General features: G+C 41.0%; 1 protein-coding gene across 2 annotated transcripts; it reads right to left on the bottom strand.

The window, feature by feature from the left end:
• Positions 1 to 300: 300 nt before the first annotated feature.
• On the bottom strand, positions 301 to 80,494 carry mpped2a (metallophosphoesterase domain containing 2a). Of its 2 annotated transcripts, XM_067616539.1 has the most exons (8): positions 80,012 to 80,494; positions 78,338 to 78,706; positions 76,896 to 77,202; positions 53,679 to 53,860; positions 41,229 to 41,454; positions 4,537 to 4,652; positions 2,981 to 3,094; positions 301 to 2,270 (listed from the first exon to the last, which is right to left on the bottom strand). In XM_067616539.1, the coding sequence occupies exons 3-8, from the start codon at positions 77,006 to 77,008 to the stop codon at positions 2,152 to 2,154; spliced, it is 870 nt and encodes a 289-aa protein (XP_067472640.1). In that variant the 5' UTR covers positions 77,009 to 77,202; positions 78,338 to 78,706; positions 80,012 to 80,494; the 3' UTR covers positions 301 to 2,151. The 2 variants fall into 2 exon arrangements, with proteins under 2 accessions (XP_067472640.1, XP_067472561.1); XM_067616460.1 differs by lacking the exon at positions 78,338 to 78,706.
• Positions 80,495 to 121,896: the final 41,402 nt, after the last annotated feature.

The following is a 121,896-nucleotide window of genomic DNA, read 5'->3' as shown; positions in this document are numbered from 1 at the left end:
AAACAAAACAGAAGAATTACAAAAAAAACCTGTTTTGTTTTGTTGATTTGTTTTTAAAATAATGTGTTTTGCTCCTCTGGGCCACCGTACCGTCCACAATACAGCTGGCTTTTATAAACGTGTCGTCTTTTGAGAACAACTTCAAAAACGTTTGTGGTTGAAACATTTGTGTGAACTCTGAAGTGCTGATGACCTGAAACGGACATGACTCAGAGTTTGAGTTTAAAACAGGACTAAACCTGAAGACCGGGACATTTTAAACATTAAAACGAAACATTTCAAAACAAAGACAGAGCTTCATAAGTAAAAATCTTGCAATTTTATTTGCATATAAAGGCAGCTAAATATATCACAATGAACTGAAAGAGAGAACTAACATTTCCATGAAGAGGGATACAATCAGAGAAAGAGCGAGAGAGGAACAGAGCACGAAAAGAGCATTTACAGAGGCAAAGTTGAGACAACTATTGGCAACATTTTTTTTTTTGTGCTAGCAAGATTGCATTTACACACAGTGCAAAATTAGAAAAAAAAAAAAAAAAAAAAAAAGCAATAAAACACAAATACTATCAGATTTACACTTTAAAGGACAACTTAACCATGTTTAGGCAGGCGCGTTGTCGGGGACAACCAGCACCTGTTGGATTGTGACTCTGATAAATTTTCCTCTCTCATCCAAAAATGAACATTTACCCTACCGGGAGAGTCGATACAAAAAACATTAAAGAAACCTCTGAAGAGCGTCTGATGGGAGCGTTAAAGAAACATGTCGATCATACAGGTGCATACAGGAAAAAAAAAATGCACCAGATTTTCTTTTTTTTCGTCAAACACAACTTTTAGTACAGATGTTTTACAACATGAATATATAATATATATATATTTTATACATACATTTTCCAAATTAGATCCATAACGGGATGTTACAAAGTTAATTTTTTCGGGCTGTAATTCGATAGCTTTCTGTCCCTGCGTTAGTCAGGTGTTGTTTTTGCGGGGATGATGGGTAATAAATAAGGACTTTTCTCTGAGCTCGCAGAGAGTGGGGGGGCTCTAGCTGAGAACATTAAAGCTAGTTTAAGGCAGCGTCCCTGTCAGCCAATAAGAAAAGAGGAACTGACGAGAAAAACAAACAAACAAAACAAAAACAAACAAAAAAAAAATAGACCTAAACACAAAATATCAGATGATACAACATAAAACAATGGCATCCATTGTCCGGCCAACGCAAAACCAAACATAAAGAAATTGTACAAATTCACAAAGCATCAATTATCTTACAGATCTGACCAATATTTATCAAGAGCAAGATTGTTTAACCACAAAATCCCTCAGAAAAAGGAGAATACCGGCGTCACTGTGACATTCCCCCTAAATTCATGGTGCATCGTGTGCATGAACACTTGTGTCTTGTTGTTTTCACACTGATGTGGTTGTGTACTGAGCTACGGAAGCCCAAAGAGGACAAGAGTGTAACTTATTCATGTTTTTGTTTTACTGTGCTCATGAAATAGTTTTGTTTGTGTTGCGATCATGGAGAGAAATCTATTAGAACAGCTTATGTCTGAATCATGAAACAAGTAAACAAAATCATCTTAAATCATCACCGTGCCCCCTTTTTTCTGGCGTTCAGCGCTAAAGCGACGCGTTTTTTTTTTTGAGGGATTATTTTCAGGTTGCTGTTTCCGTTTCTTCCCGTAGCTGAAGCAGAGACTTAAGACGCAGCTCTGACATGAAAACGCTCAACTGTGCGTGATGACATCAGGACTAAATAAAGTTTCTTCATATTGAACAAGAAGGAAAAGGCGACAAAATGATCTTTCTTCTTCTGGAGGAAAACAAGCCCTGATCCGAGAGGGAAACCAGCGTTATTGGCACAAACTTTAAAAAATAAAAAACACCGGTATTCTCCTTTAACTCCCCACCAAACAAACTCAACCCCCTCCCCCCCCCCCCCCCCCCCCCCCCCCCCCCCCCCCCCCCCCCGACCCCCACGTCTCCAAATCTTCTCAATCTCAACAACAGCTTGGAGAAGACCAAAAGTTTTGCAAAGAAACACTTAGAATTTTTTTTTTTTTTTTTTACTTGACATATTTATAGAAAAAAAAAAAGTAGTTTATCCTGCCCGCCGCCCTCTCCCGTCCTCTGGTCTCAGGAGCTGGAGGGGTTGGGCAGGTCGAACACGATGGGGGGGTTGGTGGGCTGGAAGCTGACGGTGCAGGTCGACGCGTTGATGAACGTCGTGTAGCCGTCCGTCATAATCCCGTAGCCTGAAAACAGAATTACCTCAACATCAGTATCAAACATTATAGAGTCAGGAGGGAAGTATTTGATAAATTATTCCTTCAAATTTACTAATTTTTGTGCTAAATGTATTTATATTGTTCCTTCGGTTTAGTGAGTCGTACCCTTGACTTCAATTATCACCTCATTTATTGTTCGGGTTTTGTTCATTTATCACCTGCTCCGCTCGACACTCATAACTTCTTGGTTTTGATGCAGCTTAATTTAGATTTTAGGGCTGAAATGTTTCAAATACAACAACTCTGATCATACTGCAGTCAACAAGTAATAAAACACTCAACTTTAACGTTCTGAAGCACTTCATGACTGCAGATGGAAGCACAAACATCCAATGTGACAAATTAATTAATTTGAAGTTACTAGAATTACTAGATTGAGGTAAATTCAAGTCAGTTTATTGAGCATTTGAAGGTGATGGAATGATCTGTACTTTCAGGGAATCATTTACTAATATGAGGGAACAATTCAGACACATAGTCAGATCCAGATAAAACAACAGAAATGTTATTTCCAATCTTCAAACAAAAAACAGTCTACATGTAGTTCCTTTATTGGTCCTGTTTATATATTTATAGCAGGGAGGAGGAACATCTCTGCAGTGGCCTCAATAAAAGTATTAAAAATAAAAATGTAAACTGATCAGAGGTCTGGAGAGATTCCTCTGATTGTGCACTACCTTCGTGAATGCCTCCAAAGGCATGAAGTTTGGGTCGGACCCTCTTCTGGACCGTGTTGAGCAGCTCCACGCAGCCGACCCTCTGCAGCTCTTTAGGAACCCAGTCTCGAAAACCTAAACACACACACACCCACACACACACACACACACACACAAATGAGTTATGTTTAAATTCTCAGTTTTCCTAATGTGGTTTATCCATTTTATCAAGTTCTTCCATTATACCGGATCAATAATGAGCTTTGAACGTAAAAAACGGTTCCACGTGACCTCACAGATTATCTAGGATGTAAAACTGTAAATTTTATGAGCTTCAGCATTAAGATATAACATATTTTATTTCCTAAAGTTGATTAATTGGAAGCTGAAGTCCAATAATGTTTAGTTACTGTAACAAGGAGTCTTTAATACATTTCTACATGCAAACACACGCAGTACGCTTTGTTGATTATCCTTTTTAACTGAATTCATTTTAGACATTTTGATTTAAATTCTTCTTATTGAATCTGGTTATAAAATCCTGATTCATCAGGATTTATAGCTACAAATGAGGACTTCAAAATGTTTCTTACACCTGCTGCAGGAGGCATTAACTGTTCATCAAGTGAAACACGTTGCGGCAGATATTTTGGTCTAATGCATTATGAATGCGGGTGAAACCTGGTCTTGATATTTCTCACACGGTCTTGCAGCCCTGATATTTTTCCCCCCCCTCACATTTTGTCTCTTCCAGTTTTTTCGAGAGCCACCCTACATCCTCAACCGCCCCCCCCCCTCCCCCAAGCTCTCCCATGGTCTCTCTCCTCGTTTGCAGCGTCTGTCACACTGGTGCAAAATCGAGTTTCCATGCAATCAAACGGCCACAGCGGCAGCCACAGCAACAGCGGCAGCAGCAGCAACCCTCCGTAGGCGAGAGGGAGGGAAATCACTCAATAAAGCCAGATGGAGAGCGCAAAAAACCCCCTAAAAACCAAATCCAAACACACACACACACACATACAAAACAAGCTGGGGGGAAAAAACAACTGGGGCCAAAACAACCAGAAGGAAAACTAAATCAGTCTGTCGTGAAAAAAAAAAACAACAAACCTAAAACCAAACAATATGTATTCTCTTTTTCATAAAGTCAAACACAAATATTGAATCATGACGCGTGTTTGGGGTGTTAAGTCCTGATACTGTTGGATTTAGATGGAAAAACAGTGTTTGTACCTCATTATACCATAGACACACACACACACACACACATACATACATACACCAGATCATGGTCACTGTTGGGGACATTACATAGACTTACATTACAAAAATCAGCTTTATATACAGCTGTTGTCCCCAATTAACAGGTCTTAAGTCTGAAATTTGTCCCCAAAAGTAGCCTAAGACAGACCACACACACACACACACACACACACACACACACACACACACACACACACACACACTATCAAGGCCTGCTGCGACGCCTCCAGTACATTCATTCAGATTTTAAATAATGAGGTACGACCTCATTAGATATGGTGATGAGGGAGCTGTGATTGGTTAATTGGACTCACCGAGCGGAGGTCCGTGGGTCATCAGGATGTCGATGCCTTCGGGGACGAGGTTCCATTTATCCAGCAGAGACTGACCCCGAGGCAGGTTGAACCCCCAGCCGTTAAACCACGGAGTCCTGCAGAGACGGAGAGAGAGAGAGAGATAACACGTTAACGTTGCTCTGGAGAGAAAAGTCCACCATGATTGCTGCAGCAGGTAGAAACAGTCTGTTTTTAAAAGGAAATGATCTCAAACAAAACCAAAAGAGCTTCTACATGACAGATGATGATGCACGTTTAGGAACCAGCAGGGTGCTGAGTTGGGAAAAATTAAATTAAAATTAAAAGAAAATGAAATAAAGTATCCACACGATGCAAACAACACTGAGTCTTTTAATGTGAAGCAGCTGTTTAATAGTTTAGAAGTGGGTCTAAATCAGTAAATATACAGGTTTTAAGCATTTTTACATAACTAGACATGATAAAAAAACAATCATGATATGAATAAATACTATATATCTACAATAACTTCAAACAGGGCTGCAACTAAAGATTATTTTCACTATCAATGTGTAAAATTGAACAATCAATAGTAATTCTGTGTACAAAATGTCACAAAAAAAGTGAAAAATGTCAGTAACAATATCTTTAAGTTCAATGTGGCGTCTTCAGATAGTTTGTTTTTTATGACCAACAGTCCAAAACCCCAAAAATTATCAATTTACTGTCACATAAGACAAAGAAAAGCAGCAAATCATCACAAGTGAGAAGCTGGATTTTAATGTTTGGCTTGAAAAATAACTATAAATATAGTCGTCCATTCATTTTCTGTCGCCCGACTAATCAATGAATCGACTGTTTCAGCTCTAGCTGCGTGCTGTAATGACAATAACAAATCTAACATTTTTATGTTGTACTTTGCTAAACTACATTCAGATGCAGAGATCTTTAAATCAGACATTTCTTCTTCTTTCAGCTTCATATAAATGAAACCTGAGTTATAAATTAAAAAAAAAAAGGATTAATCCCTCCTGCAGTATATTATACATCAATACATGAGACGGTTAATCACTGTATACGTGAAAGAAATGATTAGTGAGACAGTTTACGTGTGAAAATGGGAGCGCTTGATTTGATGCACCAGGACAGGAGCTTTAAATTCAAAGAGTCGTAATCAAGTTTGATTAATTTTTGAAGCAAAAATTCAAATGGACAAAAAAAAAAAGAAGAAGAGTGAATTTCTAAACAGTAGGGAGTCTCGTCATGTGTCAACCCCCCCCGACATCCTCTCTGCTACCCGGCTACAGATTGATTGACAGCAGCCGGGCCACCTCCGGCAGCCTGGATCGGAGTGTGAGGCTCCGGGTGGTGACAGGCAGCATCTCAGCCTTCCCCAGCAGACACAAAGAAAGCCTCGATCTGGCTGAGTGGGAAAGAGGGATGGATGGATGGATGGATGGGTGGATGGATGGATGCAGGGGAGGTGAAAACAGATGAAGAAATAAAGCGAACCGTGCAGAGGTTAGATATAGGAGCGGGGGCGGGGGGAAACTGAGGGGAGAAAAAGAAATTGAGTAGAGGCTGGTTGATAAATTGAGCCTTCATTTATCACAATAGTGGTAATGGCAGTAGAAGGCTGACAACAGAGGAAAGGAAGATAGATTATTATCACATAATACCTCAGTATATAAGCTGACCTACTGCAACACACACACACACACACAAAAAAACTCTTTTAATTCTAATTTGCAGCAGAGAAAGTCAGTGATGAAAAGATGATTCTGGCTCCGTTATTCCCAGGTTACTTTGGGACAGTCGGAGCGGCCTCCAGTCACTTAGCGATGGCGCTGCGGATGCTATTTGACCGGGGGGAAATCAGGGCTCCACAACCCATCAATAGGCTTTGTTACAGTGAGGGATGGACGCTCCGGTTGGAATCAATACTCGCTGTTCCACAGGAGGACAGAGTGAGGCTAACCAGAAACCGAGGAGACGCCAAAGGTTGTAAAACATGAGATCACAATCCCTCCTGGTTCGTTTTAAAAAACACGACCGAGCCCCTAAAGTTCCTCTGCTGAAAAAAAAAAAAAAAAAATCCCATTAATTCAGCATGGCGAGAGAAAAGAGGATTATAATGCGGTGCGAGCGCTGGCCCGGCCCGTTTGGGTCCGCTGGTTGAACAGTATCGAGTGTTTGTGCACGAGGACACGAAAGGCGGCGACGGCGCGGACCCGGAGCCGGTTCTTTTGATTCGCTCGTTGCCTCGTTCTCTCGCTCGGTGGAGAGCTGAGAAATGAGGTTAAAAATGAAATATGAGGAGCGCGCAGGGGAGTGAAGGCCACAGACTGAACTGATTAATTAGAACTAATCACACAAATCGGAGCTAATGGAAGTCTAATGGATTACTGGGAAGACTGGCCACTTCTCGGATGGAAATAGTGCTGCTGCGGGCTGTGATGTGGAGAAACTTAGAAAGCAGTGAATCAGAGCGGAGCTGGCTCGCTCGGGCCCGGCTCGCACACACACACACACACACACACACACACAGAAAAGCAGCAGCGGCGAGATATTTGTCTGGCTCTGGTTTTGACTAATAGCGACGAGGCCAAACTTTGAAAAATGGCTGAATGCGTTTATTTCCCGTCCATTCGCAAAAAAAAAAAAAAAATAGTGGTTTCTTGTTGCAAAAATAAATAAACAGCCGGGACGTTGATTTTGTTCCACGTTTCACATGTTTTCTCCCACATAAACACATTCATCTGGGAGATGAAACACGACCCCTGACATGAGCCATGGATCCGGAGCCAACCAAAAGGTCCTGACTGAATGCGGAGTGGGCGCTGCAGCCCGACGCCACAATGGCCCCATTGTCGTCTGTCTTGCCTATGAAATATACCTTCCATGCAAGTGCATTTGTTAACCTCCGCCAAGATTAATGACATCCCGGTCACATAAAGGAGAGATTGTTTCCTGTGTGGCTGTGACACGGGTTTTATTATACTGTACTGTACTGCTGTGTGTGTGTGTGTGTGTGTGTGTGTGTGTGTGTGTGTGTGTGTGTGTGTGTGTGTGTGTGTGGGGAGCGGGCAGAGTGCACGTCCGCCAGCATCTGAGTGGGATGTGAGTGTTGAACAGAATGTACGCTGCCAGTGTCTCGGTCTGCTGTACTGTATATATATATATATTTATATATATATGTGCAGACCAACGCGTGTGAGTGTGTGCGCGCTGTGATCAGACAACATTCGGAGCCCGGTCTTGCCTTGACACTCGCCATCTGGAGCGCGTCGCCGTGGCAACAAAGGAGAAGCGTCTGGAGGCAGGCACAGTGGGAAGTAAAAGCGTCGTCACAGAAATAAAAAGCCCCGAGGAAGGAAAGGGACGAGGAAGAGATGAAGGTAGGGAAGGAGGTGACGATCAAGAGAAATAGGAAAGAAAGAGAAGAGGAGTCGTTGTCCGACCCGCTCGTGAAAAAGCGTCTGTGTCATGTTTTTGTGGTACAATTATTGTGCTGACTCCAAGGAAAAGAGGCGATTGTGTTCAGGGGAGGAAAGTCATCAAACCTCCCTGCAGCTGACAAGAAAACTTGCTGAAGAATCTATTTAAAAAAAAAACAACAACACCTTCTTTAACTCAAACATCAGTAGTTCCCCTACATCACACATGAAACGAAACAACGCATCACAAGGACAAAAGGCCAGTAACCATGGTAACAGGGACATTTAACGACCCCCCCCCCCGGGGGAATCAAACGATGGAAACAAGTTAAAAAATCTGCAGCCAGTCCAGGCCGGTGCAGCGGAGGTGAGGCAGACAGAAGCCATTTAGTCCTCTTGTGCAGAACGTCAATATTCAATTAGGCCGGTGGACATCATTAGGACGGCAGCGCGGCGTCTCTCTGGGCGTGACACTGCTCTTAACCCCTCTGCTCCCCCGAGCTGCTCTCTCCGGGTCCCTCGACAGAGCTATGATACCCCCCCCCCCTAATACCACACACACACACACACACACACACACACACACACACACACACACACACACAAACTGAACGCTTCACTCATCTCATTACACCTTTTAATTTAGCTCCTCCCTCACTTAATGGATCATTTTAACCAATATTTTACACCTCGCTGGATCAGTTGGTACAGACAAAAGGTCCTCTCAGATTTATTTCGGCTGTGTTTAGACATGTAACGATTGCTTTATTGACAGAAAAATAATGGCCAAATATGTTGATAATTGATTCATCGATTTTTTAAGAAAAGAAAAAGTCTGGTTTCAGCTTCTCAGATGAATAAAATCTTTAGATTGTAACTGTTGGGAAACATTTTTGGACATTTTGTAAGCCAACCAACTAATCGATTAATCAAGAAAATAACTGATTAATTGAATGATAATGAAAATAGTCCTTAGTTCTATCTCTAGTTGTGTTATTGTTTTACCAAAATCTGTTTAAATATTTCAAAATAAAAGGAAATTAAAAGACAATAAGAGCTGAAATGATTAGATGAATATTCTAACAATGGACAATAATTACTTTGATGATCAACTGATTGTTAAAAGTCACTTTTAAAGTCGTCCAGTGTGAGGACGGTGCACAGTTGATCAGATTTTGCACACTGGTAGATGTTTATCAGCCAGAGACCTGTGAACAGGTCTTTCTGCATCATGTATGTGGGCTGATCCATACTGCTGTTGTTGTTGTTTAACATGGTCTTATCTTACACCTGGCGGTTACATAACCCCCCATTTGCTAAATTCATATTAATGTGTTTCTTCTGTTGCCTTCATGAACCATCTGACTCTGTGTCTTCATGGAGAACGTGTATATTTTCTAGTCAAGATATTTTCTGAAGGGTTAAATAAAAATACTGATCCTAAACTACTGATCATTTTGCTGGAAGCCTCTGAGGTTAAATATTTTCAATCCTCCTCTTTATACTGCTGTTTATTCAGTAGTTGGCCCCACAAATGCTTTTTTTTTTTTTTTACTCCTGCTTAACAAACTCAGGTCAACCTCTTTCATCTTGTCCCTGACACACACACACACACAGACACACATACACACACACACACACACACACACACACACACACACACACACACACACGCGCGTACCTTCATTTACCCTGTGCAGAGCAGACTGTTTACCAAACACAGGTACAGGGCAGACTCTCGGCCACCTCTCGGTTTGTGTCTCATTCAAAACACAGATGAGACATCTGCTGTCCTTTTCTACAGCGGAGACGCAGCGGTACAGACCTCACAACAAACACTCCGCCTGGTAAATATGTGTGTATGTGTATCTACTACTAATGACTGCATTCGTTCCCTGAGCCCACAACCTGAATAAAAAAAAACCCTCCATAAAAACACAGACTCGAGCTCAAAAGCCCTACTGCATCCCGTAGATATCGATTCTGTCATTTATTAAGACAGAATCAATTATATACTGATGATTTAATTCCTGACAATTCAACCCACTCAAGATTCAACTCTAAAGCCTCGCCAGTGAGAGGACCTAAAATGTTAAGTTCGTCCTGTGGTGCTGGGTGTCACAGCAAAGACTGATTAGAAAGTTAATCCTCTGAGAAGGATGAATGTGCTTCATGACAGTCTGCCCATCAGATTTTATATTTCTTAAGTAAAACTGGACGTTTTGGCTTAATGGTGACACTAAAGAAAAGCTCAAGAGGTGCCAGAAATATAAGGATCCTTTACAAAGTGTTATTACTTAGGTAATTACAGAAGATGTGATGCAATCTCCAGAAAAAAATATGAGTGAAATAAAACTTCTACATTACAGGTTTAGTGTCAGTTTTTCAGAGGCAAAAGCTTCTTCATGTTCAATAATCAGATAAGAAGATATCAATCCTAGACGAGACACAGAGAACAATTTCCTCACTCAGAGCAGCAGGAAACAGACCAGAATACAATATGTCGGCTACGAGACACGTTGGGGTTTAGATTAAGGCTCTGAGCCTGTACGCCAAACTACTGGACTAAATGATCTTTCAGCGATATCGCCATGCAACCAAATGTCAGTAATGAAGATGCTGAGTGCTGAGAGTATGAAAATAAGACCTGGAGCCCCCAAAACACCCATTTAACTTCATCTTAACTCTAAAACTAGATTTACCCTCAACTAGAACCTTATTAAGGTGAGAACAGAGATGTTGGGTCCAGGTCTCTGCTCCAACAGCTTCTGTAACTCAATTCAATCTCTCTTTTTTTTTGGTCTGTCTGAACAAATGAAACATGCTCGCAGGATTAACTTTCCATATTCTAAGACAGACTGACACCCACTGAAGCACTTGCTGTTAGAAGCTGAAACCTTCATGATTTTAAAGTTTTAATTCCTTCAGATTATCATGAAATAAAACCTCAGTTTTGATACTATTTATGGCTGGTTATTTTTTAGCTGTATTTGCCTCCTGTTAGTACCTCTCTATGTAGTAGTTTTCAACGTTGGTGGTGGAGTCTTCCATTCCCAAAATGGACTGAAATTGCCTTCTTCAGCCTCTGACCTCCTGTTATTACAGAACTAACTGCGGCCTTGACTCACCACTGACCTCACCGTGACGTTTAACCTGCGATGGTTTAGAGCTTATAGCAAAACAAGAATATTGCATCATTTCATTTAAAAGGTTGCCGTCCTTATCTAGACATATGGAGGGAACCACACAACCTTCTGTTGAGTTTTAGCTGGAATTTGCATTTCTACAAATGTGATTGTAGAGTTCACAGTTTCACTTCAGCTCTCAACACTTCACATTAGAGACGGAGCATTATGTGTGTGTGTGTGTGTGTGTGTGTGTGTTTTGGTTGTGCTGAGAGCAGAGATAAGATCGAAACATATGTCTCAGGTAAAGTATGATCCTCCAGCTAAAAGCCAGAGAGAACAGCTGCACCCTGGGATATCAGCTCGGCGCTGAACACACGATGGGACGAACAAGCTGCACCGTGACCAGCTCAGAGATAACAAGAGAGAGAGAGAGAGACTTGAGAGTGTGTGTGTGTGTGTGTGTGTGTGTGCAGGTCCAGCGATCCATCGTGTCTGACCTCTGAGTCAGAGCGGCCCAGAGGTCAGCGGGGGGAGGGGTCTAATTGATCAACCTGTCAGAACCAATGAGGAGGGCCATGTTAATGGGACTTTTATAAGCCCCTCGGGACGCACCACCTGACATTCAGAGCTGTATGAGTATGTGCAAAGCAGGGAGCATGCCCTGTGTGTGCACATGTGTGTGTGTATGTGTGTGTGTGTGTGTGTGTGTAATCCCAGAGCCCAGGTAGCCTTATTAAAAGGAGCCAAGTGGAGACTCTGGCTGGGTTTTGACAAATGGCCTCTCAACACCAAGGCCACCTTTGCAAACTTTGGGGACGAGGTAGAAGGCGAAGTCACAAGGGTGAAGGGGGCTGTGTTTGAGTGTGTGTGTGTGAGTGTAAGTGTGAGTGTGTGTGTGTGTGCTCTGCTCTGCCCCAGCACTAATAACCTGTGCCTAGTGACTGATGGAGTGTGGAATGGATTAATCTCGCTGCAGCCATGCTGCCAAATGCCGAGGCGCTAAGGGTTAGCCACCAGACTTAGCCCGCTTAGGAAAGGCTACAACCATGGGGACGGGTTGGCGTATACACACACAAACAAAAACACACACACACACACACATACACACACTCTTTCCCCAGGGTTTGTCTCCATGCTGAGATGCAGCCAGCTGCAGTTTGACCTGCAGGCCACTAATGTAAAACAACCACTGCATCAGCCAGCAGACGCTTCATAGCAAACACAGCTGCTCTCCACGACCCGGCAGCTTCCAGCACTTCACTACATACAGGTCTGTGTGTGTGTGTGTGTGTGTGTGTGTGTGAAGACAGAGAGACAGACAGTGAGTGGGAAAAAAGAAAGAAAGAAAGAAAGAATGAGAAAAGGGGCAAGTGCCAAACAATGTAGCAAGAAATCAAATGAGGGCAGGGAGGTTCAGAGTGTATCCCCCTGCCATCATTACATCTAAGAGACTTCCTCTTTAACCACCCCCCCCCCCCCCCCTCCTCCTCCCTGCAACACACACACACACACTCACACACAGAGTCTCTGCAGCCGGAGATACACTGGATTAGCACGGACATCAAAGCCGTCAAAGACTACAGTAACTGAAACTGCCCGTCTGGAAGAGCGTGACTCAGAGTATGCGTGCAGTGTATATTTACTGTAGGTATGTTGCAATTAAGATCTGAGAAAAAGTGTTAAAACAAAAAAAACAAGCCTCACAAGCTGCAACAAGAGAATTTTGGACATCTGTACTTAAAACTGACAAATGATCGAATATCAAAATTGTTGTGGATTAACTTTATCTGTCAACTAATTGTTTCAGTTCTATTTAACATAGTTTTACATGTATTTTTAGATAATATTATTATTAAAAAACTGTAAACTACCCTGCAGAGCATCTTCACCACAACAACTCATTTTAAAGGCATCCTCTTGTATATTTGAATTTATTAACAGGATAGCCCCTTGAGATGTAGCTTCTTATTTTCAAGGTGATCCTAAACCCCCCCCACAAAATACAGAATATAACACAGACTTACAAAAACATCGTTACATAACAAACATAGACTACAAATACACAGATACAGACAGCTCTCTCACCATCTCCCACCCTCAACAGTTCACACATGTTAAAAACAAATATAGGCCAATATGTTGTTAGAGGTGGGGTTTTTTTAACTTTCAAATTGTGATATTTTTATCAGGCTCAAACATCCAGTATCATGTTTGCCATTTGGTGCTGAGCAGGTAGTGTACAGAGGGGTTTTTAGAGCTTTTTCTCTTAAAACAGCTGCCTGCTGCGTCTGAAAACGACGCTATGAGAGCGGTGAGTGAACCAAAACAGTAAAGTTGCAGCCAGACAGATAAACAATGAGCCGAGGGGAGCTGCAGAGTTTCTCCTCAGACATTACATGTTGTCATTTGATAGATTGTTTTTAAGAAAACAGGTTGAATGACTGATGTCTGAAGGCTGAACTGATTGTGATCTAATAAATATTTGTGTGTGAAGTAGCTGTAGGAGTCGTAGTCTTGGTCGTACTATCGCAAAGTAGCACCAAACCGGTTTGTTCCTGGTGTGTGTGTGTGTGTCTTGGGCTGTGGATGTGGCGGGTGGGGTTTAGGAGGAGCGGTGAGGTGTTATGGGAACACGGATGTGTCTACATGTGAACACGGAATCTAAACACTTTGAAATATGGATCTGTCAGGATGCCGGGCAGGTCTGGAGAAACTGGAGACCAGACTAATAAAGAGAGAGGGAATCTGGGTCCTATTCAGAGAGCCTGTATGGGAGCTGGGGGCAGGGGCCGAGACCTATTCAACCTGCTCTGAGACACAGGGACAAGGGTCCCATTACCCTCCCTCCAGCCCCAACCTTTATGAACTTGATCCTAGGGAACAATGTAGAACAGGAGAGGCAGAGCGGAGTGAAGGGAGTCCGGGAGGATAATATATCTGGGAAATAAGTGAGCTTTCCTCTGTGACAATAACTGACAGGCAAGGTTTCATTTCCCAGCTCCAATCCAAGAACCAGGGCCGCAGCCTTTTCTCTCAACTGATTTTAAACGGGACAAGGTGATCTGAAAATCCAATAGATGCACTTTGTTACACAGGTGTGTCTTTCAGGCTGTTTCAAAGCTGTACCCTCTTACTGCTTTTCTTCTTCACCACAAAGACTACCGCTCCGGGTCTGCAAATTAATTGAAAAAAAAAATATTTGAAAAAGCTGTTTGAACACGTCAAACTTTCATTTATGACATACAATACTGAGAGCAGATAAGGGATGAAAGAAAAAATTATTAAAAAGGACCATTGTGTGTTTTTGGCCTCTGCTAGACTTTTTGCCAATTCAAGCCCGACACTGAAGGTCTGCTACTTTTCAGACACAAACAGAATTTTAACAGAAAAAACAAAACAAAAGAAACCCCAAATTGAGATGCTTTGACATAAACTAAACCCCCCGAAGAGGTGACATTAGCTGCAGCATTCAGACTTCAAATCTTTGTTATTTTATTAAAAAGCTGTCCGAAATCATTCACTATTCAATATACAGTCCACTATTTTTGCCCTCTTACTCTGTATTCTCATACTAGGTTGCAGGAAATGCTTCGTCACGTTAGTCTTCCTTCCCTGAATTTAAATATTTTTGCACACAGATCACTACAACACCTCCCTTTAGGGCATATCTTTTTTTTCTTGAGCTACTTGCATATTGTTATAAGGAGCTCTTGATGCAAAGTATACAAAGAGACAGACGGGCATAACTGTGACTTTATAACTTCAGATTCTCATCAGGTGTTGGTGATTTGACTCCTTTTTTTTTAATTGGTTGTTGCAGCCTGTGGCTCTAGAATAAACAAACTGTCGTTCCGTATTGTGAATTTGACATCTGATGAAGGTCTGTGACCGATATGTCGCCTCGTTAATTAACGTCTCGCTACGGATGCAAGAGTTTAAACTTTCCCCTGCTTGATTTAGACTGTGCAGCTGTCTGTCAGGTCTGCATTAGAGAGCACTTAACGTGACATAGTGAAGTTTTAACTTTTGACATCACTATGTTTTAACACGAGTCCACAGTCAAGAGAAGGGAGTTGTCTCCTAAGAATGATTTCATTATAGTTGACTCCATGTATCCCACAATGCAATGCCACAAATAGTGAATAAATAATGGCTACTGATGAGGACTCTCATGCTTAAGAGTTCACAGGAAAAAGAACTAACACACAACATTGTTTTTTGTAAAAAAGTTCCTACACAGAGAACAGTAAAAGTCAGTCGTTTCAGATTTCAGCCTCGCTAAAAAGCTTTAGATTATCAGATTATCGTTAGACAACTGCTGGCATATAAATCCATGCAACTTAGGTTTTATAAAAGACTTTGTTTCTAATCACTCTAGCTGACTTTCCTCAGCCAGATGAAGAGGAAACAGAGCGTACAGCGAGCTGTTGCATGACATATTACAGCTTTGATTATATTGGTATTTGTTTGTTCTGCAGGGTGGAATTACTCTCCTCCAGAGGATTATGAGAGAGAAAGCAGCAGGTTTTCACAGAGTCCTGTCAAAAGGCCGGGAGCACACCCTGCCTTGTCCCGACATGACAGGCCGACCGGTCTTTGCTGCAGAGGTCAAAGGTCAAGGGGGGGGAGAGCGAGGAGGGGGTGTTTAAGGCAACAGGAAGGGCCACAGGGTCAAACCGGTGCAGATATATGGCACTCTGTCTGCGGCTATTGTCTCGACCTTACAACGAGTGGATGTTAGCAAGGGCACAGAAACGCTGTGGCGACAATAGGCACAGGAAAGCACGCAAACTGGCATTGTTAGTCTCATGGATTTGTATACAAAGAGCCGGAACACAGACAAAAACAAAACACACAAGGCAGCATGTACAAAAGGAGCTCAGGAGTTGTACAGACGCACCCATAAAATACAAACCTAAGAAGAAAAAAAACGTTAATTTGAAAATCCATTTCCTGTGGGGCACAAAGCATATTAACAAGAGTTCCAAGAAGCACAGGTTGTTTTTCGTGGAAGGTTAAACCCGGCAGCGACCCCAGCGATCAGTGAGTCAACAAAAAAAAAACCAACAATGTTGATATTTTATTAATCTTTTTGAGTTCATGAGTTAAGTTCAGACACATATCTGCCATCTGTCCCTCGCTCGCCTACAGACAGAGACGGGAGAGAAAACGTTTTCTGCTCCAGAAACTTACAGAAGGAAATTAAATTAAAGAACTTCGTTTCCCAGACTGAATTCAAGGCTACTGTAATAAATGATTTCTTTACTAACAATTTATTCCTTCTTTGTCCTTCTTAATACTGACAGTTGTTTTGTAGCTTCCTCTGTCCTTCAGGTCTTCATACATTGTCATCTGCTTCTTGGTATTGTTCAGGTTGCTAACCTCAATGGGTAAATAAAAAAATGCAAACCATTCACTGGTTCCAGCTTTATAAAGTGTAAGGATTGTTGTTTTTCTGTATTTTATATCAAAAACTGAATATTGTTGGGTTCCATCATCTTATTTCACTATTTTCCAACATGTTATTTGGAATAATTATCAAGATTCATTAATAATTGTTAGTTTCAGCCCTACAGATACCAAACTGGCCAATAAATCATCTCATAAATCCACCATATTCCTCTAAATACTTCTAAATACAACCGAGTTTTGTGTCTATTGTTGCTTGTTTGCCTGACACTGATCACTGAAAGGAGGTCACAGTTTGCCCACCTTTTTTTTATTTACGACACAACATCCCTGCTTGACACCTGGGTGTTCCTACCACCACCATCGTCGGGGGGGTGGGGGGTCTAAATTCAGCGAGTGGAGATAAGCAGAGTCCCGTCCTTGCCTACAGAAGCTGTGCAGAGGTCAGCAGGAAGGAAGGAAAAGTGCTGCAGGACGGTGTGAATGCTATCACAGCCGAGCAGAAACCAGTAGATAGGCTGCCCTTCTGTTTATGGAGCTGTCGTTACCGCGGTGATTGATGGCTCGCCGCAGACAATCCGCGTCTCCCTCGCGGGCCACACGGTGAGGTGGGATCGAAAGTGGGAGAAGCAAAAAAAAAAAGTGTGTGACGGTGTGTTTGTGTGCGGAGAGCACTGAGGAAAAAAAAAATAAATCTTGAAAACCAATTACAGTCATGGTGAACGTTCAGTCCTTTTTTCCAGAGTGCTCTGGTATGCTACCGTTTTCTAGACGTCCTTCACTGTGATATCTTTATGAATATTAGTAAATACATCATTTTTATATCATCTTTTATCACTTATCTGTCATCGTTACTCATATCCACGACTAGATAAATCAGGTCAACTTAAGAGTTGACTGTTTATTTATCACATTCAATCACAATTTCAGAACTTTTAAGTTCAATTTTGTCGCCGTGAGATGAATAAACGTCCAACTCATCAAGTTAATTTGGCTCTTTATGCAGCCTGTCAGTTCAGCCACTGACTGAAACAGACATCTGACATCATAACAGTATAAAAATAACAGAAAGTCACAAAAAGCATGTTATGTCCCCTTTAAGACAATGCAAAACATAATGAAGATCCATTTAAACTGGTCCCCCATACTATTCTTCTCATGAAGAAGCGATCCTCGAGGAAACTACATCACACCCATATGTAACTCCTGAATATGTCATTCCAAAAACATGAGCTATACTGGCCTCCACTTTACTGGTTTCAGGCTTTCAACCAGATTTTGGACCTTGGCTAATCAGCCACAAGAGCATCAGTGAGATCGGTGACTGATGTTGGGAGATAATAGTTGGTGTTCCAGTCAGAGCTCTGTGCAGGACAGTCAAGTTCTTCAACACCAAACTGGGAGACCATTTCTTTATGGGCCTGGTTTGGTGCATGGTTTCCTCAAACTGCTGCTCCAAAGTTGGCAGTGTTTTTCTAAAATGTCACTGCATGCTGTAGCAGCAAGATTGTCCATAACTGGAACTAAGGTGACCAACACAGACCATGAAGACCATCCACAGAACCTGAAGCGTATGTGTCTTAGTATGATCCTCACCTACAGAAACACATAGAAGGGACCAGGTGTGAAGTCTCAGCTGCTTTTAGAGGATGCCAACTGCAAAAAAATAACACCTTGAACAGTCTGAATAATCCTTTACCTCATCTTTTTTTCCATTTCAGTCTTAAATCATTAATGTTCTCTTCCTTCTAAAACTTGCAGGAAAACTCAATGGAGCTCTTTTCTCTCTATCAAAAACCTTCCAGCACTTAACAACTCTACTGTCGTGTCCAGACTTGTTGTCATTGATGGCATTACTTATTCATCGGAGCCTTTTTACCGTGCGCTGGATTCAGCTGTGCCAGCACTTAGGGTGGTGACCTTTCACACCAAGCTCTGCGGAGAATAATGGCCGGGGCAGCGAGATACACTTTGAGCTGAAATCTATGTTTAGGTAGAGAAAAAAAATAAGTCACCGTGGTAAAAAAAGGTGCAGCTGATGTGGGGCTGCCACACCTCGGGCCACAGCGGCGAGGGACACAGCGCTTCCTCTGCTTTTCAAATATTTATCCCCTCGTAGCGTGAGACACAGCATGGGACGGAAAACAAGATGGGAGTCCCGCTGGGCCCAGGATCTTCTAGCGTACATTCATATACAGCGGGACAAACACAACAAAGAAAAAACAAACAGATGGGCAGATTCAGATGTCAGAGACATACATGCCGCCCCCCCTCCCTCCATCCCCCCCTCTTCGTAACCACGACCACGGCATTGATAATGATGGAAACCCACTGCTGCCTTCCTGCTGAAAGAGCAGCCTGGAGTTTTTTTAGCAACTTCTCTGTTGAGCGAGCAGGTAGCCTGAGGTCGGGTTCAAGGGGAGAACAGGGGACTTTCTACTGACAGATCACCTTTACTCCCCCCGGTTGGTTACTGAGCCATCTCGGGCTCCCTTCCAGGGGATTGTGATTGCATTTTATAGCCTCAAGCAGCTTCCTCATGTCATGTATCCCTCCTCGTGTCGCAGACATCTGGCTAGCTCTGGGCTCCTCTAGTCTCCCCTGTGCTCCCCGCTGTGCTCGATCTTTTGATTAAGCCTGCATTGCTCGTAATCAGACTCTGAGCTCTTCTTCCATCCCCCCTCCCCTCCCATACCTGCAGACCTGCTTCCTAAAGGCCAGGTTATGTTAGAGAAGAACTAGCTGCTCCCAACGGCCACACTCGAAGGCGAGTGAAAAGCGGGCTGTCACAGAGAGGAAGGGGGGATGCAATGAATGTTTAAATATGTGGATAAACTGCACATTTTCACAGTGTTGCACTGTGTTGTTCACATGAAAAGTGACAGAAATACTTGCGTAAGAGGGTTTAAGGGAAAAGTTGAAACCCTGCCATATTTCTCACCTCCATACACCTGGACAATAACTGAGAGAAGAGGGCGAGAATGTCGGATTGTCAGTTTCTGAAGCTGTTCCACCACATGACGAGCACTTCCAGTGGAGAATACCGGCGCCTTAACTGCATGAAAGTCATATGACGACTGCATCTCCAGTCTTGCTTTGCCAATTTGATTTTAAACAGGAAGTTTGGGGCGGGATGTAAAGCAATTGAAAACAGCCACAAGGAACAACTATATGGTGTGTTAGGAAGAGGAAATGAAAAGGAAAGGTTTTCAGGGTGAACACCCCCCCCAAAAAAAGAAAAAAAGAAACGCAACCACGGCACCGGGTCCCATTCAGAGTCATGAAGTCAGAGGGTTAAGATGATGGTGGTGACCCATGTGGTAACTCTATATATTCCTAACAAACCTGAAATGTAATCTGGATCCTTTCCCCTTGTGTCAGTGGATTTTTATCCTTAAACGACCAACCAGACATTCAAGTCCTTGTATCCCATCTGCTCCTTTATTTCAGATACTTCAACCTCCTACCATTAATGACTTAATGCTTTTCAAACATGGACTTTTATTATTTTATTATTACAAGTTACAATTCAGAGATGGAAATCTTTCAGGTCGTTTCACGTCTTATTTTGAAAATCCATTTTTACTATCAGAGGTCAGTTTTAATAAGATAAAGGGGCTTTTAACTTATGGAAATCTTTTTTTCTCATTTGGTTAAAATGAGAAAGTCCTCTGGAACGTGTTTAAAGAAACCTTTGTTTATAGTTTTGTGTGGGTATTTTAGTGTGTTTTTCTTTTTTCATATTATCAAAGTAGAGGTACATTAATGAAATGAAAGTCCTTTTTGAGCTACTTCTCTCCCTGCACGTTACGTTTCATGTTATTTTTTATGTCCTTTTGTTTGATTTTTACTTGTACTAACAAATAAAACTAAAATTCGGAGATAAAACGAGCAAACTTTCATAAATTGCCTGCGTGTGTTGACTCACTGTTCTTCAGAAACACGCTGTGCACCAAACAGTGTAGGATGAACTCTGCTATTCATTCACGCTCACTAACCTGTTAAATTGTGAGCAGCATGGAACCTATTTATTACCGCTTGCTCACCTGCCCCATCGCTAAGCTATTCATTATCAAGGTGACTAACCTGTACAGCCATTAGCAGCGATGCTATTCATATCCCGTTAGTTAGCACAGGTATACAGTTGACGGGCGATGTGCCATTAATTCTGCAGGTACAAAGGGAGACGTGACCCCGTTTCAGAGAGCTGCGGTGAGCTGGTGCACTGCCAGCGCACGGCCGCCTTGTGTTTAACGGGGCTCGCGGGGGGAAAGAGACTGTGTGTGTTTACACAGTGGCATCTCTGAGCTGGTATTAATAATAGAGCCACTTAGCATTCAGAGGCACTGGTCTCAGCCACGCTGTTTGTTTCACAGGTCATTAAATTTATGCCGCAGCCCTAATGTTCATTACAGCAGCAAGCTGGCCAGGGGTCTGTAACACTCGCTCATTGTCTTTAATCCCCCGCTGTATTCCTCACGCCGGCTTTCTTTTCATCCCTCGCTCATTCTCCCTCTCACACATCTCAGTCCATTTGCTTGACAACAATCTTTTTCCTGCTTTAATTAAAAGGATTGCAGCAGTGTTGTGGTGGTTCCTTGTCTTTTTTCCCACCCATTTGGACTTTCACTTTCACAACCGCCGCAAAACACGCACATCAAAAGCTCTATTTTCAACCAATTCCTGGACAGATAGCGTAGTGTGGAAGAAATGTTTGTGTTTTAGAGAAACTACGCCCTTCAGAGGTGTTTTTCATCCACCTGTGAGAGCTGCAGCTGCTGCAAAAATGCTGCTGTGAGACCGGTTTTGACAATTTCACCTTCGTAAGGCAACGCTGGAAAGAAGAAGCTGATCTCTGTTCGGGCTTAACGGCTAATTCTACTGCGAACAAACCAAAGTCACAGTGTTGCAGGCTGGAGGTCAATATGATGACAAACACGATGTAATAAACTCATTAGGGGACTTTACAAAGATTTTAGAGAAAGCTCAACTGTTATACAAGTTAACATGGAAACAATAAGAAATACATTTACGATACTAACATGACACTTTGACTAAAAGGAAGCTTAACACACACCCACACACACACACAGTAAATCAACACTGCATGGATCCACATTGCAGCCACAAACAGCAGCTTGGTCCCACATGTTCCAAACCACCCACCAATCCTTTCATTATTCCTTAATGCCACTGATTATTCTCTTTGGGAAAAAAAACAACAAAAAAAAAACACAGCCACACAGTCCTGCAAGAGAAAACACAAACACTTTAAGGAGTGAGCAAACACTCTGTTTTATCTAATTAATCCTCTTGAAAACGTAGCGCACTTTGAAGGCCGTCTTGTACAGCCGCCGCAGGAAAAGTACAGCAGCTGGACCGCAGAGGAAAACAGAAATGATTCCATACGGGAAGAAGTTTAGACTCTGGCTGTTCATGCAGACAGTCCTCTAGTGTCTCCCCGAAGAGATCAGACCCAAAGGACCAAGGTCTCAAAATGTATTTCATATCCAAAGATGAAATAAATCAACATTAAAACCAAGGCTGCTATTTGAAGTTATAGAAATTGTTACACTGCAAATAACATTTGGTTCAATCTCATTGCATGGTATTAAGGCTGGACAATAAAATCTCAACTTTTGTTTTGTCATTTTCAATCTGCTAATTTCACTATGAGAAAGCCAGAAACAGGAAGTCACCTGTAGACGCAACAGCACGTAGTTTAACTAATCACAGCACAATTTATGTGACTCAAGACAGTAAACTACTAGCTACCCTCTACGTTACTTTCTGACTGAACATAATCTTTTTATGCTTATTGTAAGAACTTGATTTTCATAATTTAGACATTTTACACATCAAAATTAAGTTCATCAATTAATTCAACACATCACTCAGCCCTACATGGTATATATTTTTTATACAACTGGAACTAAGGTGCATAACCAAAACCATAAAAACAGTAAGCTTCAGATTTTAGAGTCAGTCCCTCAGAATTTAAGATGCAGGGCTTCTTTATAGAGCTGCACATTTATATTTATTCAACAAACACACACAGGGACAATTCCACCGTTTCTACACCAAAAGCAGCTTCATCAGACCAGAATGCAATGCAGACGCCAGACATGTTGGGATTCTGACGTCCGGTGATTCATCTACGAGCAGAAAACATTTTGAGCAGAACGGAACAGAAAGAAAAATTATTTCACTTCACCTCAACGCTGGTAAACAGAGAAGTCAAATTGATCTATGATGAATGTGTGAGGACGACGATAAGAGTTTCCGCCTCCTTCGTTATCATCGCTGAGGTGCCCTTGAGCAAAGTACTTAACCCCCGACTGCTCCAGCGGAGCAGCTGATCAGTCTGAGGTTGTGTCCAGTGGACAGCAGGCTCCGGGCATGAATCCCTTTTCAATTTGGTTCCTAATTTGCGACAATCAAAGTTTTTGATAAACATGTTTTTTTTTCCATCTTGCTTATCAATTTGATGAAAATGACTTTTCACGGCTGAAGTCGGGCTTCAACGAGACACACTGCAGGAAAACAGTATTTCATACGCGAGGGAGGAAGTCCATCAATCAATCCGTGATGCTACGATATCAGATTTCCTGCAGCATTTTATTTATATTTACATTTTTTTTAAAGTCCCACTTGTAGTTGTGATGCCCCCTGAGTTCTCTAGCGCTCTAGTGGTTTTATTCCAGTTGTTAGTTTTCCTTTTTACCGACAAGAATTGCAAATGTCTCCTATCTCACTTTAAATAACTGTTCACGGCCTCCTGAATCTGTTGAAAGTCTTTATTTGCTTTCAAATAATATGAAGGGAATGACAACTGCAGCAGGATTTGAAAAAGAATCAGAATTGATGAGCTTAAATGGAAACAGAATAAGTAAAATGTTTGGGGTCCCATCTTTGAGAACTGCATGATCTCACCCTCTGTGTATGTGTATATATGTGTGTATATATATGTGTGTGTGTGTGTGTGTCATTACATGCATCTGTCGTCCCCTCTGCCTGGTCCGGCCTGACCCTGAGTGTCTGCAGCGGAGGATCAGAGGCTCTGCAGAGTGTCGAGTCGTGTGGCTCACTAATTAAAGCTGACGCTGCCACAGAAGCCTGCCAACCCAGGGGTCAAAGGTCGCCACACACAACCACTGACATGCAGGTAGCCGCTGTGAAACGGGTTGAAAGACCTCCCTCCTCCACCCTCATTAACCTGCTACCCCCCACCCACCCACCCCCACCCAACTAGTCTCTACATCCTCCCTCCACCTCTTCTCTCCAAGTTGTCTTCTCGAGAGATAAAAACGCCTCCGCACATTTATCCACTCAATGACATGGGAGAGAAAGCATAGAGACATAAGAGAAAAGGTGGAAAGGGGGGGAGGAGGGGAGGGGAGGGGAGAAGAAAAGCTTTCAAACAGCGGTAGCAGAACATCTATAGGAAACTTGCACTTCAGAGCCCCTTTCAGCGCGATGAAAGAGCGGGGACGCTGCTGAGAACATGCAAGGCCATCAGCGAGGGGCCAAATATGTCACAGCAAGAAAAAAAAAAATGTAGGTGGAGAAGTGAGCTTCCCTCTCTACCTCACATATGAATGATCCTCTCTGTTCACCAGAACAAAGGAACGCTGTTGACCTTTACATGTCCGTTCTTTTTAGAGCAAAGTGGAACCGGACCTTGGTGTGTTCTCTTGGAGATATCTCGAGGATGCCGGTGTTGAGGTAGGTAGGGAGCAACTGTGCTGAAGAAAGCCATTTATCATGCTCAACCAAAAAAAAAAAAGGTCTAAACCACAGTGTAAAAGAGTCCCTTGATGTATTTGGTCAAGTACAAGTGAACCGGAGCTTGTAAACAGACGTCACATAGATTCAGAGGTCTCTTGTTTTTTGCTGGTCAGACTTGTAGCAGCACGTCGACCCCGGAGGTCAAACACTGCACAGGCTGCGGAGAGGCGGGGGGGGTAAGGGGGGGGGGGGGGGGGGGGGCGAGTCAACGGTGTACAGACACTACAGCTACATCAGCAGTGTTTCCAGACTTTATTTTGTACCGCTCGGCTTTCTGAACAAGAGGAACTGCTGGTTGTCAGATGTCAACATCCAGATCCCAGCCAGAAAAAACCCTTGTGTTATGGGCTTGTTTCCTGTTGTTGATTGGGGGGGGGGGGTTTACACGCTCCCTCCTCTACTGCTGTTCTTCCTACTGTGGTTCATCTCATAGAGGGACGTACAAATACACACTGACAAACTGAATATACAATAATAATCGGACATGATGTGTTTATGTCTTACGTTAATTTGAAACTCCCCTCGCTGGTAGAGCTTTTGTATCAACATGAGTACAGAAAATACACAAGAATTAAAGTTTTGTACATCTGGAGATTACTTGAATGATACCACTGAAATATATAACAAATAACTACAAATTTCATATGTCATTTTAACAAAACAAGCAAAAGTTCTCAATTACATTTAGCCTAAACACACAAGGTTGATTTCAAAGTAAAATGAGTGGTTTGTAGTCTAACGCAGATCACCAAAGACGTGTTTCGTGTCACCCACACAAATGAGCAGGGAGCTCTGGGTGCAGGCGACATGGAGGGAAGTTAAACTTTGCTCATTTGCATCTACTACCCACACTGTAATGATACAGCACTGGTTGAAGTTTCCCTTTATAAGTGTGTCACTGCCACAGATGGATGCGTGTTTCTCACACTTGTGAAGAAAACGAAGGGGCTTCCAGATAAAAGATGGAAACCATATTAGGTGAAAAGAGCCAGACAAATCATATAAGCTGCCAGTTTTCTACACATTTCTATCACAAAACGTGCAACAATTTAGTGCCTGGAACATCAGGTAAAAAATCATGCACATTTTATATCCATTAGTTTCCACAAGTTTGGTCACACAAGTAGAAGAAGAGAGACGGCGTTCCTCGTCTGTCTCTCAGCGTCGCCATCAAAGGGACGAGCCTGTCGACACCTCGGACGGGATCGACTGAGCTCTCGCACACACGGGTGCAGACATGCAAACCGACAGGAACAATTACCTTCCAGCCAGAGGCCCTGTGTGTGTGTGTGTATGTGTGTGTGTACTGTAACTACAGTCTGTCCACGCTGTCAGTGACAAACACCGATCTGACCTCAGAGCAGCGATAACAGTCTGCTACACAACTAGAAAGCAGAAACAGACCGCCGGCTGTCTCTCTCTCTCTCTCTCCGTTATTTCAAATTATTACTTTTATTCTTCTGTGCGCTCAGTTTTTTTGGCTTACATCACGTTCCAGGTGGGAAACCTCACAGGAGAACTGTGCTGCTGACATAAACAGATTAAAAATCATCCTTTGATAATGCTGACAGACAAACAGAGCAGCAGGTCAAATTACCCACAAAGGCTAAAATCAAGGACACCTTTGCTCTACATATCATTTTCGCCAGTGTATTTATATAAATTAAACGATTCTCCAATGAGAAAAGACAAATGGCTACAACTGAAGACACAGTGCACCCCTTCAGTCCAAAATAATCAATACATCCAAACGTTTGGATCAATACCAGACTAAATGACTGGTCTTGCTTTCCTTGGATCCTGCTACAAGTGTCAAGAAAATGTCAACACAATTGTTAAAATGACTTGATTTGCACCAGAAACAACAAAAAAAAGAAAAAGAAGAAGAAGAAGAAGAAGAAGAAGAAGAAGAAGAAGAAGAAGAAGAAGAAGAAGAAGAGTGGAACAAAGCGAAGGAAAACATGATTTTTCCCTGTTGGAAGATTTCCTTTTTCTTTTGTGTAAATTTTTTTTTTACACTTTCTTCTTGAACATGTGTGAATAATTCTGTCACCTAAGTAGGTAATTCAACCTTTTTGAGAAGCCGCCTGGTGTGTTTTAAGTGATGCTTGATTCGAGTTAAACCGGCCAGCGGATCACCTGTTTTACATCAAGATAACAACGAAAACGTGACAAAAACATCTCCCCCTGTCTGCTTTACAATAACTAAATATGTTCGAACTGGAAAACCAGACTAAATTCCTTATTAAACTTCTTTTTTTTTTGCAGTGAGTCTGGTGTTGTGGGTTTTGAATGTGTCAGCCCTTTTCCAGGTCCGGCTTGTGTTTGATGGAGCTGCCGGCTGTGTCGTGTGGCAAACCTCCTCTGCCTGCCCGGTTGGTGACTGATGCACACAAGGATACGGAGGAGAGCTTTATTAAACGACGGCGAGGACCCATCAGTCTCCTTCTGACATATTGGGGGCTCACCTTGGGGTGGGGTGCACCGAGAGGAGTCAGTGACATGTGAAAGATTTAGTGTAAACACACGTCTGTGATAACGTAGTTTGTTGGTTTTCTAGTATGCTGCATTTTTGAATGCATTTTCATGTTTTTGTTGCATAAGAGCCATGTGAGAAACAGACCTGTGTGTGTGTGTGTGTGTGTGTGTGTGTGTGTGTGTGTGTGTGTGTGTGTGTGTGTGTAGGGTGAGTCATTTAGCAGGGAACGCTGCGAGCCGTCATACTGCAGAGAGCGAGGGCGCGATGACAAATCCATCACTTAACCCTCTCATTCACTCAGCTGACACACACACGGGGAAACACTTACACACACACACACACACACACACACACACACACACACACACACACACACACACTACAGCTGCGGACCTGGACGGCCTGCAAGTACAGAGCGCCAACAAACCCCCCCTCACCCCCCCTTCCCCTCCCCGCAGCCTTCATCACCAGCTGCAGGAGGCTCCAGGCAGTCTGATCCCCCCCCCCCGCCCCACCCCCCCACCCTGTCTGTAACCTGACGACCACCTGCAGCTGCACCAGCACCCATGGGTGCACCAAGCAAGGCCAACGACAACAACTACACACATGCACGCTGAAACTTCCAACACGATCCTGCACCCACTGACAGATGCTTGACGATTTCTATTTTCATGCTCCATTAAGTAAAGGTGTCACATTTTTAATATCAATAAATCATTATCTCATTACTTCTGAAATATCGCTATAATTAAAGCGACTGAAAACAAAGTTTTCCAGGAGAACCGCTGAGGAAAAACTAACTAGGTTGCAGCTTTACAACCAGTTATTGTGTGTTTTTCTGACGAGGTTTTGAATGTTTCCTCAGACGCAAAGAGGGAAACATTTTCAGCATGTATGCCTCCACAAGGGATTAAGTAAATATATTTTTATATCTCCATAATAACTCCCCCATTGGTATTTGTAGCCGATGTATTCAAGACAGTTACTTGAAATACAAGTTTCTAACTGTGCTTTTGTTTATTTCTAGTAGTTTTAGAAAAGATTAATTAATCCAAACCATCACTGACAACACCGTCGGCATCTTTTGATCAGAAGGAAATCTGTTTTACATCCTTCTGTAGTCAGGTAGGGATGAACTGAAGAGATATAAAAGACAAAAAAAATGTCTTTAAAACGTTAATTACACATTTTCTGGAGCAAAAATTACAATCTGCTGTATTCTAACACGCCAACTATGAGTCATACAACTCAAACACATGTTTATATGAATGAGAGAGCGTGTATACACTTTCACAGAAGTAATGGAGGAAAAAATAATAAACAGGAAGCCAATTATTCATCTAATACTTCCAACTTTTTTAATGAATAAAACAAACATTCCTGCTGTGTTCAGGAAAAACAGGAAAAATGCAATTTCTAGTAATTTCTCTAATTTGATACGTTACAATTTTCATGCAAAAATCAAGTGTGTAGTTATCTGAAGTAACAAATAAAGAAAAAAAAAATAGAAACTGTTTCATTCGCTACATGGTTTTAAAACCATAATGTGACATTTCAGAAGTTCAGAAAGTTTCCTGAAACGATGTCTCTGCAGAGAAAGAGAGAGAAAAAAAAAAGGAAAAACGAGGGCAAAGCGGCCATAAAGCCCTTGACTTTTCAGTGACGGACATTTGTCAGGAACCATTGCCTCATCGGAGGTAACGCTGCCATGTGCTCACACTCTGACAGAGAAAATAGTGTGTGTGTGTGTGTGTGTGTGTGTGTGTGTGTGGTGGGTGGGCAGGCGGCCAACACAAACTGACAGAGGCTGGCGCCGGCGAAGAGGTGACTTAGGGGTGATTAAGCTAAAAGCAGCCGACACAAATGTCAGATCTCAGCGACACGGACGAATGAAAACAAAAACCTAATGTCAAAATTTTAAAAAATAAAATCACGTGTTATAGAGCTGTCCGCACGGTATATATACAATAGTTTGGAAAAGAGGTGGCTACGTATGTATATACAGTTAAAATAAACTCACAGGGGTCTGAATGTATTGCAAGTTTAAAGTAACAGGTGAGTGAAGCAAGTGCTAAATATTAGGTTTAGTCTAGAGGTAGAGGCTAAATGATAATCATTAATTATTCTTTATATTCTTTACATACAGTATCAATTTATCTATAATTTTGTCATCCTGTTTCTCCATACTGTAATTTTACTATCTGCTCTATTGCATATCTGTTACTTTTCCTGCTTTTCTTCTATTTTTCTCCTGTTAAAAAGATTTTTTAGGGAGTTTTTACTAATCTGAATTGAGGGTCTAAGAATAGAAGGTATTTAGATAGAGAGATATTTGTGATTTGGGCTAAACAAATAAAAATGGACTTGACCTAAATGTCTTTTTATTTGTATTATCACAGATTGTAATGTTGAAAATATCATGGTTCACAGCTCTCATGTCTGAATAAATACAAGCAAGGTGAATACGACCAAAATCTGTCATACATAAAGACATTATGTTTCTGATTACTGTATAATAAACTGTAAAAAAACCCCTCATCATAACTCTCAGATAAAGATAATGCTGCTCTAAATATGGAGATATAAATTGTCCATATATGTAAATAATCCTGATTGCTTTGAGCTCTATAAACTATATAAAAAAAAAAGTTGAATTTGAAAGAAATAGATTCATTTAGATAAAAACTACACATACTGCCTTGCGGTCGTCTGCCTCCGCCAACCAGTCAAGTTGCATTTTACGTCCATGTCTGTCCAGACTCATAATATTTGTGGTGGAGACTTTGCAGGAATTTAATAAAAAGGTATTAAGTGTATTTTTCCTTGTATGTGTTCACATGCTTGGGCAATAAAACTGATTCTGATAGAGCACAAAGTTATAGCCATGACAGTAAATGATGCTTCAGATGTGGACGCTGCTGCAAATACGCTACAAATTCTAAAATGCTTCACACACGTCTTCAACCCGACAGCACAAAAGATCTAAACAATCACCACAGTTTCAAGGTCTGAACCCAAGATTAGTGTCACTGATTCAGTATCAGACCAAATATGAAATACGGTCACAATCTCTCCTTCTGTTCCTGAGTTATGGTGTTATGAATAACGGCCAGAAAAAGTGTTTCTGCAGAACATAACGAGGTCACAGTGATCTCACCTTCTGGATATAAAATGTCATCACGTCATCATTTCATCCTATGAGACATTTGTGTGAAACTTTGTCATAATTAGCGTATAAATTCTTACATTATGGCCAAAAATGTGTTTTGTGAGGTCACGGTGATTTTGACCTTTTACCACAAAATTCTAATCAGTTCATCCTTGAGTTCAAGTGGATGTTTGCCCAAATTTGAAGAAATTCCCTCGAGGCGTTCTTGAGAAATCACGTTCACAAGAACGGGACGGACAACCTGAAAACATAAATCTCCGGCGTCGCCTGTCACACAGGAAGCAGGAAGCATAAAAAGAAAATTGTGATTGTACATCTATGTTGTCATCAATATCTTTAATTAAATTTCAGACACTTTTAGACAAACAGAAGACATGAAACAACGTCTGTATCAGTTCTGTGAATATTTGTTAAACTTTACACAAACTCTCCTTCTTGCTGCTGCAGACTGGATGACTATGACACACTTAAGGTCCATATTAAATTTAAAATTTAAACCAAACTGTTCCTGAAACTTTTTAAAATCTGTTTTGAGTTTGTTTCTTTTTGGTTTCAGGCTATTTTTTTGTTTATGTAAAATTAATTCTGCTGTTCATAATGAGGACATGACTTGTTATTGAGTGTTTATGTTTCTCTAGAAAATATTCTAATACAGTTAAAACAGCTCATTAAAACAATACTGCGACTACAGACTGTCTGTTGAAACTGCATTTTCCCTGAAGGACAGTAACTCTCTGTGTGTGTGTGTGTGTGTGTGTATGTGTGTGTGTGTGTGTGTGTGTGTGTGTTTTAAGGGTCAGGGTGGTCCTTATTTTACAGCGCCAGGATATTCATTCAACAAAAGGCCACTTCCTGAGAGTGAAGGAGAATGACGGAGCTAACAAGTTTTTTTTTTTTTTTCCAGGTCATAAACTACATATCCAAAAGTATTTGGACACCTGAACATTATATTAAATCTTAACATGTCTCTCCAAAATCATGGATGTTTATCTGTTGCTAACACAAACTCTACAAAGATTTTTGGAACCTGGTTGCGGGGATTTGCTCCCATTCAGCCACAAGAGCATTAGTGAGATTGGCCACTGATAAGACCTGGCGAGCAGTCGCTGTTCCAATTGATCCCAAATGTGTTGGATGAGGTCGAGGTCACGGCTCTGTGCAGTCTCATCGAGTTTTTTAAAAACAGTTTCATTTAACGACCTGGCTTTGAGCAGGAAAAGATGTTCCTCATATCACTGTCACAACGTTGGAATCCGACTATTGCCTGATAGTAATAGTAATATTTTATTTGTTTTTTAAAGCATTGAATTGATTGGCAGCTTATGTCTCTGAACTCCTCTTTCCCCCTCAGATCAGCTGACCGAATGCTGCTCTTCGTTCCACACTCCCACTTAAAACCCAGGATTGATTGCTTAGTTTCCACTGTGGCATAGTTTCCCTCTGATCGTTTTAAGAGCTTTTAAAAACATCTCTTTTCTTTTGCCTTTTAATAATCATCATGAAGACATGACTTGTCACACTGTATTATTTATTTGTTCCATGTGCAATGCTGTACTTTCTCTGATTTTATTTATTTTATTCGACATATTTATTCATTTCCTTTTGATCCTCATAATTATGTCTGTGTTTTTTTATTTTAATGTTATTCTCTGTCTTTGCAAAGCACTTTGGCATGCTGTAACATTAAAGGAGACATATTATGCACATTTCCAGGTCTATATTTTTAATCTGAGGCTCTACTGGAATATCTTTGCGGTATATTAACAATTTATGGTTAAAAACTCCTTCTTTATCTTATATTCACTCTTTATGCAGCCCCTCAGTTCAGCCTCTGTCTGAAACAGGCTGTTTTAGCTCCTGTCTCTTTAAGGCCCCCCCCCCTCCTGATGAGCCCACTCTCTTCTCATTGGTTATCCCCAGGAAGCTGCGTCAGGATTGGCTGCTCCGGGGCCAAATAAACAATCCACTAAAGTAGTAAGATTTGACTTTGTTTTTGTCGTTCTTTACTAAAAATATCAACTTTTATCAAATCCATCCGCACATGTTCGAACTGAAATCTGATTCGGAATATGAAAAACACAAACAACACATGGAAAAACCTTAGCAACGACCTTAGCAACCAAGGCTACAGAACAGACAGAGCACATGAGCATTTATAGCAGGTTGAAGCCCTGGGTTTTGACTTGCAGGGAGCATTTATACATACGTTAATGTCAAGTATTGGAACTTTGACCATGTTTACAACCAACCACCACAAGTAAATTCTCAACATGTGGGAAACACAGACACATACTTTTGGCTATAAAATGTAGACAGATAGAGAGAGAGAGAGGTAAAGCAAGTCCACAGGAAAACAAATCTCAAACATCTCTGCCCTCCACATAATGAAAACAACCGTGGCTAAACACACCAATATTCAAACCACTGACTATTCCTCTCTTTTCTCTCTCTCTCTCTCTCTCTCTCTCTCTCTCTCTCTCTCTCTCTCTCACACACACACACACACACACACACACACACACACGGCTGACCTTTACAGTGAAAAATGAATACATGAATAAAACTAAAATCTGCAAATGACAAATCTGCATTTGGCCCTCCGGGTTTCCCCTGAGGTGAGCTTCAGAGAGTCAAATGAGGGCAGTTGAATTTAATCTGCTGCCTCTGGGAGGCACACACACACACGCACAAGCACACACACACACACACACACACGCACAAAGGCAAGCCAGTAGACTGATTTGCTATCGAATAAACCAACCAAACATTGATTGCCGTTTCATTGGTTAATAGGAGCCAAAGTAAGTACTGGGAAGGAAGAGGAGAGGCTGAGGGGGGGAGAAAATGAGATGGAAGGTAGAGGATAAATAGAGAAGAAATGACGGGAAATGAGGGGAGGAGAAAAATAACGTGACGCGAGGAAAAGAGGGAAAGAAGAAGAGATGAGGAGAAGAAACAAAATAAGCGAATAGAGAAAAGGAGGTCTTCGGTTCAATGGGTTGGGAGAAAAAAGAAAAAAAGAAGAAGAAGAAGAAAGAAAAGGTTGCAGAGGAGGAGGAGGAAAAAAAATGATGACAGGAGAGGAAGTGAGTAGAAGGGAGGAGAGGGTAGAGACTCCCCTCCCCGGTGGATGAGGCAGAGGAGGGCAGGGAGGATCAGGGAGGCAGCAGAGGGAGCAGCAACAGTTTGACCTTCGACCAGGGAGTTAAGTTGTGGTCAAGTCCAGAATCACAAAATGGGTTAATCCCTACAGAGAAAGACACACACACACACACACACACACACACACACACACACACACACACACACACACACACACACACACACACACGCACGCACACACACACAATTCTCGGCTCTGAATCAGTCAGCAGATCTTATCAGAGCCTGCGAAACCAGCAGGATTCCTCACATTTCTGTGAACATCCTGCCGTCACTCCTTCTGTACTGATGTCTGAGTATGTATGGGTGTGTGCCGCGACTAATATCATGAGATTATTCCCCTAATTCTCTCATACATTAGTGATTCAGTCGATAAAATAACGACCGACACAGATCACAAGCTTAGTCTTCAAAAACTGCTCGTTTATTTTGACCGACTGTCCAAAAATCCAAATGGATTCGGTTTCCAATTAGAGCCGCAATTAGTAAAAATCGACAGGATATGAGTCAGCAGTCAGTAAGTCAAGTAAAAACGCCTAAAATTTTGCTGGTTGCAGCTTCTTAAATGTGAGGATTTAAAGTTTTTCTGTGACTGTGTCTTGATCAGACTAAACAACACAACTGAAGAAATCATAACAGGCATTTTTCACTATTTTCCAACATTTCAAAAAGACTCGAAGATTAATCAACTAATGGAGAAAATAATCCGCAGATTAATGGATAATGAAAATAATCATTAGATGCAGCCCTAAACAAAAACAAGACATCTGAAGACGTCAAGTTTGACTCTGGGAAATTAAAAACGGTCATTTGTAAATCAGTAAATATTTAAGATTTTCAGCTGATAAATGATACATTCACAGATTAGTTTTCTCTCGATATGTCTTAAGGTTATAATGATCTAATATTTCAGAACAGATCTTGTGTGTTATAAGTGTTTCATTGACAGAAAACGCCATCTGATAACTGATCAACTGGAACTTTTTACCATTTACAAAAGGGCAATAACCAGAATTTTTACAGGGGCAAAATACTTAAATGAATCTACTGCATTAAAAGAATAATTAAAAAAAAAACTTTAAATGAGTTCAGAGGAAATGTTGTTGTCGGGAGCAGAAAGAGTTCATGAAAAAGTTAACTGTTCAGTTTCAAGAGACCTTCAACTCCCCTTAAAAATAGGTTTGATTGACAAGGTGCAGAAGCCTGTACATCTTTCCACAGCGTGTGTGTGTGTGTGTGTGTTTGTGGGTGTGTGTGTGTGGGAGTGTATGAGTACAGGGAGAGAGAGAGGGAGGTTTAGGTATTTGGTCTGTTAAGCATCTGTCATTAAACAGTGTGTGTTGTGTGTCTTTCACGGTACACTGCTTTCACTCCATCACCTCGTTTTTTCCAAGCAAAGAGTGCACAGGGTCAGAACAGAGACTGACTCTAAATGTTTAGAGCAGAGCGATACGAAATATTAAAATGTTCAGTGTTGCCTTATAAAGTCGGTTTGTTTGCTAAAGAGCGGGAAAATTAGTTTTAACAGAGTGAAACCTCACAGTCATTAAATCACACATAAATGATAAAGTATATTCAGCGTCTTTGTTAATGTTTCTTATCATCTGTTAATTCCAACAGCTTAATTATTGCATTTTTAATAGTAACCATGCAGGTAAATGTAGAAACTGCACCAAATATCATCAACAGTCCCTCCTACGACCCTGCTGTCATATAAAACTTTATCTTCATGTTTCAGTAGATACATTTATTTTTTTAGTTTTCAAGAATCCAACATTTTAATTCATCTGGAAGTGAAGGTAGTTCGAATTACAGAATGAAAAAAAAAAAAAAATCGCATTTCCTTGCACCTTTGCATCTCGACTCACATTTCAAAATAAAAGCTATCTGAGCACAGTTTTTTTGTTTTGGGAATTAATGTAAAGAGCCTTATGATGGTCGTGTATTTCCTGACTTTACTGAAATTGTGTCATAAAGGTGAGAACAACTAAACTACTTCCCATCATTCACATTAAATCTCATCTATGATTATTTTTTAGCAGAAAACCTACAGCCTGAGGCACGTTCAGATTTCCAACATCTGGGCAATTTTCTCCTCAACGCTGAAGCTTTTTTTTTTTTCTTTTTGGTATCCCACTGAGTTTTTAGACACTCTAGTGAGATTAATTAACTAAGGCAACTTGTTGGCACAAATTCAACCTGAACACATATTTAAGTAACCAAAAAAAGCTGAGTAAGTGAAAAGGTTTGGTTGAGTTCAGAACTCAGGCTTTACTTCCTCAGTTTTAGAAGATAAAAAGATGAAACTATCTGCATGGGAAAAAGTGTGAGGGGAAAGTAATGACTAGAGCAGACGAGGATGTGCTGAAAATACCTATTGCACCGAACGAGCTGCATCAACTGTCCCCTCGGTGGTAAATCCGAACCTTTCTGCCGTAAACGGCCACATGCTGAACCGACAACCTGCAGCAGATAATTATCAAACGGATTATGTTTGAGAAGCGCTGCAGCAGAATGTCATTTTTTTATCCACAGGACCTTTAAAACAGACGTTTAAATGATGGATTGATAAAAATATTAAGGGAAATGGTGCAAAGCAGCGATGAAGAGAAGGGTGTAATGTTGCCTAATCAGTCAGTCGGAGCAGAATGTTTCCTTCCGTCTCGTGCAGATAAAAACCTGCTGCTTCCAGAGGATTTCTAAGATATCAAAACTTTGAGTCTTGCTTGCTCTTTTGGTAAAAAAAAAAAAAATCTGACTAACTGATCCAGCAGTTAATGCTAAACACAAATAATTTATCATTTCAGTGGATTTCAGTGGAACACAGCAGAGGGAGGGCTGTGAAGAGAACATCTAAGTGTGTGTTTTCCCCATGATCTGGTGATTATCTAAATACAGTATTTTGTGTTGTGGTGCTGAGACTGACTGTACACTGAGAAGTATTTTCATTCAAAGAGGGAACAATCTGTTTTTTCTTGTTACACGCAGAGGGCGTCATGAATTCCAAAAAAAAAAAGGAAAAATCTTTTTAGAAAAGAAACAAGAACATTTAGAAGAAACAGGCAGGATGAGCTGGATGGTGGTGGGACATAACATGAGTTCAGAAATGTTCAGATGTTTATGATTTACACATAATTCAAAGCCATTATTGACGCATTTCCTCCAAAATTAATACTGTACATTTCAATCACGATCTTGGGAAAGGAAAAGTAAAGCCCCTAAAAATTTGTAATATTCTTGCTAAATACACAGAGATGGATGAAGCAAATGAACCTAAGTACTGTACTGAGGTATATTTTTAAGGTACAGACTGTGCACGATCATTAATATCAACGGGCTACTGATGATTTTCACTCGCACACTGTACGAGCACAATAACACCCTACGTTATTGTGGATTTTTTTTTGTCATCCTCCCTCTCTTCGTTCTTCAAAGGACATCTATGTGAAAGGTACAAGAGTAGCGTAGCTCTGTTAAGGAATAAAGCAGTGCGTGTGTGTGTACCTGTGTGTAAATGTGCGTGTGTAGTTGCGCGAGCGACAGAAACATGACGTGAACGCGAGTGGAGCAGAGGAAAAGTTTAGCAGTAAATTGTCAATCTGGCAGTAAATGTACAATACAGGCTGTGTGTCCGTTAATAAATGCTGCAGCTCCTCAAGACAAAGAAAATACTCATTTATTGAAGGGTGTTCGCCCCGAAGTTACCAACAACGCGTTAGCTTAACTTGACCAGGCTAACTTGAAGTGGACTGACTTTTTAAGGTGGACCAGCAGTCTCTGTCTTGAGTTTTTCATATGCCCCCACATGCTCCAAAGCAGTCAACCCAGGGGAAACACTGAATTTTAAATGGAAACCTATGATGAGAAAATCACATCTAGTGTAAGAAATGGTTAGACGTAACGCTACAATACTACCTACAACATAAAAACCCTCTGTTGATGCATCAATAACTTAATACTCAAAAACAGAGATTAATTAGTACTGATATTATCTTCACTGTAGCTCTTCAGAATGAGGAATTAAACTGGACCAGAATATAGGATTTTTTTCTTTTAATGGAGAACTTGAGCCGTTTTTACTGAAAACAGGTGAGTGATAAGATGAAAAGAGCTGGTGGGTAAGATTTATTTCGATATACAGCAGCAGCTTTTGCAGCAGCAGCTTTTGCAGCAGCAGCAGCAGGGCAGGCCACTGCAGCTACAGCAGTGTTTATCAGGTGGTAGTTACACGCTACATTTCCTGAGTGATGCTGTCGCGTCCCGGCCTGCAGCAGAGAACCGCTGAGAGCTCGGTCGGCGCTCGGCCACCCAGGCGGCGAGCTGGTGAGCTGTTGATGAAGTGAAGGGTCACTGCAGGGCTAAGTGAGACCTCACACTGGACAAGCAGGCCAGACCTCAGGCCACAGTGGCATATGGGTGTGAAGGAGGTGAGGAAGCCAAGGAGGGGTAAAGGAGGGGGCGGCCAAGCTGTCCACTCTGCCTCTCACGAGACCCCCAGCTGTCACAACAGACACTTACCAGCCCTCATACTAAACACCCACCAGGGAGGAGGGGGGGGGGACAGCATCCTTCCTCTTTCAAACAGAAGGATGGAAAAGAGGAAGGATGGAGGGGAAAAAGAGAGGGTAATCTCTGCTTCCTGCTGCTGTGATGTCTGAGGAATGCTAGGATCTGCCCCCTTCCTCCTCCTTGCCAATGTCCTCGGCCGCTTCTGAAGCGAGGCTGCAAACCTGCTAATTATAGCCGCTAAAGGATGAAGGTGTGACCTAAATAGTTATTTTAAGTCTGCAGCAGACTTGTGAGAACCACTGTGCAGAGAGAGCAGAGGGAGTCACAGCAGGACGGGGGGGTAGAGGAGGGGGGGCACTTCCAGCTTCGACCATCACACAACACACAGCTGCAGTGCAGGACTGTTCAAATACTGTAGCAGCAACTACAACTACAGCACTATTACTAGTGGAAAATTTAGCAAAGGTGAATGCAGCAAAGAGACAATGACAAACGTGACGATTAAGGAATATTTGAGGAATTCTGTCATCTTATACTAGTTTAGTTTATATATATACTGTAGTTTTATCCCACATGGGATTAGAAGACACCGCTATTTACAAAACGTGCATTCCAGTAATACATATACAAAAGCATGTGGAAAAAGAAACACTAATGCTGCAATAATTAATGAATCAGTCAATTAATAGATTTGTTAATTGATCAAAGGGGAATAAATAGAATCAAAATCTGAATTTAATCACTGATCTATCATTGTGTTAACTGTAGCGTCTCTAATGTGAGGAGTTGTTGCTTTTCTCTGCTTCTCAATATTAAAATATTCAGCAATTCACACCTGTAACACTGTCATACTCATGATGTATGACCCTAGTGCCTACATTACCCACAATGCCACTTAACCAACAACAGTTTGGTCAGAGACTCAGCTGTGTTATGCTAGTAGCGGCTAATGTAGCCTTGAGCCGCCGGCCTCAAGCGGAGATGAGGGGGGGGGGCTACAGAGGTCTTTCTAACGCTGCTGTCTTAGACAACTTGGAATTCGAAGATTTGCGACCTTCCTAAATACTAACGACCGTCTGAGCTCTGACTGAGCAAACTGGGGCTAATTTCATGCATCCCAACTTCACCGAGAAGCAGATGCTCTCACGTGACTCACTATCGGAGCAGCGTCCACAGAAGTGAACATCCAGGTCAACGATGTGAATGGTTAAGTAATCAAGTTAAGACCATGAAGTAATTTCACCTGCCTGAAAAACACCAAAAAACACTTGATGGGAATGCACCCCGTCCACCCAGAGTAACTTGTAACTTTCTGAAGTCGACTATCAGTGTGTGGAGGTGAGAGAGAAGACAAGCTCTCTTTTTTCATTCTTCACACAACGACATCCATCACTTTCTCTTTACAACCAAGTGCAACACCATAAATACCTTTGAGTAGAGAGACTGGCCTCGAGTGTGCAGCATTATCCAGATTTAAACAACTGACTGCGCTTTGCACCTCTATGACAGCAGGCTTAAATCATTAAGTGAAAGAAAAAAAAGGGACTATTAATATTAATTCATGAGAAAACTAACTGTTCCTTCCCTACTTACTGTAATGCAAAATGCCACGGTGATATCATTTTCAGCATGTAATGCAATCCAGGTTTTATGTTACGCTTTTATGCACTGTACCTAATGTGAGTTTATGTGGTATGTTGAGCAGTTTTATACATTTATATCACTTGTTTTATGTCTTTTATTATGTTTTGTGTGTCTTATGTGCAGGTCTGTGTGTGCATTTTATGCTTCACCTGCCTGCGAGATTCATTTCCCTTCAAAAAAGACAGTAAGGTTAGTTTTAATTAGTGACAGAACAGAAGCATCGTAGCCTCCTGAAGTGAAACAGGCAGGTGTGAAAAGCTCAACCTGTTTTTCATCTGTTTTTCATTCCAAGACAGAAAAAAGCATAGCGGTTTTGTGTGATATAGGTGTAAAAATACTGGATATTGGCATTGCTTTTAAACCAAAACAAAAAAAATTATAATAATACTCCTGGGAAACACGTTCTCCCCAACAGTTCTTTTAAATACAACCGTATGTGTTGCTTGAAATTTACACTAAGTCATGAAAACAGGTTACAATGTTTTAACACTGTCATGCCTGACTTTTGAGGTTTAATAAGAAGTTAAACGTACAATATGTAATTTCAGCCGCTAGCCGCAAAACAATAACAAAAGACAGAGTGTGATGATGGTGTGAAGTAGCAAGGGATCATGGGAGTTGTTGTCTTCGTTGTTAAATAACCAGCTTCACTGGGATAGGATTACTCCAGATGTTTTTACCGGGAGCTGAATTACCCGCAGAGGTCTCCTCCTCTCCAGAACAAACGGACCCGGAGATTACAAGTAAAAACACTGAATAAAGCTGTTTCACCTAAAAATCAGTGTTTCTCCGACAATGTACAGCGACCACCGGACGTCTGGTACGGGCTGTTAGCTGAGCTGCTGCTAACACTTGTTCGGTTTATTTCTCTTATAACTTTAGATCCAGACGTTCGGTCGGTTTCTCCCGGGAGCCGAATTATCCGCAGAGGTCTCCTCCTCTCCAAAAACAATATTAATATTTCTCTGACAATGTTTGGTGACCACCGGACTTCCTGGAGGAGCTGTTAGCCGAGCTGCTGCTAATGTTTGCCCAGTTTATTTCTCTGACGACTTAAGATCCAGACGTCCACAATGACTAAAATCCTTCTTCCGGCTAAAAGATATAGTTAAAAGCGACCTAAATGTATCATGAAAATGTGGCTTAAAACTGAATAAAAGTCAATTTATAACAGTTTGTGTGGAACAACCACAACGCCGATGTATTATCTTGTATGTGTGTAAGTTACTCTTTGGTAGACGCCGTTGTAGCGGACAAACACAGCGCCGCCGTATGCATCTTGTGCATGTTTACTCTTTGGTAGAGGAGGTATAACGCCATTGACATGCAACCGAATGAAACCGTTACTTTGATTAAAATTACAGATTTCTCTGGGTTTGAAAATTGCTGGAAACATTTGGGATAATGTCAGTACACAACTCAACAACATATACAACATAGGTCTAGTTCATCCTGACAACAAACACTTTCTCTGCACAAACACTTTTCACTTTGACAACACTCCCACCCGCCTGTGTCTGTTGAATACACGCTGCTTACACCATTCCTCAACCAATCACACCCCCCCGCCAGCCTTCCCCTCCTTCCCCGTGTTCTTTCCACACCTGAGAGCCTATTGACAGAGTGTCCCAGTACCACGCGTATCACTTAACCTCGTGTCAAAACACAGGTGTAACGTAAGCCCCGGGAGCAGGCGAAGGTCCTGAGCTCATAAAGGAATGTGCGAGCTGGGAATAGCACCCTGTATGTTAAGAGAGGCCCCCTCGCTGAGAGCGTACAGCGGTGTTACGGAGATACTGCTGGGAGGAGAGCTGGAAAACAGCCAGACACCGACAGAAGGGAAAGCACACTTTCACCTCGGGGGATCCACAACATGACGAGACAGAAATGTGATTCGGTGGTTTATGAAAGGCAGAAGTGGTGAGAGTAGTTCTGAGGAAAAAAAAAAGGGGGGGGAGGGGAGGTTAGAACAGTCTCTGGTCTCTTACCATGGCGCCCCGTATATCCGGAATCCCTTTATGGTGACGTCCGAGTCCTGCAGGTACACACAGTTTGTGAGGAGCGTCTGGACATTGTCAAAGTCCTCTGGTTTGAGTTTGGAGACCGAGGGGAATCGGTAGTAATCCTGCTTGACCAGCTCTGCCATAAAGTCCTTATCGAAGGTCAGCTCGTGGTTCCCGGCGATTACCACCTTAAATTCGTACGGGAGGCCGCCTGGAAGAGAACAGAACAACTGGTGAGAGGGTGGATGGACACTGATATGTCCGTGTGTAAGGATCTAGTCTCTCAACACTGTTAGGTACCACTTTTCTTCTCATACTCATGAGGTTTGTTAGAGAGGAATTCTCTAACACCATGTCAGTGGATGATCAGTATACAGCTGCTAATGACATTTCTGTGCAGAAGCTGACTGAAGCAAAGGCCGACATGTTTCATGGTATGAATCTGGCCAAGTGCAACAGTTTTGAGCTAAAAATTTCCCTCATAATTTTATTTTTCAGAGTTGCTGAAACCATTAAAACCATTTAGACAGCACTAAAACTCTCCAATCAAGTTCTTTCAATATTACTTGAAGCCTAATTCTGAGATCTGCACAATCAAATTTGCATAAACCATTGTAGGCTCCAACTTGAGCAGAGTGTTCTTCTGTCACTGTGATCTATAAAGAAAAGTTTCTTGTATCAGAGGTGGACAACACTAAGAGGCCAATTAAACTAAAATTCAAGAGGCTGTTGTTTGACTTTTTTCAATTTTCTGTCCTTTTCACAACTTCCTGTTAGAGCGGCATTATTTATCGTTAATTTAAAACATCAAGCAGAAATGTTTGCCCTATTTCCTCTTTTGTTATGCTGTTTTTTAAGACCGCTTCTCGTAAAAAAAGGTTCTTTCCAAAAAAAAATGCAATTATTGATGTGAACTAACAGCCAGTCATGGAAAATTCAGGCTTATACTTTGAGGCAGCTGCTATGTAAATGCCTGACTTATCCCAGAATATAAATTAATTGCTTCATAAAAGTTTTTACTGAATCTATATTTGACAGAGCGTACACTGAACATGTGGAACATTGTTGTTGAGATCATCTGGGTGTTAAATTCAATCTAAAATAAAGTCTAAATGATTCTGATTACATTACACAACAAGCAATCTTTTCATTTCCAGGGCTCATACCTGCATTTCATCAAAGCGTCCAGACTCAAACACAAATTCTTCACACACACTGCATATTCTGTTCATATCGTGCAGCTCCGCACAACAGCGGGTTGTCCTGAAAATTTTGTACAAGGAGCGTTCATCATTCCCTCAGTAGCTCCTCTGTATTCCTAACCCTGACCACGGACCAGGAAAAAAAAAACCTCAGATAAGTGGAGGGGAAAAATACTCTCCATTCAGACAGTCAGGGAAGGTTACAACCACATCTGACGGCTCTGCTTGACCCCAGAGGACCACCGTCCATCTCTGCAGACGTTGGGCGGCTGGAAAAAAAAAAAGCACGTGAACCTGAACTAAATAGAGAAGAACATCTATCACAATTCTCATCCCCTCATCTTTCAACTTGCTGCTGTGCCCTTTTCGCTCCCCCCTTCTGTCGGGGTGATTTGTCCTGGCTCCCTTTTTCGCCATCACAAAACTGACTTACTACTTTATTCCGGCCGATTGAGCACTCAACGAGAGGGTCTGGCCTTCATCACCTTTCCATTCTCTCTCTGTATTTCTCTTTTCCCCCCGTGGTGTCTGTTTTTTTGGGGGCCTCCTGTTGATTCTGTTCCAGTCTTCCTTCCTTCCCTTCTGTCTTTTTGTTTTTTTTAGCCTGTAGGTGCTGTATAGGCTAATCCGCAGGCTGATTTATGTGTAGCATAAACTGAACCATAGTTGAAACTGATGCAGCAAACCTGACCCAGGCAGTTGAGGTATTTGCATTGCTGCAAGATTTTACTGTCTAGTTACACCCCATCTCTTCTGGTTACTGTCACCAGAGATATATTTATGTGTATACATATAAAATTTTGGCGTGCAGAATTAGCTTTTTTCCCTACAGATGCTTTGTATTGTTTGCTAGAGTATTTTGTCTGTGTTGATCTGCTGCAACAGGAAGGTTTGGACCAGATTTGAACAAAATACTTAAGTTCAAATGTCATTATTTTTAGCCTGCAGCAGCAGCAGCAGCAGCAGCAGCCCCCCTTTTGAAGTATTGTCATGAGTGATGACTCTATGACATCTTCAGACATTACTTCATACTTTCTTTCATATTGTTTGGCTGACATAACCTCACATAGTGCTGTCGAGATGTGATTTACGATATTTTATGAAGCCAATACTGTGCTGTGCAGCTGTATCATGTGTTTTTGTTCGAGTGATTTTTTTTTTTTTTTTTTTGGGGGGGGGGGTGTTGTTGTTGTTGTTGTTGTTGCAGTTGCTGAGAACGCGGCACCCCTGCTGAAAACACATCCCCGCGGCTATGAGCTGAACACAGTTTCATTGACTGAAAGCACTGATGTTTGGATTGATCACAGTCAGCAATCACCGCTTCCTAAAGATGAAGGAAGCCCGTGTGAATGTGGATGTTACTCGGCTCTCAAAAACACTAGTCTGAAATTGGTTCCGACATCAGCTTTGGGCAAAAAAACTAACAAACAAACAAACAAAAAAACAAAATCTACCACAGTCCGACCTCTTTATGATGAATGTGCAGAGCTGTGTAGTAATTACGGTCTGTCCTGCATCACTCTGTAGAATTTACTAAATTATAATTATAAATCCACAAATTTGCAATCAATTATTTGTTGCATTATGATCAGATTTAATATATTAAATATGAAAAATCTTCAACATATGACAGATTTCATGGAGATGTATCAAAACCTAGTGACTTCATGGTTTTGCTTTAGTTTATTGTCAGAGTAGATGAAGATAGTAGCTCAGTGATGTAGTTTTAGTGACATGCAGGTAAAAATATGTCGACATATTTGATTAAAGTGGGCATCAATCAATAGAAATCTTAAAGTTAAGCCATCTAGATGACATGTAGCAGATTTTACAGGATTTCCTGGACACATTTTTGGGGGAAAACTGTCACCAAATCACCAAAAGCGAAGTCCTTTACATACACGACACTCTCCTATTGTGCAGGTTTATAATGAGACGTCCATGTTTGTCTACAAGCTGGATTAGTTTATAGAATAAACTGTAGACTTTGACCCCACAGCGACAGACAAGAGGGCAACACTTCCTCTGCTCTGGCCGGTATTATCAGAAGGTTATGATGCATGCCGAGAAGGCAAAATTATTAAAATGCTGAATAAAGAACTCAATAAAACTTTACATGATTTTGACTGGCGACAGTAAGTGAAAAGAGAGATGCGAGTGCACTGCTCAATTTTGCACTGGTTAGGTTCTCAATTGGGAAAAAAAACTAATAGAAACTAAACACACCAGAATAAAAAAATCAAAATATGCAGGTTCAATACAGATAAAAAAAATATCCACCACATCCATCTAAAGTGTGTGCGTGCATGTGTGTGTGTGTGTTCTCTAATAGTGAAAATGAAAGAATCATGGTTCCCCCGGTCTATAAGTTTCATTCCCGCTGCTCTAAATTAGCTCTTGTCGCGTCTCAGGATCATAAATTCCAGTCTAACCTTATATGAGAGCGCCGTCTCTCTCAGTCCCCCAGCACTCTAACTGGATCACGCATCCATTTATACACACACACATACACACAAACACACACACTAGCGAAAGCGAATCATTCTCTGCACTACCACCAGGCGGGGAAAAAAGGTGGAGAAAACATAATTACCATCAAACAACTCCATCTCCATTACTCTATTGGGAATTTCTACTGCTTTTTATTGCCACCGTGATACATCTTACAGAGGGTATGTGGAGTGATACACCTAGATTTATTTATTTTTTTATTTTTTTATTCTTCCCCTACAAACTGGGGTATGAAAGAGAGCAAGAAAAAATCAAAACAACCCCCGTGTGAAGAACGAGAACTGCGGGCGCAGAGACGTGTTTTGTCGTATCTCACAAGAAGACGGATTTGAATTTGTGTTAAGATTTAAGAAGACAAAAAAACCAAAAACATTTAATTTAAGGGGTGTTTTTCACAGCTCAATACTAAAAATATAGTCTTTCTAACCAGCATAAACAGGATATTCTACATGACACCATGTAAATTAAAAGAGGTGACTGTATAAGAAAAATTAAATTGTCATTCCCCCCATCTAGTCTCCCGTCTCCACAAATTAATACTTGAGGAAAAAAAAAAAACGGTGGAACCAAATTAACACGTTTTCCAATTAGTGCAGAAGCTGTGGATGTGTGCTTGTAAAACATGCCTACACTTGATATTTAGATTATGTCGAAAAAAACACCTAGAGGTAAAAAAAAAAAAAAAAAAAAAAAGCATCTGAAATTAAGTTTCTGGTTTAACTGTCAAACTTGCAAAAACATGACCAGCAAAGAAACACTTTAAAACATCCAAAATGAACATATAATGATGTGTCAGACGTCTCAAATATTGTTTATAAATATTTCAGACTTGCTCAGACACACAGTTATAGATCAAGTTTGTAATACATAACGAAGTGTTAAGGATTACAAGACTTAATGTCACATCATTTCAATAAGCTCCTGACATTCAGTGATGGATGTCTGTAAACTTATTCTCTTTAATGGTCAATTAATATTAATAATGGATCAAATGACAACCGTGTGCAATGTGTCAAACTAACAGAGAATCATCGTCTCTCAGTTCCACAGAGCGTTTTAGCGTCTTTCATCTTTTTGTTTCCCTCTTTTTGGGTTTGAGTCTCGCCGCTCTGTGCTGCAGCTGGCAGCTGTTTACAGCCACAAAGCTCTACCTGCCCGTCGCCAAGCAGCAGGCAGATAAAGTTGGCAACCGGCTGGTGCACATAGCGGAGCAATTAGCAGCTTCTTAACTGCGAAGTGGAGCTTCTAGCAGCTAAGGGGAAGTAGGCCATTTGCAGTTTATGATTTCTTTACTTGAGTAATTTGATGAGAGACAAGAAAGCAGTAAAAAGATTGTTTAAAAAATGAATGAAGATGTGATTTTGGGGAATATCACAACAGTCTGTTTCTATATTGTAAATTACCTGTCAATCTAAAGAAAAAACTATTTACTCAAACTGAAAATGAAACGTTTGAAAATACTGTTTCAAACCATCTACAGTGATGTGAAAACAGAAAACTATGAGTTCTCATTCTTAAACACATTATCATCTTCTGTTACACATCTGAGCACACACACACACACACACACACTTACACACACACACACTCCAGCTACAGAGGCCTTTGGGAGCAGCTTAAAGCAACAGATCAGAGTCGGCGCTCTACCATCAGACAGGCTGGGTCAAGGAAAGCTCGTTCCTCTGCATCGATCTCCGATGATCTCCTCCAACAGGCCAAACAGCGGTCGATGGCCCGGACGAGCCGCTGCCTCCTCCCGAGTCTGAGAGGAGCAGACGGAGGAGGAGTGCAGACGCAGCGCTGTATTTACAGACGTTTTAGATCCACCACCACAAAATCTGTTTAGATTTTGTTGGTTATACAGCTTAGGTTTTATAAATTCTTTTATTTTTAGCAGGTTGAGGCTATACTGTTAACAGTTTGTCATATGTGGCTGCTTTGTATGTTGTTATTGCATCTGGTGAAAAGCTTCTACACCTTTTCTTAAATCAAATTCAAGCACTTTTCAAGCATTTTCAAGGTGCATTTTCAAGCTTTACCAGCACCTTGAGGCTGTGGTATATATATATTATATATAAATAATGATTATTTCACTTCTTCATCACATTAAATCAGACGTTATCGTACTATAAACTACAAAAAATTATGTTTAGTGAGATCATTCTACAGAAGGGAGACCAATTAAACAGAAAACACAACAGAGTTTCAAGTTTCTAAATGTGTCACTGACGCAGCAGTTTACTATGAAAGTAACAATTTCAAGCAGTTTATTCAAAATCCAAGCTTTTTTTTTTTTACCTTGAAAAACCCACATTAAAATTGAAGCTTTTACAAGGATTTCCAGCACCTGTGGGAACACTTTAAAATGTAAACATTCTCTATCTTGTCCTGCTCGAGTTGAAGGATTACTCCTGTATACTTGTGTTTGACATCTTTTTAGTGCTTGTTTTAGTACGAGAATGAACTGATTCTTGAACATTATGACTATGAGCGTTCATATACCTGCTGCAGGAAATGCTTTGTCCTGTTAAACTACTCATTTTTGTTAAGCTTTGTCTTTTGAGCCATCACTCTGGTCCGCCATATTGAAAAATCCTATACATATACACTGATGCTTCATGGGTGACGTAGACAGAAGCTCAAAAAGGAACTGCTGAGTGAAAGGTTTAGTTTGCTTCCTGGTTCTTTCTGGAACTAGCTTTCATTACCAAACCCCCATCCCAGAGTTTCACATAAGTCACAGTGGAATAATACCAGTAACCAACTCTCTGCATCACCAGGTATTCAACAATTAATGTTGTTGTTGTTTTTGTGCCTCAATCCAACTCCTGTGATATTCCACATCTGCCAACACCAAGTCTGATACCTGTTTTTACTTAAATGTGGATGTCTCACATTGAAACAAGTGTAGCACTGTGCTAAATTTGGCACACCTTACTTACTGCAGTCAGTCCAAAATGTAGCAGCCAGATTTCTAACCAGAACCAGCCGTAGGTCCCTGTTCTTGCTTCCCTCCATTACGTATTAAGGCACTCCACGACTTCGCCCCAACTACATTTCTGACCTCCTCGCTCGTCGTTCCACTTCTCGACCACTTCGATCCTCAACTCCCAGCCTTTTATCTATCCCCCAACCGCAAAACAAAAGGTGCATTTGCAGCTTTAGCATCAACTCTGTGGAATCATCTTCACCACAATCTGTTTTAAACGGTGCCTAAAAACTCATTTATTTATATCGACGAGCCTTTCTATAGACCTCCCTTCCTGTTCTCATGTCTTGTTTCATTTCAGTTTGCGTTTTATTTTGTTAATCTATTTGTTTTAATGTTGCGTGTGTGTGTTTGTTAAGCACTTTGTCTTTTAAAAAAAAGTGCTATACAAATAAAACTTACTTTTCAGGAGCTCCTTGAAATACTGAATGTCCTGTTTCAAAACTATTAAGATAAGACATCATGTAACTCACAGAATTAATGTTAATTTATGTGTGTATGTACTGTATGTATGTATTTAAGTTTGCTTTCCTGAAACACTGCATCTACATCCCAGTATTTCTGAGTTCTGAGAGTGTCTGAGCAGTCTGTCCCTGGACTGCAACACTCATCTTTCATTCAGGAAAAACATCAAAATATCAAACTAATTATGTCTCCAAAATGCCTTTTTTTTAACTTCAGACTTTAATCATGCTGCCGTCTTTCAAACTTCCTTTGCATCTGACTTAAATCCCCCTCCTCTCTTCAACTCTCTCCGTCTGCGTCAACAGGGACAAAAACCGGCCTTGGAGGGAATATCAAACCTTTCACATTAACTTGTGTCTCCTTTATTAGAGTCTATTCTGTATGTAAAGCCAAGACCAGCGATGTAAAAGCTGTAACGCAAACGGCCTCCGCTTCCTCCGCCTGCAGACTGCTGAGAGCCGTCTGTCCTTCAAAACTGCAAAAAAAAAAAAAAAAACCCGCCGCCGCCAACAACAACAACAGCACGATCAAAAATGTTTTCAGTATCTTAAAAGCTTCTAAACTTTTGAAATACCAACTTTTATAGATCACAAGACGGTACTTTGTGTATAAAGTACCAGTGAAAAGTTTGGACATACTTTCTCATTCAAGTAATAAATGAAAAAACGGCAGATAGAAGATGTAGAAATAACATCTCTAATAGGATTTGGAGCAGTATTTGAAGACTGTACTGCTACTGCTTCTGAATTTACGTCTTTATTCTCATTTATTTAGGGCTGTAGTCAACCAAAGAAAATCTTGGTCAACTAAACATATCTCTGTTCTGTATTTCTCTGTTTAGCTATTCAGGTTATGCTAAGCCATTGTTGCTAACTTTGGATCTAAGCACCTTCACTTCTCCAGCATTTGGGGAAGCGACAGACGTGACTTTTTTAGCATTTATTAACCGACACACTGTAGTCTGTACTGTACATTTACTGCCAGACTGACAACTTACTACTAACCTTTTCCTCTGCTCCGCTCGCATCCACCATCACTTCTCCGCCCCTCTCTCTCTTTCCTCACTCGCTACGCAAACGTATTCCTTAACGGAGCTACGCTACCAGTAGTTTCCCAGGCAACGACACAGACGTTGACTCACGTACCGGAACAGCGCTACCCAAAGACTCCCAAACGCTATCGATTTCGATATTATCAAATATTAAAACTTTTTTTTTTTGGCCTGGCGGGGGTTTTCGTTGTGTCATTATGGAGAAACACAGATTCAGTAAACGTTCAGTTCGCTCAATAACCGTTGAGTACAGTTAGATCTGGCAGGCGCCGTTAGGTTGGGCGAGTTCAAAGTTATGAAAACAACAGGGGTGTTTTGAATACACCCCCGTTGTTTTCACAGGTAATTTGTTAGTCTGTCCCTCCCGCCGCAGGAAATAATGGATTAATCCTGGAAAGCTGTTGATGTAGCACTTTTCTCTTTATGAAAATAACACGGAGATTATTCGACCAATGAGAATTTAGTCGAACGAGAGCATATCGACCAACTAATCGACCAGCAGACTACAGCCCTACATTTATTATTCTCCTACTGTGACTTTTTCTTCTGAGAATCTGAAATTACATTTTAATTCTGATAATAGTTTCTAAATATATTACAAATTCACATATTACAACCTTTCCTTTTTCAACAAACGGCACCAATATGTCTCAATAATTTTCAACTCCTTCCACCCCTCGTCCGTCCTTCAGAGTGTGAGGGCAGGATGCTCCAAAACTACAAGGGGTCATTTTCCACTTTGCTCTGCATCGATTCCTCATTATGACCGATATCACTGTTCTTCCACCTAGCTTAACAAAGCACACACACACACACACACACTTGATGTAACCGTCTGTGCTGATGGATGGAGCAGTCTGATAGAAAAGCTGACCAGTAGGTCTTCGGACGGTGCCAGGTGCTGTATTGGCAGCGACATAGTAGAAAACAGAGGAGTAAGAAATGGGATGTGTGTGCGTGTCTGCATGTGTGTATGTGTGTGTGTGTGTGTGTGTGTGTGTGGTCACCCTTTGTATATGTGTTTTATTGTGTGTTTGAGGGGAATTATGGACACAGCACCTGGCAGCACTTTAAAGAATCAACTTGGCAAAGAGAGAGAACAACTGCGGCTCTCAAAGGCACTTAAATTTTACACTTCCCACTTTTAAAAACATAGTTTAAAAGCTCAAATTTTAGACTTTTTAAATCAAAGTTTTTGAGTTTCAGAATTGTGGGTTTGATTTGGTCCTCCACACACACACACACACACACACACACCCCATGCTTGTCCCTTGTCGTGTCAGCTACGTGGATAACATTTTTAAAACATCTTTTTCTCTCCGTTTTTGGTCCTCCATTCAATTCAAGCCGGCATTTTTCTACCATTGACTTCTTGAAAACATTTTCCAAAGTGGATAAATGTGACAGCAAAGTCTGCAGTTGCAGCAACAAACCAGATAAAAGAGAGGAGTAGAGATACAACCAGCTCAGTGTGGACTGTAAAACAATCCCATAACAGTAATCTGAATGGAACGGTGTTTGTCATATTAATGGCGTCTCTAAATTTATCTGCATATTAATGGCGTTTCTAAATTTATCCGCATTAGTGTGGACACGGACTCAAGTTTACATACAACAGAGAGGAGTGAAGAGCTGGGCCCCATGTGACGAAGAAAGCTCAACTTAGCCTGAGTGATACATTTAAAAAGTTAAAAGTATTTTAAGGCTGTTTCTTAGTTCAGTAGTTAACTGACCAAAATGTTGTTTTCATAATATGCTGGTTCAAGACTCTTTTTAATAGCACACATGCGATTTAATATTTGTTTTTCAATGTCTTCTGATGGTTTATTGACCAAATGATGAATTGAGAAAATAATCTGCCTATTAATTCATAATGAAAATAATAATAGTTTCAACCCTTATTGTTATTACTTTGTCTCCTTTTTGCAAAATACTGTGTGTACTTTTTGTCCGTGTCAGCATCCTGTGAGAACAAAGAGCGGTTAGAAGTGAGCCAGCTTTGTGATATTGGATAATCTGAGTTAAACCCAAAGACAGCCAGCTAACCCACTAATCTCACTTTGTGGTACGGCGGCGCTCTAACACGATAAAAATCATCAAAAGATGCCAGTTTGCGAGTTTGACAGGACTGTTCATCAGGGTTGAGATGGAAGCTGATGTTTCAGGAGTATTCTGGTGAAAATAAAACTATTTAAACATCAGTGTTGGGCAGTAACGCCATTAGTTTGTAATGTGTAAGGGATAACAATTATTACAGTTACTAATCCCAGTAACACCCTGTTACTTTTACACTGGGGAGTGGGTGTGCTCACTGTCTTACTGGAATTTATAGAGGGCTGATATCAGTGTGGTCTCTGCATTCAGCTGACAGAGGAGGAGGAGGAGAAATGCGACTTGTGGTAATTCCAAAGTTGTGTTGTAGTTTAGCTGGCTCGCTAACGTTAGCTACAGGTATCCCTACATTCAGGAGTCACATGATGCAGGTTAAGTTCAGAATTGGAGGGTGTGTGAACTGTGCAGCTGAGAAGTGCTGTGTGCAGTCATTGAGGCTACGCTAACGCTAGTTGTACCGTTAGCGTAGTCTCAGTAAGGGTGAGGCTACGCTAACGGTACAGCTAGCGTTAGTGTAGCCTCAGTAAGTCCTTCCAAACGGTTTCCTGCCTGCTTGTTAAACCACAAACATCTCATTTTCTGTTTCTACGTGTGTTAAATACAAAAGATGACGGAGCTGACGACCGAGTAACGAAAGTAAAGTATTGAGTAATATAACATGTTAGTTTTGCTGCTGAGTAACACGTAGGATACTTCTTCCCAGTTGTGAAAGCTGGGTCATTGTGGTCCACCGTGGATCCTGACTGTCTGACTGCAGCTACTGTCATCTTTGGAGAAGCAAATCCTTGACAGCTACCTTTCATCTCTACAGGGGGGGCGAGTGTTTGATACTCAAAACATAGATTTTTGAGAGGAGTACCACTTTAAGATTAAGGTTTCTTTGGAGCAAAAGCGTCAGACTCTGAAACACTAAAACCACATCAAGCTCTACAGTTTTCTTTTATACTTTCGGCACTCTCTATTATTCACTTTTCAGTCTGATAAGAGAATGACCTTTGTTTTCATCATTGGTTAAATGAGAAAGTTTTGCTAGGAATGTATACTTTCCTCCCAGCAGAAAAAGTATTAAACCCTTATTAAACAACTCACTCTATGCCTTTTCAACATCAAGCCACTTCCTGTTTCTACTCAGTCTCATCCTCTCTTTCTTTCACAGCCTTGAGTTGCGTCTGTGAGTGTTTGTCACAGTCCAAGCCTCTGACTGATCTCACAACTTACCAGGAACTCCAATTCTCTGATAATTTCCTTCAGCGTCTCTCCGTCTTCCTCTTGTCTGCGTATGTTCATGAATTGGAGTCATAAATCTCAAAAATAAGCCAGAATTCTCCTTGAAGTTTAAGTGTTTTTCACCTCAATTTGTGCGATTTGTGTGTTTCCATTTCATCTATATGCAGTCGCACTGCCTCTAAATTTTACTTTGCGTTCAATGTGAACACAACTTCAAACATTGTGCTCCTTGTTTTGGTTGTTTTGTGTCACCTGGTTCAGTTGCTCCGATCAAAAGGCAGAAAAATATAGAGATTAAACATACACAGATGAATTCAAATGTGTTAAAAATAAAAAAAAGTATACACCAGTGAGGTAAGTGGCGCTTATTGATTTATGCACTTGGTGAGTGGGACTGTAAGACGATGTGTGTGTGTGTGTTTTTAAACGTGTGAAACATGACTACATTAGAGGGACAGAAACCAGTCCAGAGATGAAACTGGTTGCTGGGACTGAAACCACACAGACACACACACACACACACACATACACACACATACAAACACACAGCCCAGAGCTCACACCCACAGCATGGGGCCAGAGGGAGAGGTCAAAGGTTAACTGAGCCAGGGTGTTAGGTCAGGGGGGTTAAATTGGACACTTAAGCGCAGCAGTTGTGGGGTCAGTTGGGGAGGAGGGAGGGAGGGGGAGGGGGAGGGGGGGTCATTGTGTGGTCCAGTTACTGGTTATGCGTGCAACATGTCTTGTGCCTTTGCCCCCTACTTCCCCCTCACCCCCCAATCCGTGAAAACCTGTGCATGTCAGCAGCGTGTGAGTGTGAAAACGATGCGTGCGTCCAGCAGCATGCTGATGAATGTGTGTGTTAAGCGGCTTAGTACCTAGCCAGTCGTTGAACTTCTTAACTTCGGAGGGCAGGCCCAGCTCGGTGAAGTCGCCCATGTGCAGCAGCACGTCGCCGTAGGGCATCTGGATGCCATCTGTACGCGAGTGTGTGTCTGACACACACACGAACCTGGTGTGTCCCGCTGGCTTGGGAGTGTCATAGGGAATGGGGTCCACCCTGAAAAGACGGACAGAGAGAGAGAGAACTGGATGAGGAGGAGCTGATGGACAGAGCAAGATGATTTTATTGTGTTGAATTGACTCCAACTTGCTGCCTTACAAACTGCAGTTAGTTATCTTTGAGTATTTAATAATGTGAAAATGTTATGCAACCGCATACAATTGTGTGTAGGCGGAAATAAACAGGCTGTAAACTGTAAACAACGGCGTTCTCCTTTAAATGACTCATGAAAAAGCTTTACAGTATATTTCTTTACTAGGCTGCATTTGAAAACAACCGATAATTGCGAGGATGCAGGTGTTAACCCTTCGTGGTTCATGGATATCTTCAGTCCAGGTGGTTTTCTTACTATCCGTATCCGTCTTTATCACCGTAGCTGCCGTCGCTTTCTCATAATCCGGTCGGCACGTACTGCACAGCTTCACGCTATCGACTTTGAAAATTGCCAAAAACACTTTGAGAAAACAGTTTTTGACGAGTAAAAAATCCCATCTTTAAAAAAAGTCATAATAATAGGTGCCGTGTTTTCACCAGCAAGGCCAAACTACCGATTTCGCTAGCAGTTCAATCCCCCCCCCCCCCCACTCATTTCCATTGATTTCTGCCCTTGATTTTATTTAGTTATAATTTTGAACATAACTCTTTGTAAGAGAAGTCACAATTCAGAAAATGCACCCTGCTCCCTGCTTTGTGATATTTTTAAAAAAAAAAGGTGTATTCATACAGAAGCATATTTTTCTTTTTTTAGGAAATGTATGCTAATTTCATACCAGATAACAGAAGGGGCACAGGCTGAACACTGGAACCTTAAATAGATCATTTGTTGTTGCAAAATAAATTACACGGTCTACAGAATAATACATGCAGCAGAGCAAAAAGCATCTCAAAGAAAAGAAAAGGAGAGACATTACAACGGTGAAAAATGTGTAGTTCGGGGTTGGAAAACAACCAGCGCTCGGGTTGAGTTGTGCACACAAGGAGGGCAATGGCTGTTTTGTGGCATCAGATTGGCTAAAGAGATGGTGAATTAAGGCATGCCATGTCCTTTCTATCCATTATCTAAAGAAAAAAAAAACACTTAGACCCAAGTCTGGCTAGGAAAAAAAAAAAAAAAAAGCCTTTTATTCAACCTTTTTGTTCAATGTAAGCACGTCTGTTAAAAAGGAAGAAAAATCTGTACTTTTTCTGACTGAAAGGAAAGAGGACAAAAAAAATCATCTTGTCTGTAATTGAAGTCTACAATGTGCAATCCTCCAACACTCCGCCGCTAGACCATTATTTCATTAGAAGGGATGTCACTCTGTCGACAACATCAGACACATAATCAACGCCGCAATCTCCAACCTGACAAGAATGCACACGCATGCACACACACACACACACACACACACACACACCGGTTAACTCGCATGTGTGCACAAACATGGCATGGAAACAGAAAAACAGAGGCAAATCAAAAAAGGTTGCCTGGAGAAGACGTCATTAACGGAGATGGAGGAAATAGACCCCCCCCCCCCCCCCTTATGCACAAAAGAAAATCTTATTGGGAGGGAGGAGGCGATGGAGGGAAGCATTTTGGGAAGCAATTTTGCTGTTTTTCCCTGTTTCTGTAGTCATATTGAGCAGAATATTGGAAAAATCTTCACAAAAACAGCCTGGAATCTGTTGTTTGTTCTGGTTTTTTTTTTTTTTTTTTTTTTAAATGTCATCTGCAAGGTCACGTTAATGGCAGAACAACAGAAGAAGACAAGCTGGCCACCGTCTGTAGCGTGTAGCCCCGACGTGTGCAGTCTGTAGCCTGAAGTCCAGCCACCATCTGCAGTCATGGTGTGTGGTCAGTCTGTAGTAGCGAGGGGGGGGGGGGGTGGGGGGCGATATGGATAAAACCTGCTATCCCCGATATATTGATGGGTGTCAAAGTGTCTTAGTCTACGAAAAGCCTCCAGAACAGGATGAAAACCATTCACCATCGCTCCAAAATCTCCCGTTAACATTCAGTTCATTGACTATTTGTACTTTGCATAGAAGCATCTGGATCCATCATGTTTCTCCACTCATGTGTTCATGTTTTTCCTTCAGCTTGTCACCCGTCTGTATTTTCCAGTTTTGTATATTGAGATTTTTCCTGGAAATTCAATTGAAAACTGTTTACAGACAAAATAACCAGAGCTGGATGCCAGTTTTTGGCAAAACCAGAGAATTAAATACCTAAAAAAACAAAAAACATCACGTAGATCCAAATTTTTACAACATTACCCACAAAGACTTTATACAACCAAAATATTAAATGGATAGATACATCAGCAGAAACACAGAGAAATTTCTACTGGTAGATACATTTCTGTCTCATAGTATATCTCATATCGTCCAACTAAACACTACGGTCTAATTGTCATAGTTTACAATAAGGATGGGCATGATTAATCAATGATTGATATGTACGTATGTGTCTTGAAGTTGCAATGACTTTCACTACGTGCTGCAACCAGCCGGGGGCGCAATTTAAATTCAAGAAGGGAAAATGAATCAACAGTCGCCGTAGAAATTAAGACGAAATTAAACATGAAGAGAGCAAGCGGGGCGAAGTTTGGACCATTTCGAGCTAAAAAAAACCACAAAGCTGATTGTAAACAACGCCTCCAACACAACAACGACCCCAATAACGTACAACTTGAACGATGTACACCCGACACTAGTTAATGACAACCTACCGTCACCTCAGCGTTAGCACGGAGGAGCTAGCGCTCCGCTGCGTTTCCCAGCGCACCACATATCATTTTCCTTTTGTTTTCTGTCTAAAGATTTCATGGAGGAAAAAACAAGCTTTCTTTAGTATTTTCTGCCATTTTTAATACATAAACAAAAAGATTAATCGATAATTGATTGTTAATTTTCCCGAAATTTCTTCAAATGTCCATCCCTAGTTTACAATACGTGCTTCATCTCCTTTGTTCGTTGGATCATGGGAGAATATTGTCCATTGATTGTGCACTCAAAAATCCACCACACTTTTTGTATTGTCTGGTTTAATTATACTTAATTTAGGCACGTTGTTGCAACGATTCATCATTTAATCTATTAGTCAGTCACTATTATGATAACTGACTTACTGTTTTGAAAGAAAATGAGTCAAAATTCTCTGATTCTCTGGTTTCTTTAGACCATAAACTGAATATCCTTGAGTTGTTTACTGTAGCGGACAAAAGACGACGATTGAGGACGTCACTTTGGGTTTTGGGAAAGAGTGATGGACATGATATATACAGAAAATAATCAACAGATTAATTGATAATGCAGCTCTACACATTAGACGCTCAAGACCTGCTTATAATTAGTATGTCGTATGGATTTAGGACACGCCAACTGTCTGTTGCCTGGCTGCTATTTGCAGTCACCATCTGTGATCAGTGACCTATAGTCACATAACCTGTAGCCACAGTTTGTAGCAGCTCTGTCCTTCCTGCATCTGCAGCATTCGTCTGTCATTTCTGCCTTTCTGCAAAACTGAATGAACTGGAAGCTGCTCAAAATCTGATCACACTGTAGACTGTAAACACAACTCCTGACAGAGCCTTCGGTTTCGTTATCTAAAAGATCGTATCTGTGAATTTTAAGATCACAGAGTCAGTCATTTTTTAACTGATCAGCTCCCATTCAACTGGTTGCATGGCTTGTAGACTGGATTTGTAATCTCATTAGTCCGTAATCATCCATGTGTAGCAGGTCTGTGGTCTAGAGCTCGTAGCTTTATGTTTGTAGCCTTCAGTTAGAAGAATCTAGTTTGCATACTGTAGCTTATAGTGTCTGATTTGGAGTCTGCGGTCGATCGGTGGTCGATATTTGCTGGTCACCGGTCTTGTCCCTCCTTTACAGCTCTTCCGCAGCCTCGGCTGGGAGAGTCGCCAGAGCAGAACGAGGGTCTCGAGTTAACTGAGCAGGCCTGGACTCCGCATTGAATACACTGAACAAAATGAAAAAGTAGCTACAGAGATAATGATATTTACTATTGACTTTGTGCAGTAAATAAGTCTTTGTGCTCCTATATACACACACACACACACACACACACACACACACACACACACACACAAACATGCAAACGCATTAACCTAAGCCAGCAGAGCAGCACATACATTGCTGTGTGGCTGCTGATTAGATTTGGTGCTCTGTGGTGCCTGGACGTCATGCAGCTTTACAGGATTCGACAGTTCTCGTCATGGAGGAAGGACAAACGCAAAACCACATGGGATGACAAAACACACACACACACACACACATTCACATACATATATATATATATATATATATATATATATACACACAGATATAGATATATGCACACACACAAACGTGCATATTAAGACAAAGCTGGGAGAAAAACAACCTCCATCTCCTCCCCTTTCCTTTGAGATTTAATCCACCCTGAGAATGTAAGTAAATACCAGCAGCCCCTATCAATTAGAGCAGGTCTGGGCCAAGAAACCTTCATGATAGTACTGCATTGCTCTCTCTCTCTCTCCCTCTCTCTCTCTGTCTGTCTCTCTCTCACACACACACACACACACAAAAAGAGGGCCCCTGTCTTTCCTGTTAACATATGACTGTATAACAATCCAGAGGTTCATTAGTAATGTATACAGGAGTTCAGGAGTTCAGCAGTGCAGCAGAGGCCTCTGATCTATTGTAAACGAGACAGTGAAAATGAAAAAGTCTTCCTGCGCTTCCAGCAGCAGGTAAAAGAATATTCTCCAGTGACAGACTGAACTGTGTTAGCATGAAGGTTCGTGTTAACATGTCTGAGCTTCGACGTGACATCAGAGGGAAGACTGCGGAGGGAAAAGAGTAGAGGGGGGGGGGGGGGGGGGTGGAGAGGGGGTGGAGGGGGGGTGGGAGAGGAGAAATGCTAATGCGCTCGAGGAGGGCAGGAGCACACACTCTCAAATCCGCCATGACATTGGAGCTGACACAAAACCGAGGTCTGCGGCTGCAGGAATATCTGCTCGATGAATAAACGTCTCTGATCCTACGACGGAGAGACCTCGACGCATTCGTTTATCCTCACCTACGGATGAAACGTTACAGCTAAAAAAATGAGTTAGAAGATATTTTTTAATATAAAACTGTAATTGTTAATCATTTGTCTCCATTTCAGGTAAAAAAAAAAGATTTAATCCACTTTAAAAATCATAAAAACGCAGTATTTTCTTGAGGTGACACCAGCCAGACGATCCAGCTTTCATTCTGGCTGTCATGCTTTTGTTTTGATCATGTTGATACCGTTTAACCAGTGATTTTCTCTCTCTCTCTCTCTCTCTCACATCAAGCTTTTCACTTTTGTTTGTTCTGTTTTTCCCCCCTCAAAAAAAACTGTTCAAGCATCTGAAGTCATTTATTCACATCACATAATGCTGCAGATTTAAATGTTACTGGTCAAATTTGACAGAGACTTTAAATAAAAACACTTCGATATCGTTTAATGACTGTTAAGAGAGACTGCAGTAAAACCCTGTAGCTGCCATAAATCACATAAATAGTACACTTATGATATCAATGCTACAATAAGACTAACAAGTTTGAGGTGCTTTGACCTAAAATTCAAGCAGATTGGAAAAACTACACAAAGGAGATCTGAAAAAAAAACAAAAAAAAAAACGACTGAATTTTGGAAAACAGATGCGGTTATTACTTACATGTGTCACATAGTTGAGACAGAAGCAGTGAGAGGAGTAAAAAAAAAAAAAAAAAAAAATGAGGAGGAGAGACACACACAGAGGGAGGGTGGGAGTAGTGCTCTCTGATGTCTGTAGGAGGATATTTCATTTGACTGAGCACACTTGGCTCCGTGGCCTTTTGGAAAAACACACAAGCAAACGGGGGGTCAAAGTTCAGCCCGAGCCCGCTCCTTCAAAAACGTAGACACTTAACTGGCGGCAGATAAGAAGGGGTCGCCGTTTCTGTCGCTCTCCGGACTCCCCCTGAGCTCTTTATGGACGCCACATAATCACTGTGATTGATTGCGACGCTTCCTCCCCGAGTTTTTTTTTTTTTTTTTTTCAGAAAAACCTTCCCAAAGTCTTCACAACGTCCAAAACAGACCTCGGCTGTTTGCTGCGCAGCCAAAAGAAAAAAAAAAACTCTCCTGCCAAAGCAGCTCGTATCTTCTCTTTAATATCAGTCACACTTAAAGACAGTTATTACTATAAAGAGATAACTTTATTTATACCTCTAATTTATTAAAAAAAGATAGTGAATATGTTGGGTTTGACCAATCACATTTAGCTTCAAAGGAAGATTAAAAGACAAAACAGAGACATTAGTCCATGGATGTTTTATAAGAGCTGCGTCGCTCGGCCTTGCAGCCAATTTTTCCTGGTGGTCGTTCACGGTACTGCAGCGAAAAATCCCCCCGCAGCCCCAAAAAGTATTTTCCCCAAAGAGCAACTCTGTAAAAGAGACGTCTGTAACTGTAACTGTTGACAGCTCGGACTGCAAACAACGTCAATTATGACTCTTCCTACTGTGAATTTTTAATCCATGGAGGTTTTATTGTTGTAAAAACTTCCTTGAGCTGATGTCATCACATTGTTAAGTCTACGGGCCGAGCGGCGGGGGGAACACCGCTGTGCATATTCAGTAGGCCGAACAACATGGAAGCAAAACCAGGAAGCTAGCAAACTGTGAGGCTGAAAATCCTACAGAGCTTGTAGTTCTGCCACCAAAGGTCGCCAGGTCTCAACCGACTACGTCAACTCTCTGAGCTTTTGTCGTTACTGCTCATCAGTGCCGTTCGGGATGTGCCGAGGCTGGCTCTGCAACATTTTTCGTTCATGTTTTTTAGTAAAAATGTAGGTCATTTTAAGAGCTTTGTAGTGGGATATATTATTATTATTATCATTATTATAAGTAGAGCTGCAGAGGAGTGCTCTTTCTTTAAGCACTCTTTGAGTTTGTAGTCGATAGAAAGAAAACAGATCTTCATTGTTTCAGTCGTTTTTCAAAAAAAAAAGCCAAAAATTCACTGGCTCCAAGCTTCTCAAATGTGATGATGTGCTGTTTTTCTTTGTAATCTATGGCAGTAAATTGAATCTCTTTTAGTTTTGGACAAATCGAGCACATTGGACACATCACTGTGGGCCATTTTTCACACTTTTTTTTTACGACAAACAGCAGATCAATCAATAAATTACCTGCAGTTCTAATTGTAAGGGCAATTTCCCCATGAAATAAAAATAAAAATAAGCAGTTAAAATAACCGTTAAACATGCAATTCCAGAACAATAGGCATTAACCTGCTGTTATAAACAGACTCGACTCTTCTGGGAAGGTTTTCCACAAGATTTTGGATCTCGGCTGCAGGGATTTGATCCCATTCAGCCACAAGAGCATTAGTGAGGTCCAACGCTGAAGTTCTTCCAAACCAAACAGGGAAAACCATTTCAAGATTAAGACTTCCCTTTCTTGACACTGAGGGAGCAGAACTCATTGAAAAACAAACCAAAAGTACACAAAAGTATGCAGACGGGGAGACGTTAATTTCAGTTTTGGTCGCCCCCCTCCTCCCTCCGATCCAGCTTGGGTTAACGGGGTCAACGACCTCTAAGCTGCCCACTTGTCTCAGACAGAAGCAAATGTCAATCACAATCCAGCCAGCGTCTCCGTCTATTTTATACCTGCCGCCACCTGCTGCCGAGGGATTTGCCTCCAGCTCCTCCTTCCTGTTCCTTCATTGTTAATGGAGTCATCCCGCTAATGATTTCTCACCAATAAGCCCACCAGTCAGCGGTGAAGCAAGCCACCTAAAACCCCTCCAGGGGGTCAAAAGGGGAAATGTGGAAATAGACTGCTAATCAACTAAAGCTGAGCTGCCTACACATGATAAACAGGATCAAGACTTGTTGTACTCTGACTGGTTCACAGGCTATCAAAGACAAAGCAAAGTCTGAAACTGTCAAGAAAAATACATTTCACCGATTATAACTCCATAACAAAAAAGCACAAATCCACTCGCCGCATGCAGGATGGATGTAAACGCCAGCTTAGATCACATTTGTTTAAAACTATCTCTACAAACTAACTATCAAATATTAAAATCAGATTACTGTTGCATTGCATGTGAGCTGCAGGAAAATTAAAATCACGAGCAAAACAAGCATCTCAGTGGCATATCGCTTCCTGAATTAGACAAACTTCTGGTTGAAGGAGGATCATGAACGCCACGTTGTAAGAAGAAGGAAGTCTCTGATTTCCGCAGTAAATATTTAATTTGCTTCTGGTAGAGCATGATGTTACGACTGAAAATATGCTGTTTAATGCTCAAATTTAATTAGCTGGAAAAAAAAAAGTATCAACAACTGTTTTGATATTCAAAAAAAATCATGCAGAAGATATTCACTGGTTGCAGCTTCTCAAATGTGAGGATTTGCAGGTTTTTGCAGCTCTATTGTTTCCACTGGAGTGAAAATAACTGAACTGTGACCTAGAACAGATAGTGAAGGGCAAATATTATAAAAATGGACAATCAGTTAAAAAAAAAAGTTAGCTCCGTTCTGACTGAGATTTATCTTATTGAACTGAGCTGAAAGAAAGACGACAGCTTTGATGATCAGAACTACAAAAAAAATCACAGCAGCTGATAAAAAGACTTTAAAAAAAATCGGCCCCCGTGTTTGATCAAATCCTCGTCTAACTTCACAACAGAGACTGAGAAAAATGTGATGTTTGTGTGTTGCATGGCGCTAAAAGAACAGCATTTTTTTTTTTTCTTTTTTAAAAGATAATTACAGCTGAACCGGAGACAAAATAGTTACAGGTCTTCCACTGAGCTCACGCTGTCTTTATCGCTCTTTCAGGAGAAACATCAAAACACAATGCTCCCCATTTCCTCTGTCTATAACCTCTGAATCAGTTCCCCTCCCCCCTCCACCCCCCCACTGCCCCCCCCTCCTATAGACTCACACACAAACACACCGCTCAATCATCCACGGTGCAATACCATTTCTCCGAGAGGAGCAGAGAGAGAGCGCCTCTCTTATCTTCTGCGTTTCAGCTGTCTGCACTAATTCAATAAACTTCAGAGGAACAAAATGAACACAGGAATAATGGTGTGTGTGGGGGGAGGGTGGGGTGGGGATTGGGGGGTGGGATTGTGGGGGGTAGGAGAAAGAGGCAAAAGGTGGGAAACGAGAACAAGCAAACAAAAAAAGCCCAACAGGAAAAAAGGGGGCAAAAGCACAGACAGAATGCAGATACAGGATGATGAGAATTCACCAGAGGAGAGAAAACATTAAAAAAAACAAGCAGATAACAAAAAACACTCAGATGAGGATTGATTTTAGAGGAAATATTCAGGCTGCAACAACCAGAGATATTTCTAGTCGACTAGTTGTTAGTTCAAGCTATCAGTCGACTAGTCGTCACATGGTCATGATGTTAATTTAATTATTTCAATATATTTTTGAGGCATCAGAAAATGGTTTGAGTTCCAGGGCTGAGACAGAATATTATAAGCTAACAGAGAAATACAAAACCATAATAATGAGCCTTTAAAATATAAATTTTCATAAGCGCATAAAGCACGGAGTGAGCCGTCTGTTAACGACTATGCTAACGGCGGGAGCGGTAATGATTCTGAATGTGTCAGAACAACTGAACATTTAGTTAATTTATTATTTCACGACACAGTATAGTGACATCACACAACTTATGAACTTGTGATACCACACTTGATTGATTTGATTTATTCAAAACAGGACAGCGTGTGCAGTATAAAGCATAAATGATGCACTGCGCCGGAGTTAGCTTGAAGCTAATTTGCATCTGTAGTCCATTACGATCAAAATATACAACAACAACAGCAGCACAACAACAAACAGTTCAAAACAAAACAAAACAAAACAAAAAACCCCACAAAGAACACACCATACGAAATACAAAGCTACACACAACAGCACATCACATCACACCCACACAGCTGGTTCGTCTTTAGTTGATTTTTTAATTTGGCCTTGAATGTATTGATAGAACTACAGTTCTTCATATAATCAGATAGGGCATCCCACTGAGCGCCATTAATGATTCTGAGTGTGTCAGAATAACCAGACTGAACATTTAGTTTAATTTATTTCAACACAGTATAGTAACATCACACAACCTATGAACTTGTAACACGATGCTAGGTGGCTAACGTAACGGCTACTTACATGTTTCAGATGATAAATCATGTTTGAGGTTGACGTATGATAGGCGGATATTTGCATGTAGAGTTTGCAGGTCGTCCCGCACTTTGGATGATCTCCTGCTCGACACAGTCTAATAACGTTTTGTAACTTCATCACTCGCCTCAGCCGGGTGTCGCTTATTCCTGCATCCTTAATTTCAAAACAAAAGCCCTCTAGCGGTTCATAGTCCAGCCTTATACGAGGTTTTGACCTAGTCTTGAGGGTCTTGAGGAGTTTTTTTCCCCCCTGCGACTAACCGACCAATGACAACTTGGTCAACTAAGACTCTACTAATCGACTATTAGGGGGCAGCCCTTGAAAATATGACGGTGCTTTGCCTTGATGCCCCCCCTCCCCTCCTCTCTCTCTCTCTCTCTCCCTCCTTTACTCCATTTGTACAGCCAGGGTGCGTCCTCCTCATCCCTCCCTGTTACTGCTGCCATAATGGCCGAGAGTACAGCACACAAAGCCTGTGTTGGAATATCAGCACCGGAGAAACCTTCCGGCACTGCGCTGGGAAATAAATTGCTTCTGCTAATGCCCCTTTCATTACGGCACAGCCCTTAATTGTGCTGTTGACAGTCCGCCCGGCTGCAGGGCTGATGGGAGGAAGTGCAAGGAGACGGGCATAACGCGACGTCCCCCCCCCCCCCCCCGGGGGCCAAAACACCAACTAGAAGAGAATAAAGTAGTGGAGCGGTCTTCACCTGGACAGACAACACAGCTCACAACAAAAAAAACAACAAGTCAAAACCTCGTATAATGCTACGTATGAAACACCAGAAGGCTTTTAATTAGTACGTCGTCGCCTGGTTACCATCAGACATGGACGCTGCATTTTTAAGATGTTTGTTTTTATGTAAATTTATTTATTTGTAAGGCACTTTTCATACAGTAGTTGTTGTGTAGACTATATGGTGCTGTTGTAAGAAGGAATTAAGCTTTTTTTTAATATGTTTTATATATTATTTTAATTTCTCACAACCCAAAAAATAGTTTTAATGCAGAAACTATCAAATTAATCATTAATGCTCAGTGTAAATGAGTAAATACAGTGTGTTTCATGTGTGTAAAGTTTGCATACGTAAATGTATTTGTTATATTGCTTTTCTATTCTTTACCGTGCTTTATTTTGAAAAGACACTAGACTCATGTAGCATGTGGAAACTGACAGGAAGTTACGCTGACGATGGCGCACAGATCTTCTTCTCATGTAAATGTCACATGACAGTCTCCTTCAGTAGGTAACTGTGACACTATTCTCACTTGAAAAAATATTAAAACTTAATAAAGTGACATATTAACAGTCTTACAGCGAAAATTACAACAGTTTAATTGCTGCTTGCTGTCGACTGGTGCTAAATGCATTTTGGGAGCTTTGGCGGCCAACCGATGGCGTAGCTTTATCACTCAATCAGTCAGTGACTCAGTGACGGACAGATGATGTGTGTGTAGGGCCGGCCGCTACTGTTGTGGTCCAGCCAAAAACACGACAGCTTCACTTTAAGGCAATTTGTCCGGCAAAGGTTTCCCACTTTTCAATCTTTCAGCGGACGTGTTTTATCAACTTAGCATTCAATCACTCGCTGCTCTTTTCAGACATGCTGCTTATATCCAGGTAGACTGAGACTGTGTCTAGAGCCAAAAAATACTGTGGTGGTGCTTTTCAGAAAACAAAGTATTGGTTGCTCCATATCAAAATAAAAGCTTTGCCAATTTTCTTGTGTTTCTCAGAGTGAAATGACAGCGCTACCCACATAAGAAAATAATTTTGACAAATGATCGTTAGTAATGTGGAGAAAATAAAGGAAATTGGTTGTAGCATTTATTCTTAATTTTACTCAGCTAAAACTTAATGAAAGTTCAGGAAACTGTATCACTATAATGGATTTTTCAAAATAAAATTACAAAAATATAAGTTATATCATAATATATATCAAAGTACTGTGATGACTAAAATCTTACATTATAGCAGCTCCCAAATCAAATAATCGTCAATATTATTTGGATTGTTCACTCAGCTGGCTCCAGTTAAGGTGGATTCACAGCTGTATCAGTAAAAACAAGAAACACTGATGCAAGTTTAATTATTAATAACTATTAATCTTCCATTAACAGCCTCCACCAACAGCTATTTTTTCCAGCAAGATCAATTAAAATCCTCACAGATGGAAAATGACAGAAAATGTTCGCATTTTGTGAAACTAAAGCACGACAACAACATCGACACTGTTTCTCTGATAATAATTAAATTACTTCCTGTTTCTGAAGGTAAGATACATTCACTGATTTAAACCTTACAGAGAAGTTGAAATGAGTCGTTTGCATTATAAACCCTCCACTGGTTACCAGCAACAGGCAAACTACACACACGTTTAAACTGCATAAGCAGCGGACTTGTCATGTTGAGAAGTTGCAGGCTCAGGGCCACTTTACCTCTATTTCATATCGAGGGGGGGGAAGTGACATCATCAGGAGATCGTGCCCTGCGATGCCAGGCTCCGGGGGGGAAGGGGGGGGGGGTGCTCAGAGGCCAAAATCTCAAAGACATCAAAAGGGCTTCAATCTCAAAAACAGCAGACCTGTCCAATGTCAACTGTCACTTAACCCCCCCCCCCTCCTCCTCCTCCTCCTCCTCCACTACCACCACCATCATCATCGTCCCGCCGGGCTCCAGCAGCAGGTCAGGGGTGGAGAGGGAACTTAATCAAGGGTTCTCCTGTTACAAAAGCCCCCTCCACTCCTGCCGGCGAGCGGCGGCGGGCCGACAGAAACAAAAAGGCAAACGAAATGGGACTGGCTTCTTTGTTCTCAGGAGGGCTGAAGCCTGACTGACTGCAGCTCCTCCACAAACTGTTTGGGAGGGAAAAATAAAATAATGGTTGGCAAGGCGAGAGAGAGAGAGAGAGAGAAAGAGAGAGAGGGTGAGCTAAACATGAGGCTGTGCCACTGATAAATAATCATAGATTTCTGGGTTACCGAGGCATTTTTCAACTTCAAAATAAAAGTCTGATTGTGGTACATCAATAGCCAGATAATCACACTTCATTATCCAGTCTGACATTGTGTACATGTTAGCTGTTTTCTGTTTGGGATGAGGGGGGGGGGGGGTTATTTTGCCCTCAGTAGGGTCTGACAGAACCGTCTCATTGACGTCATTTTCAGTCCACACAATAGAGGCGGCTAGGAGGAGCGGTAAGGGTGCAACTAATCATTATTTTCATTATCAATTAATCTGTAGATTATTTTCTCAATTAAACAATTAGTTGTTTCCTCTATAAAAAGCCAAATATGTAAAGAAAGCAGGAAAGATTCTCATTTGAGAGGCTGGAACCAGAAAATTTTGGCTTAAAAACATGACTCAAAGCAGTTAATCGATTATCAAAAATGCTAGTGATTAATTTTCTACCGAACTAAATGATTAATCGAGTAATTGTTGCAGCTCTAGTCGACCTGCAATAACTTCCACACCTCACTTCAGTCACCATTTTGGTTTTTTGCCGCCTTTATCCCGCCTTCAAAGCCTGGATTAGTTGTTTTTCTAACCTATCTGATCTATTGGAATCAATAAAAAACATTGAATATGTGGGCAGCGATTCAAAGATCTGAACCAAAGGAAGAACAACACAACTGACTCAATCAAACATAAAAAGGTGGAGAAGCAGCAGTAAAACCCCGTCACACTAAAAGGGCAATAAGCGAAACTATAAAGAAAAAGAGACACATGAGCCCAGAAAATCCTCCTGAACATGTTTTTAGTTCCTAAAAATGGATCATCATCTGTCATCTGGAGAAAGTTTGGATTCAAACCAGACGACCGCAAACAAGAACAGACTCGGGGAGATGCAGTTTTACCCTTCAGGTTGTAGCTGCACCACAAACTAATAAAATAACAGTATTGTAACAATTACTGCAAAAAAAAAAAAAACCCAGACTTTTGTAAGCTGCTGCTACTTTTGAGAAACAAGTTTAAAAAGTCAAAAGTGAAAACAAATGTTTGGGACCAAATGTGAAATTCAATAGCTCTGTTTCTTTAAACAAAGACAAATAAGTTATTTATAGTTGGGATGCCAATTTGGCAAAATGAGAGAGTAAGTGGAAGTAATGGAAACACAGCGGAGCTCCGACCGTCCAAACAACTGGTTCACACCGCAAAAAAAAAACCAAAAAAAAAAAACTCAAGGCCAAACATGAAGCAAACACTGCTCCGACATGAAAGAGAGGAACATTTAGTTTCCCTCTTTTTGTTTGTGTTTCTATCTAAAGATCTATTAGCTGCAACTAATGTCTTTGAGGAGGGTGAAACAACTGTGACACTTGTGATGTGTTCACCTGTAAATTTAGGACAGCACAAGGGGGGGGGGGGGTGGGGGTTTCTACATTTTCCCACGATTAAATTAGCGATTATATGTTGGCGTTTTTCATCTTCAAAAGGTTTCTGCTTGTTTATCCGCAACATAATAATACAAGAGAAGACACAGAGTCCCTTCTTGGACAGAGATGCAAAAGAAAAAAATGGAATCACATGAGCGGTAAAGCTACTATTACCAACACAGAGATGGAAACGTCCTGTTTAATTATCATCCGAGCCACCTAGACCTGCTTCCTCTCTCTTGTCACATGACGGCGGAGCATCCTCTCTCTCTCTCCCTCTCTCTCCCTCTCTGATACACAAACTCATTTATGAAAATGTTGATTTCAGCTCTGAAAGCGAGGGGGACACATTCCCTCTCCTCCGCTCCTGTAAAAAAAAAAAACAACCTGTAATTCCAAATAATTTCCTCGACTATACGCGGCTCTATTCCACTATAATAAGAAAAAATCCTCAAGGAGTTCATTAATAAAAACCAAAAGACAGTGTTTTAAAAGGCGTGTTATGAAGGCCGCGGCGCCGCTTCCTCCACCAGCTTCTGTCAGGATCTCCACGTGTGTGGATGCAGGCGGCGGCATTAAATGATTCATACTTACGAGCTCCTCAATTATTCAGAGGGTGGGAATAATTAACGAGGCATCTGGAGGAGAAGGAGTTTGTTAAATGTGGAATATTTTTTCGGCATGTGGGACAAGTAGAGAGGGGGAGGAGAGGGGAGGAAAGGGGAGGAGGAGGGGTTTTAAAGAATTTCCATTTCAGAGCGTTGAAATTAATGCGTCGAGCTCAGGTGTCTTGAGTGAACGGTGCTTTGTAGAGTAAATAAAAGAAAAAAAGGGAAACAACGTGTTGACACTGTGTTTTCCAAAATCTTGCAAACTTTTCAGGATGCAGCGTCTCTGTTTAACAGATGTGAAGGTATTTGTAATATATTACAGCAGAGAAAATACTTTCGGATTCGCTTTTTCGGATCAGTCGCAGCTAAAAAACACTGTTCTGGAGCAAGCAACCATATCAACAGCACTTCTGCTTTCTGTGATGTTTCCAGTTCATTCACACCGAAGAAACGGCTCTATGAACACATGATGACGTGAACCCTCACTTCTCTTTTTCTTCTTCTCTTGACGGCGTGCTTTAAAAGGAGACAGTACACTCAGAAGTGTCCCAAAATAGAAAATAACTGAACTCCAGGAAGGAAACGCCTCCTCACTCCGCAGAGTTTGTGCGTTTTTAATATCCAGATGCCTTTCTTTTGTCTTCCTAAAAATCTTTTCACCAAAACTTCACACACACACAGACTTTGGCCCGAGCCGATCTGGAGCTGCAGCTAACAATCATTTTCATTATTCATTAACCTGACGATTATTGTCCTGATGAAGCCGTCAGGTCTATAAAACGCCAGAAAACGGCGGCGTCCTCAAATGTCTTGATTAGCCAACAGTCAATAACCCAAAGATATTTGGTTTACTATCATAGAAGACATAATAAACCAGTGAACAGTCAGTTGTATGGTATTATATTCAAGTGAGAGGCTGGAACCAGATAATTCGGACATTTTTTAATTTAAGAAAATGACTTAATGATTCATTGATTGTCGGTAGACTAATCGATGAATCTGCCAATCGTTGCAACTCTAGTTCAATGCAGCTAATATTTGTCAATTGCATCTTCTTTAATTCCCTTAAATCAAACCCATCTAAGCATGGTTATCTAACTTTGATTATTTTTGAGTACCAACCAAAATCAGTAGTATCAAAAAGTACTGAAGTAATGAAAGCTCGGTCAGATTCTTAGTGATATTTATCAGACATTTGTGTTAAAACATAGAAAAAGAGTTATATTCCTCAAAATAAGGAGACATAACAAATGTTGTTGAGAGTATTGGTACCTAAACTGAGCTACTGTATCGGCACTGCAACCGAAAAGTTAAAACAAAACCCGACGTTGACAAAAACACATCAAACCACAGAAGAGAATCTCGAGCCAGTAGTTTCTTCACTGGGTGTTTAAAACAGGACTCAGGATATCTAAAGGTTTTCCAAAGACAGATTTGCAGCTTTTCAACATCTTGTCAATGAAACTAGTGATTGAATTTAAGGTCCTGTTCACACCCGGCACTGACACGCGTCTCCAGTGACCGCTTGTGATCAGATCTCTCTTCCCTGCTCTAAATGCAAGTAAACATCGTTTCCGTTAGCAAAGACCAAACACGTTGTTGTTTTAACCGGCGGGAGGCAACGATACACTTCCTGCGCCCAGTCTGCCAGAAATGAAAAATAGAAGTTTGCAAACATCTCGGCACACAGGCTAACGTTAGCTGAGAGGCTAGCGGAGTGTTAGCAGCAGCACGGCCGGAGGGAAGCACAGCCAGCTAGCCTCCGCTAGAGCTGGTCTGACAAAGTGGAGTCTGCGGAGGAAACACCAGGACCGTCAGGGTGAAACGGTCCATGGAGGGAAGCACAGTTATGCGGCAGAGAAGGCAACAAATGCCGATATTTCATTTTAGAGCTTATATATCGGCCGATACCGATGATGTGCCGATAATATCGTGCATCCCTAATTTCACCTGTTGTTCTTCTCGTTCTTTTGCACTTTCATATGACACCGTTGCTGCATGAATGAGTGCGTGCTTTGGCTTACGCAGAGGATGTCACACAGCTAAAACAATATGGCCATACGCAGCCCAGACCACCTCCTAATGTGGTCCAAACCATCGGATCTCAATGCGTCTCGTTTGCATTCACACTTGTACTTAAGAACTGTCTACTTGTGATCGGATGCATTTTAATGCCAAGTGTGAACGGGGCCTAAAACCAATTTAAAACCTGAAAGACACAAACAAATCTAACCACAAAAGCAGCAAAAAGGACACAATAAAACAGCATTTATTCACAAATGTTACGAAAATGCAGCTTTTAACTCAGCAGAGAGCCGTTTTAGACGATTCAAGGAAACAACTTAGACCGATTTAAAACCTGAAACACAAAAACAAATCTAGAAGCAAAAGCAGGAAGTCTGTGAAACTAAAAAAAAAAAAAAAGGACAGAATAAAACGGCATTTATTCACAAATGTTTCGAAAATCCTCCGACAGCTTTTAACTCAGCAGAAAGCCGTTTTAGATGATTTAGGAAAAACTCTTGGTGGAAAAACTTGGTGGACCATGCTGCTGTGTAGGATGCCCTCTTAAGGCGCCATCATAAGTCCATGAAGAAGAATCCCAGCACGTCTGCTCCGGTGCACACAGTCAAACACACTTCATAATCACAAAAACACTGTGGTGAGGTTCACTGATGGTGTCAAAAAGAAAACACAAGGCCGCCTTTTCTACTGTCTTGCCGTTATACGGTTAAAGGTTTGGACAAATTAGTATGATTCCCCTGTTGTGTATGTAAAATCAACATAAACAGTGTTGAATATACCTCTAATGACACAAATATGTTCGTCCCCCCCATCGATGACTTGCATCAAAAAGGGGGAAAGTCTGTTTTCCCTCCACTGGCTTGCAAAGCGTTCACATCCAGTGGGAATTAAATAAATTAACACTCTAAAGGCGTTAATGGTGTAATCCAGTTAAGTCATCGAGTGAGAAATGCCAACACATCTGCGATCAAGATCAACCCGCAAACGTCATCATCCCTGCACCGCATAATCCGGAGTCCTCGATTTAACTCTGTATTAGTTCGGATTTGGAGAAGTTTTCTTGCTGCCGCTGATTCACGCAGACGGTTTTTTTTTTTCTTCTCTATTTAAAAGAAACTGCTGAATTTTATAGCCAACGATTTTTTTATAATCTATTAAATATTTCAGTTATTTATCAGGCGAGAAGGAGAAAGCATTCACTGCTGCTTAAATGTGGAGGATTTGGTGCTTTATTTGAATATTTTGGGAGTTTTGGACTGTTTGGTCGGATAATTTGAAGATGTCACCTTGGACTGTGAAGGAACTGCAATTTTCTGACACGTTATAGACTCAACAATCAATTGGGAAAAAAAAATAACTGTGAGATGAAGTGATGAATGATGTGAAAATAATAGTTGCAACCCTGCGAGAGTTTAATTCTGGAGGGAAAATTCTTAGAAAACATAACTGATAATTTTCTCTGAATGCAGCTCTGAGATGTTAAATAGTCCGACTGTGTGTTTGTTGAACGTTATAACCTTTTTTTTTTAGATATTTTAAAACTTTTATCGGACTATTTAAGCGCTCACCCCTCCGATCTCCGGTCCTTCTACCTTCCACAGTCTGTCTGTGTCTGTCTGTCTGTATTTCGGGCCTTCCCTCAAGTCTGGCCCAGATCCTGCTCAAATTGGATTCGAAGCCATTAGTGTCCCAACTCGAAGCATATGTTCCAAGTTGCTGAGCATTTCATTTCACGAGACGACAACGAGGGGGCTGAGTGAGGCAAGAAAAAAAAAAAAAAAAAAAAAAACAGACGGCGCAGAAAAATAAACCAGACACAAACAGGGCCGCAGCGAGTCTGTCGCTCACTTACAGACAGACAGAGAGAGAGAGAGAGAGAGAGAGAGAGAGAGACGTCCCATGCTCCGAAGAAAGCCCACTTTGACTTCAGGGTCACGTTCCAAAGCATTAGCTTGTCTCTATGTGTGTCTGTGTGTGCACTACATGCATGTTTTCATACGTGGTTCATAGAGCGATACCTTCCACGCCGCACAAAAGGCGCTGCTGTACTCCATCACAGAAATCTAAATATTCCTTCTACATGGTGGTGGTGGTGGTGGTGGTGGTGGGGGGGTAAAAACATTAGCAAGGATTGTATTTCAAAAGGCGGGCAACCCCCTTTACTTTGAGTTTTTTCTCCTTTCTCTCTTTACTTTAAGAGAAGCAACAACTTTATTTATGTCCAAATACTCTGGATGCAGCGAGAGAGGAACCCCGAGCAAAGTCGGATCATTATCTCTCAAATCTAAACAAGCCTTTACTTTCCCAGAACAGAGCTCGTATTCTATAAGCACTTAAACATAGCGGGGGGATGGGCTGATGGGAGAGAGAGCGAGCGAGCGTGTGTGTGTGTGTGTGTGTGTGTGTGTGTGTGTGATCCCGGGGTTCCCAGTCTGAGTTTAAGAATGACAAGAGTAAAACACTGCAGGCTCTGTGGAAGCCAGGAAACAGCCTAATGTATTTATCCAAACACATATCTGCTGAGAGGCCCCACAGCCTCGACACATCCCTTTCCTACAGCGGCTTCACCTCCACACACACACAAAAAAAATGGGAAAAAAAAGCTAAAATATCATCCTAAATATTTAGATAAATACTGTGATTATTTGCTCCAAGTTTTGATAAAAATTTTAACCACTTTTCTGCACCTTAACTCCATTTATTTCACTTTCGCTGCTTCTCAAAGAAGAAAAATCGTGTTTTCGCTCCTGCTGTTTCACTCTTTTTTTTTTTTTTTACTAAATACACCTAATAAACAGCTACTTCTTTACAGCTACAACCTGAAGGCAAAACATCCACAATCTCTTCTTGTTAAGTCTTCGAAGTCTTGAATAAAACTTAACTCTCTCCAGATGACTGATGATGATCCGCTTTTAGAAACTATAAACGTTTTTGTTTTTTTTTTCTAGGATTTTCCTCTTTAACGTCAGGGCAGATCCAGTCCTTCCTTTTTTCCCCCCACTTTGCTCGTTTCTCAATTTTCCTACAAAAGAGGCTTTATGTGAGGTTTCTCTTGCTGCTGCTTGCTGCTTGCTGCTGCTTAACGGGTCAAACGGTGCCACACAGCAGAACAAAAAAAAAAACAAAAAAAAAACACAACCTGTCAATGTCAATCATAAAAGCAAAAGACCTCATAATAAGCATCGTAATTTGAGGCTAAAGTCGAGCCTTGGAGAGGTCGTTGTGTCGTGATTATAAGTAGGAGAAATCGTTTGGATTATCTACTATTTGGATCGTCTAAAAAGAAAATAATTAAAAGGAGCTTCTTCAAAACCAGAACGAGCCTTGCGCGAGTCTGCCGAGTGTTCACCTTGATTCATGTTGAAGTATTTTGGCCGACGTTAAAACACAAAGCGCTAGGTGACCTCGTCTGGGGACCCCACGCTCGCTGCCCCCCCCCCCCCCCCCCCTCCTCTTTACTCACAGCTGAGGAATCCCAAAACAACTATGTGAAGACTACAAACAACCCGGGTGAAGAGTCCTATTTAGCTGTTTATACGATTCTATAATTTGACCATCTCTCTCTCTCCCCCCCTAAAAATAATCCTGTTTACATGAACACCATTATCCAGACAGAACTGTGGGAGTGTTGAAGTAAACAAAATAGAAATAACTTGTTTGCCAGATGTTGCTGCTGCTGCTGCTGCTCCCCCCGAAGTGAGAACAGGTCGACTTATTTTTGCTTTTCAGCTCTGCAGCGAACGTTTGTCTAAAAAAAAAACGTCTCCTTTATGATGTTTATATATCTGCGTGATTTTCCATGTGTACCACTTCAAGTAACATAAACTCTTGTTCTAAGTGTTTCGACCCCCCCCCCCCCCCGCCCCCCGCCCGCCGCCCAGCCCGTCGGCCGCCGTCTAGGTTCAACTCGGTTCAGACGCCGCCTTCTCTTCCGTTTCCGAGCAACGCGATGACAGGACAGGACGGAGGACTGACTAGGTGAAGAGTTTACAGCGTATCTTATCTGATGTCTGTCGATTAAACCTGATAACTCCTCTAATAACCGCATGATTCTGTTTATTTTAACTCCGATCTTAACTTTAATTCAAGACTGAGTCAGAGAAAGCCGTAATTATGCAACAGAAGCTCAACTAATTCCTTTTAGATTTAAGGTTTTCATTGACAAAAATATATATTTACAAACTGATGCAGATCTCTGAAGCAACAGCAGACAAACTCTTCATAAAGAAACACTTAAATAGTCCATCTTATTCAGTTTTTTGATTGTTTTGTATGTTTTTAAACTGTCTTGAAGATCCGTCATCTTAAACTTTTAATCCTTTACAACGAGGACCGTGATTATCTTTGATAATTTTAACTGTATTCCAGTGCTGGATGATTGCAGCCTTGTGTCTACGTTACCATCAGATAAATCTATCTACAGTAATATCTATCTATTTTTACAAAAAGAGACTACGTGGCATATAATCAGTATTCAGGGGTTGTCATGGTATCCGTCTTCTCACATTAACGCCTGTTCAGTGTGTAACCTTTCTAAAGTGTATAATCAGCTCCAACATGCAGCATATTTTATTATTTTAGCCAAATATTTTATTTATCCTCATTTTTTTGCACCTAAAATATAAAAGCTGCAGTAGAAGTCGGTGTCGGCTTCGCTCCGATAAAATAATCATGCATCTAAAATAAGTCAAATCAAATCAAAATTATCCAACAAAAAGGATAAAAGTTCAACCGAACAGCAACATGAAATGAAGTAGCAAACAAATCCACTATAATGATGATGAAAACAGCGTTCTGGCGCTCTTTTAAAATCGCTTCCTGTCTCTGCTGCAGGTAAAAATTTCTCAAGCACATAAACCGACAATCATTCACCAACATTTTATAAAAGCATAAAAAAAACAGCTGTAACTGGAAGAAGACACAAAGCGAGCTGCAGCAGCTCTGTCCAGCGACGGAGCACACGGCGCTCTGATGAGTGCGTGCTGACGGGTCACGGCGCTCTGACCCACTAATGAGAGGCAGACCGTAACCGCACCAGACAAGAGCAACACTAAGTAACTGGTCTGATAAATAAATAAAAGAGAAGCACCCTAATGAGGGAAAAAGTGTTGCATGCACCACAATGACAACATGGCACGACCGATAAGTCTCAGAGTGAGACCGCACGGCGTACGGCGGCGGCGCGGCGTCACTCCGGTCAGACAAGATTTTGCTCAAATATGTGTGAAAGCTTTGAGTTATCAGTGTGCAAAATGCTGCACGACTGTAACATTTGATTGGTCTACGGTTCACCTGCCTGTTACACCGTGCAGTTTAGAAACTTTTTAGTCCCTGCCTGCTCTCTAAAGTTTGTCCTCGCAGGCCACCGTACACTCACTGAACTTGAGCCAATTAAATCAAAGTATAAACAAAGTCTCTGCATCATACAGAGAGTCCTGATTGGCCTCCTGTTACACAACAAAACGCCAAATTTTCACTGTCTGAATTATTAATTAGTAACTTTAAATAAAGTGAAACCATCAAAACATTAAAAAAAAATGAAATAAAATATAAATATAAATTAATAAATATAAAAAAGAGTAACAAAGTAACAGTACATGAATCTGTCTTTATACTGTATGTGATCTACAACAGGCAGGATCTCACGTTTAATTAAAAAAAAACAACATATGAATTGACTTTGGCCGCTAAAAAAAATATTCTATGGGGGTATTTTAGTTCAGCAGCTGTTGGCAGGTGATCCGTAGAGTTGTGTGTGTGTGTGTGTGTGTGTGAGTGTGTGTGAGTGTGTGTGCGTGCACTTACATGTGGACGTGTGGAGGTTGGAAGCGGCTCTGGTTGATGTTGTAGTGTGTGAAGGCCTGCGTGGGGTTGGAGCTGTACTCGTCCACCGTGATGGTCACTTTGCCATGAGCCATCCTTTCCGCCGTTTGGACATGAGACGCCGTTCGTTCACCGGGATTCAGCAGCGAGCCGTGCGGCGGTCATCCTTCAGACCCGCTCAAGAAGCCCAGGAAGTCTCCCAACAGCAGCAGCAGCAGCAGCAACAGCAGCGACGACGACAACAGAAGAGACCCGGCTGATCCGACTCACGACCACGACACGCTGCAGTCTGCACCGACACACACACACACACACACACACACACACACACACACAAATCAGCTGCTTTAAACAGGGACCACAAAGCATGCACCCGGCTTCTGCAACAACGTCTCCTACATGGCAAGAGAATAAAAACAATTTAAAACTGTCCAAAACATGAAGTGCACAAGCAAAAAAAAAACTAACATGTCAAGTGGTTTTTCTTAAGCTGAAATATCGAGCAGCGAACTCATAAATCACATTGTTAATACACACGTTGTAATTACAGTTTTCTTATGTGGTTTCAAGAGAGCACAAACAGAAATTGCTTCTTTTTTTTTTTTGCTGCGTCACAGTAAAAAAAAAAAAAGTAAAATGAAAAAAAAAAAAAAACATGCCGTAAATTCCCAAAACAGCTCATCAAACCGCTTCTTCATACAATTCCTAATTTGCAAAATGCAGTGAGGCAACTTTAACATAATTAGCAGATTTATTCTAACCCTTTCAAAACGATGTGGCATTTCCTTAAGAGAATAAAAAAAAAAGAGCTTGTTAAAAGTTTGCACATAACTACTCTTTCAAACACTAGACTGTAAAAAGTGACAATTCACAATCCTGGAAGGCACATTTTTTAATTGCTGCTCTGCTGCTGCTGCTGCTGCTGGTTTTAAAGCGAACCAAGTAGATTCAAATGTAATAAATTTACTGCATTTCATGGCATCTGTGGCATCAGCTTGTTGGAATTAAATGAAGAGAAAAAGCTTCAGGTGTAATTTCTGCTGATGTTAAAAAATTTTTTTTTTTTTTTTTAAGTAAAACAAGAAATTCTTTCACAATTGCATGCACAGAAACAGGTTTGCTTCCCGTCCCCCCCCCCCCCCCCCCAATCCGCTGACAATTACCCCGGAAAAAAACACACACACAAAAAAATAAAAAGAAAAAGTTCTGCTTTTGTTATTCAAGGCCTGGTGCTCTAATTCTGCAATGAACCAATTAATCTGTCAGCTGCTGAACTGCTCTGGTGTCTTTGTACCGCCAGTAAAAAATAAAGCCAAAATTAGGTAAATTAGGTTAAAAAAAATCCACACTTTCACTCTTTAAATTCTGCAGCTAAAAAAAAAACCGATGTAAACGTTGGATATGCATCTTCAGAGCTCACTCACCGGGCTGAGCAATGTGTCCTCGGACCCTGAGCCTCCCTCCTGTCTGACCTCCCTGACTGATCGTAAAGTGGCCACTGTGGGCTTGACAGGCTTTTTATACCAGACCTCCGGATGCAGCCACGAGTAGAGAAGAAGAGGAAGAAGAAGAAGAAGAAGAAGAAGAAGAAGAAGAAGAAGAAGAAGAAGAAAGGGGGGGGGGGGGATTGCCTTCAATTTAACAAGTCTGTCATCTTCTTCTTCTTCTTCCTTTTTTTTTTTTTTTTTCTCTTTTTTTGGAGGGAAATCAAACAGCTCCGGAGTTCATTTGATGGTTAAATCCTGTGATGCAGTGGTGAGTAGAAAAGGCTGTGACCTCCAGTCCGTGAATATCTTTAAAAAAAAAAAAAAAGAAAAAAAAGAAACAACCCTCAAATTTAAAACTAAAAAACCTGTCCTATTTTCACAAAAGCATTGATTTATGTTTTCTGGGTCAGCTGGATGCTACTTTCCAATGATGTGTGCTATGAATTTAAGTCACAGAAGATCTATGCCAGCCTAGAAAAAAAAAAAAAAAGGTGGGAAAACTCCAATTCCTTGAACTTGAGTTCAAGCGGCTCCACTACACTTCAGCTCTTAACATAATAGACATTTTAAATGATATTACACCAACTCCAAAGACTCCTTGCTGCTTGCTTGCTTGCATGCATGAGAAACAAGTTTGCAGATCTCCCTGGGCCTTAAAAAAAAAAAAAAAAAAACCCCTCTTCAATTAAAAGCTGCCCTGTCAGATGCCGTGCACACACACACACTTCACCTCAGCAAAATCTAAAACCTGAAGTGCTGCTACTGCTCAGAAATGTGCCCCCCACCTCCCCCCTTTTTTCTTTTTTTTTTTGCTAATGTAGGCCGAAAAACTGGATTTGTGTGCAGCATGCTTCACAGTCTCCTCGCCGTGTGCAGTCAGTCAGTGTGTGTGTGTGTGTCTATGCATGTGTGTGTGTGTGTGTGTGTGTGTCGGGCTGCTGAAACTCGCCTTGCTCGCCTGTCTGTCTCTACCTTATGGCTACAGTAGCAGCAACTAGCTCTCTAGCTTAGCGTGCTAAACCTGCTCTGGCAGTGGATTTTTTTTTTTTTTTTTTTTTTTTTTTTATTATGCACGCTGTGGCTTCGCACTGAGCTGCTTTTCTTTGGCGGTGCTGCACACACACTCACACTCACACTCACTAACACACACACACATTGTCAGCCCTGTCGGTGAATAAACAGAGCGCCGATACACACACAGCATATAGCTAACTTCACGAGTAGAAATCACTCCCGGTAAGCAGAGAGAAGGAGAGAGAGAGAGAGAGAGAGGGAGAGAGAGAAGGGGGTAAAGGCGAATAAATTGACCCTTTCTTGAAACCATGCACATACACGATGTTTGCTATACGCCGCTTGCAGAAATGTACACAAAAAGAAAGATCCGTACAGTCCTGAACTCTGCTCCTGGAATAATAATAAAAAAAAAAACACCCAAAGGTGGTCAGTGTCAGAGCACCGCCGCGCTAACCTCTTGCTCTTCCTCGTAAATGACAAGCCACCTCTAAACCGACGGCTTTGTGTCAGGAATTTCTTTTTTTCTCTCTCCCCGTCTCCACTCACTCCCCTCCCTCCCTCTTCGGTTTTCAAAGCCAAGCGGAAAGGTTGCTCTACCTTCGTCGTGTGGGGTTTTTTTGTGCGTTTTTTTATCTGGCCGGAGGAAGAGTGTCGGGTCGGGGTCGCCCTCTACGCGGCGGCGGCGGCGGCAGCAGCAGCAGCAGCGGCGGCGGCGGAGAGACGCGGGTCCATGCGGCAGCAGCAGCAGCAGGGGGAGCGGGCAGGTTTGTACGCGGCCGTCCGGGGGTTGCGGCAGTCTGGGCGGGTAGGGCAGAACCTTCGACCCGGCGGGGACCTCGGCTGGCTCCTGTGGAAAGAAACCAGACAAGAGAGCGAGGGGGAGAGAGCCGGAGAAGGAGGGCGAGAGACACTGACAGACAACAGGGGAAGAGAGAGAGAGAGTGCAGCCTCGGTCTGACGGAGGGGGAGCCGGAGTGCAGTGAGTCGGAGCTGCCACTGGGGTCAGAGAGCAGAGAGAGCAGGAGCGAGCACAACCCCCCGCCACCTCCCGTGCGCGCGCCCTCACCGGCGGGCACTCGCGCGGAGCTGCGCGGGAGGGAGGGCGAGAAAGGGGAGGAGGGAAGAGCGCTCGCGCAGTCCCGCTCTCCGTGCTGCGTTCACTTGCCGTCGGAAATAACGGACTCCTGTGGAGATACACATCTAGCACTGAAGCGGCAAAAATGATGAATTTATGCGTAATGTTTGATGGTGTTTGCGAGTTGTTATGGAAATATATCTTCTTAATGATTATATACAACTGAGCTGTCTCATTTTTTCATTTTTAATAAATGAACAGTACAATTTTCTAATAATACGACATTTATAAAGGGTATAATTTGTAATAACTTACAAGATGTAGTTAATGGCTTCATATTATTATTATTAATAATAATAATAATGATGATGACAAACAAAGTTACAAAGTGCTTTACATGGTTAAAACATTTAAGTACTACAATTAAATAGTAAAATCAGACAGTTTTTATCAAATACAATAAAATTTTATCAAACAATAAAATACCCCTAGTATAAGATTAAAACTAATAATAAAAAACACAATAAAACAGATATGACATGTTGGAAATAAAACAGTGTGGTATCAATTACATAAAGGCCTTTTTAAAATAAGGTAAGTTGTGAGAAGTTATTTAAAAGAAAGAGAAAAGATTATTAATAATTGATTAATATAATATTATAATATTTTTGGAGGTGATGCCAAGTGCTTTGGACATTCATGTTAGTCAATGAAGAAAAACTCAAACAGGCGACCCAGCCATTGGTGATCAGCCCCTGACTTGTATCTAAGTGGCGCACTGCTCCACGGATCCCCCCTCCGGATCCACATCCTCTGCGAGGTCTTTTCAGCAGCCTCCAGAATGTTTTTGGTGGCTTTTCTGCACTGCAGTCCTTTTTTGAGAGTTCACCGTATTGAATGGCCAGCAAAGCCCTGGCACCCAACTTGGACTGGCTCACAGCGGGCCAGCAGGACCACTTGCTTTGTAGACTTTGAAGTTAACACCATGTCTGGGCGGAGAGGAGTGGTTGCGATGTTTCCTGGGAACTTGAGCTGCCTTCCTTGGTTGACTTGGAGCTGCCAGTCCCAAAAGATGGCAAGAAGCCCTCCCGAGGAGCTAGGCTGATGTAGTGCCTTCTCTTCAGCTCTGATGAAGGTGATGGACTGTCTGGGGGGGGGCGTGCTCATTCTTGCTGTTCGGAATCACTGTGCTGATTATGTCTGCCAAAGATCTTAGCATTTGGTCATGGCTCTAGCGGTATCGCCCTTCCCCCAACACTTTCAGGCAGCAACTGAGGATGTGCTCCAAGGTGCACCTCCTCTGGCACAGTTGGCATGCTGGAGTGTTTGCCATGCCCAAGCTAGGTAGGTTGGCCGGGTTTAGGAGAACATCAAAGACTGATTGGATGAGAAACTTGATGCCCAATGCTTCAGGTCTCCACAGCGCTGTCTAGGTGATCTTGCAAGGTTCCACGTGCTCCCATCTGGTCCAGACGTCTTGTTTGTACATGCCGACCATCTACTTGCAGCCTTCATCTTCCGCCTCTGTTGTATCTCATCCTGAACCAGTTGACACTTCTCCTATAAGAGAAGCATCAAATTGATTTATTAACCATTTATAAATAAATGGTTAATAAAGCAATTTCTGGTGGTGACCCCGAGTTATCTGGAGCTACATGTTACGGACGAGCATTGCAAACTAGCTTAATGCTATAAATGCTGTGGTCTGTGGCATTAGTTCCTGCTATATACTTGTCCCCATACAAATAAACATTAAATTAAATAAAGGCAATGAGCTATTTCATTTTTAATAAATTAGTAGCACCACATTATAATGCTGCATCCTTTATAAGTTGTAAATAATGGCTTTGTAATGTTTCATAAATCAGTGTTTGTTGATCACCCTTAATTGCAACAAATTAATCAATCCAAAATTATTATGTACAAATGAGTTGTTTATATATATAAATATATAATGGGTTTATAAGTTATAACAAATGGATTTATCAATGATTAATAGGTAATTTGCTATTTCTTTATGGATTGGTAATAATCCATTAAAATGAACATTTGGGTTGCCAGGTTGTGGAAAAAAAATCCCTTTGGTAGATGTTTATCCTCTTTCAGCATGACACTTGCATTGTGACCACCAATCTTCTGAAAAAAATGTTGCAGAGCATCTGGACCAAAATCAATTTATTGATACCGTTTACGACTGCACACGTAATGGATTGTTGTAAGAAACCTTTCATTAACAGCTCAATAACATTTATAACTGTAGAAGCCGTTTGCTGAATACCAACCAAAAAGATTTTAAATAAGCTGGTAACTCCTGAGGTTTTTTTTATTAATGACTCGTTATTGATCTATAAAGCATTTGTATATTATTTTTTAACAAATAGTACAGCCATTAGTTATGACCTTTTATAAAGAGTGACTTAAGTGGTATCAGATTGGTTAAAACATCTCCAACTCGCCTAATTTGTGTGTTCTTTGTTAAAATATTAAATGAATGCATGAAGTTTGAGTTCTCAAATTCGATATAAACTACCTGTGTGTATTTCTTTCCAAACATACTTAATGAACTCTGAAATAAGAGTTTACAACAAGCACCTGAAGACAGCATTTCAGCATCCATCCCTCTGGTTACTTTTATCATCCTGGAGACACTAGGAACAGAAACATCCACCAGGCTCTTTAATTGACTGTTTTCCCTGTTCTGTTTGTCTCTGTGTGCCCACGTTAGGCCTTGGAAAAAAACGTGTTAGACTGTGATAGGTTTCCTTCAGGCTGCACGGCTTCATGTCATGGCATAATAAACAGGCTATTGATTTTATACCATGAAATCTTATGCAGTATTCAATATTTTGGTTGCTGCACCTTGAACTCAGCACCAGCTGCCACATTTGTAAACAGCATGAATGATGAAGGAAATTGATTGTCTTGGTCATAAGGGACAGTAACAGTGAGATCCTGGTGTACAATAGATGTATTTTTATTAGTAAATTAGACTTAATTAAATCATTAGAGCACATGAAAACAACGTTGTTTAGTTACTGTATTTTAACTAACATAGAAGTTCACATACTGTACATTAATTCAGCGCAAATGTTGACCTGGCACATTTCTTCATAAGATCACAGATGTGTTTGCTGCCAGAGTACAGAAGGTGTTGTAAAATCTATGATTAGAAGACAACATGGCACCATTGGGTTCACAAGTAAACAATACTAATGAGTACCTGTGGGAGTGCTTCATGCAACCTGAAATGGGGCAACACAGTTTCCAAACTGGGAAAACCCTGCAACTTGGAGGGGTGTAAAAACTCCTTGTCAGGCTTTTAAATAGTTGATTATCGATTCATTAAATTATAGATGAAGTCTTAGAGAAAGTTGGTCTTCTTTCGGTCTCAGAAGAGTTGAATTGTTGATCTTGGAATCTTTTTTAAAGTTTCTATCTTTGGCCATTTCTCAGTTTGTTAATAGCAGAGTTTCATTTCAAAATTAGGTATCCTTATTTAAAGCGGCTATAATCTATATTGTTTCATAATGACAGTGTATTACTTGTAGTGATGAACGTACAGATCCCCTCGGCTTTACTTTAGCTGTCCGGCTGCAACTTCACTGTTTTGGTTCATTCTCATAGCGTCGTTTTCAGACACTGTACACTACCTGCTCAGCACCAAACAGCAAACAGAGCATTTAGCAGCTAAAGAGATACGCATTTCCCTCAGAAGTTGATAGAGAGCAAAAACAGAGCTAAAAGAGAGTAAATATTGGACTTATATCCACCAGGTGGACAGAAAAATGACTTTAAATGAAGGAAAATGTTGCTCCATAACTGCTGGATGTGGAAATAAGCAGCTATTTGCTAACAAATTCAAAATATCAACTTAAAAGCTGATGATATGTACTGTCGTGCTCACTACTTGTGTCCACCACCTACAAGTGGCCAAAAAAATCAGTTTTAAATGCAGGTTTAAAGTTCGACTAACCAACTAACACTGCAGATAACAAAGTTTCAGATAGTCACTACTAGTGTAATAAAATAATCTAAGCTAACCTAAGCGTGGAAGTGAATCCATCTAATAACAAGTGGTTAATACAGAGAAAAACATCTGCTGCGAGTAGAAGGGACGACTTGTTGCACTTACACTGTGGACATTCATTCAAAATTAGTGCATTATTTTGTCATCAGTTTTATTACAGATCAAATATACAGTTTTTTTTTTAAATTTTGATTATACATGACAGCCCTAATTCGAGCGGTTGTAACCCATGTTTCGACCATGTCTTTGGGTGTACCGGCACAGATGTGAAGGTGTCGAACGGTTTGTGGTAAGTGATTTTCGAATTTGACTGTATATTTGGTCAATCATTCAGTGTAAAGTAGAACTGCAGTAAACAGTTTGCAGCTGGCGACCAATCATGACATAAGCATGCCAGCTGTAAGTTATTGTCCTCCTCTGAAAAATGGAGATGTCCCAATAGTTCCATCATAGTTAATGATGCATTACATCTACAGCACATTCACAACTGCACTCCACATGTGCATCGCATATGCACAGAGTGAATAAAACAACTCTGAACAATTTGTACATGATGAGAGAGCTAAAATTAGTTTATCCACTGGCTAATTTTTGTGCCCCTCCCATTGTTTATAATGGTAGAGCTATCGTGCATGGTGGCCAGTTAAACTTCAATGTTTTTGTCAAGTCTAGCTTCAGTTTTACTCTTTCAGTCTTTCAGTTTTAGTCTTGCTTAGCTACTGTCTTTCAGTACTAGAGTATAAACTCCGCAAGCAAGTAACCACACTCTTTGGGGACTAGAGACATGCCACCCAGTGCAAAGATGTGGCTCTTTAACATGTTTTTTTATAGTGTTTGGACCACAATGGAGGTCTACGGCACAGAGGAATAAGATATATATGGTTTGTTGGTTTGGCTCTGCACATATAAGAAAAATAGCCTTATCCTTTAAGTAACAAAGGAACGATTGCAGGTATCAGGAGCTTGCTAGCCTGTGAATAAGCCATTTGGATGTCTTCAAGCAGCTAATGCTAACTTATAGCCTCGGTACGAGGGGATTAATAGACCAGATGTGCGCTCACGTATTGACTGACTCCCACCCTTCACTTTAGCCTTCTCTGATTGGTTAGAAGGGCGAGGCTCGCTTTAAAATTTAAGAAGGTAATATCTCTGTACTGCTGCCAGGCTGTTCAATAAGTGATACGATATGCTTTGGAGCATATTTCAGCTAAAAAAGTAGATTAATTATGGGTTAAAATGACTACAGACAAACTTTAAATAATGGTAGATTTAAATGCTGCCTCCTCGGGGTTGTGATAATGGACTCCAAACTCTCCTGATATAGAAAATTACAGACTCTTAGAAAATGCTGCTTCTTCTCATCAGGTGTTCTTCATCGCCACCTCAGCCATTATTTTCTAATATCAAGACACTTCATCATGGATTATCACGTACTTACCATAAAACTGCTGGATTCTGTTTATTAGCTCATACATACAATCCTCAATTCATTCTACTCTGCTTTAATCTTTTAATCCTGTAAATCCTTTTACTGAATATTACTGCATGTTTTGGGTGTTTAGCAACCATTGCCGAGAAAACCGTAACATGTTTTAAATTAGTGTTTTTTTTTTTTTCCAAATGGCCACAGGGAGTTTTGCAATTAAACTTTACGGGGTGACTAAAAGTAAATAATCACACATGATGGTGCTTTATAAAGTACAGGGGCTTTCATATAAGTGTGCTCAGAGGGATCTCAGCAAGGAATAAAGGCTTAAACTAACCGCCATCACTTCCTGCTAATGTTTCAACCTTCATGCCGCATCCCGAAGTTCAACCTAAAAACGATGAACATGAGGTGACGACTGGGACAAATGGTTTTGAAGTGGATTTTTAGTAGCAATGCAACAAGCAAGATAACTTCCAAATAATCAAGTTTATGTTGACTGCGTTGAACTGCATGGTTTAAAGTGTGACAAAACTGATATTTTTTCATGTAACATTCTGTTTTCTGAGCTTAATTTGTGAATCATATTGATTAGTTTGGTGTGTAGAAGCTGCAATATTTGCGTAATAGCACTGATATTGAAAACACTATAAATATTTCCATTTCTTCTTTAGTATATTTTTCTTGCTGAAGGAAGATGAACGATTAAATTGAATTGCTGCCCATCACTGAGTTCAACAGCGATTCAAATCAATCAAGAAAAAAAAAAAAAAAAAAAAAAAAAGAATTAATTTGTCAGTGCCAAGGCTATACCTTTTAATACACTGATGGGATTTTTGATGAGAAAAGGCTGCCTGGGACAGTCCATAATGGACTCATCTGAGGAGCTCTGCCACATTTACATGTCTGCCAGTTGAGGCAGAGCTGGCTTTTTCTAATTTTACTGACATGCTTCAATTTTCCAGGCCCATCAGCACGCTCCCCACTGCCACAACAGCCCTGCGAGTCATTTCCATTTGACTTTTCTCTTATCTACGCAAAAAAAAAAAGCATTTCCATCTACTAGCCGGTGGGTGTTAATGTGAAAACGGGGTTTAAATTTTATGTGGAGAGGCCACATTTAAACATTTGACCAGCGTTTGTTCTCCTGGCTGCATATAGAAAACTGATGATAGATAGGGGACCAAATGTCACAGAAGAAATGGCTTTTGCCATGAATGTTTTATTCAGCCCCGTGTCGCGGCGATCACATTTATACAATAGAAAATGTAGATGTTATGCAGAGTGTTAAAAAAACACTATATATTTTATGACCTTCTATAAAAGAGGGTAAAATGACTTTCCATCCAAATAAGGCAGAAATGAAACACATATTTAATGGGAGTGGGAAATAGGAGTGCGAGCTCTTTCAGGAAGCAGAGGGGGATATTCACTTAACCTGCCGGCCGCGGCGGTTCAACGGCTCCAACCTGCACAGATTTATGTCTGTCTGCAGCGCCGACTGTCTTCCCCGTCGTCCGCCATGTGGATAAATAAAATGGAGGCCTGTCTGTCTGAGAGGCCCATCCGTAGACAGGCAGGACTTGGGGTTTTTTAAATGTTAATGTCATTTAGATTTATGTGAGGCAGATAGACGGTTGCTGAGGGTATGGCGAGCTAGATACTGTTTATGTCATTGAAATGCATACAGACAAAAATGTTTGCCCCTGAGCCTCAGCAGCACTCTGAAGACTGAGCCTGCCGCCAGCACCAGGCGCGTGTTTAGAAATGAACAGAAAATTGAATACAATCTCAAGATTCAATTATTTTTTTTTAAACTTTTTTTTTTTTTTTTTTTGCTCAGCTTGATTGTTATCGGCTTGGTTAAAAAAAAAAAAAAAAAAAAAATCAAAGCTATACAAGTTAATTTTATTAGCACACAAAGTGCTTTTGTCCAGTGGAGCTTGAAGAGAAAGAGAGAGCAGTAGTGTAGGAGAGAAGAAAGGCAAAGAGAGAGCACACTGGCATGAAAGCCAAGTGTATTAATTCTCCTCCCATTCTCCTGCTGTGTTGTGATAGACTGAGTAATATGCAGGCTCACTTTCTATGCCAAAGGCTAGACGAAGGCTCACAAGAGAGGACTCTCTGAGTCAGTCTCTCTCTGCCTCGCTTGCTCTCCATCTCATTCTTTCCAGCCATTTAAACTTTAGCAATGTTAAACTGCAAAAATAAAACAATCACTTCATTTTCCCCGGAGATCGAGCTTTACCCGCAACCATTCAACACAATCAGCCTGCCTCCGTTTCCTCTCTCTTCCTCTCTCTCTTCCTCTCTCTTCCTCCCTCTCTCTCTCGCTCTCTGCATCTGTGTGAAACGGTCGATACAGTATAAATTAGGAGAACACAGAGCCACACTGGCTTCCATTCCATGTGGAGTGACTGAGTATTAAATCACGTTAATTGATTAGCTGAAGTTCAGAGGAGGACAACACCGGATTGCACTCAGTCCTCAGCCGTTCTGTTGAAGTGGCTCGTTCGGCTCGTTCCAGGTGACGACCCCAACACCTACGCTCGCAATTAATCCGCTGTCGACGCTTTTTTATCGCTGTCACAACTTTCTCCATCCTCATCCTCTGCTTGTGTTTGCCAAGAACTCACATGTGCAGCAACACACTCACAGCCCAAATATAGACTGTGTCCCAATTCCATACTGTATACCAATTATCAGTCTGTTTACACTCTAAAAAACAATAAAAGTTCATTATACTCAAAGATGTCAGTATGCAAACTAATTCCATGTGACTTTAAGCTCCGTCCATACTTCAGTACAGATGGATGCAGACTTGCACGTGGACGGCGGATGTGCTTCTATACGTATTACAATCAGGGGTCTATGTAGACGGACACATTCCACACATCGTACTAGAAAACAAGGTGGCAACCTCAAGACCGACAGAAGAAGAGCTCCTTTGTTGTATCTCGCTGAACAACAAGAAAAAGCTGGAAAAAGCGAATTGTGTGTGTGTGACCGAGAATAGGACCATGGATGTGGAATACAGTACATACATACATACCAATACACAAAACAAGCATCCAGTTTGCTTTTCTAGCAAATGAACAATTGACAGATGAAGAAATACACATCAAATGAACCCTCACGACCACGTGGACGTGTCAACCATGAGCTGTAATATTTCAGTGCTGCAGCGTTTATCGACAAAGGACTTTTCAAAGTTGGTAGAATCTTTTATGAGAACTTCAGTGTGTCTCCTTTAAAAGTTACTTCTTTTAAAGGAGACCTACTATGCTCATTTCCAGCTCTGTATTATTATTCTGGGACTCCAATAGAGTAGCTTTGATTCACAGTTTAGTGGAGCAGATGACCATATAAAGAAATCCGTCACGAGGTGACATCAGCTCGGGCTGAAAGTAGAAAAAAACGTTGCGAACCGAGCGTTCAGAGCAGTCTGAAGCCGGTGCTTTTTGCTCACAGGGATTACTTCTACATATTTTTACCTGACTATATGACACTTTGTGCATGTTTAATATGAACATCCGACATTGTGACATTATATATATGACTGAACATAAAGAAACAGGCCTCCTTTAAAGACCAAATACAATCCAAGTGAGGACAGAGTCTCCCTCCAAAACACCTGAGAAATAGATGGATCTGAAGAATCCAGAAGGATTTTAATTCATATTTTAAAGAAATATATTTGATCAAGTATAGTTTGAAATCATAACTAAGCTAGTTGCTGCATCACTTGTTGAATTGCCTGTAAAATACAAACACTTGTTATGTTGTAGCTCTTCTTCAGGTACATCATATTGAGGTGTGAGTTCAACTAACACCAGCATCAACAACTGAACATTACAGGCACAACACAAAGTTATTACAGGGTTGCTGCTTTAATTGTTCAGATAACCCAGTGTGTTTATAAAATAGTGTCTGCTAGGGACTCAACATGTGTGTGTGTATGCGTGTGTGTGTGGGTGTGTGTGTGCGTGTGTGTGATTGGTTCAACATGACATTTGTTTCTGATGCTCAGGCAGGAAATGAGAGGAACAGGCGAGTATAACGACGGGATAAAAGCATGTCAGCAGGTCAACTGGCCAGGCAGCGAGGATTGAACTTCCAAACACTGAAACTCAGCCAGAAAACAGAGCGACAGAAAGAGGGCAGAGACAGCGGGTAAAAGACAATGAACCGAACAGGAGCAGAGAGAGAGAGGGAGTGAAGAGAAAAGGCTACAGACTGGATAGAGAGGGGGTGGTTGTGGTGGTGGTAGTGGTGGGGGGGTATTTTTCTGCAGAGTCTGATTGCAGAAAGATCTGCAGGGATCCAAACAATTAACAAGTAAACATGGGTATCAGCGAGGGCGGGTTTTCTTTCGAGCTGCCATTTTGCATCAACGTTTAACAATCAAACCGAAGAAGGCGTTTCCTCGGAGACAGATTAAAGCGTCTCTGGAGTACTGTAGTAAATTGAGATGTGGACACTTGTGAATCACCATCAGTTTGCATCATCATTGGCAGGTGTTGTGTCAAGTATCATTTTCGCTATTAAATGCAAGTGCAGCTTGAGCAGTAAGTAACGTACACGCTATTTATGAGGGCACTGAGAACTCTTTTATTCTGTTTTCTCACCAGTCTCACCACTTCTTTAACGGTGTTAAAAGACGACGTTGTGTAGGTGAAGGTGTGTTACTTTAGGTACAGGTGAGACAGTGAAACATAAGCCAGGAAGTCTGATTTGAGTGCAGTAATAGATCTGTTAGTTTGTAGATTTATAGGATGGAAAAATGCGATTACTCCAGCTTACAGCTTTATTTCTTTCTTGCAACAATAGGTAAATTGTTGAGATATGATGTTCACGTTACAAAGTAATCTACCAGGAATGCGTGCATGGAAGCATTTGATTGGCCGCAGCGCCTTTTGCCAGATGATATTGCTTTGGATTCTGGCAAAAGTTGAGTCAGGTTCAGACTCATGGAAAACCTATGAACCTGAAGTTAATTTTCAAAAAGAATTATTCATTTCCTTTTGGGATTAATAAAAGTACTTTATTTATCTATCTATAAAAGATGAAGTAAAAAGGAAAAAAAAAAAAAACATGAACATAAATCATGAACAAAAGGGACAGATGGACGGTCAGAACCAGTCTGAAATAAACCGAAATGTTAATTAGATCAGATCCAAAATGCGGTCAACCTGAACTGACCCAAATAGAGAGACAACACCAAGACTGGCAGCAGCACCATGAGCCCCCAGTAACACGAGATTTCAACCCTAAAATGATTTATTACTTTTAACTTTTGAGACATTTTGGCTTCAGCGTGGGCTACAGCAAAAATATAATTTAAACAGAACCTACAATTATCTACTAAAATAATGATACAGATGTTGTACTTAAACTAAGTTGCAAAGAGAAAAGATAACTCAAACAATGCAGAACCAATGTCAGTCTGTTTCCCTGAACTCGCCCACATATCCTGCAGACTTTCCATTGAGATGCTCTCACACATATAAAAAAGCTTTACAAATATTAAACCCACCCAGAATTACTGGTTTAATACGGTAATTCAAAATAAAAAAAAGAGTGTTAATAATAACCCTTGTGTGCAGTTCAAGGTGTCCTATCAACAGTACATTTACATACGTGTACCCTCTTATCATGGTGGTCTATGGGGCTTATTTTTTCTAGGCTTCAGGGGATTTTTTTTTTGCAGTATTGGAGCTGGCCAGTGGCACAAATTGGCAGCTAGGTTGACTTGTCATGTCATTTCCAGCTCTCTACATGCATGATTTAGAGTAGGAGGGCACATTTCATGTTTTTTTTCTGGACAGAAAAACTCTCAGGGGAACACGTACACACACACACCACACTGTAGTTCTTCCAAGAAAAACAGGGCTCTGCTGCAACATTTCCACAGAAAAGTAATTCCTATTAACACCATATATCCATTTGTGGCTTTTAAAGCCTGGGGAACATACTACATCGTTATCTGAATTTGATCCGACTGCATGAAGGCAAAGCGTGGACACAACGACTGGACATCGTGTGAGAGAAGTTTCATTTGTACATTTGTGTGCATTGATATTTATTTTATAGATGGATACGATCCAGCTGTCAGAGTCGATCTGAACGAGTATAACCTGAAAGAGCCATTTGGCCTTCCTTGTTTCAGACCTGCCTGCCTCCCGTAAGAGCACAGTGCTTAGCCTCTCGCAGCATGCTACATCTCTCTGTGGCGTGTGAGTGTAGCCACCATGTTGGATGATAACCCACTACCTCTCTGAGTAAATGTATCTGCAGTATGTGTGTGTATGTGTGTGCGTGTGTGTGTGTGTGAGTGAGCAAGTCTGGGATGTGTTTCATTTGTCGGCTCCCTGCTGTGAAAGTTGATGGGGTTTCCCACCGAGGACGTGCGAAATGATCCTGGCAAGTAATTTGTGTGCGTGCATGTGTGTGTGTGTGTGTGTGAGAGAGAGAAAGAGAGCTTGACTTTGCTGTGTAATCTGACATTCGGTGTGTGTTGTGTGTGTGTGTGTGTGTGTGTGTGTGTGTGTGTGTGTGTTACAATTATGCTTGAACAGGTGAGATAGGAAGAAAGTCTGATTGAAAACCCAGGCAACACGGTCTCACGCTGCGGCTCTCATTTTACCTCACAACTGCTTCGAAACCCATTTCATTGTTGCTGTGTGACTCATTTCAATGTCTGCCAATTTTCTAAACTCTACTTCCTCCGGTCATCTCCCTGCTGTAAGGTGGCTGAGAGAGCTCAACGCGCTGCAACCTAAGTAAACATATGCAAATGGCCAAAACACAACCATCTCCACCACATCTGTGACATTTCGAAAACACTTCAAACAGTGTTTATTTCAATTTTAATATGCTGATCACATGATTCTGGTCTTTATTCCTTTATTACAGATATATTTGTTTCAGCATATGTAGCATAATGTTCTAATCAATCAGTCATAAACTCAGCTTCTCAACTCACGACTGTCATGACATATTTATTTGAAATGTTGCGTAATCCTGATTGGTGAACAGAAGTGACATTAGCATTCTTCGAACTAGTGAGAAAAGCACGGATGAAACCAACAAACAGAAAAAGAAGCAAAACTGCTCGAACTTGCTCATATTAAGAAGCGGATTAAGAAAATTGTTTTTCAGGTATTTAAGTAACCAAATTTTAGTAATCTTTAATGTTTGTTCTGGTCTAACTCACTGCTTGTATATAAAGATGGACGTAGCGAGGTGTGACGTCACTCACCCAGAGTTGCTGCTTATGTTTGGCGCTATCTTTTATGTTTGGGTGTTGCCTTTCACGCACTGGAAACCCTGCTACCTTGGACACAAGCTAACAGTAGCCTACTGGGAACACCCACTTACTGCACACTTGGGCTAGCTACTTTAGCTAAATTGTGCTAACAGGGCAGGTATCTTAACCAAGTAGCATTAAACTTATCAAAATGTTGCGCCAATAGTCCGACTGTCAATTAACACCCATGCTGCAGACATCAAAGCTACTATAAGTATTCAGATATATTAGAGGGCCTGAATAATCCTGATTGGTGAACAGAAGTCACATTAGCATTCTTCAAACTAGTGAGAAAAGCACGGATGAAACAAACAAACAGAAAAAGAAGCAAAACTGCTTGAACTTCAGTAGAAAACTGTGTGTTCATGTAAGACCTCATTGCGGATTTAAAAAATTGGTTTTCAGGAATTTAAGTAACCAAATTTTAGTAATCTTTAATGTTTGTTCTGGTCTAACTCGTTGCTTGTATATAAAGATGGACGTAGCGAGATGTGACGTCACTCGTTGGTTTTCATCGGCGCCGGTTTGAAGCCCAGAAATGTTGCCTATGTTCGGCGCTATCTTTTATATTTGGGTGTTGCCTTTCACGCACTGGAAACCCCGCTACCTTGGACCAAAGCTAACACTAGCCTACTGGGAACGTTAGCTACTTTAGCTAAATTGTGCTAACAGGACAGATATCTTAATCAAGTAGCATTAAACTAAAGACATCAAAGCTACTATAAGTATTCAGATATATTAGAGGGCCTGAATTTAGCGATTTTGAGCATAATGAGGAGAGAGATGTTGGCTCCTTTTGAAAGGGAGTCAGTTGGAGCCAAGGATTTTCTGGAGCCAACATCTAGCTGCCGTCAAGCTATGATTGCTGCTTGGTCTAACTCTTAAATATCAGTGTTAAGTTTTGGTCTCAAAAAATCCGGTACGAGCTCTTCCAGCCACCGCACTGCTTTGATCACATATGATTTTGACTAGAGGTCTTCATACCAAAAATTTGAACGCGATCCGAAAATGGACATGTGGGAAAACCTACAAACCACAAGTTAATTTTCAAAAAGAATAAAAAAACGCAATACAAAAGGGACCCAAGGACAATCAGAACCAGTTCGAAATAAACCAAAAGGATAATTAGATCAAATCCAAAATGCAGTCAACCTGAACTGACCCAAATAGAGAGAGAGAGAACACTTGGCAGCGTGATGAGCCACCAAGAAGCTGCAGTCTAAATGAAAAGCTGTAAAAACTCTCCGTTTTGCCTCAAAAACACATTTTTTCTCTTGTAATGATCATGGCGCACCACATGATCAGAGCTGTTAAGAGAGTCTGTTCAGATCCACTCGGATATTAGAAGTGTTGAGACATAAACTCAAGACCCACAGCTATAGACCAGCACCCTACCCTGACCTGATTAGACTAAATATAGGACTTAAGAGAACCTCAGATTTGGACATAGTGTATTTTCCAGTATATATACTGCATTTACACCTGCATTCCTCTCTCCACATTATTATGTTTTTTTTTTCAGCAGAGATGATTAGTGTGTGAATGAAATCGTCAGCTGGATGCAGCGGATGTTGTTTTCATTAGACTAAACACTGTCAGAGTGTTTCTCTGGAGGAGTGGGAGAGCCGGCATGGAGGAGGTGTGCAGAGCTCAGAGTGGAGAGTCCGCCTGCCGCTGCATGTTTTATCTTCTGTCGCTGAGCTTTCAGCACTGCGCTCCGCCTCCCAATGATTTACTGTCTTGCCTCGTCACTGCTCTGAGGGAGTGTGTGGATGTGTGTGTGTGTGTGTGTATATCACCGGACCAATAGAAACTGACAGTGAGATATATAATGTATATGAGAATAGAATATCTGTTCAGGAAAATAAATTATGTCCCAAATAGTTAATTTAATCGACATCTCTAAAATTTTCACTCCCTACACTAAAGTGTGATTTTGCCAAGTGAAGTCAGCTCTTTTTCACACTACTAGAATTTGAAGTGAAATCCGGCCTGAAATAGAATTATCATGTGTCATTTCTACAATATAGTACAACACACTTACTGTATAATTAATGCATTTGAACCGAACTGTCATTGAGCTGAAGGACAAGAGAGACAGACTATAAGATGATGTCATCTAGAGACAAAAATCCTGGAGCTCCTCCATGGACGGTGAATAATGGAACAACTGCAAGGACACTGTGACAGTAGCCATAGTGGTTTTACTGGAATAAGCCCCCCATTCAAATAAAACTCACTTGGATGGAAGAGAGCAGGGAAGAGGGTGCAGGGCTCAGGAAGTGGCAGACGGTTTTATTTGTCCCGGAGACAGTGCTGTTTTCTTTTTGTTTTTTTTAAAGCATTTAAAATTATTAGATAGTCAGAACTCAACAGTATTAGTAAGTACATTAAAACAATCTGGTTTGTTATTTTTAAGAAAAGACTTTGTACATAATTGCTCTACTAGTTCTGAGTCCAAAGAGCAGTGCAGCAAGAATTTCTGTGACTTTTGTAAAACTTAAATCAACAATTTGAATCAGTTTATTTATTGATCAGCCACAGGTACAGTCTTATTTGCATCAAATTCCCTCTTTGTGTTTCCTCAGACAGTGTTTCCCTGTTGAGCTGCGGTGGAAGTATAGCAACAAAAAGAGGAACTTTGGCACTGAAAAGACTGTAACGTTGAAAGATATCTACTTGATTTCAATAATTTGGTCTGAATATTATTCATATTAGCTTCAGATAAACTTTTGAATACATTTTTGCATAGAAGGAGGACTGTGGATTTTAGGTGGATTGTAAGTGCACTATGAAGGGATCTTCTAATGGTCAGTATGAACAGGAGGAATGATTACAGCAAGGAAAACAGACACCTGACTGTTGTTTTAAGACTTGAAACATTGTGAACCCGTCCTGCATGGTGAAATCTCTGAGTACAATTCAGAATTGTTGTGCCAGTTTACCAAGTTAAAGGATGATTACAACCAAATTAACTGCTGAGACATTGCGCAATGCTAACACAAGTGGTCAAACAATCAGGCAGGCCATAGACAAGCCAAAAGGTTCGCCAGATTATCTAAACCACTTCATTTAGAGGTGAACCTTTAAATGAGTCAATCTACTGGTTTCTTGCTGCTAATTTCTCATTTTGTGCAGCAAAGGCTACAAACTGGATGCTGACAATCGTTGCAACATTTAGAGCAACTATGTTGTTGTTTACAGACTGAATATATCCACTGCATATCTCATATTTAGGTCTATTTTAAGGTGGATTTCATCTTAAATGACATTTTCAGAGAGGGTATATTTTATGCATTGTATAATTTGTAAAGGAAACACGCCAGATACTGTGAGTCTTGGATTTTCATGTTTGTATTTTGATGTGCTGGAATGGTATGTAACTGTGTTTCCTCACACATGTTGCATGTAAAGCATGTAATACTGTAACTAACTGTGTTCAGGTTTGCTCTCCACACACACACACACACACACACACACACACATACACAACATGCATGTTTGGCATACACAGTTGACATGAACTCTTCCTCCCTGGTTTCCAGTGAATCAGATAGCCTGCCCAGCCCCCATGAAGGAGATTACACAAATTTATGCAAAGCCTGTAAATGATATATACTGCAGTGCACAACAAAGGGCTTTTTTACAACACCGCGGACAAGACGAAGAGAGAGAAAAAGAGAGAGAGAGAGAGAGAGACTGAGACCTGCAGTAATCCTCACTTTCACCATCACATGCATCTCACTGTGCCACTGCCAACAGAGGAAGTGCAATAAAAAATGATGGAATTTATGCATTTCTCTGATAATAAAACTAAGAGGATGCATTCAAGGCATATTCAGCCATTAGTCTTATTTCAAAGAAAATGCAAGGAAGTGCATAATGCCCCTTTTTTCCCTGCAGACAGAACAGCTATTGTGGATAATTCTGCTGCCATCCAGGCAGCAGAGCGCAGTGATGGTGGAAGCTCCATTCAGGACTGCAGCACTCACTGTTGGCCTTGGGTCTATGTTTAGACAGGGCTTTTAAGCACTCTGATGTCTTGTGTTCACTGCAAAAAAAATCAAACAGTGCATGTGTGTGTGTGTTTGCTGTGTGTGGTACTGTATGTTTGTATAAGTGGGAGTTCTTTATCAGGGTGGGGTGGGGGGGGGGATAAAAGGCAGAAATGTGTTTGAGCTCCTCCCACCTCCCATGGCAGTGTCACCCCCCCCCCAACCCCCACCCCCAAGGATCCAACGCGTGGCCGGGTTTATACACTATTCATAAAGACCACTGTGTGGGAGAAAAATGGGCCCATTATTTCCAAGCAGTAATGGGATATATTTGTTTTGTGTCCCTGAGTGTAGTGTAGTGAGTTTGTATGTGTGTGTGTGTGCCTTGCATACATAATATGTTTACATGTTTAAACCTTTATAGTATGTATCACACAGTCGATCAAAGGCAATGTACAATGTGTGTTTGGACGGCTCGTATGATCTTAATTATGCAGCGTAAAGTGCCTTTTATGGACAGGAGGAATGAATACAGAACATGTCTGTGAAGATTCTCAATCCAGGTCATGGAGGGTTGAACTGAGGGCAACCGGACTTGATTGAAGATACTTGAAGAGGTTTCGCCTCTCATCCGAGGACCTTCTTCAGTTCTAACTGACTGGTGGGGAGTCTCAGGTATTTAAGCTCTGTCGGGTCGTTATCAAGGTCACTGGTACATACATCCACTGTGTGGGTGTGTGGGTTCCTGCTTGTATTGTTAGTGAGAGTTTACACAATTGATTGATTTTGCCCAACCAGTCAGTGAGTCCTTATCCTTGTGGGGTTTTTTTTCTTGCAAAATCGACTTTTGAAAATGTGTCCAATAAAGCATTATTGTCGTCTTTGTTTGGCTCATCAAAGTACATTTTCGGGTTCCATCACTCTGGTGCAGCAACTCAAAAATGGGCCCCTTGTGGCTAATAGAAGAAAACATCTAAAGCAACATACCAGAACCAAACACAGTATCAGTGACCATTTTTGTGGCTGCACCTGAAAACATCTGTTCTTCAGGGTCTTCGGTGTGCACAAACACACACAGGCACATGGGAACATATCCTCAAAATGCCATGTTCCTGCAGTCTTCTCCCAGTGGGAGGAAATGGATTTTGGTGATAAATTATGGTAATAGGGGATCTGATTCTCAGACTTCAACCGTATCAAGGACTGGAGGGAGCATACTGATGCTCTGAGTGCATTTGTCTTCCTCCCAAGGACCTCGAATGGCTCCAGGACCACATGAGAAACAGTGCCTCAGGTCAGTGGTCCCGCCCAGCATCAGTGCTGCCTGTTCGCTTCCGGTCCTGAACACTGCCATTGCTGACTGATGGACTGTGACCACCCTAGCCCCCCCCCCTACTTCCACCTCCCATCCATACACTGTTACCAGGTGCTGAGCCCCCCGCCATCCCCTCTGCTCCGTTAACCCCCCTCTCCCACCCGCCCCTTTAACCCTGTCCTTCAGACAGCATTGTCTGGATGAACAATGGAGTCATTGTTACCTCAAGGTGGCGTATTGTGAGGGGTGTTCAAAAGGGGCTGCAGAGGTGACCCTGACAGTGTAACTCAGCATCCCCCCTCACCTCGCATACACATCACACACACACATTCACACACATGGTTTTTGGTTCCCAAACTTTGCCGCTCTATTAAGACTTCAGGTCACAGGGGACATCCTAGGTGGGGAGCAGCGTGCCTATCCCAGAGCAATGTGTGTGTGTGTGTTTTCAAAAAGCAACCCTGCATTCACACTGAGAAGCAACTTGAGTGATGTTGATATTTAACGATAGAAAAAGAAATGCTTTTTTTTTTTCACTGCAAGTGTTGGCCTTCCATCCAAATTGTATTGATTGTTTCTCACCACCAAAACTGAAGATTTTCAAATGTCCTCTAAGGGGTGAATAATCCAAAAATGCTGACAGTACGTGATGTCTACCAACATTGAGTTGTGTCCCAATCTGTGGTCACTTGAAACCAGAAGTGCAAATTTTAAAACCTGCATTAACTGATCATTTTGTCCACTTGGGGGCAGTGGAAACAAGTATTGAACACGACACTCATATATCATCACCTTTAAGTTGATCTATAGAACTTGTTAGCAAACAGTTGCTTATTTTCACATCCAGCAGTTACGGAGCAACATTATCATTCATTTGTTAGTCGAATGTAAGTCCAATGTTCACTCTCTTTTAGCTCTGTTTTTGCCAAGCGGTAACCTCCGGGACTGTAAAATGAAGCCAATGCGGAAGTGCCAAAAACTGCAGTTCCTTGAATGGCCACTTGAGGCTCCAAAAGCGAGTCAATCCCCATAGACCCCCATGTTAAAATGCCCAACTTTACAGCAGAAATAAACATGTTTACAGCCTAGTACAAAAAATGGTTTAGGTCTCTGTAGCTAATTTCCCCTTTCATGACAACTGTACGGGGGGTGAATTTTATTAAAATGTAAAGTTATGCATAATGAAGGACATGGCTGCTTTGAGTGACAGGTCCGCCGGCCGCTACGTTGCTTGTTTCAGCCATTCGGTCCGCCTCTTTGCCCATTTTCACATACTGCCAAGATGGTAATGGCCGGAGCGGCTCACTTTGAGCTTCAAAACCGCTCTTCAGAAACCAGCGGGTGACGTCACGGTCCATATTTTTATACAGTCTATGGTTTTTGCTCTCCACCAACTCCTGAAGGAAATATCTGGCTCTTTAGCTGCTAAATGCTCCACTATGTTCATCAGCTTTTCTCCAACAGAGACTAGCAGGTAGTGTATAATGGGGTTTTTAGCGCTTTTTCACTGAAAACAGCTGCCTGCTGTGGCCGAAAATGACGCTATGAGAGCATGGAGAGTGTAAAGTCGTAGCCGGACAGCTAAACAATGAGCTGAAACTCGCTATAAAGCTGCGTAAAGCCGAGAGGAGCTGCAGAGTCGCTTATAATTCTCTTTAAGTTCATCACTGCAAAGCACGCCCAACACATTACACTCTGTCATTTCATACATTGTTATTGATTATAGCTGCTTTAAATATAAACCTTTTTTTCCCTGATGTATGGTGCATTTTTTTTGTGTGGATGAAATTTGAAATTAAAAATGAGAATTTGACAGCTTCCTACATCACAAGTGCTGTTCAGTGGACAACTGTTGCTTTTCTTCTTTATTATGGGGACAGTTCAGATGGATAGTTCACATTAAAGGATAGAAGTGTAAAATAATGCTGCCCTTACTGTACACAGGAGGTTTCTGTTAATGGGCACCACAGTGTCTTTACAATCATTTTTTTAGCATTCTGTGATTTTAATTTCAAAAAATAGCTGCTAATTTCTTTAAATCAGCTTCTGGATCTGGAAAATCTGCTGTCTTGCTCTTAAATATCACTTCCTTAATTTCACAGAGTCAGTTCACCCAACAATATAAAAACACATTTTCCTACTTATTTTTATGTGTTGAGGCTTTGAGATCTCTTAGCTTGTGTGTTTTCATCGGGAACTACTTTTTGCCAAACAACAAGTCCCCTGGTCTAGTATTAATATTTTAATGCATAGTATCCCTGAATGGTTGAGACTGATTATGGGGTAAACATCCACCAATGTAAAAAAGAGCTAATTATTCAGCCATCCATTTATTTAAATGTACACTGCTTATCCAGGATTCGGGCAAGGTAGCAGCTTTGCTAAACAAATTAGCCCAAATGCCCTTCTCCCCAGACATTTCCTCCAGCCCCTCCTGGGATGTGCCCAGGCCAGACAGAATATGTAATCCCTCCAGCATGTTCTGGGTCTGCCCTGAGGTCTCCTCCTCCCAGAATAACTCTCTAACTAAACAACCTTAACTGGCTGCTTTCAAAGACCCATGTGAATCTGCTTGAGCGGCAAAGAGTGACCTTGTCTGGAGTGGGAAAACTCACAAAGCCAAGTCTGGGTCAAGCCTGAATCTGGATTTGCTGAGATTCCGGCTGTATAAACAACTTGGGACTGCTGCTATGTGGACTCCTCACCTGCATGGATAGGTGTAGGTGGTGGAAATTGGTTGGATCCTGGATTAGTTAATTATGTTCTCAGTAAATCTGTAAGATATGTAAATTAGTAAATCTAAAGATCATGCTCACTCTCATATACTTTAGCTCAGACCAGGGGAGACGTGACCGCAAAGATAGTGTGTAAGGTGAAAGGGACAGGTGCATGCAGATGTTCTGAAAACAGCTGGAAGTTCAAATTTCAAACTTCTATATCTTGCAATTACTGTAGAGATCTCATGATTAGGAGATGACATAATACAGTAATGAGATTGTTTTAACGTAGTTGCAAGATGCTAGATCATTTTCATGAGATACAGAATTAATTTCACATTTACAACAGATGTTAGCTGTAAGCTAGCTAGCAACGGGTACATCGACTTGTGTTTAGGAGTGCGACTGCGTTTTTGTGTGTTACTGTTTCCTTCCAGTCTCCCTCCTTTTTCTTCTCGTCTTTATACATTTTGTTTTAACATTTTAACAAGATGCTAGATCATTTTCAGGAGATACAGAATTAATTTCACATTTACAACAGACGTTAGCTGTAAGCTAGCTAGCAACGGATACATTGACTTGTGTTTAGGAGTGTGACTGTGCGTTTTTGTGTGTAACTGTTTCCTTCCAGTCTCCCTCCTTTTTCTTCTTGTCTTTATACATTTTGTTTTAATGTTTTAACAAGATGCTAGATCATTTTCACGAGATACAGAATTAATTTCTCATTTACAACAGACGTTAGCCATAAGCTAGCTAGCAACGGATACGTCGACTCGTGTTTAGGAGTGCGACTGTGCGTTTTTGTGTGTAACTCATCCATAACCCTGTTTCCCTCCAGTCTCTCTCCTTTTTCTTCTTATCTTAACACATTTATAAAATAAATAAAGTAGATTAAATGCAATTTTTTTGCTCACGTTGAAACATTTTTAACTCCCACGGATGTGCGAATTCCACAAATCTTCACAGGCAAATTCTTGTGTAATTGTGTCTTTCCATTGACTTTGCGTGCAGTTGTGCTGCTCATGTTCTTCAGAACACAAGAGCATTACAGCCTGAATCTACAGAGGCTAAACCAAAACTGGCTCGGACTGGCTCAAGTGACTCACCATCCGTGGCCTCGGGGTGTGATTTGTGAAGAAGTGCTAGCTAATGATAGCGTGCAAGTATAGCAAGGTTAACCTGAAGGCAACCGAGGCTTCATAACGAGTTGAACTGTGCATTACAGAGGCAGGAAAGGCCCATATTATTGCTGAAACATTCAAACAGACATTCATAAGGCAAGGTTTAAGCTAAAGTTAATATGGTGGCTTTGATATTTTTAACCTTCCATTACATCCTCGGCCTTCAAAACTCTTGACAGTGAGACAGAACAGAACTTCTGTTTCATACTATTTTTCACTTAAAGTTTCCCCCTGTGTTGGTATCTTGGTCTGTAATGTCAGGGTGTGGATGGATGACCTGTCTGCCCATCTCTTCTCACTGAATACCAGGCTATCATCTTACATACACACACAGCTCACTGTCAGTCTGTCTGTATCTTTCTGTCTCGTGGAGTACGAAGGGGAAACAGACTCGCCTTTGTCAGGTTATATCTCGCTGCCTTGCAGGGGGGCTTCGACTTACTTCCTGTGCCCAGACTGAAAGAAACCATGTTTGTCACTCGGCAGTGATGGTGCACTATGTGCTGGAATTTGGCTTGTATAAATGTGATTATGCTGTGTGTGAGTCTCACTGTTTCAACACATTGAAACCTAAAGTAAAATGAATTGAACTGGAAAATTAGAAACTCAATTAAGAGTCACGGCTATGACCAAGCTTTTGCTAACCCTGAAAATGAAATTATTAATTATTATTATCATTTAAGGCTGCTAAATGTCTTTAAAAAATCCCCCTTATAGTGCGAGATGATGGCGTGCATAAAAAACAATTCGTTTGTTCCCTATGAGAAATTCTCATCTGAAATTCATTCTGAGATTCCAGGTCTATATTTTTATGCCGGTGCTTTGCATGTTTTATAGTTTACAACTCCTTATTTATCTTATTCTGGTCCTCTATGCAGCCACTCTATTCTGATTGGTTAGTTTACAGCTTGGCAGATTTCTGGCAGCTCCAAAGGCGTAATGTTAACAAACAGTAGTAGTTGGATTTCTCCTCTATTTCTTGTTCTTTATTCAAAATATAAACTTCTCAAATACATCCATACATGTTGGAGCACAAATCCAATTTGAAATATGTAAGTGGACAATGCAAACAACCTGTGGAACAACCTTAGCAACAAATGGCTGTTTGTGGACATGTGCAAATGATCTGATGTCAGTTTGTGGGGAAGTAGAGGTAACATAGAGCATAGAGCAGCTGAAGCCCTGGCTTTTGACTTGCAGGGAGCATTTTTACATACCTTCACCTCAAGTTTTGAAACTTTGACTATGTTTAACATAGACATCCAATATTACAACAGTATAAAAATAACACAAAATCACAAAAAGCATGATATGTCCCCTTTAAATACTGTTTTGCTTCTCTCTTTTTGCCAACTTTTTACTCCAATACTCAATAATACTAGGAACAATACCCCAATACCAACGCTGATGTTGATGTTTTAAAAGTCTTCTGTGTGCACAAAAAGGGAAATATTTGTATTTTTTACTGAAAATTCATGCAGACAACTAAGAATTTTCAGTTCTCAGTTCTTTTTACTATTAAGAGTCATTTCAGATGTATGTGTCGTTAGCGACACCACCATTACTGCTCTGACAGTGACATCACTGATGTTTGGGTTGATCATGATCAGCCGTCACTCTCTCTGACAGATGTAGGTCGTCCATGTGAATGTTTAAGTTATTCAGTCTCAGAACAGTAATATAACACTGGCTTTGGTAAGAGTTTATGATTGTAGTGTTGTGTAGTAATCAAACGCTGTAGATGGTATCACATGCTGTTTCTTGCAGTGTAATCAGATGAAATTAACTACACTGAAACACATATAATTGTAAAAGCAGGATTTTTACCAGGAAACATACAGAGATTAACCGGCTAGTGAGAGATCTGCTGATCTTCAGCCCCGGTTGGGCCTTTGTTAGCATGCTGGTCAGAATGCAAGAGGGGTTTTAGATGGAACTTGAGGATTTAATGGAGATGAAGACACTTGCTCGTGATTGTGTCTGAGAGTTGATTATAGGTATCATTACTTGAATTTCAATCCACTTGTCTCTACGGCTTTTATGTACGTGAGACTGGTTTCAGCTTTATGACACCAACACACAGTAATCTGTATTCGTCAAGAAAAGGCACCAAGGGGATTGATGCCAGCTTTTTCAGTTAGCTACGGTTACTCAATACCTTCTACTGCTTATGCTATTGATGTAAAGTGTTCTTATACTCTGACTGAATGTCCCATGAGATTTTCTCTTGCTCCGGCTCCTCCCGCCCGTTGGCCTGATCCATTTCAATCAAGAGAATTGAAGGAGAGGCTTAGAGAGTAATCAAATTAAATTTATTTGACATAGCATGCAGAATAGGGAAAGTTGTGGAAATATGTGAGGAGTCTTTGGTGATTCGACCCCATCATGACGTTGTCGAGATGTACAGGAATATCCCCCGATGGAGTCTGGACACTGTTGGTGGTGGTGAATACGTGAGAGCAGTAACTGAAGATCTGGATGGATATAATGTGGACAGTGGTGGAAAGTAACTAATTATATTTACTCAAGTACTGTACTTAAGTACAGTTTTGAGGTACTTGTACTTTACTTGAGTATTTCCATGTGATGCTACTTTATACTTCCACTCCACTACATTTCAGAGGGAAATATTGTACTTTCTACTCCACTACATTTATTTGACAGCTTTAGTTACTTTTCAGATGAAGATTTGACACAATGGATAATATAACAAGCTTTTAAAATACAACACTTTGTTAAGGGTGAAACCAGTGGTTTCCAACCTTTTTGGCTTTTGACGTCTTACAAAAAGCAGTGTGTAGTCGGGGTCACATTTCACATGTCTATGAGTTGTTAACAGCTCCACCAAATAGTGATTTTTCCCTCTAAACTTCTCACATGCTTTCATTTCAATAAGTGTTCAAATGATCCAATATTTCACCAAAAATCAAAGATTAGAGAAAAAGTCCAAAAACTGAAAACAGATTTGTGTATCAGAACTTTGTTTTTTCTTCTTTTCTCTCCCATTAATCATCTCACGACCCCTCAGATTTATCTGCTGACCCTTTGGAGGGGCCTCGACCCCTAGGTTGGGAACCAGTGGACTAAACTAGCTGACTGTATATAAAGTAGTGTAATCTAGCTCCACCTCCAGCAGCTACAACAGTAACATGCTGCTCTAACACTGATACTTCACTATTAATAATCTAATGATGTCATACATAATAATATATCAGTCAGAGGAACCAAACCACTACTTTTACTGCAATACTTTAACTACATCAAGCTCATAATACTTATGTACTTTTACTGCAATACTTTAAGTGCATTTTGCTGCTAATGTACTTCTACTTAAGTAGGATTTTTCCTGCAGGACTTTGACTTGTAATGGAGTATTTTTACATTGCTGTATTGATACTTTTACTTAAGTAAAGGATCTGAATACTTCTTCCACCACACAATGTGGAGCAGGACTCTGATGAGCTCAGTGGAAGGACCCATGGACGCTGGATCTGCTGAAAACTGGAGGTGAATGGGGCAGCAGCGTTCTGACACTGAAATGACTGCTGACAGCAGCAGAGAGAGGAACTGTTTTAAAAGTCTGACAGCAATGAAATGATTGGCTTACAGAGGTCGAGGCTGAATCTGATTCTGGTTTAACTGGAAGCGGGAACGCCCTCAATCAGCTAAATTGAGTTGGAAGCTGTAACAGAAAGAGGGAAGGGAGAGAGAGAGAGGGGGAGTAAATAGAGTAAGCACGGAGATAGTATTCCTGATCGAACTTCTGTCTATAAGAGAACAAGTAAAGCAAAAAAAAAAACACATTAAAAACATGATAAAGTCCTGTCGTCATTCAGTATTCATGTTTGGATTCTGGTATGGTCGAATACAGTTCAGGCATTTTTGAGAACGACACAAATTCGTCTTGTTGACTCCGCCAGTCAGACATGCAAATGCCGAAAAAAAAAAGAGTGATGATTGCTGATGTCAACAAGCATGTGACCTCACTCCCGGGGTCAGGGGGGTCACGCTGGGTGTAAGGGGTGATGTGGGAGGAGACGAGGTCAATGTCTAATTAGAGCTCTAAAACACTGAGCGGGTCAGAGGGCCAGCGGAGGGTCAGATGACATCACCGGGACACATGAGTGTATTGTAAAGAGACGACTATTGAAGCGGGCTCAACTATCCCGCTGACCTTTGACCCATGACAAAACATGTGATTAGTTAGTGTAGATCATTAATGTCTCACTACAGAATTTGGTTGCTCTTGTTCTCCGTCTTTGCTGCTGAATGGTTCATTTTGTTCCCATAATGGTTATAATTTTAGACTCTTTCGGCTTAAAACGTCATTATCGTCTGCTAACCTTTAATGTTTTAATGTCTCTAATTTTGTATACATGTATTTATGTCTATGTATTTTCTGATAATGTCTTTTATGTGAAGCACTTTCTATAAAAACTGCCTCTCTAAAGTCATTTCTTGTATGTAAATACAATTTTAAATTGCCCTAGAATATGAATCTGTCATATTTTTCTGTTTTTAATTATTTTATCTTATACTGTCTATAAAGCTCTTTGATACTATCTGCGTTTATGAAGTGTTTCATTTGAGAAATATAAGCTTTTGCTGACTGACAGTTTTCATAAAAAGCTGATAAAAAACTATTCAAGCAAGAGATAATATACAACTAGGTGTTCTGATGTAGGAAGTGCTGTTTGTTATTGTCCGTTTCATGATGCCTCAGTGTTTTATGCAGCTTATGGCCACTTACTGAAGGAAAACAAGGTCGGCTGTTTTCAAATAACAATAATAATAGTAATACCAGTAATCCATTTCTCAAAGTTCGTTTGTAGTCAGTTCAATGTGTGGTTATGTCAGTTTCAGAGAGAGTTATTGTCTGATAATGTTGCATCAAGCAGAAGTACTGTCGAGTTATGAAGTGTTCATTTTCTTACAGGCGATGTGAGGTGACTTATAGTTGGAGACTTAAAGACTTGGATGAATGGTTGAATCATCAGTACAGATGAAGAAGTCTTATTTAAATTATCCGGTTAGCTTATTTTAAAAAGAGGAGAGAGGAAGTCAACTATCAGTAAGAAACATCCGAGCTTCAAAGTCTGTCGTGTGCTTGAAGCAGAATCTAAAGATTACATTTTATAGAAACCTGATGACACGTTCAGTAGTTTAAATCAGTTCACATTTAGATTCTTGGATAAATTCAGTAACTATGGAGAAGTTATTTAGTTCCCAATTACAACGATGAAGCCTGATAAATTTACTACAACTTCTTCTTCTGAGGCTGAACTGACAGAAAACACAAGATTTCTCATTAAGAAAGTTAAATAATCAAAACTAATTTCCATAACATAAACCGACAGTATAATTATCTTAAGTTTCTATATTCATTAAGTTTAATTAATAATAAGTTTCTATGTTAATTAAGTTTCTATGTTTAGAGACAATGATAATTTAAAGAAAACTTTTAATACAATTTAATAAAACTTACACATTGATAACAGTGATTTACTGTTTTTAATGGGATTTTTCTTGAACAGAATCAGAAGTTTTTTCCGTTGTTTTCACAAAATGTTATAAAATCTATTGTCAGTTTTGGATTTGTTTACATTTCCATAATCAAGAGTGGCACATTTACTTATAGGCAAACATTGATTATCACAGCATAAAACTTCCACAATGTCTCAACTTATAAATAATGTTTTAAAGACGATTTTTAAAAATGATTTTCACCTCATGTCGTCTCGCTACGGCTTTCTCAGGTTTCCTCTACTCTCTTTCTTTCTCCAGATGATGACCTCACAGCTTTAAGAGTCGCACTATTAAACAGCCTCTCACCTCTTTTACAATGCGAGCTGGCCCTCAGCTGGGTTCATATGTTCCCAATGAGACTAAAAATAGAATTACTCTCTCTCCCCCTGCACCCTCTCTCGCCTTATGTCACAGTTTCTTCTGTCGATATACAAGAAGACAGAGAGATGACTCCATTAATGTGAATTAAATGGCCATCCAGCAGTGAATCAAGCATTTTAAAACCCCCAAATTCAAGCTAAATTAATATGATCTTGCATAATTTGGATAAGGTTTAGCATTTAGAACAAAAAGAAGATATTATAGTCATGACTGCATACTTCATGGCTTTCTGGGGACAAATAAAGACAAAACTTTACTGTAGAACTGTTTCCATAGAAAGGATTGTTTACAAAATTTGTCCCTGGCAAAGAAATTGACCTTTAAAAGTAGATTTTTCCCTCCTCAAATCTTCTTGCATTATTATATATGAGTCAATTTTTTAACTCCTTCAACCTGCCTCGTTGACTTCTGCTTCATGTAGAGATTTCCTGTATTTTATAGAAGCTTCTAAAGTGATAACAGAGCAAAAGGTTTTCTCCCAGTAAAGAAACGGTGTGAGTGACTTACTCCTGAAGCGGCATTGCATTCTCATATCTGGCATGTCTCATTTTTTACCCGCGACACTCCGGTTTTTTTTTTTTTTTTTTTGGTGGCTGCACTGGCATCTCTCAGCTGTGGAGTGAAAATGTCACGGGAATGTCACATTATCAAAAGAAAATAAAAGGTCCACTGTAATCCTAGTTGCAGTGATAAAATGTCAATGTAGTGCGGAGCGGCCTGCCTGGATGCAGCTGCTGAGCTCCTGAGAGCTCTGTCAGCAGAGGTGGAAATCACGCCGGCCAGCAGCAGAGGAAGCAGTAACTCCAGAAACTTCCATCATTTCCATCTGTGCTTTGGGAGATGAATGCTTTCACCTGCAAGCATTCTGCAGAAAAGGAGGTTTTTATGGTGGTGGTGGTGGTGGTGGAGGGAGCACATAGTTTAGACCACGATCAGTCACATACGCCTTTTTCACAGCATTTGACTTGTGAGAGTTGGAAAAGTTGGGCAGATGCTGTATGGATTTAACCCGAATTGGTCGTCACCCGACTGTTTTTAGAATCAGGCCGAATCTCTGCCAGATTGATTGTCATTTTGCACCCACTCTGAGGTCATGACCCCTGATTTATGACAATCAGCGATCTGGCTGTGGGACGATTGGCTGGATTTCTAGCACGTCAGAAATTTTGACTGTCTTGCAGTTTGAGTAGTTCCACGGTCTGATTTCCCAACAATTCCCAACAATTGAATGTCTGAGCCAAGCAGCAACTACCACAGCTTGAGGCTGAAGCCAATATGGAAATACATTAAAATGCTACTGACGGCCACTAGAAGCTGGCTCCCATTTAAAAAGTCCTCAAAGAGTCATTATGGTCTCAATCTCTAAATGCTGGTCCTATAAAACGTGTACTGGTGGTCATTTTAGAAATTTTTGCTCCGTTAATGAGATTTGAAGACTTATAGTAGCTTTTAAATCTGCTATGTGGGTGTTGATTGACAGCTGTGATTGACAGTTGGCTCACCTGCCGCTCCTGGACCAGTCGGACTGTTGTCACAATATATCAGTAAGATTAATTTTACTTGATTACGATAACTGCCCTGTTGGCACAATTTAGCTAAAGTAGCTAATGTTAGGCCAAGCACTGCACTGCTTGGTGTTCCCAGTAGGCTAGCGTTAGCGTTAGCTTCGGTCTGAGGCAGCGCACTCCTTACTGGGAAGGTCTTGGCTCCAAATGGAAAAGATGGCACTGACCATAAACTGCAACTCTGGGCTTCAAACTGGCTCCAGTGCAAAACCAAAGGATGACATCACACCTCACTATCTTTATATACAGTCTATAGTCTGAGCGCAGTGTGAGAGCAGAGGTTGTAGAATTAACAGCTGATTAAAACATGTAGATTAGATGCAACACAACACGTACACGGTTGATAAAAAACACACAGGTAAAAAAAAAAAAAAAGGTAAATAGCTGCATTTATATAACACTTTTATCCAAAGCACTTTACAATGTTTCTGCTGCTCACTCACCCACTGACACACACACACACACACACACACTCACACACCGATGGCGGCGAGCTACCACGCAGGGTGCTAACACAACCATCAGGAGCAATTTGGGGTTCAATATCTTGCCCAAGGACACTCCGACATGCGGACAGGAGGAGTCGTGGATCGAACCACTGACCTTCTGATCGGTAGGACGACCCTCTGAGCCTCAGAAGCCCCACAGTGTGACAGTGAGCCAACATGCATAATACCAGGAGCTTAAATGAAAAAAACAACAACTATAATTTCAATGAGACAACTTCCTGGTGCAGCAGAGGCTGAGTCAAAAATATGCAGGGTTTCTTTTTTTGTTTACTTGAAAGTTACAATCCTTTTCGTTACACCGAATCTCATTTTTTTGCTCCTATTTATGGTTCACACTTTTCAGCGCAAAGCATTCAGATGTGTTTGTATTCTGTAACTGACTCTCTCCATACAGTAGTTTTCTGAAAGTCTTTCCTTTCCTGCATGAGCTTCAAATAACTTCAGTTGGATGTTTGAGCTTCACCGTGCGGAGTTTGTTTTCACATTCACCTGCTGAAGGAGGAAAGTTTCTCTGCGCTCATCTTAAATCTCAGTTTAAGGTGTGTAACTATGAGCCAGCCAGTGGTGATCCAGTATGCGACAGACACAAGTGATGATGATGTGGAAACTTAAAACCTCCAGAGCACGTAACACTGAGAATGGACTTTACAGTGCAGCAGGAGAGGAGAGGATTTTTCAAGGGAAAAGGAGCAATTTTAACAATTTTCAGGAGGTAATTGGACATTTTTAGTGGAAAAAAAACCAACATATGAGACACAAATTATTATTATTCAAAGCGAGTATTTTTATATGTCTTCAAACATGTCTGGAGGGATTCATTTACTCCCCTCCACCTCCCCAGCCTCCTCTATATTAGCGTTTTTTCCCAATATTTCTTTTTAATATGTGTTCATGCTCATGAAACGTTATGTATCTCAGGCTCTGCCGGGGGGCTCAGCAACAGTCTGTGTCAAGCTCGCTGCTCAGATTCGTTCCAGAGCATCACATGACCAAACTAAAATCCATATTGTTGCAATAAATGATTAAAACCTTGACTTTGAGCCGTCTTGACTGAAGCGTGTTTTGTTTAACACAGGTTTTTTTTGTTTAATATATGTTCTAATACTACTAAAAGTGAGTACAGAAAGGATTATAACTTTAACTGTTAAAAGCTTGACTTTACTTTTACTTGATTTTACTTTTTATTCACATTTACAAACATTTATTGTCTGTTTCGATAGTGCAGGAATTCTCTGTTAACAGTAGATTTTACCTCAAAGGACGAAAAAGGACAGTAGGCACACACACACACACGCACACACACAACAATGAGAGCTGCGGTGATTGCTATTGCGGTAAATGGTATTTGAGCAGCGGGGCTGTTTGACATAGCAGCTATGTGTAGGCTGTGGCCTTCGTACAATAGCCTCGCCCCCCTGGGGAATCTGGATCCCATCTTTAGTTCGGAGCTCATTAAGCCGATTATTCCCATAATCTCTCCGATGGCAGGCAGAATAAAGAAACACACACTAATAATTGCCTGCTTACATTTGGGTCTGTTTGGCCCTGTTGACTGCTTAGATGAGAGACTGAAAGATTCACAGTGTTTCCTGCTCGGTGTAAGTGTGTGTGTGTATGAATATCTATTATATCTTAACCATAAACAGATAAATATGTACAGATGAGATGATCAAGACAAGAGACAAAGGAGAGTTTGACATTGAAACTAAAGAATGTGTGATGCAATGTCGCTTTAAATGTTTTAAGTGATGTTTTCTACTCATAATTGGCTTATTTATACCTTTTTAGTTGCTTTCTTTTTCCGTTCTGTGTTTTTTCTCAGCATGTCCATCTCTAAATATCACACATACACACACTCCTTTGTCTGTCTCCTGTCACAGGGTTCGTGACATGACTGACAGCTCTGACACCACCAATCAGCTGCGGCTCAGCAAGGTCACCCACTTCTGCTCGGATCTGATTGGCTGCCGAGCTGCTTCCACCTATCGTCCCTGTCTGCTTTGATCACCGCATGTTAGCGAGCATCTTTGTGTATTTCCTCAAATAAAAGACAAAAGCCAGGACTCTGATAATGGCCGGGGGGGGGGGGGGTCGACACCAACTCCTGTTATATAATGTGCAGTTTCATGAGTATATGTGACGGAGGAGTTGCGATATTGTTTAAATACAGAGATAACAGTGTGTATGTTAATAATAATGACAGCAATGATGCTACCTGAGCACGGGTTACCAGGGTAACTTGGCTAAGCCGGCGAGCATACATCTGTGAGCATGATGCCAAAATGTTCCAGGTGGGACTCAAACGTTTGAATTATTGTTCCGCATGTGGGAGTAAGTGGATTACCGGTAATGTGGTAACAAACATTTAAGAAGCAGATCAGAAAACAAGGAGGCTTCGTACTAAAATATGAGCAAATATACTTATCAAACAGAGGGAATTAGAAATAAAGGTCTCTCTCTAATATAAGCCTGCTTCCAATAAAGGCCTGGGACCCTCTGCTGTTGAGGTAAATAAAGGGCTGGGCCACTATTAGAAGAAATACGGTATGTGTAGATATACATATGCTTCTTCCCCTTCCTTAGATACCTTCCCTGGTGTGTAAAAGAGAGCGAGAGAGAGAGAGAGAGAGAGAGAGAGAGAGTGAGTGTGTGTGTGTGTGTGTTTGCTGGCGTGTTTTCAAGTGGGAAATATAATGGGGTTAAGTTGGGATGGGAAGGTGGTTGGAGAAAATTCAAATCGAGACAGGTTGTTACCGAAGGTAATTAAATCACAGCAAAGTCAATTAAATGTATGTGCGTGTGTGTGTGTTTGTGTGTGTGAGAGAGAGAGAGAGAGAGAGGCAGCGTAGATTCGGCGAGGCTAAGCTGTTGAACAGACAGTATCACTGGGAATCATTTTTAGTTTTTTTACTGTTTATTCTGCCACCGACTGATGCCACCAAATGAAAATGTCAATTAATATTTCAGCAAATGTAATTTCCTATTGCCTCGTTAAGCAATGTTGTGGTGTAACTTCGCTGAAACTTCACCCAGCATTGCACTTCAATAGAAAATTAAATTGACATAGTCTCACGGGCAATATGGTGGGTTCGCGAAAACCCCCCCAAAAGAAGCCCTGTATCGGTGCTTTGCTGTACCGTGTTTAGGCCTCCAGTCAGAAACTGTCAAAATTCTCGTTGACCGCTCACCCGGTGTACTGTTGATTGCAATAAAGTTGCCAAGTAAGTTATTTTAAGGCCCTAAAGTAAAAGTCTGATTCGGTTTCTCTATAGACAATAGTAGGTGACTGACAGTTCGGAGCTCTTTCAAGGCTCAGATGGACATGAAACTCTCACTCTGGTTGAATCATTGTACAAACCATGAACAAATGTGTCAGAAAATATCTGGTTCTTTGAATTAAAGTCAAAGGTACTACATGGAGCCAGTGCACATAAAAAGCTTAAGGAAACAAAGGGGGCATATCATACTTTTTGTGATTTTCTGTTTGTGTTTTCTTTATTTTTATACTGTTAGGATGTCAGATGTTCATGTTAAAAATGGTCAAAGTTCCAAAACTTGAGGTGAACATGTATTAAAATCCTCGTTGCAAGTCAAAAGCCAGGGCTCCAGCCTGTTCTGAACGCTTTGTTTGGAATGTGAACTCTACTTCTTCCTTGTGATGGCGACAGATTGTTTGCACCCGTTCCGTAGCCTTTGTGGCTAAGGTTGTTGCTAAGGTTGTTGCTACGGTTGTTGCTAAGGTTGTTCATGTTGTCCACTTACATATTTTGGATTGGATTTTGGCTTGAACATGTACAGATGTGTTTAGGAAGTTTCCATTTCAAGAAAAGAACGAGAAAAAGAAGTGAAATCCTACTATTGCTGTTTATTCACATATGCTCTGTAGTTGGCCAATCAGAACAGAGTGGGCTCATCAGGAGGCGGGCCTTAAAGAGACAGGCGCTAAAACGGCCTGTTTCAGACAGAGGCTGAACTGAGGGGCTGCATAAGGGTCAAGATAAGATCAGTAAAGAGTTTTCTGAACTGTAAATCATGCAAAGATAGTCCAGTAGAGCCCCAGAATATAAATATAGACCTGGAAAGTTGTACGATACGCCCCCTTTAAAATTCTGTCGCAAGTGAATCTTAAGGAACTTGATAATACATTCAGCAGTTTAAAAATGACTTAACATACTATTCTTCATGATGCCTTCCTGAAACCATTTATTTAAGAACTGCTGAATAATTAATTAATGAAACATGTCATGTAATGAATGTCAGAGTAATGTAATAATCTATTGTTACATTAATGTGTAATTAAAGTACGGTGACCAGATGACCCCGTTTGTCCGGGATTGTCCCGGTTTCAAGCTGAGTGTCCTGAATGTGTCACAGTCGGCCATTTAGCCGGCAGCCTGCTCTTGTGCACTCTGATAAATACTTTGGTGGATTTTGGGAGACAAAACATAAATTTTTTTATCTCCTGAGGCGCTGTCCATGGTGTTGAAAGGTGCGCTCGGTAGGTGTGCTAAGAGCTGAAATAACTGTCCCTCATCCTGATGAAAACGCCTGCAGAGTGTGCATAAGTGCATATACATGAGTGTGCATGAATGTGTGATACACTTAAAGGTCCGGTTTGGGGGCTTGAAAATATGGCCACCCTAAATTAATGATTACATTATTTGTTACATTAAGGTTGTGAATGTTTTCTGCTTTTTCAACCATACAACTAACTATTATGATTGTACATTATTGTATTATACTAATCATTGTACATTATTAATTGCTATGCATTTATTACATTATTATATTTTTGAATGAAAGCAACATTTTCTCATGTTTCGACAGGTTTTTATCATCAACTAAAACATGTATGAGTTCAAACATGCACTGAGAAAAGTCATCTGTGCTGCATAAGAGCACCAGAGAGAAGAAAAGAAAAACTTTCACGCAGTTATTTCTTCCTCCCATCAAAGTTTCATTTTCTAAATTGCTACTGTACACCCACCACCTGCCTTGAATTACCCATCAGGCCTTGCAGGGCCTGCCACAGCCAGTCATCAACTCCCTGACGGCTGACACTAATCACGTCTGGTTAGTAAGCAGCAGGATCCGCTGCCAGATTCTCTCTGTGCCCTGCTACTGCCTTGACCTCTGTGACCTCGCTGGCTGCCCTTTGACCCCTCGCCACATGATAAGTGTCTGTGACCTCTGACCTGTTTGGATAATTAAAGAGGCGTGACCTCGGGGAGATTGCATTGGAAATCTGTCGTTGAAGATTAGTGAGTTGGTATGAGGTAAGGGGGCACAGATGAAGGCATCGCCTATTTTTAGGAATGTTGATATGTGAACGTATGCGTCTGCATGTGTTTGAGCTTTACGTCTTTGCACTGACTTCCTTATTTCAGGCAGCCTTATGTGACACCGTGTGCATCTTCATCATCTTTATATCCTTTATTTTGGCTTTTTAAAAAAAATAATTTATTCTTGTTTTCACTGTCTTACAGTTTTAGTTTATTTATTTAAGATTTGTGCTTTCACTCTCTGTGAAATCACTTTGCAAAATCCTGTTTTAAAAAGAAATACAAAAATATTCATTATTATTATATATCATATTTTATATATGGTCCTGTTTGTAATTAGCAGGACACCTAAAAAACTTGCAGTTTCAGTTGACGAAGTCATTTGTTTTTGGTAAGATCTAAATCTGGATGTGTATCTTGATTTTTTAAATTAATTTATAGTTTTTCTTTACATTTTTTGTCCCTTTTAACCAGTTGAGTGAAAAAAAAAGTCAAATTTTGGGTCTGATTGTCTATTACGATGTGCACTTTGATACAGATGCAGATTAAAATTTGAACCTCAAGGCCCCTTTAAACGGCACCATTTTGAGCCGTCTGAGACAAAAGTTCACAATCATAAGAGAAACGTGGTTAAACATTTATGTTGTCAATCTTCACTGTGAGACTCGTCCACTGACGAACGATTGGATGATCAAAAACAGCCTGAGGCAAAATTCTGACAGTGTCAGAAATTTCAGACCAAATTCTGGTCTTAAATGTGACGGCTGCTCTGACCGGCGTCTACAAACCAACCAGAATACGACATGAGATGATACAGACTGGTATCAGACTGGCCGGTGTGACGCTTCATGAGTGCAGTTTTTTAAAATAAAGTTTAACTGGAGAAAACACTCGTTCTCCTTAATATGTTCATGACACATAACGATAGAGGTGAGAGGAAAAAGAAGTCTGTGTGACTTTGTTGCACAGCTTTGTTGCACGAGCTGATGACGTGTTTCTGCTTTCATTTACATTGTCGCGTTAAGATTCACCACAAATTTATCTCACAATCTGACAGCCTCATATTGATTCTGTACAGCCTGACACAGCTTGCAACTAAGATTTTATCATAAGAGTCTCGCAATACAAGACTGATGCAATAAACCTGTACGATTGTTGTTGTCGCGCAGTCTAAATGCGCCTTAAACGTCACTGAGGCTGAAGTTGTGAGTAAGATTTGTACTGAACAAGACATTTTATACCTGAAATTTAAACTTGTCAGTGCTCTCTGGTGGACAAACTATATAATGCTTCTAATTAGTTACCAAGTCCTTGCCATATCTTCTATTCTGTACTCTAATTTCTCATCACTAATTGGCCTACATATGATATAGATAAACTAAACTCTATTGATAATGGAATGTACGGTATAAGTCTTTTATTAAAATAAACTCAGAAGATTGTGCGTCCTTGGGAGAGGAGGTTTTTGAACTCTCTTAGTTCTTTGCATGTGTTATTAGAGCAGTAGTCAGATTGTCAGGTAAACAAACATCAACCAGACTCTTACCTCACAGACAGCGCGGGCAATAGTCACACAGTCACATCGCTGTGCACATGTAAATGCGGCCGGTGTAATGTGTACTGTTGAACAAAGGGAGCTGCAGTGAACAGAGAGCGGAGGGCTGAGCTGAAGAGACGAACAGCAGCGAGTCTCTCCAGCAGAATGAATTGGCATTCCACACTTCTCCGCTCCGCTTGGTTACTGTTGCTAAGGCTGGAAAACTTTATCCAGCACAACCAGCGGCAGAGGGACGCCTGAGTCCATGTGATTTTCCCCTCTCGGCTCCAGCAGATTTTCGAGAGAGAGTTTGGGGCACAAAGATGAGAAAGTAAAACTGAGACCTGTCATTTAAATGTTTGTATTCGGATCCCTTTTTAGCCTCTGAGTGAACAGGTTGGTAACACTTGAATTAAAGGGTGAGATCACTACCATTGCCAAATAACATTTACTGGTATGCAGTACATCTATGAAGATAGTTTTATGGTTTATGTCTCCAGGTTTTGAGATATCTGCCTCAGAGAACAGAATAAATAAACAGAATTTTGCTTCTTCTACACAGGAAATAGAATAAATAATATACAACTGCAACTATCTGCATACCACTAGTGGTTAGTGTGAAATAGTTTTTTGTTATTTGGTTGAAGTGAACTCCCTACATGCAAACTGCACACACAAACATTAGCATATTAGCAAGCTAAAAAACAATCATACTTAATAGTATATACTTACCTTTGAGAAGGTTATTATGTTGCACGACTAAAACATAACATCAAACCGTGATGTTAGAGGAGAAAGTTTGACATTTTTTTGGAGAAATGTTTCTTGCAGAGATTTAGATGAGAAGTACGATACCACTCTCATGCAAGCTCTCAGAAACAGCACCGGGCTGTGAGGCGATTTTTTGGCCACAGTCTTGTATTGCAAAATTCTGGCATCATCATGTGACGCACACTGGCTCAAGAGAGTGTCACAAACAAACAAACATACAACAAAACAAAGTCAGCGGAAAGACACAATTAGATGCAAATTCACCCCGGGCAAGACAAATAACATGAAGGGATGCATCCATGCGAGTTGAAAATGTTTCGACTTGAGTGAAAAATCTGCAATTATACCACAGCTCTATGAATCTGAATCTGAATATATGTACAAAGAAGAAGAAGAAGAGGAAAGAGACCAAACACACGGTTGGTGTGGTTGTTTCAAGCTGACTTACAGCCAACGTTTGTACACTTGAAAATCTCTTTAGAAAGGATGGAAAAATTAGCTTCACTTTCTTTTCTTTTGGTGCCGTCGAGTGAGCCCAAAACATTTATTTTGGCCCTAAAAACTTCCCCTCATCAGGTAGTTTGAGAAGACAACGATGAGCGGATGATGTGGTCGGGTAGAGGAGGTGGGTGATGGTGACCGTGTGTCACCAGGTTCACCTCAGCGAGCTGTAATTCACCTGACATTTTCCCGTGTGCTTAATTGCCATTCATTCTATAATAGAGCACATTGTGCTCATAATGGCAGGAAATGTCAAGTCAGCTTTTAAAGGGGAGGATCTCTGCAAATTGCTTTCCATTTAGATGAAAATATACACCTCCGTCCACAGACGAGGCTCCGAGCGGCGCGATGGCACTGTTGACATGTGTGATTTTCTACCTGATTCATCAGACCAGAGGTGGAGCTACTGTAGCTTTATTCATGGCATTAAACTTGAACCCCCTTCGGCTCAAAACACATAATTTTACCACACACTCTTATTTAAAAGGTGAGGGCTGCTGACACACCGAGTTAGATCAACTGATTTGTATTATCTCTCATAATGGATTTTCATGTTATTTTGTGTTTTGTGCTCCCCGCTGAGCTTCATGTCACCTTTGAAGTATTTTTCCAAACTTTCTGACACTTTGATTAACATGAGAGATGATGCTGAAGGAAGGAAAGGACAAAGAAATTATGATAATAAACACTCGGAGAGCTTGAGCTCAAGTACCGTATAAGATGTAATTAAAGACGATCCCTTTGTGCTGGTGTTTGGAGTGACTCTCGTCTGCGACAAAGGTTCAAGTTGCTATAGTTTAATGTAGTTTTTTCATGCTTTGTAGAGAACAGCGGAGTATTTCATTTCTATAGCGCACAATCTCAGCAGAAATGCTTTTATAAGATCTTAAGAGTTAACGCCTCATTTCTTCTCTATTCCATCCATCTTCACAAATATGAAGAATACAGTGTGCCTGCGAGCGAAAGGACCATTTACGTCTGTGGATATAATCTATTGTATTTATCAAAGTCTCTCACACAACAGCCGGGAAGTGTTCAAAGTCATTTTCAGATAACCTTGACAGTTGAGAAGCCACAAAAAAAAAAAGCGTCAAACATAAAAGGCATCATGAGGAAGGTGAGGGGAGGATGGGGGAAGAAGAGGAAGAACAGAGGAGTGAGAGGGTGAAGGAGGAGGAGGAGGAGGAGGAGGAGGAGGAGGGAGAATAAATGACATTCGACTCCGAGGTCCACCTTGGCCACCTGATTGTTCCAAAATGAGAGCAATGCCCGACCCCAAGAATGAAAAGAAAAAGAGAGAGAAAAATCAATACAGTGCAATTAAACACAAAGCCTGGCTCTGTGGAGCTGAGGGGAATTTGTTATTTATTAAATTCACTCCTCCACCTCCTTCGCCCCAAACCCCATAACTCGCGTCAGTCTTTAATGCATGAGCTCCCCCCCCCCTCCTCACCCCCCCACCACCCACCCCCGTCTCTGCTATCCTCTCTTCAGGTAATCTGACCTTTGTGGTTCGGACAGGACTGAAACGATTGTGAGAGAAGACGGGGAAGTCAGGAGTGTTCTCATGTATCGATCCGAGACCCGTCAGCTGTGCAGCAAAAGGCTGAACAAAGAAGAAGAAGAACAGCTTTTTGGAAAAGAGGAGGCGAGTCGGTCTGGAATATTTTTACACCTCCGCCCGCGTTCACAGTGCAGCGGGGAACGGATCACGATTCTGATTTATTTTGTCAGATCAAAGATGCATTTCGAAAAAGACTGACGCAAACATCTGCAACGCTTGTTTGTTTATTTCCAAACAAAGGTTCAGTTCACTAAATGGCTTCAGTCAAATTACAGGAAAACATATTTTCTCACTTAACAGTAGTTGTACATGTGCATGAAGATCGGGAGGTATAAATCTCAGAGACAAATATCTGGACAATTCTTTAATTAAAATGTCACTCGGGAGTACAGAGTGGCCTTTTGATTGCAAATAGATGGTAAATTTGATGTGGGAATGTGATATTTCTCAACTTTGGAGGACGGCCTGAATAAAGCAGCTAGGTTTCAATCCAAATGTATTTATTATTCATTTCCAGAATATCAGCTAAATAAATTTTGAATTAATGCACGTTTCCATCCACTGCCCACTGGAGTTGGTTCATAAGATAAACTGCTGGTGGCTGTCTTTGCATTCGGGGCCGTTAAAGCTTTGCAGGAGAAGAAGGTGCAATGAGATGATGAGATTAAAAGACGGTGAAAAACATCTAAAAATGTGAATATGACACTCATCGGTCCACGCAGATCTGATGTTTCTGCCTGCTGCTATTTTTCATCTCTTCAGTGGAGCGGAGTGGACGTTTCAGTCACATACTTTATGTATGTCATGATTTATTTGCTAAATATATTTCCAGATTTCCTTGTTTTGCATTTTGCTTTTATCGATACACCAACTTTTCCACTTCTGCAATGTGTGGAAACTTGTTTGCGAAATTTCAAGTGGATTCATGTTTCCACTCAGGTTTTTTATGCAGTGGAAAAAAGAAAAAGTAAATAAATAGAAATGGGTGAATGGAAACGTACCTAATGTTTAACATTGTGGCTCTGTTGTGGTCTTCGTCAACTTCTGAGAGAAATATCACAAGAGAAATATCTCTCTAGCTGCTAAAACGCTCCACATGTTCACCAGATAATTGCTAACTCTGTTTGCTGCTTGGTGCTGAGCAGTGAGAGTGAACAAACACAATTAGGGTTTTTTTTTTTGCAACAAAACCAGAACAACAATGAGCTGAAAGTGCCACCCCTCACATTAAACATAGCAATTTGATCCATTGTTGAATAATATTGATTATTGAAGCTTTAAAGGGGACGTATTATGCACATTTCCAGGTCTATATTTATATTCTGGGGGCTCGACTGGAATACCTTTGCATGATGACACCGGTCCTTTATGCAGCCTCTCTGTTCAGTCTCCGGTCTGAAACAGGTTGTTTTAGCTCCCGTCTCTGTAAGGCCCGCCCCTCCCGACGAGCCCACTCTGCTCTGATTGGTCAGCTCCCTGAAGCTGTGCCTCAGCAGACTTCCTGTGGTTCGTGCGGCTACATAAACAAACAATATTAGTCAGATTTCACTGCTTTTTCTCATTCTTCACTCAAGATGTCAACTTTGCAAATACATAATATAGTAAAGTACATGTTCGAGCCCAAATCGGATCTGGAATATGAGAGTGGGCAACGTCAACAACCTTAGCAACAATGATTACGGCGTGGCGAGCTGATGTCAGGTTGTTGAGAAAGTAGAAAAAACATTGGAAACAGAGCGTTTAGAGCGAGCTGAAGCCCTGACTTTTGTCTTTCAAGAAGCATTTTTAGATCCATTTACTT

Source organism: Thunnus thynnus, chromosome 1, assembly GCF_963924715.1.
Source record: "Thunnus thynnus chromosome 1, fThuThy2.1, whole genome shotgun sequence".
In the NCBI taxonomy this organism is placed as follows: Eukaryota; Metazoa; Chordata; class Actinopteri; order Scombriformes; family Scombridae; genus Thunnus; species Thunnus thynnus.
The sequence above is the reverse complement of the archived record's forward strand: the minus strand, read 5'-3'. Positions and strand labels throughout refer to the sequence as shown.

Bases quoted from the DNA above. Each gene is read 5' to 3' on its own strand.
- mpped2a (XM_067616539.1), bottom strand. From the start codon at position 77,008: ATGGCTCATGGCAAAGTGACCATCACGGTGGACGAGTACAGCTCCAAC. The intron at 53,861-76,895 runs GTAAGTGCACGC...CCGTCTTTTCAG, and splicing joins CAACCTCCACACGTCCACAT to GGTGGACCCCATTCCCTATG. The intron at 2,271-2,980 runs GTAGTGCACAAT...TTCTGTTTTCAG, and splicing joins CTTTGGAGGCATTCACGAAG to GCTACGGGATTATGACGGAC.